The sequence below is a fragment of the Telmatherina bonti genome, assembly GCF_933228915.1.
Source record: "Telmatherina bonti genome assembly, chromosome: 9".
NCBI lineage: Eukaryota > Metazoa > Chordata > Actinopteri > Atheriniformes > Telmatherinidae > Telmatherina > Telmatherina bonti.
Genome location: NC_136627.1, coordinates 16,720,364 through 16,864,542, shown reverse-complemented (window position 1 = coordinate 16,864,542; position 144,179 = coordinate 16,720,364). Strand labels below are relative to the sequence as shown.

Sequence of the window (144,179 nt, the reverse complement as noted above, 5' to 3'; positions counted from 1 at the left end):
GTGCACAACTTCAAATGCAGTCCCAATTGTGCATCGTAGTGTGTGTGTGTGTGTGTTTACAATGGTTGTTAAGTTAGAAAGCTAGAACATACCTATGAATAATGGGAATATTTTATTGTTCTGTGGAAGACGTGTGATATGCTTGAGGGTTAAAAGTCTACCTGTCAGCTTTGCAAAATGAAAAATGCCTGTTGCTTGCTGTTGCCTTGGTGTGGTCAAATTATTGGTGTGCTTGTTTGCACCTGTGGCTTCAAAACATGAATGAGGAACTTCACGTTCAGTATAGTCCCCTGGCCCCAGAGGCATGCTGCTTGAAGGTGTCAAGTTTAAATGGCAGTAAGGATTATGTACATGCTGCGGCTTTGGATGACGTCATGTTTTTAATTGTCGAAATGTCAACTGCCGATCTATTCTGTCTGAGAATTAGGATTACAGAGAGACATCAAAGCCTGTTTTTAAAGGCCAGAGAGTTTAATTGCATGGAATTACCAAGTTTTCATGATTAAACTTACATATTCCGTCCTTTCAGTCACGGGAGGTGTTAAATTTCCCCATTTACGTGGGAGGTTTGCTGGGAAACCCACCTGAGTAGGCTGGAGCCAAAGTTGTGCTAATAGTCCCCAATGGCCAAGCTGGCAAACTGGGACCCTCCTGCAGACAGTGTGCGACAACTCCAAAGGTCAGAATGGTGTCAGCATTACAAGTAAAAGCCAGCCACCCATGGTGCTGCTCTCCACTCATTCATGCACACTTGCACACTGTACGCAATTGTGCTTCAGACCACTCTCTCCGGCTCGGCTGCATTTGTGAAGCTTTCCTTACAGAAAACAGGAGCGACTTTCTCTGGAAAGTTCAGTTCCCATAGCTCAGAAGGTCAGAAACATTACCTGCATTGACATCTCTGCCAACCGCCTTCTCCAAGGTTCTCACTCCTCTTTGTACAATGTCTGACTAACAGCATGGCGTGTGAGAACAGGCCAAGGTACATGGCTGACAGTAATACATACGACTTTTAATGTAATATTTTCTTCTTTTTTTTTTTAATTTAAGTTTAAGCCAGAAGTTCATATTGTGCAGTGACGTAATTGCCAAACTTAACCTTTACATTTTACAAAATAAATTAATTCATCAAAAGATTACCCTACAGTCAGTCCATGCTTATTTTCCTCTCAACAAATCCCATGAAAAGAACAAAACAAGTAATGTAACAATGCCTTCAGTCTTAAGTACATTCTTTTTTTACCAGGTAGTTGAGGCTTGTGGGTATCTCTTTTCCATTTGACAAATGCTTTTAGCTCAGTTTTATGTATTTTTTGAAAAACAAATAGAAATAAAAGTTCAAACAGAGCTAAATCACAGATAGCAGGGGTCTCTAGCTGCAGATTGCAAGATGTATGAACAACAGTGTAAGTACTGTAAGGAAAAAAGGGGGAGAAGTTTTCAGAGAACGAATAATAGATGTCAGATTTTGGCTGCACAGCTGATATATTGAAGGCTTGTGTAATCAATCAAATCCTTAAGTTTTATCTTTTCATTTGCCTTTAAGATATGCAACAAAAAGTGGAAATCTGGTCACAAAGCAAATCGTCACAGAACAGTGTGCACAAGGAAGACCGACTCCTTCTACCATCTATTTGACTTTATAAAGTTTATTAAATTTTCATGGAGCTGACTTCAGCAGATGCAAATCCTGCTAGCTGTTTCATCAGCTTGTCAAAAGCACTTTACCAGGATACCAATAGATGGAAGGCTAATAAGTTGTCCCACTTTGTTGCTTTATTCTGGCATATTTAATCTAAGTAAACCATGTATTTGTCTGTCTCATTATTTCTGGATTTTCCCAGCTTTCTGAAAGTGATTTGGGGCTCCTTATTTTTCCAGCCCCTTGCCATTTTTTTTTTAAAGCTTTCAGCTGTTTTAAAGGTATAAAAGCCTTGCATTTATCTGGCAACTGCAGCAAACAGTAGAGGAACTGGAAACTTCTGTAATTGTTGGAAAGTACATTCAGATATGTTCTGGTGAGGCTTGCACTCCAGAAGTACACTGTTTTGTGGCCAGTTCAACGAATGTCTGTTCAATGTTTTTTGAAAAGCAGAACTCTGTGGCAATAATAATAATCTGCATCGGGCTTTTGATGAACACACAATGTGTCTTAATGAATAATTTTATCATAGGATTTGTGAACAATAGGAAAATTGTAGCAAATTGGAAAATGATGCATCCCTCTGCAGGTCAGTGGGTGAGCTGGGGCAGTTTGGGAAGGCAAAGTGTTTGTCACATGCCATGGCAGAGGAAAGGACACAACAGGATGGGCCACTAATTTTCTGCCTGCTTCCCATTGTTAACATTGCTGACAGTTCGGTCACCTGCCATCTCACTCATAAAGCATCCGCCAGCAGATTCCAGCACGGGACTGCTAATCACATCCTTTTTTACAAGCTATAATCCCAGCAGCAGAGAAACAAACAGCAAAACAAATGTCATTGCTGTGTCTTTATCACTTGATCTGTATTCAGTATTTTCCTCCATACTTTTTTGCCATTTATGACTGGCTTTTTTTGGGTTTTTTTTTAATCTGGTTGGCCAGCAGAAAACAATGTTGCCAGGCAACAATAGCACCAGTGTGTGTTTATTCCTTGTAAGTGCAAGGAGGAAAAGAAGCAGAGAAGGTAGGTAAGGAAAGAGAATAACAAAGAGCATGGAGGAGGCAGGTGTAGATGGATAAAACATAGACAGCAAGAAGACACAGTGAGTATTGTGATAGCATAGAAAAGATGAGAGGAAGGATGGAAGATAGTTGGAGGTTGAGGTCGTTACAGCATAGTGTTTCTTTTTAATCTCCTTTTATGTTTGTTTCAGCATGTGCTGTTTGCAGGAAAAGGTTAGCTCATGTTCTTTTCTACAAACTTAACCTCAGACTATGCGGTTTTTGGCGTTTATGCTTTTTCTTACAGGAATGAAGAAGTAAAAGAATCACAGTTGTTTTTTTTAACCAGCATTTCTTTATTTTGTTGGTTAAATGGCCACAATGATTGACAGATATTTTCTGTTTTCTTCTCTCTTATATTCCTCTTCCCTCTTCTCTTTCAACCCTCTGTCTCTTCCACAATCCTCTTGTCCTTCCCCTCCTGTCGTTTTATTCCTCCATATGCACTAATTGTCTCTGCCCTCATCTCTTTCTCTCCCTTTCCTGTTGTCTCTTCTCCTTCTCTCTACTTATTAACTCCTCTGCCAATCACGTGCTGTCATCACATCTCTTCCCTGATTTGATATTCTTCCCTTTACATCTTTTTTTACCGCCCACCCCCCCATCACTCCTTTTCCTGACCCTCTACTTAATCAATCCATCTTTCCACTCTTTTTTCCACCAAACATATTTTCCACGCTAATCCGCATTTATTCTTTTTTCTCCTTTTTTATTTCAACGCTTTACACCCTCATACTGCATCTTCCCTTCTTTTTTTGTTTTTCTCTCCAATAATCCCTCTTTCACTCAGCTTTTGTGCTCTGCGCTGCAATGTTGATCCTGGACGTTTTGTCCCCACTCCTCCTCCTCTCCATCCTGTTGCCGGGCTACGGTTGCCGGGCGGCGGACATTCCAGAGGACACTACATCAGAGTTCTCCGTCAGACTGTACCACCAGCTGCAGGCAGCAGGGGGTCAAGAAAACATCATTTTTTCCCCGCTGAGTGTGGCCATTGCTCTGGGCATGGTGGAGCTGGGAGCTAGGGGCGAGTCGCTGGAAGAGATACGACAGGCTGTTGGATATAGCCACCTGCTGCCAGGTAAACACAAGTTCACGGGCGTCACAGTCACGGGTGGGGAAGGAAAAGGAATCTATATCAACAAAGAAAAGTTTGGTCTAGTTTAACTGAATTTGATTGAAGCTTGAACCCTCTTGAGAACTAGTCTATCCGGTGTGTCTTCTGTAGTTCTGAAGGCAGTTTCCCCAAGTTTGAAGGACTTGAGGTTATCTTCAGCTCATCTCAAAGTTATAAATGCTTTTTGATTTTTACCCGTCTGTCTGTTCTCCCCTACTCCTTGTTCCTACTCTTCTCTTTGCTTTTTTTTTCCTTCTTCTTTGTAAAAAAACAGAAAGTATTAATTTACAGCCATTTCTTGTCATGTTCATCTCCAGTGTTTGAAAAGAAATTACATTTTAAATCTACAAACCCCTAAAAACAGAAAGAAAAAGAAAAATCAGTAAGATGACAGTGAGACCCCAGACACTTTTTTACATTTTTCCAATATAATATAAGAAAAATGTTCCTTTTTCGTTCATTTATATTCCAACAGCCTTTTTCATTAGTTACTTGGGGATTTATGACCTTTGAAGCGCTAACTTTTTAAAAATCTGGAGAAGGTGATAATTGGTAATCATAATAATTTAACAAAACAACAAATAATTAAATTATTTGACTGTTTATTTATTTATAAAATTTAAGTTATTAAGCTTATTGTACTGAATTCCTGATGTGGCATTCCTTACCATTTCTGGCATTTTTAGAAAAGCTTCAGGTGTGCAGATTTTTCTGCACCCTATAAATGTTTGTCTTTCTTTTGTTTTCTTCAGGCGTGGAGTTTTCTTTGCTCCAGAACCTGACTGAGGCTTTTTCAGACGACGATGCCCACTACGTGATCCGCTTTGCTAACAGCCTATTCCTCCAGGAAGGCGTCACCTTTAATCCCGAGTTTCTGCACATGATGAGGAAATACTTTCGAGCTGAAGTGGAAACAGTGGACTTCAGCGAGTCGTCAGCTGTTGCTGAGCAGATCAACCACTGGGTGGAGAACCATACAGAGAGTGAGTTTTACAGCGTAGGAAATAGACAGGAAGGAGAATAATACTGTGTCAGCACAACCTTATATTTACGTTCCCATGCATCTTCCCAGAGAAGAAACGTTTGGACTTGTTAAACCACATTTCCAACATTTCACACCACTAATCTGTCTTTGCTCTTATTGCAAAAGCTGCACTTCTGTAGATGCAAATGCTGTCCACAAATCACTCTGTGCAGGTAAGATACGAGCGCTGTTGTCAGCCGAGGACTTCAACAGTGTGACCCGCCTGACCTTGGTGAACGCTGTCTATTTCCGAGGCTCCTGGAAAAATCAGTTCAGGCCAGAGAATACCAGGACCTTTTCCTTCAGCAGAGATGATGGCTCTGAAGTTCAGACCCTTATGATGTATCAGCAAGGCGACTTCTACTATGGTAAGTGTGTGTATGTGAATGTATTATTTAAGGGCGTACTTGTGGTTGTTTATGTGAACCGCTTGATTTAAAGCTCATATTTTTGGAGGGTTCTTGAAATGTTAAGTTTTCTATCTAAAACATTCATGTTTGGAGGAAGTCTTCAGGGAAATTGTGGTCTTGTCTGCTTACTGAATTTTAACATGACTTTAAAATATTCTTCACTTGTAAACATACGGGGGATAGCTTTCTGAAAGTAATTTCAGCATGACAAGATACGTCATGCACATTGCTGCATGCATCTTTTGCATGGAAACGTTTGTACTAATATTTTAAAGCGTTATTCATGTTTTTGTTTGTGTCCATCTAAAAACGGTCATCATCTTCTTACTGCTGCTAAAGTTGGTATGTTTCAGATATTTTGCAACCATCTGTAAGATGGTAACAAGATTGCGCATTTGCATACTTGCATACACCTACACACCACACTGTGGTGATGATTGTGCTGCACGTGTGGATCTGTGTGTTTGAGAGCTGCAAAACAGGGACAGGTCTTCAGGGAGAAGGCTGCGTTTACTTCCTCATTTCAATCACAATCATGTTGGTTAAGTAAAGTGTTTTTGGGACACTGCATTGCTGCCTTAATTTGCATCAGCTAAAGCTACCAAGAGCAAAGGGATAAGGAGGAATCATGAGGAAGGATGTTGGTTTTGTAACTTTTCCTAACCATCTTCTTCTCACACTGCAAAATCTTCATCTGATGATCTTGAGCTTGGATTCAAAGTCAAGCTGGATTTCTTTGTTTTTTTTTAATTAGTTAAAAGAGCACAAATTGGTTAAGCATGCTACTCCTCTGGGGTTTGAAAATATCCCATTGTAGTCACACATAAGACACAATCCATGAATTGTTGGCTGGAGTGTTTTCATCATCATTGTGAGCGCTAGGCAACCATAAAATGTTGCATGTATGCAGTCAGTTTCCCACCAATTGCAATCAAAACGTTAAAGGTTAAGCGCAAGTGGTTTTTAATTAAGGCAACGTGGAAGTGGCCATACGCTGTAATCAATACATTCAATCAAGATGCCACAGCATGCCTCTGTTTTGTGGATGTTCCTTCTGAGTGATGCTCACAAACTCATTACCGGGGGGGGCAAATGTGTGTATTACTGCCTTCACATTTGTACATATTGTTCAGTCCAATTTCTTCTCTTAATCAGGCGAGTTCAGTGATGGCTCACAGGAAGCTGGTGGTGTGTATCAGGTTCTGGAGATGCCCTATGAGGGAGAGGACATGTCCATGATGATCGTCCTGCCTCGACAGGAGGTACCGCTGGCTTCCCTGGAGCCCATTATCAAAGCACCACTGCTGGAGGAGTGGGCTAACAATGTTAAACGACAGAAAGTGGAAGTATATCTTCCCAGGTAAGTGGTAAAACTTACAAAAACATGCTAAGACTGTAGAAATTGATACGTGTTTCATATTTACAGTTGGCTTTTTTGTCTATGCTTGATTCATTTTATATAAGCAGTGGCGTCTTTGCGTGAGTTGGATACTAAATGCAATCCAAGAGAGAAAGTAGAATGTTCTACCAGAGGTGTTTAATTTTTTATTATCCCATCAAGATGTGTTTGTTTTTTTTAATTGCCTACATACACATATACAAACATATAGCTGTGGCGCGCCCCCTTAGGTCCAGATCTATTAAAGGCTTGCATGTACTAAAACATGTGCAAACTCACTGCACATGCAAAAGAAGTACAAAGTGATTTACAAACAGCACACAGTTTTTCATCCTTTAAAGGTGCAAAATAGAGCATCGCCATCCAGTTAGTACATCTTCTTCAATGAATGTTTAATATGGTGTGCTCACAAGCTATTCTGTGTGTTTTGAGAATTGCTCACATGACTGCTGTTACTGTCACAAGACTGAGACCAAAACAAAGCTAAGAGACGCAGAGAACATGGGTTTCACCTTGTGTGAATATTTTTGGAATGAACGAGTGAACAGACCATAGACTGTATATAAAATTATGGATGTAGCCTCCGTGACGTCACCCATAAGTTTCTGAAGAGCTGAACTTAAGCTCAGTGGGCGGTTCCTACCACCGCCACCTTGGCAGGGGCATGCGTGTCATCTCGCCCACAAAATATAAATATGGGTAAAGAGGGGGAGATGAGAGGGGAGCTGTGAGCGTCATGGTGGATGAATGACATCGAGCAAACTCCGAGCTTTCTGTAGCTAAGAACTAACAGTGCTAGCCCGGAGATAACAGGAGCTAACCAGCTAACGGAGGTAAACGGGCTAAAGCTAAGTCACGTTGTTAACAGGCTAAAAACCTCGGTTGTTCTACGTTCTTCTTACTTGAAGCGGGATATTGGGTACCTGTCAATCAAAAGGACACGCCCCTGAACATGCTGAATTTTGAGATGAAATTACTTTTACACAGGCAAGTTAGAAAAATATCCACTCCCCCCGCAGTTGTCATGAAGGTAAATCTGACATATTAAATTAAAAATGGATTTTTGAACCTTACTGTAAACATGTTTATTACTGCTATAAAGTTGGCCTTTTTAACGTGGGAGTCTACGGGGATTCACTCTGTTTTGCAGCCAGCCTCTAGGGGAGGAAGTGGGAACTGCAGTTTTATGCACTTCCGCATAGGCTCACTTTTTACCGCCGGAGGTTGCCGCTTGGAACAGACAGAATAGTGCACGCAGCAAAGAGTTTAGTTTCCAGCTATCTAATCTGCTGTTGTTTGTTTTTCTGGTAATCTAAATAATATTTCTCTCTGTATTGCAAATTTCTCCTGACCACACTATGTAATTGTTCAGGTTTAAGGTGGAGCAGAAGATTGATCTGAGGAGCACCCTGCAGGAGCTGGGAATTAAGAACATCTTCACCAATGACGCTGATCTCTCTGCCATGACAGGTGATGCGTGATGTGCACAGATCATACACACAGTTCTGAGCACACACTGCAAAATCCTGACATACTCACAACAATTAATTTTTATAAACACATTGATACAGATGATAGTAAAATAGCCAAAAAGATTAAATATAACATTAATTTTTTATCTCCATCTTGGCAAGAAGTAGCCTTCAGTAGAAGTACCTTTCTAAGGTAACCAAGGTAACTGGCTCTGTGTGGGCAGGTCAGCGCTGTCACATCATCTATCAAAAATAGATGTGGACTGAGTAACATGTATCATGTTAAAGACCAGATGAGTTATGGTTGAACTGTGAGAGATAAATGTTTGACAAATTAACTGGTGTTAACATCGAAGATGCAGGCTTACCTTATCAAACAGTCTATAGGCAAAACAGGATCTGAGCAAATCCAGCAAGAATCCACTCTGTTCACTATGTATGCAAAAGATTAGGTCAATTTTTGCAGGCATGTAGATAAGAGGAGGGAAATTAAAAGGACTTCAATCATTCAGGAAATTATTGTGCAAAAACCTTCTGTTTGTGAGCAGTTATGAAGCAGTCTAATCCTGTCTGATGCAGGTGCTGCTTGATGTCATCCATCATGTTTTCCTCTTGTTGCTGTAAATGTAGAACATTGTCACTTTACTCTTACTTTTGATCAGCTCTGTAACCTGTGAGCATCTATCTGTGTTTTCCAGACGGCAAAGATCTGTACATTGGGAAGGCAGTACAAAAGGCCTACCTGGAGGTGACAGAGGAGGGGGCAGAAGGGGCTGTTGGGTCAGGTGTGCTTTAGAAAAAAAGTCTTTAAAAATTGTACACTAATTATTTTGTTTGAATTGTTCATATGTGGCAGTTCTATTTACAAAATGTTGTCATTGAATTATAACTATATAACTATATCCTCCTTTCTCTCTGTTAGGGATGATTGCCCTGACCAGGACTCTGGTGCTGTACCCGCAGGTCATGGCCGATCACCCCTTCTTCTTTGTCATCAGAAACAGAAGGACAGGTGTGTGCATGTGTAAATATTACAGTCAAACTGAAGCAGAATGAAATCAGCATTGCTATCAGTGTTAAGTGATATGTCAGCAAATTAATGAAAGTCTGTAGAAGTTTGTGGTGATGCTCAACTCTTTCTGACCCTTCAGTCCGCTAAGTGTAAATCTGATTCTCAATTTATTTTTTTTAAATCTGCTGTGGTGCAGCGTTTAAGCTTCACTCTTCACAAAAACTCTCCTTTTTTCTTTTCTTTTTTTAAGCATTTCTGTATTGAAAGCAGAACAGTTAGCTATCAAGTTGTCAGATAAAGCTCGATGGCATGCTTTTATTTTGAAACTAACGCATTATAGTCTGTTTATTTATAACATTATTTTTAGGGTCGGGTTTTCTAGCCCTTACAACCCTGAATAGCAAACTCCATGTATAAACTGTTTAACAGCTCAAATTTTCAGTGCAGAGCAACACAGTTCCCAGTCTTTTAGCATATCATCAGATTCTACAACAATCTTAAAATTTGCTTTATTCGGTCCTGTAAGTGGTTTTGTACGTGTATAGATAGCAAAATGTACCCGTGATAATCATGCTTGTGTGTGTACGTCTGTCTTCTCCATCCAGGGTCCATCCTGTTCATGGGGAGAGTCATGACCCCCGAAGTCGTCGACCCCAGTGACCATGACTTTGATTCCATGTAATCAGATAGTCTCAGCCAATCAGATCTTGACTTCATAAATGCTACCTATTCTCTATTGCCATCTCCAGCTGGGTTTTGTACTCTTTATGAAAAAAAAAAAAATAAACTGAATATTATAAGATATATTATATACTAAAACACGACATTCAACATGTGAAGTGACTGTGTTTTTATACTGGAAGCTTTAAACTCTTGTATACAGACATGCAGACAGAGGAAATTGTAAATATTATCTAGTAAAATTTACTTTGTATCAGAAACAGGAACACAAGGTATGTAATCTGTGCACAACCCCTTTAAGTTCAGCAGCTTCTTACTCACTTGCACCCATTCATACGGTGTAACAAAAGAAAAAAATGTTCCTCTTGAAAAGTAGTTACGATTTCTTCTTTCTCAGTATGTGGTCACTGTAAGGTCCAAACTTTAATCACATCCCTGTACATTCAGCATTGTGTTCTATATATACAAATATACGCTCAGTATTTATTACAGAATAAACGCATTTCATCTTCACACAATTAATCTTAGTAAAATATCTGTTCCAGACAGTATTAAGACACTTTTATGCTGTAGGCACACGGCTTATCTACTGATGAATTATTATGCCTTATCACATGTAAGCGGTTAATTAAGCCCAAGCTCGGCATCTTACAGGTGAGCAGAGGAGACTGCAGAACTAGGGCAGTTTGCTATAGTGATGGACCAGAGCATGCAGGCACACAGGAGAAGATCTGCCTTGTTGAGGATGTACAGGGAGAAACAGTATCACCAGCTGTACTGATTCTGTTATTTAATAAAAACATGAATGTGTTCCCATTAAAAATATATAACCTTCTGTGGGTGTGGAGACTTTTTTTTTTTCTATATTAAAGAATACTGCCCCTTCTGTTGGCTTTAAGTCGCATGACTACTATTATGATTACTATTTTAAAGGCTGTATTATTTCTACTCCAGCTTTCCAACATCTGCTTAGTTTACACGAGGTTCTTCAAATGTATGTTTAGAATGGGAAACATATGAGGCTTTGCTATGAAACCATCAGTTCCTGAATAATAAAAGAAGGGAGCTCAGCAGGAGTTATCTGCTCAACTGGAACACATTGTCCCAGGGCAGATAGGGACCTGCCAAGGGTTTTTGGAGTAAATTCAGGACTGTATTACCTGCAGTAACACAGCACCCATACAAACATACACACACACAGCAGTAAACAAATCATGTTTGTGGTTAAAGCAAGGATATACAGGACTGTAACCATGGAGAGATACCTGAATGCTAAATTCTACTTTATGATAAAATTGGTACAAAAAATAAAGTGCTGATTTGAACTATTTTCTGATTAAAAACAAGCAAACAACAGAATCTCTGGCCAGTAAACTAGGTAGATAATATTTATGGTCAAAATTGTACTGATGCATTTAGATTTTCTGTTATATGTGTAATAGAATTTGATGCTTCTCCATTTTGCTTAGAAACAATTGCCATTGCAAATAAACAGACGACTGTAATAAACAGACAGATCTGACAGATATTGATATATGTTTGTACTTCAGATGATAAGTCTTACTAGAACCAACAGCCAATAAGTTTAAGAGTATATTTGCCTGCTGTTAAGAATATGTTTTCTGCTATTTAAAAGGTTTTGATTAATTCTTTAGACATTATTTTTAACTTTTCCATGTCTGCAGCATGGTGTGTGATGTAGAAAACTGCTGCACTGTTGAGGAATAACAGCTCATTGTGTAAAAGGTTGTTTAAAATCTAAATGATCTGTGCCATTTGTTTTTATCGTGCCGAACGTCTGCTTCTGTCACAGAAAGCATAATGAGCATATTGTTTACAGAGATGAAAAGCCATTAAGATGCATTTAGTCAAGCCCTGTTTTAGAGATATTTGTGTAAGGATTTGCATTCTAGGATTTATTATGGATCTGTTTTTCCAGCTCAGCTCCTTTATGTTTCCTATTTACCATTACTCCTTGCATTGTGCCTCTCCAATGTGAGATGTGGCACAAAGGCCGTAAGCTTGACCAAAATGTCATAAGCCTGGCTTCACATAAATTTTGATTTGCATAACAGATTAATCTGAGTTTTGTCTGGCATTTATCCTACGGTGAACTACATTATTCAAAGCAAATGCAAGGCTAGTATTCTCTAAGCAGGGATTTAATTACTGCATTCACAACAATAATCCTCCATTTTATGTACAGTACAAGAGAATTTCAGAGTAACACATCAGTTCAAAAGATAAGTATCTTATGTAACGAGTAAAACAGTAAGCTTACTGCGTTTTAATGTTTGTGCATCAAGGTCAGATGCACTCAGAGCAAGTTTACATAATTAAAAACCTAAACCTGATCACGGAACATTTCAGCACTTCCTTTATGTTCATACAAAGCAAGAAAAGTCTGCTTTGTTCAACACAATCAGGCTGTCACTGCTTCTTTGAAAGTTAAATATGAATTTAGAGAGCTGCCCGTCCAGCAATGACCCGCAACACTACACCTGAACCCTGTTGCCAGGCAACCAGCTGCTTGACGAGCAGTCGGTGTCCCGCAGCAGCAGCAGCAGCAGCAGCAGTGTCTCATCCACCCAAAGCAGCTGGTGTCAGTCTCCCAGGCCAGAGCCAACAGGACGGTTTCTCTCTGTGAATACCTACAAAGCCATCGGGCTCCATGGGTAACAGCTGCCGGGCGACAAGGCTAAATCGAGCCATTCATGATGTGTTAGCAAAGGCCAGGAAGACTTACAACAAGTCAAGTGGGACATGTCAGAAAGGTAAACTACACCAGTTGCATCTGGTGTCTGTTCTCTTATCTTTTCTTGTTTAGAGTGTTTTCATTATTAACTCCTCAGTTACCATTTAAAATGTTCATTTTATTGTTTTTACACTTATGTAGCCCTACATCTGGTCCATTTTTAAGACACTCTGCTACTAAAGAACATGCAGTATGAATTATCCAGGCACTAGGATCAAAACTATACCCTGCATACAAGAACGATTATAAGTTCATAGCACCTGCTCAGGTGTCCACTGTTGCTATGGTAACGGGTCCTAATCTACATTGTCAGGCCCAGTTCAGTGTAACTCAAACCACTCGGCCGGTGGTCAGGGTTTCAGCACACGCAGGGCTTACATTACGATAACACTGCCAACAGTTTCCCTTTATACAGGCGGCAGAGATGTGATAATCTGTCATGCAGACCTCATCCTTCTAGTTTTTCATCCTTCCTTCACCAGTTTTCTCTCTCCATCAGTTCTTCAGGTGTGAACACTCTCAGTGGCAGTTTTCCTAAATCCCATTCGTCCCAGTGTTCAGACATCGGAGTTACACACACACCTCTGTCTGTGGACCACAGTCCTGATTCTGGACTGGTGTCTACCCCTGTGAGTGAGACAAATACACACACAAACACACACAAACAGTAAACCAGTTCATTCTGGTTTCTTTCAGATGTTAGTCATCTTCCATCTTATTGTTGCCTTTGCTGTTCTGAGAACTCAGCCTGCTAGTTTCAATCTGTTCTCCCATGTCCCTCAAGCTGCAGGCCTCTTACCCAAACACCCCTCCAGAATTATTTTACTTCCAACTCACCAAGAGCATTGAGACAGTTGATAAATGGTTTTTCATCAAATCCTCTCTGGGATCCATGCAGAGGATGGAACTGTGGTTAATCAAGCCCAAGCTGGAATCCTGTGGAAAACGGCAACTAATGAAGCGCCTGCTGTTGCATGTTCATTTTCATTTTCTCCGATGCTTCAGTTTTACTGGAATACACACTTTGAACAATAATAAATGAAGCTTTATATTAGAACACTAAGTTTGACACATTTCCTTCGTTGCTAAGTGCATTTCTTGTCTCCCTGTTTGTATTATAAACTGTGTCATACTCATTTATCAGCATCGTCACAATTTATGTTTTTATTTGACATGTTAAACCCACTTTACAATTTTATTTGTATTTTTAGTTGGTTTCTTCTTAAAAAAAGGTGTGATTTATACAGAGGCAAAGTCCGGATGAAGAGGGTGAGAGTAAGTAGGTTAAAAAGGTCAGATGAACAAAGATAAAGCTCTGCCTTGGATAAGCAAAAAACGGTTTAATACAACAAAAAAACAACTTTTTATGGCTGTCATTCTTACAATAGTTGATTCATTTTGGCAGCTAGATCAGCTGTTTGCCAGTTCTTGTGACACATGCGTAAATATGCATGTGTCACAAGACACATACAGAATGAAACAAGAGATGAGAACGATGTGGATGACAGTCAATGCGTCATTAACAGCTAATAAAACATTAGCGACTTTGGTCAGCCGTCAGAAAAAGCTGAATGTGTCGTCCTGTTAACACATGCAGCAGTATTGGTTAATGGTCTCCGTAATGACCCTATTATTTTGGCCTTGTGTAGAGCTAGACCGATGGGAAGTGACGGTAGATTAAACATAAGGGCATCTCCTTTTTCTCTACAGCTTTTCACACAAATCTCTCTTTTTTCCCAGCAACTGTGCTGTGAGTGAAATTTGATTAAACTCGGGGGAAGGATATGACTCCTTACTAGTGTTTCTTTTGTCAAAGCACAGTCAGAATGGTGTACGAACCCCAGTACATATAGTGAGCGTATGTGTCATATCTGACAGCAGAATAGCTGTCAAACTGGGCAATCACACATGAAAACATGTTTTCCTTTCCTTCCTTTTTAGCTTCCATCAAATCGCTTCCGGTTTGTTTCTTGGCATTGCTTGGAGCAGTGTGATGTCACAGGTGACCAGCTGGCCTGCCCCCGGGTTAGAGAAGGTGTGTGATTAGTATGAGACAACCCTGCGTGACCTTTGCATTTAAAATGTTGCAGCTTCCCCAGCTGTATTTTATTTATTTTCATTATTATTTTCTACGACACTGTTAGCGGACTTTTTGTGTGTGTGTGTGCGTGTGTGTGTTTGACAATATAAACAAAAAGGGCCATCGGAGGAGGAGCTGAGTCTAAGAGAGAGAGGTGACATCTGTTTGGAGAGAGGACGGAGGAGGAGAAAGGAGGAGGGGCAGAGATGGGAGGAGAGACTTCAAGAGAATTGGGAAAACTGCCTTGTAGGTGAACAGGACTGTGTGTGCATGTGTGTGTTGCTACAAATACACAACACTACTCTGAAAGTGTGAAAGGAATTAAAGATGAAGTGATGTTTCTACCATCTGTCTCTTCTCAGGAGTTAAATTTGTCCTACCAAGACTTGGGGGATCTCTACCAGCGGGAGAATTTTTTCCGGATTCTCCGCCGGTTGATCCGTGTGGAGAAACTCCATCTGATTGACAACTCCCTCACCAACCTTAGCTCTGTATGTCTGCCAAGGTAAAAACACACATACACACACACACAGTAGCAAGGCTGCAGCACAACCCCGCTCCTTTGTGGACTGCTTGTTATCTAGGGACAACAAATAATATCTTAATATGGAATAATTAATTCAGAAAGCTAATAAATCTTTCAAGAAGATTTAGACAGAAATATACAAATCTAGCTGATAATATTCTGATGCTAATAGCTTCAATGAGTGCATTCAGCCCTTAAAACGGAGAAAATTGTCTTGTCAAGCAATATTAGATTATTCCACAGCTGAAGCGTTCCTTTTTTTGTCCCTCTTAGACTGCAGGCTGGATCTGAGTGTGCTCTTCTAAAACATTTTCTAAAACAAGTATTTCCATAGTGGCACTCATGGCAGATATTAAAACTGATGTCACACTGTTTGAAATGGTTTAAATGAAGGTATAATTAAAGATAGCTGTGCATTGCTTTGTAGCAACTGTGTTAGGCCTCTAGTTCCCTGCTGAAAAGGGCTGAGTATCACCACTAATTTCCTGGGCTCATGCAGTTTGATTCTGTATTTATTCATGTACAGATATTTATGCAACAAAACCAGTTTTTCTAGAACATTCTCAGATAACTATTTTTTATTATACTGAGTCCATTTACATCAAAATCAGCTATCCAAGAATATTAGGATATGTCTACATCGGCTTCTAAAAAAATCAATAATTCAGAGATTGTTGTCCTCATTTACCAGTTCATTATCAGATTTATTTTTAATCACATAGATGCATGGTGACATCTCTTCCTGTTATTTTCAAAACATTTTGGGGATTGTTTCACATGGCGGTCTTACTGTTAGCTGGAAGTGTGATGTAACAAGCTGCTAGATAAAATAGTGAAATCCTTTCATTCATTCATTCTCCTAACCGCTTCATCCGATGAAGGGTCGCAGGGAAGCTGGAGCCTATCCCAGCAGTCTTTGGGTGAAAGGCAGGGTACACCCTGGACAGCTCGCCAGTCCATCGCAGGGCCCAATAGTGAACGGAAAAAGTCTAAAGTCGGCATTATGTCAAAACTAATAGCAAATAATTGATTTTGGGCATATAGAAGCCTTGTCACAGCTTTAAACATAATCCACTAAATCTTTGTCCTCGTTATGTATAACTTTTTATTGTTTTTATTGAGATATTTTATCATTGAGTGTCCAGAAACAAAGTTATTATGAGTGCTACTTTAAAAATTAAATTTAGCATCATCTCAGTGAGAGAAGCTAATTTTGGGAGGCAACATTTAAACACAAGCATCAGCAAGTCACATGTTAGCAGGCTCACTGTTGTCACCAGAAAAGGAAAAACAATCACAAAGTTTTAAGAACTGATTTTTGTTTAATTCAGCTTCAACTGATTTCAATTGATGAATGGATTTCCATCCGACTTCCAGCTCCAGAGGGCTGTTCCCATTTAATGATGCTGCATTGCCCTTCTGATCTCCTGCTCATTCTGCTTTTTCTCCAAATTGATACCTACAAGTTTTACTGTTTCATTTATCAATGACATCAGTGTTTCAGCTTTTCTGCGGAGAAAGTAGAAACACAACTGTTATTTCATACTATTTTCCCCTTTCTGTTTCTGCAAGTTAAGGCTACGATAGGTGGCACCGATCACAAAAAGTGATCATTTGTGTTTTCTTTGGAAAGGTGCAGAATGCTAAATCTGCACCACAACCACCTGGTGTGTCTGCGTCAGCTGCCAAAGCTCCCAGCAGTGGAGCACCTTTGTCTGTCAGAAAACGCCATCAGATCCCTGGAGGGACTGGGAGCTCTGGAAAACAGCCCACTGTGCTCCCTCAACCTAACCCGTAACCCAGTGACCTTCACTCAGGACTACCGCGCACGGTGAGAAGACTGACACCAACGCGGGTTGTGCAGATGTGTAAAGGAGAAAAAGGTCATTTTATCTTAACTTCATTCTCTGTCTTTTTGCTTCCTTTGTGTGTGTATATGTGTGTGTGTGTGTGTGTGTGTGTGTGTGTGTGTGTGTGTGTGTGTGTGTGTGTGTGTGTGTGTGTGTGTGTGTGTGTGTGTGTGCAGTGTTTTCTCCCGTTTGCCAAATCTCAAGGTTTTGGATGGAATCCCCAAGCTGCCAGAAGACTTGTTGCCTCTCGGATTGAAGAGCCCAGAAACCACCAGGATGTGTTACATTTTATGACGCTTCCATAGCTAGGTGCTCACAGACTTACTTGTTTGGTAATTCACCTCAGCAAAGTGCTCCACACGTTGACGCCGACTCGTCGAGTTCTGCTGAGAGGAAAGTCAGCGGTAACAGTATTTTACATAAACTGTCACAGCTGTTGCCGAACAGCTTTTTCAAGGCCACACACCCCAAACAGTCACAGCATTTTATGATAATGTACACATTTCTTCTCATTTCAGGTAACAATATCAACGCTTATTCTTTTTTTAAAGTGAGATATTTTTTGTATACATTTAAGATACTTTGGTAATAAATGTTTTAGGTAAAAAAAACAAAAAAAAAAAACAAGTCAATGTTTGTTTGTAACTGAATGTGGTGCACTGCAGAATGCATCCATGTTGAATGATTGACGCACTTTGGCTGGATGAGAGGAAAAGCTTGACGTCTTCCATGACAAGGTGACACCCTCACACTTCTCACAGTAGCAGACTGCACCAAATGTGTCATTCTATCTATCACAATGAGTAGAAACTTGCTCTCAATAAGAATAAAGGCATTTACTCATGTATCAGGACATTATGATATTAATAAAAATGGGGGATATTCCATGAAAGTCGCTCTAAGTAGACAGCTTCACCTGAAAAAGTCAGACGCAAATTAGAGCCATCTCTTAATTAAGCCTCAAGTTGTTTCACAAACGCAGATCAGCTTTATTAAATCCAGAATGATTCAAGGCAGATTTGCACATTTCCAACGAGCCAAAAAAAAACAGATCAATGAAAAGTGAATTGAATGAGTTTGACTAGAGGCATAATCAGAGCGCTGTTGTTATCATCAGCAGATCAAACACTCCTGATGGACTGATCCAGAGAAACATATATTTTGTAAACTGGAGCCATTAACAGAACCAGACGGGCAATATGGCAGAAAATTACTGACAGACCAAATGTGTTCTTCACACAAAATTTCTTGGTAAAATCTAATCCACTTGTGATATTTCCAGGAGTGGTAGAGCAGTGGTTATAGATATGGCTTTGGGCTTGGTAGACTGATGATTACATTACAATGTCTTTCCATTTTGCTGATGAAAAAACTTTAAAAGTGACTGTGTGACTATATTAACATTAGTCTTACCACATGATAACAGCATTTTAGTTAACTGGTTAGTTCTGCTAAGTTAGGTATAGGTAAACCACACTGACCTAGCAACCACTGAGCTAAATAAACATCCTTTCATAAAATTTAACTAAACATACTTATATTGCATATCAAAACAACAACTTTACTATAATATATTTAAACAAATGTAATGAGTTGACAATGACAAATGTGCCAGTAAGTGAAATTTAAAAAATAAATATCTTCCATGAAAGTAAGTTACCTATAAAATCAGTTTGACCTTTAATAGTCTAAAATGTAGAAAAGTAGCCAAAAATCAAAAGGCTGCCAGCATAAAGGTCTCTAAAATGGGTTTGTTAATTATTCTGTCAGACTTTTTTTCCCTTTAAATATACAGCATGTCGCAACCCTTTGCATCTAATCTTTTACATCTGCAATATTTTTTTTTTTTTTATTTTAGAAACAATGAAGATACAGTTGTTTATTTTAATGATTCTATTTTATTTATTTATTTTTTTTTTATCATCTTTTAACATGACGTAAGCAGCGTGGGTGCGTAATTCATCTTGCCAAACACTCTTTTGGGAGTCCTGTTTTGACCACTTGGACAATTTTTTGATACACGACTCAAATAAACTTGGCAGTCAGCCTGGTCTGGAGCGGACTTTTTCACAAACACTAGTTACCGTGGTAACTCAGCCGGGGCTTATTTAAGTCACACTGATTGAACAGAACTTTTGCTTTGGAGACCAGACTTATTAAAATTAGTGAAACTTTCCTTTAATCCTGCCTTGTGGAACACTAATCTGGTCCTGTTGCTGCAAAAACAAGCCCACATCATCACTCCTCCACCACCATGCTTGAAAGTGAGTATGGTGCCCTGTTTTTGTTTTTGTTTTTTGCCAAAAAAGATATTGTGCATTATGACTAAAAATCTCCACTCTGCATTTTTTACCTCATAATCCCTCTAAACAAGCCATACTTGTTCAGTTTCCTTTTTGTGCGTTGTTACGAAATTTAACATTTACCATCTCTCTCAATTGTCCAAACTTAGTTTTTACACAAATGATGACAGTCATCTGTTCTGGCTCATCTGAGGGTGTATTTGCCTAACTTGTGGACCTGGTTAGGATCTTATAAGTATGAACTGAAATGTAGAACTGTAGACTTTAAAGCAAATGTGCTTTAAATTTCTTTTTGTTGTGACAGTACAAAGATATAAAGAGGACATCCATTTTTGAGAATAATGAAAAATTTAAGGTCCAGACTCATTTGGATAATGGCCTCTCGTGTCTTCCCACTGTCTGGGTAATGACCCATGAGCTTGCAGTGAGTCACACAGACACACATCTACACACACGCAGACAGAACATGTAAACAAAGACTAATCCTTGATTGATTTTTAAAGCACTTGCAGTGGCAGAATTTATGTCTACAGACATACTATTACACATAGAGCTGCGGGGGTTACGTCCTGAGTGTACTGAGAAAGAGCTCTCTTCATGTATCGACGGGTTACACAACTTGCCCCCTCCCACTGTTGATTTATTCATACGTCGCAGGAGTGTATTCTTCTTTAATAATGGTTTTACTTTCAGGATCTTCCTGCAACATAAACACATGTTGTTAGATAATATTACAGAATACTACTTCACATGCTGCTCAGCAGCTACTTCGGCAATAAAACATCCGGTATGGTTTTCAGTATGTCTACACGTACATACACAAACTGCACTTTCATCCTCTCTGCTCACAGCGATGCAGAGAAACACAATTTAAGCAGCAATAGCCCTCTAACAAGTATACAGCCAGGCATAAACTACCAGTTACATGGCTCATTGGGATTTGTTGAAGTGTGGAAGATTGTTTGTGCAGTTATTTGTTATGTTCAACAAGCTAAGTCTCCACTGATGAGGACAGATGCTGCAGAGAGAAAGGATAATCAGGCTTATGCTGCAAACAGGATCCAGATCAAGAACAGTGTCTGGTATTTGTATGTGATAACTATGCTGTTATTTTCCCTACTTGTTTTGATACAGAATTTTTTTTTTTCCAGTTTTGCTATAAAATAGAAGAATGGTTTCAGAATAGTGGGTTAGAATAAAAATATATACAATTCGGAAGCTTAGGGCTTCAGCTTTAAGTAAATTTTGCAGTGATGTTAAATGGAAGGCTTGGTAATCTGTAGCAATCATGTGGGCATTCGTCTCAAGATAGATCTGGGCTCCGGGCGATCAACACATTAGATTTTCCATGCCTGGTAATCCATCTGTGAAATGACTGCGATGGGCACAAGAATGTGAGGAATGTGGAGGAGTGATCATCTCTGCCGTTGCATGTCACTGTAAAATTATATGTGCGTGTACGTCTCCACGTGGCCTGCTATTAGCACAGTAATGAGACACCTGTTACTGTTGCAGTCCTCCACCACCCCACTGTCCCTCTGGGGGAGGGAAATCAGCAGTCTCACAATGGCACTGGGGATGTTGATGACAGGAAGGAAGGGAGGAGGGAGAGAGAGTGAGTGAGGGGTGGGGGCATGCCAGGAGGCAGAGAGAAGAAATAACGAGGATGCTCTAGGATGATGACATGAACTGAGAGGTAGAGGAAAAACTGAGGCGACTGTGGGACCGATGAGCTGCTTGTGAGTGTGTGCTGGGGATACATGTTGTGTATTAGAGTTAAAAGCATTATTCTGGCTCCCACCCCCTTTTTTTTTTTATCATCATTTCATCCTGATTTAGCTGTTCATTTCATGTGTGAGTGCATTCTCACCTCTGTTCTCACCCAGAATAGGAACAAGGTTGGCAGGATTCAACTGGGAACATTTGAAGCTACTGAACACGAGACAGGAAAACAAGCCTAATGAAGTTAGATATTTTTACCCATTTCCCTGCTGATATGTATTTAGAAAGATTTTGCTTTTTTTTTTTAAGGGTTTACTTACCAGTGTGTTAGCTTGCAGTAAGTCAGTAAAAGTACATCAGTTTAGCAGGGGCAGAATTATAACATTTTTGCTGAGGAGGCCAGACGGGAAACCAGACCATGAAAAATGATACATTTAACCCTATGTCAAGTACCTTGACATAATTAATAATTATTACAACTAAAGTAGTCATTTAATATAAAAGTAGGGCAAATTTAGCTAAATTAATGTAAATTTGCATTAATTTTTTTTATTGACAATTTCTTACCTATATATATATATATTATATATATATATATATGTATATACTACAAAGACCAAAGTTTACAGTATAAATATTCACTTTGTATAGAATGGAGAGCACAGATAAACCATTTTTTTGTCATTTATACATTTAATCAGTGGTGGCAGTACTTAAAATAAGTACTTAAAATAGTTCATTTGTTTAAAGAAAAGAAATACAAAAAATATTCCTAAAATATTATGTTACTTTCATTCGAACAGTGTTTCCTTTTTCTACAGGAAAAAGCTCAAGTAAGTAGTGGAAAATAAGGATTGAGAATTGATCTGTAAATTGCAATGGAAAACCACCTATTCAACTAACTGGAGAGAGTTTGGTTGGAAAAATCTAACTCGTTATTTTATTACCCCAGCCCAAACGAAATACCAAAATAAAGGTACTGGCTGCTGGAGATCACGTGGTAGTCCAGAAGCGAGCCATCTCTACCTATTTTGGGCCTGTCCCAAAATTTTCCCATTCTGGCAAGTTACCCACAAATGTCTGAAAAGATTTTCCATACACAGATCCTATGTGACTTTTTGCATTTATACCTCGGTTTTTCAGACCCTAATTTAAGTTCTCAACCAGATAATCACTTAAGAATAATCTTCATGGCAGACCAAGCCCTGACTAGAAAATGGCTCCAAGCAGATATTACTGAAATTCAAGAATTATACAATACTGTTTCTCTCTATGTCTATGTCTCTCTGGCTCCAAAAGGATAAATTTGACCAGGTCTGGCTCAGATGGACTCAATATATCAGAGACATAAGAAAGGATTTTGTTTGGACAATATATATTATCATAGATAGTCGAAAAAAGATAGCACCTCTCCACTTGTCCACATTGTTCATATTTGTGCTGTTTATTGCCATTATATGTTCACCTATCTTTGCTGTATATTTTCATTTATTTCATTTATCACAAAAAGTAATTAACTTCGCAAAGTAAATATAAGTTTAACTCATATGGATCTGTCTGATGATTGAATAAATGTTGCAGGATCACTGATAGGAAAAAAAAAACATGTAAAGGATTGGGGGGTTTTTTTTGGTTTTTTTTTTATTCCAAGAGTTTAGTTTAATACATCACCCAGAAAAAATATCACAAATGTCCTTAGAATAATATTCAGGTTTGAGGTTTAAAAACCCTCCATGGTTTAGCTTAAAGCGTTAAAAGCAAGCATAGACTGATTTATTGATGTATTTTACCTGCTGATTCGACAGTGTTCCAGCACTCTGAGATGGATTATTGATCCCTGTCAACTTGAAATTGTTTCTTGCAAGTACAGAATCTCAGTGCACAATGCTGGTCTGATATCCATTTACATCTTTATTACGCACGCACACACACCACCTAGATGACAAACAATACAGCCACAATCCCTCCTTTTGTATCAAATAAAACAGGTGTAAAAATTTACAAACATTTGACTGTACAATGTATAGTACATTTAAGACACTTTATTAAACTGCATTTGGTTTGTGAATTTAATTCACACCAGCAGCTCACTTAAAACAGTCCCACACTCAGACCCACTCTCACGCCTCCTGTCCTATTAAATGGCTTTTCTAATGGAAAATGACTACAATCAAGCAGAGGCTTTGTAGAATGGAAAGGCACATGTCAGCATGACACTCTGCGTAGAGCAGCTTCACCAGAAATGTCCTTTTTGATTCGCATTTGCAGAAATATCCAGCGAAAATGTTCCTGCATCAACCTTAAAGAAGTTGATTAAAGCCTTTGTGTCCAACTGGGGGTGAGGGAGTGGGGGGAATAATAGAAGTGCTGCACATATTTTGATTGTCAGAGTTGCTTCTATCAGCAATAAATAACAGAAATGCCACAATTGAAAGGAAAGCAAGACATAAATGATCATTTGAGTCTGCTTTTAACATACAACAGGGCCTGAACACGAAGACAATATTCTAATCACAATTATTTGCTCTTTAAAAATAATCAAATTGCTGCAAACTGATAAAAATATATTCTCTGAACCAGATAGACAAACAGGCAGACATGCGAGTAGACAGAAAAGCAGGTAAAAATACAAATAAAAATACAGTATATACGCCATTCACACCTCACAAATTGTGTCCGTTTCCACAGTGTACAGTGTTTGCATCCGTTCCCATCTTCCAGGCATTGATTCCAGATTTTCCGAAGTGGAATTCTGAATGGATGGCTGGTTTTCATTCCTTTAGGAACTTACAGAAAGGCTGGCCTGAATGGCTCTACAAGCGGCCGAAGAAAAAAAAAAAACAAGGCACCAGAACGGCTGTCTGTGCTCATCCTACATTTCTGCCCTCCGACTGGTTCCCTTGTTTCGACCGGCTGCATCTTCCTCTACCTCTTCTTCCTCCTCCTCGTAATTCTCTTCATTATCCTTCGCTCCTGGTTGGTGATTCCCCTCTTTTCGTGGTTCATCCTGGTTTTTTGCTTCATCCTTCAGAAAACAACAAGCACACTGAATGACTCAATGCTTGTGTAAACATTCAAATTCAACCAGAAACACTATTATATCGGACATTTATGGGTATTAAACTTTAGAAATAACATTATTTGCCTTCCATTAGATCTTTTCATACACAAGACACTGAAAATAAGTGACCGTTTTCCTGCAGGGTCAGAGGTGAGGGTTAGTTACAGTAGAGAAGAGTTTAAATGACAAATGAGCATTGTGAACTGCAATAAAGAAAGATGTGCCACTCTTTCTGAGCATTATGTAAACAACAAGCAGCCCTTTTATAAGCTGCATTCTCACAGATTTCTTTTAAGGACAAAATAAATAAACCAAGCTCAGATGAAAACCTGACACCCCGACCAACTCAGCACCTGACTGCCCTCATTTAACATGACTCGCACAGACCCGGCTCATGTTACGACACAAAACAGACATGCATGCACACGCGCACGCGCACGCACACACACATGCACACAAAAGTGAATCCCTGCACCATTAACAAATAAATGCATCTCAGAAAACTGAATAGTGAGCACACTGTGCAACTACTAAAAGCTGAGTTGACTTATGATTGGATCAGGCTGAGGTTTCATTTCTTTTTACTTGTAATGTCAGTGTGCTTCTGTTGTCTTGTGGAGGAGGCTGATCACCATGAACACAATCTGAAAGCTGGTTCCCCACCTGTTCTACATTCTCTTCATTATATGGATCCTCCCCTTCCTCTTCGACTCCCTCCTCTTCCTCCTCATCTCTCTTTGGCCCACCAGCTATATCCTCCTGTGCCTTTAAAGCAAAACAGAAAAAAATAAAGAAAAAAGAAAAATGTACTTTATTAAAAGAAGTTTTTTTTGTTAACATAAAACTAAATAAATACACACATTTAAAATGTTGGATCAATTAATCGCCAATACACATACTGTATACAATACATTATATTAGTGTGGCGTTTTGAGACATAAATACTTATAAATCAGCCCAATAATATATGGTCAGCAGTTTTTTCTACCTCATCTTCTAGCTCCTCCTGGTACTGGTCATCCAGTGCATCTTCCTGTTGATCTGGGTTTCCAGCCATCTGAGAGCCCAGAAAAAACACACACATACACACACATACAAGTTTGTCAGTGTCTTCCTGCCAAGCTTAGCCTTGGCTTGAGTTTGAATGTCTGTTGCTTGAAGCTCTCTCCCACCATTTTCCTCAATTTTTTAACTCAAGTGTTTTCTTGGAATAACCACCATTGGACTTTCTGACTATTTGCCCCATTTCCTATATGGATTCTCTGTCCCCTTACTCACAACTAATTCCTCTTCCACACCAGGGTGTTTGGGGCCTGGTTGAGTTTTGATGTTTGCTGCCAGCTTCTCTTCCCCTTCTACCGCCTCGTCTTCCTCTTCAGCAGCCCTGTGCGGCGCCTGCTCTTCTTCGGCCTCCTCAAACTCATCCTCTCCCTGGTTGTTGGGGTCGTCCTCGGGGTCCACATCACCATCAACAGCCCCCTGCGGAAGATAAGGTCATGTAAAATCATAAAAAGAAAAAGATGAACGGTCCTGACAAGAAAAACTTATGATCCATTAAATATGAAATAGTTCCCAGAGAGCCTCTCGCCCAAAGACTGCTGGGATAGGCTTCTGGTTCCCCGCGACCCTTAATGACCCTAAGTGGTTTGGATAATGAATGAATGAATGAATGAATGAATGAATGAATGAATTAAAATACGATCAAACAGTAGCACTGAGGACAGAAGACTGGATATAATTTTGTAAATTGCCAGATCGATACATGACACATGATAGAATTTTATGATCTGAGCTGTGAAGACATGTTTTAAACACGCCGTTTAAAGAGCAAAAAAGGAAAGATGAAAGATAAAAAAATCACCTGATGCAGTGAAACTCTGTGATCCACTCCTGGTTTCTTTTCCTCATCCTCGTGTAACATGTTGCCGTCTCTCTCTGTTAACACACAAGTGTAAACGAAACCATAATACTAAACATTTCCCATTATATTTCAATTGAGACAACATTTTAAGCTATATTTCTACTAAGATGGAATAAAATATTATTAGAACCTGAGAAAAACTTTGTGGGAAGATTTCAGGTTTCCTCATCTCAAACCATTCTGAACTAAAATCCTCCTCTTGATATTTTATCTTCCTAATTCACAAAGTTCATGCTTGTACTTTACAGGAATAGTCTGAGTTTGTTTTCCACATATGTGGAATTACTACTCAGGATCCAGTGACTGTGCTGACACATTGAGTGGCTTCATAGAAACAAGACATACAATATGAAGTAAAGGAGAAATAGAGCTGGAAACAACAGAAGACACACTCACTGAGGTGTGATCAGACAAACAGTATAAATGTATAAAATAATATGAAGCGCTGGTGGATAACTTTAGCACTTTGCTAAACGCGCATGACCAAATACCAAAGTTGAATAAAACATGATCAATCAATCAATGATTGGCTCTAAAAAGTTAACCAGTTTGTTATACATGAAAATCTATGATTAAAATGCACTGCCGCTCCAACGGTACAGAGTCACCATTTCACTTGTGATTAGGGCTGGGCGATATGACCTTTTAGTAATATCCCGATATTTTTATGGCATGTCACGATATACGATACATATCTCGATATTTACCTTAGCCTTGAATTAATGCTTTGGTGCATACAATCACATCAGTAAGATGATTTTGTGTCTACATTAAAACATAATTGTTCATACTGCATTAAGATATGCTGATTTTAAACATTCATGCCAAAAGGATGAAATTGTAACGAAGCAAACTGATCAAAACCGTATTTATTGAACAGTTAAAGCAGTGCCAGAAACATGTCATTTTAAAACAAAATAAAGTGTCTTTGCATGATGTAATAAATGCAACGTATGAAAATAGGTGGGGGGGGACTTTTCAAATGATTAAATAAATTTGTGGTACTACTACCTTTTGTGGCGACACTTTTGTGACATACTTTGCACAGGACAGTTGTTTGGTCAATATCCTCTCTCCAGTATCCAAAACACTGCCAGATGATGGATCCTGTACTATTTTTCTTCTATTCTTTTCTTTTTTTTTGCCACTGAAACAGTCTATCCCTTTGAAAAATGATTTTGAATACCATGAAAACCACATTGTATAAATCAGCTTTGTCCTGCTTTATTAAATGTTTTGTGATTATCAAATTTAACCAAAGGATTGTTATGTTTTGTGGAATAGCTCGCTGCATGTTCAACCCTCCTCCTTTATCTTGGCTTGGGACTGCCACAGTGACCCAAAAAAGACACTTTGACAGAGATACATTTATGGGTTTTTTTTATTTGTGTAGTTCTTACTTTTAGTTTAGTCTTTTTTTTTTAGTTTTAGCTTGCTTTGGGTTGAACTATTATAAGGCTTTGCTTTATGGATACGATTTTGAGTTGTGTACTTTTTTTAATCGCAGAATTTAGCATAGAAATCAGTCTTATAATACAGGCAGAATGTCCTCGTATCGTCTCCAATAAACGCCTTCAGCCAGTTTTTAATTCAGGATTTGATTCCCACTCCTTTCTGTACTTTCTAGAGACATGACGAGCTAGATAAATATGCTTGTGTCACACACACACACACACAGTGGATGAGGTGAGTAAGTGACAGAGGCTGTGAATGTAATCAAATAGAATTAATTATTTTTGCGTGACGTGAAAAACTTTGCAATTTACGTCCCACTCTGTAATCCAGAGCGGGATCTGTGGCGGATTTGGCAGTTCATTGTGACTGTAGGTGGAGTCGTGCAGGTGTCCTCTCTGCTCCTCTGACTGGCTGCAGCTGCAGCCGGAGCGACTGATTGCTTTAGCACGGGGAGAGACTCTCGTTCTGACAATAACTTTACAATATGCGCTTTAAAGTCAGTCGCCAAAACACCAGGAAAGTCTCCAATAACTCCAGTAGAAGTCGCTAGTCGCTTTTCACAAAAAAAAGTCGCCAGATTTAGCGAGACAGTCGCCAAGTTGGCAACAGTAGCTACACGCTGCCTCTCATGACGTAGCACGTAGCTCACGTTATGTACGTAACTAGGTGCGCTTGCTTTAACTCTCTGTGCAAAGCGGTGCAGAGTCGAGGAGGAGGGAGGAAACCCCGCCCACAGCTAAAAACACCTGCGTGACAACAGGATACTCGAATATGACGAAAACAGGCATTTTCTATATCCCGCAGGGGACTAGCCACGATATCTCAAGTATATGCAATATATCGCCCAGCCCTACTTGTGATACATCTGCTAGAAGACCAAGAAGCATCCCAGATCTTCTCTGATGGCTGAATAGGAATATTCAACAGCTGGTCAGGGTAAACAGAACTTTTCCTCTCACCTTCTTCATCGTCAGTGTGATGGTCTTCTTCACCTTGACCTATGTCATTGTCCATGTTTTCGTACTGGGCCCTCTTCCTTATAACAAATATTGACAATAAATGGCAGTTAGAAAGGTACAGCCTCTACTGTATAACCACAGTAAAACACATTAAGTTGAGAAAAAAAACACACCTTTTAAAAAAATAAAATGTAACCCTTTACCACGGCCTTAGTTTCATAGTTCTCACTAGCTGGATATTATCTCAGTAAAGACTTGTTTGGTTTAGTTCTCAAGTCTAATTTTAAGTGATTTCCAGTCTGATTTGGAAGCTGACCTTAGGTGTTCCTCTCTCAGCAGCTGCTCCCGCTTGTCAGCCTCCCTGTGCTGCTGTGCCTCTCTCTCTTGTTCCTTCTTTAGCTGCTGCTCCCTCTCCTTTAGCACCTTCTCCCTCCGGGCCTGCAGAGCCTGCTGTCGCATCTGGAGCTGCCTCCGTTCCTCGGCCCTCTGAGCCTCCAGGCGCTGCTGCTCCTGCTGCTGCTCGTAGGCAGACTTCACATGCTGCACCTGGGCTGGTGCCTGGTTCTGCAGCTGAGCCTCCTGATGCAGCTCTGCGTGGGCATCCTGAGAGATTATAATAAGGCGTAGAGGGAACAACATGTGAAACCAGGACAAAAAACACACTTAATTGCAGCCACAATATGAGATTAGAGTACAATAAGTTATGCTTTGTAAATGTAACGGACAATAAATAGATTTTAAGACAACTTTGCAGTCACTCTTAATCCTCTTTAGATAAGATGAGCTGACCGGCTGAGGGTGGCGTTTCTGCCGCTCCAGGGCATTCTCATCTGGTTGATCCTGCTCTGGCTCCTCCTCTTCCTCCAGCTGCTCATCCTGTGGCTGGTCTGGGTCCTCCTCCAGCTTCTGAGGCTGTCCCGCCTGGGCCATCTCCTCCTCTGCCAGCTCCCTCCTCCTCTCTGCCTCTCCTTCTTTGTCCTCCTCTCTCTCAGACAAGATGTTCTGGGACACAGTGGGGTGGGAAACAATCTCAGACTGGGCATGCACTTTCTCCTCCTGATGGTCCAACTAGGAGAAAGAGGCACAATGAAAAAAAATAAATAAATAATGAAGTGTTTTTGTTCTGGTATTGATCTAAATTATTCTGCTAGATCAATTTCATAATTACATGATGCCACAAATATTTTCATTACCCTTGACTCCGTGTCCCAGTTAGCCTGGGATTCCTCATGGACATGCCCTTCCCTATGAGATTGCACCAGTGTAGCATCTGGATGCGTTTCATGGACATGAGATATGTGTGTTACGTCAGCTGCCTGCTGCTGTTGAGGAGCAGCTTTTTGCTCTTGCTGTGGTTGGTAGGGTACCCTGTTCAGTGAGTCCTTGAGCTGCTTGTACTGGTCAACCTGTGCCTAAAGGTTACAAAATACACAATAACATAGAAAGATAAGCGAAATCTTGTGGAAACTGAGTTAAAGGGGTGCTATTATGGTATTTGGAGTTTTCTGAGCTTTCTACAGTGTTACAGTGTTGAATCCTCATCAGACATGTGAACGGCACTGTTTTTTATCACCTAAACGCATGTTTGAGTTTGACTTTGAGTTCCAGCACTCTTTCCATTCGGTCTCCATGGCAACGAAAAACGCATCATTTTAGAGTTTAGAGTTTTTTCTACTTGGAAATCCTTGTGACGTCCCGGGGGATAAGGTTACCTAAGGTGATTGGTTACCTTCTACTGGTTAACAAGGGCATGTACAAATACATCAGGCGGGTGGAAAACGTCGGATAAAGTTATTTCCAACGATGGCTGGTGAGTTTACCAAAGAGAGACATCCTGCTGCATTCGTTGCTGTTTTCCACTTCATTTTCAGGGTCTGATTCAGGTTCCAACATGTAGGGCTGTATGCTATGTGTTGACATTGTATTTTGTTTTTTTTTATTGAGTTCATATGAGCCTAATCCTTCTGTTTATGAGATGTTACAATGACGGCAAAAGTAGTTGCGGTGCGTGCTCCCGATGTAGTGCAGTGGCGGGAGGCGGGGCTTAATGTGAAAGAGTCTCAATCCACTCGTTTTGTCCACAGGCTGATCTGACAGCCTACAGAGAGGGTCGGTCTGAAGTAAATAAAGCGATTTGTGACAATAACTCGATCAATCCCAGCCCTTCTGGTCTCAGAAATAAAAATAAATTAGGCTGAAATGCACATAATAGTTCCACTTTAAGCTACTATAAAAAAAAAAAATTTAAAAAAAAAAAAAAAAAAAAAAAAGGTTTTTACTGTATATTCTTCAGGATACGTGCAGTTTTATCAGAGATTTTGGTAACTTGATGGTTAAATAAATGACAACAAGCAGTTAAATTTGAGAGTTTAAACAACTTGTCTCCAGAGCTCATACAGACAGCTCAAACCGATCGTGTAGTTTTGGCCAACAGGCCTTTTTCAGTGCATTCTGTGACAAGGCTGGTGAGATCCAGCCAAAAAAAATTCCTCCCAAGTTCCTCCCCTGTTGCTTTATCGCGCCGCAGTCCCTCCATTATAGCTTTCTGGCTGATTGGCTGCAGTGTGTTGTGGATGTACTGCTCTGACAGCCCTGACTAAAACCAACCCCCTGTGGTGAGGCAAAGAACGTGTGTGTCCGACCAGAGGCATTGATGGAAAGGAAGACAGGCTTTAAAACCAATTAGCAAATGCAGGCAGACAGAACAAGAAGGAGAGAAAAGAGAGTGAGTATACATCACTGCAGGCGGAAAGGAAACTGGCAGAGCACTTTACATTGAATAAAACCATTCCAGCTTTTTAAAAGGTCATTGTCAAGAAGAAACAGCAGCATCTAATCTAATTAACAAACAAAAAAAAAAACAAACAGCACTTTTTAGGATCTCTTTCCACTGAGGATTATGTCGACTTCAGAAGTACACAGTTTTTGCTCGACTGCAAAGATTATGGCTGCAAAGATGAATTAGCTGAACTAGATCTTATAAGCAATTTACTGAAACAACATAAGGAATTTAAACTCATCTCTGGGAAATAAAACCATCTGTAAACAAGCCATTTTGCTCCATTTATACTTTCCATCTCCATGCCTGCCATGGATAAACAAGGATATTCAGCATCAATCAGCCACTGACTGCAGTAGCATTTTGATTGCATCTCTGCCTTTTTGCCTACCTGAGCTACAGCCAGCGCACTCTTGTGGTCTTCCAGTGTCAGTGCGAGCTGGTCATGGGCCGCCTTCAGATCCTGATGCTGGACCTAAAGCATGCAGAAAAGACGCGGCACCTTGTGAAGTCGGCAGTACGCTTACCGAATCCTTCAATCATGTTTTTCCTTTTCTTTCAAATAATAACACAAAATTTAAGAAGTGAAAGGAAGACAGGATAAACCTGCTTGAGCTGGTTCTTACCTTTGCATCCTGTAACTGTGTGTGAATGTCATGGTGGGCCTTCCTCAGTTGTTTATTTTCCTCTCTTAGGTTATACACATTCTCTGTCATAGAAAGATTACACGAAAACAGAAATGTCACATTTTAAGAGACATTTGTAAACTACATTTGACCAAGAAACAAATTAAACTGCGTGGCTTATTACTGTAGCACCCCTGAAGGGACCAAACAAACACCCGATCACATTTCTTAACAGCCACTGTAGTTTAGGGATAAGTGGGTCAAATTAGGCGGAGTGCAATTTGTTATTTGAGCCACTAGATGTCATTATGTGCTTCAAATTGAGCTCATGTCAGACAAGTATCTATAAGGGAGCGAAATAATTAGTCACACTGCATCCATATTTTGTACATGTGATGAACCAGTTTTCATTATTTCATAAGCTAAAATATAATATAATACACATGTAAAGGTGTAATTAGCACAAATCCAGAGAAGTCAAGTGGAAGTAGTTCTGTGTCTTAACATAAACGATCATCACAGGACCATTGTACCTTTGAGTTGGGAGATTTCAACATCTTTGGTTTGCTGCAGTTTATCGTAGCGTTCCCTGTGTTCATCCAGCAGTCTGTTGTGGTCCTCGCCCTCTACCTGGTGCTGATCCTGCAGCTCGTAGTACTGCCTCTTCAGGTCTTCATGCTGATTCTGAAAGTTGGACAAAGTTTGTTACAGCACGGCCTTCCTACATGACACACACCAACTGTACATTAAAAAGCAAAAAGAGGAAGAATGTGTGGTAAGAGCACGAATAATTTGCAAGTCTAAATGTAGGAAGGAAAGCGGGGTAGATATGTGGATGTCTAAACGGAAAGAGGAAAGCAGTTCAAAAGTTGAGAATGGATACATTCATACCTTCAACATCTGATGTTGCACTTGTAAAGAGTTCAACCTGCTGTTGGACTCCTGCTGTTTCAACATAAGAACCAACATCATGAACAAAAAAACTCAAAATCCACTGAGTTTGTATTCCACATCATTATTCTACCATCTTTGTCTACTTCCATGTGGAAAAACATACCTTTTCCTTGTTCAAGGATTGTTGAGACTCAAGTTTATAAACCAGATAATCTGGAAAAAAAACAACACAGATTGTTCATTTTAATAGATGTAAAAAGAAAAATATGCATTAATAAAATCAATTCACTGCTTTTTCTTTTCTCACCTTCTTTGGCTTTTTTGTGCTCTAACCTCTCCTTCTGCAGAGATTTCTCCAGCCGGGAACGATGCTCATACACCACTGCGCATCAGAAACATGGAACGGAAAAGAGTGAATAAACAAGACGAGGTGAAAATAAGATTAAACACAGAGATTTTTGGGCTGTGTTTTCAACTTTACTTGGAGCATAAGGGAGAAAAAAAACCAAACGCAGAGCTGTGAAACAAATATGTACACTTGAACAAACAAATCTTCTCACAGAGACTTACACATTAGTTTCAAAGAAGCAGGTGGAAAGAAGATGTGCAGTTTATGGCTTTATTTACTTAACCAGACTGATCTCAGAGAGTCTTTCCCCAAAGGGAATACCACAACCTTCTGCTGACGGAGGAGTTGTGAAGCAGGTTTGTATAGGCCCAAGGCATTTTACAAGTAACTTGAATTGTTGTTCAACCCCAATTCCAATGAAGAAAATGTTCTTTAAAAATAAAAAGAATACAACACAATGCATCTCAAGGCATCTCTTGGCCCGAACTCATCTGAAATGGACTGACTGGAAAAGTGTGCTGTGGTCTGACGTGTGGAGACCACAGCGGAGACGATTAAACAACTAAAGTTATACATTAAGCCAGAATGGGAAGGAATTCCATTAAATTGTGAGAAAGTTCTCTAAAATACATACATATGATTTACCTTGATTAACAATTAAATAGCATTGTGTCATTTGAACTATATCTTGATTCTCGAATTAAAAAATAACCTGATTCTAAAGTCTTTAAACTTCCAGCTGCTAGAAAACAGCTGGTGTGCCTAAACTTCCCTCTTGGCGCCACCTCTACAGATTCCTGTTGAACTGGTGCCAGTAACTGTCCTGTGACCATTTCACGTGAACTGCAGAATTCAGACCAGAGTTAGAAGATAGAAAATAAAACAAGATTAACATTGAAAGCAACCTAAAAAAAACAAAAAAAAAACACCCAAACTTCAGAACTGTGAGGATCATGTCAAACATCCAGATTAAGATTAAGCACAGAGCAGATTAAGTTGCAATGAAAGTATAAATTTTGGGGAGAGTAAAAAAAACATCCAAAAAATGATCATGTCATTAAAATTCACTTTGATTCCCGGGTGAATCCAAGTTTACATGTCATTACATCATAATGTAGCTACAAAAAAAAAAAAAAAAAAAAAAAAAACCAACTAAAAAGTCCTTTTCAATTTATTTGAAACTTCATACTTTATGAGGTTAAATGAAAAGACTTGATACAATCCCTTGTTTTCCACTGCCAAGCAACTTTATAAATTGGTAGAATTATAATTATATGCTTTAATAGACCAACTATTCCCTTAAAGTGAACTAGATTGTATTGAACTGAATGTTTATAAGTGCCTTGAGGAAACTCGTCATTCATTTATTTATGGTTAAAGATGAAAACATATAAACATAAACACAATTCTAAATTTTGTGAAAAGCTTTACCAGACCAGTTGAAGCTTTTATGGCTGAAAGGGAGGACCAACTTCATGTTAAACCCCACTAATTAAGACACATGTCCTGATACTCTGGCAACACAGTGTGTGGTATTTATTAAAAAAGTCCTGCCTTTCCATATGAAGAAAGACTATTTTTTTTAGTAACTACTAACATATTGTTTAAATTGTTCATGTTACACCACCTAAATGTTTCTTGTACTCTACACATTTAGGGCTACACAGTTTTAAAACAGCCCTTACACATTGGCCATGTTTACATGACTAAAGTAATCAGATTAGAAGCCTGACTGGAATAAAAATGCTTTATGTGATCATACCACTCAAAAGATTGTGATCATTTACTCTCATTAACAGATTAATATTTTATTCTGATCAGGACAAGCAGGTAATGTTGACTTCTGTTTTTGGAAAGTCAGACAATTCTACATATGAAAATGATTTGTTCTGTTCAAATATCATGCACATCATAATCTGACTTTTTCAGGCTTCATGTAAACAGTACATTTTATGAATGAAATTGCACCCCAATTACAGAAATTTTGAACATGAAAACACGTCGGCAATTGATCCTTTTTATACTTTCCTTTTTATACATCGTTTTAGATTTAGACAGGTTTGCATTGATTAGATTTGGCTCATAGTGTTGACATTGAAGAGACTGAGATGCATTTTAATGTAGGAAACACTCATATACACTAGAGCTGTGATGATATGCTTTTGTCCCGATTCGATTCGATTCCGACTTTTTGAGTGCCGATTCGATTTAAATTGTGATTCTCACAATTCTTTGATTTTGCCGATTTTTGTAGATTAAAAACAAAAAAAATGTAAAAAACTTATTTTTGCTCTTTATTTTTCTTGAGTTCTATTAGGAAAAAACAACACAGTAGCCAGACCATCATTCTGCTGCTATAATGCCCAAGAAGACAAGTTAAAAGATCAATAAAAACAATAAAAATTACATAAATTTTATAGTAGATCTTTTATTTGAAAAAAAAAAACTATTTTTTAACAAAAAAATTTATTTTAAAATTGTGAAGCAAAAAAATCCTGATTTTCGATTTTTCGATTCAATTTTTCCACCCCTAATATACACAGAAGATCTGTTCAAATTAGGAGGAAGTAAGATTAAATACCAGTTGTTTTTGCATAGTGCTGGCACTAATCTTTCTACCATAAACTAGTGTTCTTGAGTATCTTACAGTAACTGATGGCGTCATTTTATTACATCCATCTTTCCCAACACCAGCAAGTATGCGATACATGTCCAAATGCCAGCATGCACTAAAATATCTTGCAGGTTTAAGCTTCCTGCTGTTGCACCAGTTGAAGCTTAATTTCAAATATGTAGGAGATTCGTATTTTCCACATAAGTATCTCCATAACCAGGATTCACACAATCTAAACATTAGTAATGTAGAACAAAAACAGGTTTAAGTTTTCAGTTTTTTTTTAATATTTTTATTTCTGAGTTCTTTTTTTTAAAACATTCACTCTTAAACTAAATGACCTCAGACAAGCGGGAAAAACGCAGCAAAGTCCTTCATGCGCCAATTAAAACACAGTATCTCAATATGAAAGCTGACTAAAAAAGAGATTTGGACATTTTGGAGACTCGGGCATGAGTAGATGTGTGTGTTACGGCTGGTCCCACTGAGCCCACTGATCTAATTTAAGTAGTTTGGCTTATTTGATTAAAGCTAAAAAAGGAAGAATGTAACACTGAGGTCTGCAAGGGAGCAAATGGGTGTGAAATCAGAATGGCCTTTTTGTCAGAGTGCATGCATAACCACAACGTGCCAGCTGATCCTTTTAAATCACAAACAATTGCCAGCTTGAGGTTACAAAGGCTAACAGCAAATCAATACGGCGGCCTTGCAGCCCCCAAGCTATGGCCAACCTCTAAATACAGGGCACGACAGCAATCAACAGTTGGCTGCGGGTATATAAAGTGGCTGAATGTGCCAGAGTTTAACAATGAAAGACATGGGTGTTCACAGTTAAACCAAACAAAGATAAATATAGAAGTGCATTCAAAGTGTGACATTATCATCAGCTTTTCTGTCGCTGTGGAAAAATGTAAAAGGATCCATTTAACACTGACCATGATAGTGCAAGAACCATCTTTTTAGATGGACTTTTTCTGGTTTACATAAAGGGACGCCAGCTGTTATTTTAGCATGAGAAACAAACACATGTTGATATTCACAAATATGCAAATATTCTTACAAGTAGAGTGCCCATCATTACAGCAGCTCCACGGTGCATCTAGTAATCAAAGCAGGAGAGGTGACTGCTGGTAGGGTAAGGGTTAAAAACCCAAACACACTTCTGATGCAGTCTCTGTGGGACAAAGTTCTCCACCCAGGGCAGAACACCATGACACAAAACCTCATACGATGTAAGCACAGCGGAGTGTTTACAGTACTACTATTGAAAAAAACTGGCTTAACTTTCCAACAGTTGTGGGATGACAGAAGTTCCTCTACACATAAAGTTATTCTAATAGGTGCAAATCAATATGCATCTTTACATAATGATGACTAATTTAGTGCACTCCCACTGATTTACCTCCAATCCATATCTTTGCAAGACAGGTCGTCTAAATGCTTCATCTTGACTAAAAGGTGTTTTACTCTGAAGCAAAATAAACAAATATGGAACTTAAATAACACAGTTGTAAGCCAATTTTAAAAGAAAAGCACTCGATATACAATACGTGTATCTATTGCCACGGATGCACAATACTGGATACATATTTTTCAACTCATTTGACCAATAAACAATACCAAAACCAATGACTGTAGTCTGTTTATTTCATATATTTGACTGGCATTAAGTGAATCTGTAAAGGTGTTATAATTTAGTATTCACGTGGAGACTGCATTTTAATGCCACTAATAAAGGCCACCTTATTGTGCCTTTAAATCGTACACCAGCACTACAGAATCAAACCGTAAGCATGTGACATAACAGTGTTGGTCTCATCAACATGCACACCGGATGAAGACAAAATATTCCATCATTAATGCATCAGATTGAAAAATCACTGCTCTGCAGAATGCTGTTCTCTGGTAAGGTCTAAAGATGGTTAATTTCCTACATCATTCATGGGGGTATGGATGCATCAGCCAATCAATTAGCTATTGGATTTTTCCTGCCCACAACCAATGTTGCTGTAAAAGCATTTACAAACTCCCCAACAGCTGACCTCTTGTACACACGACTATTCACATCATCAATGTGGTGAACCCTGCAAGCTCATCCATTTAAAGATTCAACTGGAGGCATTTTGGTTGCCTTTTACCACAATCTGATGACCATGTCTGCTCAGTGTACAAAGGTTTAAACACAGAGAATACCAAGTAAAGTTTTTTTTTTTTGTTTTGTTTTTTTTTAACCTAGTTAAGAGGCCTATTTATGCAGCAAGGCAAAGCAAATCAAATGAACTATTTTATAATGGCTTTGTACAGCATGTTAACATGGGTTATTGTACTTGCAAGAAAAATGAGTTTCCTCTTCATCTTTTTAACTTAGTGACAAGAAGTTACAGAGATGTCAGGGAAAGATATGTGTTCCCATTTAAAAGTACAAAATTCTATTTAAAACAATGTGGCTTTGTTGAATTAAATGCAAGGCAGTGCTCAGCTTCCCAGCTCTGTTCCAGCCATGTGTATCAGTGGCAGATGTTTTAGCCTCTACTGGCTGTTGGATCTAGTGCTAAGCTGAGCATGAAAACTTGATGAGTACAACAAGGTGTCTGTATAGCTCTAGCTGATAGCAGACTGCCATTCTGGGGCAGTGGGGGGGTCTGATTTAACTTTTAAAGCATCTGTACGTCCAAGTATAATGGCTTTATGACTCTGTAGTGCCTAACCTGGGATTACAAACTCATCTCAGGTTATAGCTAGTTGGCTACAGTGTATTTACAGTCCTCTCAGGTCATTCTGGGCTGTAACACTGGACAGTCTTTGTAAAGCAGCAGAACTGTCGGCAAGTTGCTCTTAAAAGCACACAAAAAGATGCCTATGTCAACTTTTAGCTAAAGCTTAATTTTACACCACTGAAGTCTCAATTAAGCATGTGTGATGTTGATTGATTATTGTCTTCTATTTTACAAGATATCCAAAGATAAGAACATGTTATGAGCAAGAAGGCTCTAAAACATTTAGGTCAAGATGACACAAGGGTTTTTGTTTTGTTTTTTTTTTTTTCTGATTAGTTAAAAGTTCAAATTGAAAGCCGAAACATTGTTTAGTAGCTAATTAACCTAATTAAGCCCCAAACTTTGTTTTAAGACGTGGTAGCGTTGGAAAAGCAAACACGAAAGCAATAAAAACAGCAGTTTTGTCAATGGAGTCATGGAGAGGGCAATCCGATGCGACACCTGGAAGCGCACCTTCAATCACCGTCACCGTGTTTACCTTGGAGCTGAGAGGAGAGGGACTCCTGGTGTTGCTGATACTTCAGTGCCATCGCCTCTGTCCTCTTCAGCTGTCTGTGCATCTCGTAGGAAATCATCCCCCCGTACATCATCCCGCAGACCACTGTGCCGAGCAGGAGACACTGGAAGACCCTCCGCTGTCTCCGGGAGCACACCCCGTTTCCCATGTTGGACCCGCAGCTCTCCCCGCTCTCGGCACCAGAAAGCCCCGTCTCTGCTGCTGGAAACTTCCGACTCAACTTTCTCCTCTTTTCCTCCTCCCCCTTTCTCCTCACTCCCCGAGCATTACCACACCGAAAGTATAAGTTAGCCGCTAGTATTTGCTCTTCTGCGCATTATTTTCTTTTACGCGGCCACATCCACTCAAGACTTTCCACAGCGACTTCAAAGCAGCCGCTCAGATTTTATTTGCCTCGGCTTGTAGTCAAAGTCCTGCTCTCCCTGGTTTCCAAATGCAAAAACAAGGCAAATGTTGACGATTCCCGCTTGACTTTTCCTCTCCCGCTTCCAGACTTCAGCTTTTCCTACGCAGTTAGAAGTTGAGTAAAAGTTGAAAACTCTGCCAGGACGAGGCCTCCAAAGCACCTTTAAGTTTAGTTACGTGTCAGCCGAGCAGCGAAAGCCTGCAATCCAACTGCAACTCTGGAGGAAGTCCCTCCTCCAGAAGAGAAACTCGCTATTTTCTTCTACACCCGCCCTCAAACATTTAACAATTGGTCGCCACAGGCCTCGATCAAAAGGCAGCAGGAACGTGAGTACTGTGGACAGACTGGAAACAGTTTCACCTTTATGTAGCCTCCAGACTGGCTTGTCAAGTTTGTTACCAAGTCAAATAAAAAAAGACAACAGGGCTGTGACCTGTGAGTTAAAGCCCACTTTTCCCTCTAGAATACAGCTTATTAAAATAAAGACATATTTCAATAAAGGTACAGCTTCATCATTGTGAACTATTGGGAGAAAAGCAGTCATGCCGATCTATGTTCCACTCTGTCCTGCATTATATGACACCAGATAACACTTCAATATCACCAGCCACTGTCGAGAAGTCACTTACAAGTCATTCTCCTGCAGCAATCTAATTGGACCTGAACTCGTAGTTTTATTCATTCATTCATTCATTCATTCATTCATTCATTCTTTCATTCATTCGTTTGTTTGTTTTGATGTACCTTTCCATCATGTTTAGAAACACTTTCTGAATGTAGCTGTAATTAAACGAAACAAATATATATATATATATATATATATATATATATATATATATATATATTATCTTGGAGGGAAACATTATTTCCATCTCACCACCTAAAATGTAATTTTCAAACAACGTTAAATGTTTTTTAAACATGTAATGAAATTTGACACTTAAATCTAATTATTTGTATAATTGCATTTGTTTTAAGCAATTCAGAGATAATAGTTTCCCACTGTTCCATATCTCTTTTTTTCATTAGCAGAAATGAACTAAAACATAAATGCATATTTTCAAATTACAAAGTATTATTAGTGTGAATCTGGTTGTTTTTTTTTTTTTTTTTTTGTTTTTGTTTTTTGTTTTTTTTATTATTAATTTTGTATAACAGTATGTCTTGTGATGGATGTGAGACTGAGTGATAAAAGACAGCATGTGTTACAAGTGGCATTAATTGGTGAACAATGTTCAGTTTTAACCATGTATCCCTTTTTCGTAAATAAAAGTGAATACAAGGTATTTTGAGTGATATTATTAAAACGTAATTTATTTAGAACACTAGATCACCTTGTGATGGACATGCCTGATGTGGAAATGACATAGTGTCAAATTAAAAAGAAAAAAATCTCTATGTATGAGCATACAATCCCAGTTTTATACTGTGCATTAAATATACTCAAAATATGCTATTTAAAATCCCATTTTCTAAATGTTTGCACATTTGAAAGAAATACTAGCTGTTTGTAAAAAATAAACTTACTTTTAGTTTTGCAAAAAATATACATATTTTGGTAAAGATGGGATTATAAATTACTTCAAATGCTAGTTGTGAAATCATCTTCTCCCAGACATAAACGTGTTTTCTTCTGTGAGTGGATCTAGTGGTTGCAGGTGCAGCGATGACAGCACTACAGGTAATTACAGTGCTTCAGCACTGAGTGCATGTGTACTATCTTCTTCTGTGTGAGTAACTAATCCTAATTGTGATCTTGCACCCATCAAACAAAGCCAGTACTGCAGTTTTAAACCTAAGCAGGTCCTCACTTCACCCACAAAGTTGTCATGTATAGCTGCCATGTATGTGCGTCCACTGCAAGTAAATGTAAGTGGCTCACTCTAAGAGAATAAAAACATAATAATTATATTAGAACAACAATAGAAACATAAGTTTTAATGATAAATTACATTTGACCTTTGATTTTGTTACATACTGCACCTTTAACAACCTATGATTTTATTTCAAATGATATTTTTTGCAATTTGCGGAATGCAGATTTTTACCATCGCGTTATTGTGCTTTGATGAAATACAGCTCTTCATATTTAGTGGAAAAACCAAACCCATATGTATGAAGTAGAAAAACCTGTATGTCTTCACACAACTTAGATAAACCTGATCAACATCACCAGAACCAAGACTGAGTAACAGTAACTTCTGCCATTATAGTGATGTGTTATGAGAGTCCTTATGTATCAAAACAGGAATTTATATATTAAAAATTACACAATGAATATGAGCTGTTAACCCACAAGATGACTGTTTGATGTCCCTTAATATCTTTAAGATTGTTTTTAATTTGTCTATTGTTAACTCTTGAAGCACTCAGAAAGATCTGTTTACAAGAAGTAGTTTGGTTAAAGAAAATAAATAAAATAAAACAGAATAAAACATAATTACAGGTTAGGAATATGAAGGGTGATTTCATTCTGTTTTCACTACGTTAGCCATTACTTACAAGATTCCAACTCTTACAGCATGAATTGTACATTTAAAAGTCTAAAAAATGACTGAGGTTGAAAAGAAAAACATGTTAAAGACTGTAAAACATCTGTACTAAAAAACAATACTTGGTTTTGGTTTTCATTCTGTTTAGGGTTTCTTTATAAAATTAGCTGTTAGTTAATTAAAATATGTATTTAACGAATGTCTATAAGGGATTGCAGAGTGAAAATATAACACAATGTTCTCCTCTAGGACAGCAAATAGTTTTAACAAAGGAAACTGAGAAATGCAACCTTTTAAACAGGAATGAAGCCAATATAACATGTTGCAGATAAAGCTAACATCTTTCAGGAGGGATACATTATATCAAATGAAGCAATATTCTATTTCTAATGTATAAAGACTATCTTTGGACTTGATTAGTTAAATACATTTAGACTAAATATCTGACATTTTTACAGAGAACATTTCCTGCAGTTACTATTTACACCAAGAAATGACAGCTAACAGAAACATACACTAGCTTTGCATCGTATGGAAATAAATTAGAATATCCACGTGTGCAGCCATGCCTTCCTGTATAATACATGCCTTAGCAGGCTTTGATGGCAGCTCTTACCCTGTCAAAAGTATGTAAATATAAGTCATTCCTCTATAAAGCTCACTTTTATGAACCATCTGGTCTTAGGTTTCCTTCTCTGGGTGCACGGACTCTCCAGTGGCAAATAAAAAAGTCATTCCACACAAAATAAAAATGCATCAAAAACAAGTGTGCATGACCAGAAATAAACTCAAGTATGCGCACAGAACAAGCATTGCCTGGGGACACATAGCGAAGATATTTTAAACAGGTTTCTTAAATGTAATTTTCAGCATTAAAGCAGACAGAATCTCGTCATTGTTGCAGCTTTTCATCTGTCCTTACAACCCTGAAACACAGAGGAGTTTGACATCATGCTTATCAACTGGCAATAACAATATCAGAGCAGAAAAGCACACATAGCAACTGTAGTCTCTTCTACAATTTTTCTGCAATGAGTCAGACCTCTGAGAACAAGCCATAGACTTAGCAGTCCCTAGTTGAAGTGGTTGTGAATGCCACAGTTTGATCTTTTTTCTGCAAAGTGGATCACCTATCTTCCTTACACTAAAAAGGTTTCCTTTCTGGTACAACAGGTTTTACAGACATTCTTCCTGCTCATCATGACTTGGTTTATCAGCTGACAATATCCAAGTGTAAATAGACAAATAAATTAGGTCAACATTTGACATTATTTCAAATGTAATGTGCAGGCCAGACCATAGGAAGCGTCTTCTGCAGACTGGAGCTGGAATTGGGATGGACTGAAAACGGAATAAAAAGACGATAGAGAGCAAAGACCCACCACTGGGATGAGGGCTGTATTCATTTTGTCAACAGGTATGACTTTCTTCTGTGCTAACCACAAAGCAGGTTTCTATTAACTTACACTGATTAGCTTTCATTGTGTTCTTCACATCAAAGAACAGGAACAAGATTAAAGGATTTGTATGGTTGAATGTGATGATCTTAGTGCCGGAGAGGTGAGGACCAACAATGACTCAATTCAACCAGTAAACAGGATTTCATTCAGTACAAACAGCAGAACAAATGTGTGCTATCAGTGTATATAAAATCATTGCTTTAAAATATTAGGAGCGACATTAATGATAAAGAGGCCGAGATCGTGACTATTATTCTTCTTTTGATCATCCAGTGACAGCTTGGCGGTGGGGGGGGGGGGGGGGGGGGGGGATCATGGTGTATCTGTGTGATTCTGTAAGCATGTGTTTCAGAAAAAAATCAAAATTTCAGCTTTTGTAAGACTTAATAAGTAAAGCCAGATTTATTGATCAATGATGGATGTTCCTCAATCTGATATCAGCTTGTGTCCATTGCTGGCTTGACTGAACTGATAAATCCCAGTACAGAAGAGCTCTGTACTGGGATGCCCCTTGGACCCTCCAGCTGAGGTGTTGGGAGCAAAGAATATAATGGCTGAGCTCTTATTCATGTTGAAGGACTGTAAAAGAATCCTACAGGATGAATCTTGTATGTGTGACAATCTTGGTTTGGTGTAGGTTTCCTTTCTTGGTTTCTGAGCCTCAGGTGAGGTGCAGGACATTCCAGGAATCCCAGGGTGGAGTCTGGACGGATGCTGACACTCCTGCTCCTCATTTATTTTCATCATGGCTTTTTTTTTTTTTTTAACCCATCACGACCCAACCAATGAAAAAATGACCAGATAGTCCCATTTTTTTTAAAAATATGACATCTTTATTTATACCTTAAATAAAATGTAAAATAAAAAGGACCTTTTTTTTAAGAGGATATATTTACCTTTTATAACCATGTGATATGTCAACATTTTTTATCGTGTAATCTTCTGCTTTCTGATGTCCATTAAGGGGCAGAAAACAAAAATCAGATTGCATTCTACAGAATTTCGAGCAAAGTTTTTACTGTAAAGTGATGCGAAATGTCTCAGAAACTGTATGTAAATATATGTCACGCTGGATTCTTATGGGTTAAGGACCTGCAGGAGTCATCACACCCTGCCAGATTGTTGCACTAAAAATGTGGCAATTGAGATGGGAGTTTCTTTGAATTGTCTGACCGGTTTGTGCAGTGATCCCCTCCATCGTTCTACCTGCCTTCAAACCATTTACCAGCCATGTCTTCCTGCTGCACTTACCTGCATGTTCGCCCCGCTGCACGGTCAGCACAGCCCAATGCAAGTGTTCAGAGTTTCCCTGCTGCAACACACCTTACTCACATCAGACTTTATTAGCAGACCAGGGCAGAGTTTGACATGATTAAAGCCTATGCTAGTCTGCGAATTCGACATTGATTTGAGTCAGGTGTGTTGCAACAGGGAAGCTCCTAACATCTGCAGGACAGAGGCTCTGCAGGACTGGAGTTGCCCACCCCCTGGTTTAGGACTTCCGCCCAGATCCAGAGTGCTACTCTGCCATTTTGGATTCTTTTACTTCAGTGGAATTTCTACCAATCATCTCCCTCTCATCCCAGAGATTTGAGTACCTAAACTTTCCTCCAGCTTCCAACCCATGGAAAGCAATAAACCCGGTCTGATATCTTTCTCAGTTCATACGCCTGCTTTTAAGTTCTTTTTCTTTTTAAATGTTTTTTCTTTTATTCCCCTCTCAGTCAGACGGCTAAATTCAATCCATAACAGTGTTAGTGATTTACAATAATCTGTGAGGTTGCATTTTGTACTCAGATGTTTCTCCAGCACTGGCAGCCCACAGAGACCATCCCCTTGGGTGATTAATAGCTGCATTTGTGCCAGGATGTTTCTTTTGCACAACAGCCCTATTGTCTTCAAGGCCTGGTTCTCATTTGTGAACACAAATGTCTCCTCCCTGTTTGGACACATGCAATCACTGTTTAAAACCCACAAACTATATATATGGCCCACTTTTGTTCATCCTCCTGGAGGTTAAATGCTCAGAAAACTACGGTCATCATAAATAAACATCACACAGAAGAAAGGCAAGCAAACACTGTTACTCAGGCTTTCTGCAGTGCTGAGGGGAAATGAGCACCGAGGTAGAAGTAAATATTCACAATCACAGTTGGTGATTTCCACTGATTTGGACATGACTGTGGAATTGGAAAGATGAATATGGAGTGAGGTGGAGATATTTTCTGTACACTTTAAATTCATATCAGCATCATGATGCTCAGGCATATCCCTATTTACTGCAGCTCTACACAGACTGGAGGGAGAAATAATCTTAGTCTTTTCATGATAATAAACACAAAAATCAACATCTTCATGGACAGAGCTTAACTTAGTATTTCTCAAGATTCAAGATTCGCTTTACTGTCATGTCACCTGAATATTCATGTACACAGACAAAATGTTTCTCATCAGTCACTGGAGCTGTAGGAAAAAACAAACAAACAAACAGTAAAAACATGATAAACATTTGAAAACACAAGGTAAACATCCATTAAAAGTAACAGTAAAAGTTAAAATTTAAAACGCCAACCTGAAACACTTCAGAGCATGAGAAAGCGGTACTTCTAATAGTGCAGAGCAGTTGTGGATATAGTCCAGATTTCTAAACCAAGATAGGATAATTATCAGTTATTTATCTTTTTTCTATCATTTGTCCATCAGTTATCTAAGAATAACTTTACAGGATATCTATGTAACTATGAAAAGCTGCCCATTATCAGCTCTGCTGCAGTTTGGAAAGGATTTCATAAGGCCGAATACAAAATGTCTCATTACTGGGAAGATAAGAAATCAATGCTGTGTATCTGCTGACATCTTTGTATACTGCTGAGACTGTGGGTGTAGGCTTTTAGTTTTCAGGAGTTTTAACCAGTGTGTATAAACAGTTTTATCACAACTCAATCTTTATCAAAAAAGTCTTCCAACAGGCCTAAAAGACTCAAAATCTAGTTGGTTTTGTTTAAATGGGAATCTCATCTATATTTTAGAGCTGTTTTGACAAAAATTTGTTGGCTCTATTTTTCCATGTAATTTGTATCACTTCAGAATGTGTTATGTCATACATATTTGAAACGTTGCTATGCAACACGATGGAGGAAGCTTATAGTCAATTACATGTGGCTTGTGTTGTCATCACAAAGATCTAGCACTCCTTTAGCTGGGGAAACGTTTGCTGAAGGCACTCCACAAGTTTCAGGCTACCTGAGTAATTCCACTTCAGTGTAACTTATTTGTCTTCATCTCAAATAGTTCGCCAAGTTCTTGTAATAATTAGATACACTCTTGATGTTGTTGATAAAAAATGAACATACGCACCTCCGCAGTACGCAGTTGTGTTCACTGGATAGTCAGATGCAAACCACTTGTAGTTACGGTAATGTTTTCTGTATTAAACTGGGAATGAAAAATGTGGCAGGCAATGAGAGTGAACTTTGAATTGATCATGCCTGTGGGTTTTGGGGGATTAAAGTCATCCTTTGTGAAGGCTGTTAGGGGTTCATCAATTTCTTGCCACTGGTGCTCACAATGATTTTTGCATTCACATTACTATTGATCATCGCAGATTATACTGGTCTGTTTCTATTCCACTCCTCCAGATTTGCCACTCACAGTAGTAGAGATTCATCTTTTGATGCACACTTTTGGCTCATAATGTGGTGAAATGTGGTGAGATTCTATTATCCAAAGAACAAACATCTGTGTGTGTTGCCATTTTACATCTAATCTAATTCATTTCTCATTCCTCTTAAATGTACCTAATTCCATTCCTTTATTCTGAGCACACTTTCACAATCCAGAAGTACTACACACATCTTTTAGCTTGATGTTTTATGGGAGTAAGTGGGGAAATGTTGCCATCTATTGATCAAATAACACAGTTGGGTTGCATAAAAGCATCAACAACAGTCCTTGGTGACAAACATGAGAAATGAAATGTAAAAAACAAAACAAATGAACAATAATAACAAAAGGCAGTGACAATGTCTCAGCTGTATTTTTCCCATGTGGCTTTTGTTAAATTAGAATAATTAGTTTAAACTTCTATTCGGCAAAAACAGATATTAATACACCCCTATTAATTACACTGACTTCAATTCACATTATCATTAACTGTGAATTTTGGCGCACACTAAATAGTTTAATTGGTAATCGTATCAGGGACATTCATCATTTATTTTTCTTCTGCAATCTTACCGTTGTCAGTATTCGCTGAAACATTTAGGTAAAGTTAATGAAAATGCCTGATTAGGGGAGATAAATTGGGAGTTCTTGAAGTAAATAAGTCTTAGTTAGTTTAGTCACAATGCTGTAATTTACAACTTCTAAGCAGTACTTAAATTTGTTAGAGAGATCACATTTGGTCAATTATTTGATTTTGAAAAAGTGTTTCTTGTTATATACAAGAGGAGGGCCAAAATGGCGGTCTGGGAGCGCATGGGCCACCCCTAAAATCTGACTGGTTCACCAGATAAACAATTAAATTCTATCAGATATTCTCTGTAAATTTACTTTTATCTTGCTAATTAGCCTCCAGGTTCAAGCATGTAAACTGCAGCATATAATTTCCTTCTATATGTAGTTTTACACAAACTACCATGTTCTTGACAATAATGCAACACGTTTTTTTTTTTACTACAAGGTTTTCTAGTCAACAATTATGTGTAAGTCTTTGCAGAGCAAGAATAAGCCATACAGTATAACATCATCCTAAGAAGTGGTTGATGACAATAATCATTTGTGGTTTTTTTCATAAATGGTACTTTATTTTGTATTACATTACCACTTTAGTTGTAATAATCATGTAATTAATTCCTATAATACTACAACAACAACTGGTCCTCCTCCTCCTCCTCCTCCTTCTCCTCCTCCTCCTCCGCCTCCTACTCCTACTACTACTACTACTACTACTAACAATAATAATAATAATAATAATAATAATATCTTATTTACATTCATACTTTTTCCCCCTGATGAGGGGGTCAGGCAGGCAGTGCTATGGGGAAAACGTATGAATGTGAACTTTTTGACCCACCCCTGTTTAAGCAACATTACCATACGGTGAGATTGTACTTGAACGCAGCATCCTCGCCGCCCTTCCACCTGTTGCGCTGGTGATCCCCAGTCCGCCGCACGATGGCGCACTTTCCAAGGCTGAGCCGATGAAGACGACTACAAGGGCTGCTCTGTGAGGGGAATCCGACGCCGTGGACTGGTAAATTGCGTGGCTGTGTGTCGCTTTGGAGCTACTCCACGACACTGCAACATACATTCACCGGCCGTGTGAAGCCGACGTCCTGCATGGAGCAGGTAAGCTGCCGGACGCTGCAGGTGTTCCGAAACGAAGCAGGTTCAGGCTTTGTTGGTGAATGGCATGTTGTCATTAGATACGAGACCGCTGCTGGGAGAAACGCATGAATGCCTCCAGCATTAGTACTGGATGTAGGGAAAGTTGAAGGGACGAGGTGAAATGAAAAGCCAAAGCCCAGAAGGGACCACAAGTCAACATTTGTGCCTCAAGAAGGTGAAGATAGAAAACACAGAAGAGCACACAGAGTTGCTTTCTAGAGCTTTTCCCAATAATGAGTTGGATGTTACAAGGTTAAATAGTTGCTTATTATTGATAATGTATAGTAGAAACACCCACTTGTCTTTATAATATGCACATGTTATTTATTTGTTATCATTATTTTTATTTTGGAGGTATTTTAGGCTACAAATGCTAACTCACACGCACATACTCGTGGTGTTACGGTATAAATACAGTGGAATGTGCTCTTGGATCTTGAAAGGCAAGATCAGTCACATTCAGTCTGTACATTTCTTCTCATCTGCTCAGGTCAAGTCAAAATCTTTACTCCAAACGCAGTGTGTGACTTCATGTTGGGGTGGCTGAGTGAGGAGGAGGAGGAGGAGGGGGGGGGGGGGGGGGGGGACTCTTCAAGGTCACAGACTTCCAAAACAGACAGATGTCGTGTTCCTGAAAGGAAATGTCAAATTGAGTGTGTTATTTCTGTAAAACATAACGAATAGTCCTTTTGCGTGTGCTGCTGTGATTATGCTGCCAGTGTTGTTTGAATAACACTTGTTTTCCTTCATTTATAGCTCGAGCTATATTTATTGGAAATTTGGAGAACTTAGCCCAGTTCTTTGCAACAAACTTTATGGTATTAATTCTTTGTATTACAATATAAGTGATATTATGGGGTGGCAAGGGAGTAAACAACAACAACAACAACAAAAAAAGCCTGTAGCACTTCATGGAAGGATCTGCGTCCAACTGGACAGTCCACCAGCACCTTCCTACAATGTCCTTTACTGTTTGATTTTGTGCTTGTGTTGTTCTTACTCATATGTATGTCGTTTTGGATAAAAGCTTCTGCTAAATGACTTTAGAATAGAATAGAATAGAATAGAATAGAATAGAATAGAATAGAATTTACTCTTTCAGTATAATGCATCAGGATCATCAGTGGAAATTTGCATTTTATATCTGCGTTTGCCTGAGATTTTACAGTGAGTATGATTCTCTGCCATTCATTCCACTTACCCAGGAAACAGGAAACCTAGATAAAATCCAGGATGCAAGTTATTAAAAGATTTCTAAGCCTTTAACTGAGCACTGAGGGTATCTGGAAGCAGTTTGAGGCTCTAATATTTTCTGCACTGAAAGTAGTCCTTTAATCAGTTTATACTCATGGGTCATACTCATATGCTGGAACCAGAACACACTTCCGTTCAGACTCAGAGTTTAGGCTGAGGGCCAGCGGGGAGTGCAATGAATAATGAATGGTATAGAAAGTGTGTGTGAATGTTAGTTGGCCAAAAATGGCCGTTTAGCATTATTCCAACAAGCAGTTTTCCTCTCTGTCATGGAAATCCTCTCAGTAATAAGGATTCTCAAAGCGAAGCAGAGCCACAGCATCAGAAAAAAACATAATACTTCAGACTGCATTTACTGCCATGTAACACAACTGTGCTTGCACAGAATCAGACACATACATTTAAATCTACACATATGACTGCAAAAGCACATAATGCCCATAGGAATGAACACCTTGTCACACTGGTCTGTAGAGACCATCTATAAAGTGGATTTTGAGGGTTTCCTCATCGTTTGATCGTCAGATTGACTCCATCTATAATGGTTAGTCCAAAAAGTTATTTATGACCAAGCTTGGTTAAAGCTGGAAGAGTCTGAATTCTTTTAATTCTCCTTTCTATCCCCTCGCTTTAAAACTTTTAATGTTTTGTGTAAAACACTTTGAGTTTTCATGTACATGAGATGTTCGATGCAAATACACCCAACTTGCCTCAAACAGTAAAAGGCATCACTATAAATGTTTTTGAATGCATGCTTTTCATATATGAAGCATGTCTGTGCTGTCTTCCCAAGTTCAGGGATTGGGGTTGGTTTGTGATTCCAGGCTTTTTAAGAGAAGTGACGTAAAAGCTGCAGTATTAGGATCAGTCCTTGGAGGTTTAGATTGGAAATGTTGAATGATGTCCATTTGTGATTCTGATGCTGATATGATAATCAATCTTCTTTTCTTGTAGAAATGATATATTACTATTTCTTTGCTCATTTGCAGCACAAGTTCAACCAAAAACTAACTTTAATTTAGTTTTAAAACATACCCTGTTAATCTCATAATAGCATTTTTTGTTGTTGTTTGTTTTTTCAAAACTGAAGACTTTCACTTACTTTATCCAAATGATTAATTTCTGGTAGCAATCCCGAAATGAACCACAACGAGGATAAATATAATATTACGTGAATGTCAGTATTGATATTTTCTTGACTGATGCTGATATTTTATCCCAAATATTTAATGAATTGATGCCAAACAAATACATAGATTTTATGTCCTTATTTCTGATTTTAAGGACAAGAGTGAAAGAATAGATAATATCGTAACTCCCTTTGCAAAAGTAATAAGAGTTCCAGTGTCATGTAACTTGGTAACTTTCTACAAAACATTAAACATGAAGGGTGAAATTAATCGAAAAAAAAACAAAGATTGGGATTTTTTGCTTCACAATTTTAAAATGCTTTTTTTTTTTTTTTTTTTTTGCTAAAAATAAATTTTCTTTTTAAAATAAATTAAAACAATCCAAAATAGATTTTTTCATTTTTATTGTTTTTATTGATCTTTTATTTGTCTTTTTGGGTAAAATAGGAAAAGAATGATGGTCTGAAATCATGAAATCATTGAAATCATGAACAATGACTAGCAAAAAAAAGTTTTTTTTTGTTTTTAGTCTACAAAAATCATCAGTATCGAAGAATCGTGAGAATCGCAATTCAAATCGAATCGGCATCCAAAAACAACGGAAGCATATCGTCACAGCCCTTTTAAAAACCTTAAACAAGATGCAGCGATGAGCTGGACTCCCAACATGATAAACTGACTTATTGGTTCCACTCTACAGTTAAAATAAACATATTTTCCATGAACAACATTAGACTGAGGTTAATGTGTGTTAAACGTACAGAGCAGGTACATTATATGTGTGCGATTATTTTTATTCATCTGAGATTTGTCACATTTCTGAACCTTCTGCTCAGAGCGGTTTGACATCCATGTGTGTTGCTGCAGTCGGGTTCTGCTTCTCATATCAAGTCTCTTCATATTTCTCATTCTCTTGTTCTCCCCGTCTTGGTCCTTCCATGTAATTTACAATTGCTGTTTTCTGCAGCTCCTGTCATGCCGTAATTCCCAGTTGTTGCTCCACAGCTGCATTACAGCAAGGCTTAAATTATAGAGAACTTCTCTTCTCTCTCACTCAAGTACACACAGACATAAATATACACATACACATAGTACAATACTCCCACATTGTGCTCTAATACTGAACCTCGGGGGTCTATCTTTCAAGTCTTAACTCAGTTCTCTGCGGCAGCGCAGACCTATTTCCAAAGACGTCTTTAGGGAGTCTCTTCTCTGTGACTTATTCCTCTTACTTATTCATGAAATTCATGGCATCTGTTATGTAACTGATTGGCCCAGTTATAGTATAACCGTTAACTTCACCAGACTTTAATAGTAATATTAATATGGAAGGTGGGTTTCTGCTGTATTCATGGTGGGATGATACTCTATGACAAACTCATCATATATTTTATTTAATATTAATATATTTGTTTTAATTATGTGAAATATTTAAAAAATCTTGTCAAATGAAATATTTTTATTGATTTAAGCTGTTTTTACCTTTAGTTTTTTTTTTTCTTTAATTTAATTTTTCTAAGAGAACCAGTTTCAGGAATTGATTTAAAAAAGCTACCTATCATGCCTGAAAATGGGCTTTGGCAGTAATTTGACTTTATTAGTTGGCTCACCTCTGCTGAACTGATTTGTTGAAGCCAAACTTTGATAGACAGATGTAGATGAATGACTTATTCAATGACTTTCCAACTATTATTATTAAAATAGCTACCTTTTCCAAAAAGTTTCCACCGATGAAGTAGCAGGTTGCTCAGTTTAAACAAGCAGGGAGCTGATCAGAACAATTGAATTCGTGCTGTAGATGTTTGCCTTTTTTTTTTTTTTTTATTATTATTATTGAGGAATCCCACTCATTGTTACCCCTGATAATTGACAGATCATGATTACAGCTCTGATTACAGTCACTGACTTCCAGTCATGTCATTTTTTACTTTAAAGAGCAAAAGAAGTATTTTTATTCAGCATTCATCTGCAAAACAAATAGCCTTAAAAATACAAATCTTTATCGGAAGCAAACAAACGAGGTTCTGATATGTCAGTGGATATGTTTCAGACAACACATTGGCCTGTTCAGCGTATACTAACTGTTTGTGATCCGTTAACTTCCAACAAAGTTTATACAGCCTCCACTCTCTCACAGATCCACATAATAGAAATTTTATACAAATAAATTCAAATGAAAAAAACACATTGATGTGTCTTTGCAGCATCTTATGAAACGGTACTGTAGAGAAAATGCTGCGAAAATGGAACGCCGAGTATTTTCTTCTCTTCTGCCTTTCCCTTTCACTCAGCTCCTTTCTAAAGAATTTCTAAAACTGTGTGTGTGTGAGATGTCTTGCAGGCTTAGCAGGTGCACATTTCACAAAAAGACAGGGCCTACTGAGCAGAGAGAGAGAGAGAGAGAGAGAGAGAGAGAGAGAGAGAGAGAGAGAGAGAGAGAGAGAGGGGTCAGTGGGGAGACGGGTAAGGAAAGGAGGGTAGGGGTGGTCTGTCTTCATAGGTCACACAAAAGAGTCAGTGTTTTCTCTCCCATTCCCAGTGCGCTCGGTGAAGACAAGTGGCAGTGGTGGAGGCAAGAAAGAGAGGGGCCCTTTGGTCACATTGTCCTCACATAGCCTGTAACCCTTCCCTCGCCCCCCCCCTCACCCCACCCTGATCACGGACCCCCTGTCACCTATCACTCAATGGCCTTCTCACAGCTTGTCAGTACTATGCAGGTGTCTCTTTCACCTTCAGCTCAGTTTCACTGGAAGTTTTAAAGTTTCTACAGAAGTTGAAGAGCTTTCCAGTAAGGATAAAATGACAAATGCAACTTTATTATGCTGCTCTGTGTGAAAAGTAAAGTTTGTATTTCTCAACTCATGGGGAAAGGGGGGAAAAAAAGCGACTCCGTCATTCTCCAAATAACAGAATTTAGCTCCCACAAGGACTGGTTCTAATGTGGGAAGTAGAAAATTAGAGTGCTTATAATGCAGATAAATCTCCAGGGAATAAATTTATCATCAGTGTAATGTCCTCTGAAGTGATGGAAAGAGACAGAGAGCGATAGAAAGAGAGCGAGAGAAAGAGAGAGAGAGAGTGTGTGTGTGTTTAAAGGCTGCATTCCTAAGCTTGCTGAGCCGTATCTGGGTGATTAATAGTAACTCGCTGATTGTTTAAGAGCTGAAATTCCTCAGACCCATTTTTCCTTTTGCTTTACTCACTCATTCAGGCACACACACACACGCACACACACACACGCACACACACCCAGACATACACACACTCCAGCACCCAGTTATGCAGGTGTGCCCTTACACATACCCTGCTAAACTCTTGCTGTTTGTAGAAGTGTGTGTATTTAAATGTTGGTGGGACATTCGGGTATTAAAAAGGAAGCTCAGCGTTATATTTGTCTGCGGTCCGCACAGGAAATTCAGGGCTCTGAAATATTATCCATCTCTGGTTTTCTCTCCCCTTTGTTCTCAGTGTGTGTATCAGACTTTTGTCTCCATCTTCTCCTTCCTCTCTGGTCGTCTTGTGACTCTTTGTGATGCTTCTTATCCCCTCTGTTCATTTGCTCTGGTTTTTAGGTTTAAAATGGTTACTTTCCAGATATGTATGGTTCTGTTGAGGGTTATAAGAGGCTGGAGCTTTTTTTCTTTTTCAACTGCATGAAACAAAATGAGGCAGGTTATACTCACACTCATACCTACAGTCAGTTTACATTCACAGACCAAAACCTGCATGTCTTGGAGCTGTGGCAGAAAACTGGAGCAAACAGGGAACATATGCAAATCCACTCTCAGACCATAAGAAGTAAGAGTTAGAGTGACCACTGTCTTTAGTTTGACTTGAGACTGAGTAAATGTTGCCACTCTTTTTGGGATTGCTGAAATGATGCTGTTTTTGGTCCCAGCCTTTTTTGTTTCCAGCTTTCTATCATTTTGTATTTAAGTAACTTGGTAAATGATTTTATCTGATGGTGCTGCAGATATAAAATCAGGACTTTATCAACAGTCTCTCAGCTGCTTTTCTACCACAATTGCTGCCATGTATAGTTATCTGAAAAAATAAAGAAAATTTTTCATTTAGCTTCATTTAGCTGTGTTAACTTACATTTTGCTGTTTTTAATTGTCTTTTGTAGTTTATTTTGTGTTAGTTGGCCTTTTCCTCTGGATTGTTTTTACTGTAACATGTGAATACCGCTGCAAAGAGGATATTTCTGTTTTTAGTTTAGAAATGTTAAAACATTGTTGTTCCATGTCTTGTTTTGAATTCAGTAGCTATGTTAAAAGGCCCAACGTTTTTTCATTTTACTATACCTACTTTTTCTATAGAGTTAAAATAAATGAAAGCAAACAAACAATGGAATTACCTAAAACTAATATAACAAACAAATTATAACAAAAACACTATGAGTATAGAACAATTATGATACATTATATTCTGCATGTTTGTCCAGTTTTGCAGAGAGCTTAGATTGATGTTCACAACCGGCACAATAGATGTGCACTGACTGGACTGTGCGGAGCAGATAAATGTCTTTGCTCTTTGAGTTTATGGTTGTTTTGTTGTTTTGGTCCCTCAGTCCTGGCTTGGACCAATAGGAATTCCTGATGTAGTGTCCTGGCAGTGGATAGGTTTCCATGGCCCTCATCGGCTTGGCAAGAGCGATAAGAGTCTCCCAAATGCTCAGCTTTGTGCTTTCCTTTGGTCTGGCTTGGGCTCGCTCCAGTAAAGCATTCAGAGAAATGTTGTGAAATGACATCTGATTGGAGAGGAGAGCAGTGTGAAGGAAACACACAATAAGACAGTACATTTATTCAGTTGTTGAAAGGGGTGCTATTATGGTGTTTCAGGTTTTCTGAGCTTTCTACAGTGTTACAGTGTTGAATCCTCATCAGACATGTGAACGCACTGTTTTTTTATCACCTAAACGCATGTTTGAGTTTGACTTTGAGTTCCAGCACTCTTTCCATTCGGTTTCCATGGCAACAAAAAATGCGTCGTTTTAGAGAGTTTTTTCTACTTGGAAATCCTTGTGACGTCCCGGGGGATAAGGTTCGGTGATTGGTTACCTTCTACTGGTTAACAAGGGCATGTACAAATACATCAGGCGGGTGGAAAACGTCGGATAAAGTTATTTCCAACGATGGCTGGTGAGTTTGCCAAAGAGAGACATCCTGCTGCATTCGTTGCTGTGGGTTGCTGTTTTCCACTTTGTTTTCAGGGTCTGATTCAGGTTCCAACATGTAGGACTGTATGCTATGTGTTGACATTATATATATATATTTTTTTTTATTGAGTTCATATTAGCCTAATCCTTCTGTTTATGAAATGTTACAATGACGGCGAAAGCAGTTGCGGTGCGCGCTCTCGATGTAGTGCAGTGGCGGGAGGCGGGGCTTAATGCGGAAGAGTCTCTATCCACTCGTTTTGCCCACAGGCTGATCTGACAGCCTACGGAGAGGGTCGGTCTGAAGTAAATAAAGTGATTTGTGACAATAGCTCGATCAATCCCAGCCCTTCTGGTCTCAGAAATAAAAATAAATTAGGCTGAAATGCACATAATAGTTCCACTTTAAGCTCTGAGGGAAGGTAGAGTTCAGCTGTAAGCTAAGTCATCATAATTTTAAAAAGAATACAGGCGTGATGGAGGCTTTGTGGTAGAGTTGAAAATATTTGTCAGTGTCAGGGTCGTCACTCAAAAAAAGTAGTTCCTTCCTTGTTACGTCTGCAAAATGTAATGAGATTACTTTACTCGTTACTTGAGTTGGAAAGCAACATCACCACTTATTACTTTACTTTCCTGTTTCTTACTGCCAAGTAGATACATGGAGCATACATCGTGTAGAGGCGTGCTGTCTGCAGGAAGAAACATGTCTCTCTGTAAAATCCACAAACAGAGTAAAGCAAGCTATCATGAGATCACGAGCTAGAAGCTACCAAAAATCTCTGAAAGGCTGAAGCCCCTGTGGTTGATCACACTTATCAGCTGGTTTAACAGACAGACGTCTTTTCTTCCACTGATCTGTACAGTAAAAAAAAAAACCCAAAAACAGGAATAAAAACTCTGAGTTTTTAGTCATTTTGTTTTATTCCATAAAGTCTAGGAATGGACACACTAGCATTTACCTCATTCAAATCACCTCCTCACTCAATCTCTATGGCAACAAGTCAAGGAAAGGACACACACACAGGCAGCCATGCACGCACTACTTAAACTGATCACATCTACACACACAGAACAAACGCTGCTCGAGTTACGCAGAAAAGAACGTGACTACAATAAAGTAAATGTGTGTGTTTTTTTTTCCTTTTTCACTGAAATTTTTAGTGCTGTTTATTAGGGTGGCAGTGGCTCGGGTGGTAAAGCTGCTTGTCTTGCGACCTCATAGTCTGTGGTTTGAGTCCTGCTCCCCCATGCTGTTGCTGCCCTGAGGGGGATATGATTGCTCTGAGGGCTGCTTTCAACCCTGGACATATGCAGAGGGTTGTGTCAGGAATGGCATCCAGCGTAAAACATGTGCCCATCCAATCATTTGCTGTGGCGACCCATTCAGAGGGATGAGCCAAAAGGGAAACAACAATTTAAGTGTAGTTCTTTACTTTGTTACCCAATAAAGTAATAATATTACTGTAACGCGTTTGAAACGTGTTACTCCCATCACCGGAAGAAAACACACTTCACTTCTGTGTGTGTGTGTGTGTGTGTGTGTGTGTGTAATCCAGTAACATTGGAGTTTGCCATAAAGTTTTAAAGTTTTAATGTTTAATTTAGGCTAACAAGAAAAGCGATGGTGTTAAGTAAATGGTTAACAAACTGCTTTTCAGTTCCCACAGCTTTGACTCCATTCATAACACACTGTGACAGAGGACTGTGTATTCTCCTCCCGTGTCTGCTACACACTGTCCATGTGTACGGGAAATGCACAGTCAGAGGCAAATTGATGAGGCAGTTAGTTAATTAAATATGTCTTTTATCCATACAGGGTGTTAATGCTATATGTACAGTTTAGTTGCAGACATGTAAAATATTTCCAAGCACTCATTTACTCATCATCACATATTAACTTACGCTTGCAGCTCTTGCAGAAAGAGGGCAGAAGGCGCCGAGTGGAGCAAAGTAAAAGATTTGAAGAGATTATGGCAAGTCAGTCAGGCTGCGTAAAGAAGTGAGCATAGTCTGTCTTGGTTGTGCGGCCTCAGAATTTAAAGTCAATAGTTTGGTCAAACATTTGAGGGAAATTTTTATTGCTACATTTATTGACCCACTGTCTTTGTTTCCATTTCTTATGTTTAAATAAATGGATGCTGTCAACAGACGTCAGTAAATAAACCTCATTCCCTTTAAAAGCACTATGGAGTGATTTCCACGTGTTCACTGTACGATTACAACAGTAAATACACCTCGTTATAAAAGAACTCTCTTTATTTTTTTTTATGTCAGGCAGTAATATTTTGGCTCATTTGCTTTGTGTATATGTTGATTATATGATCAGGATTCTATTTGTGTCCAAGAATTTAGCAAAAGCGATGCAATGGCGTGAATGGGTGTCTTTTTTTTCTAACTTAAACTGCTGGAAGTCTTACTTTCCCAGACTCTGAAAACCATTGTTTTGGAAAATACCCCAGCTGTGAGAACATGCCTGATGTGGAGACTAAAAACACTATTGTCCAATGTAAAGCCCTAATTCTGAAGCCCTTGGTCTGCAAAGACCTAATATTGTCGGATTTTCTTCTGTGAAAATGTTCCTTCACGGCCTATTTTACTTGTTCAGAACAGATTTTCTCAGTTTTACTCTCCATCACTATTTTTAGCTTGATTTGTTTGCAAATCCCATTTTTCTGTTCAGTGTAGTTGGTGTTCAGTTCTCCTTTTTTTTCCCTTTTGTCTTCCTCAGGACTCTGCGGAGGAAAGACTCAGTCCTTGAGAACATGCCTCGTCTTCACGGTAACAGGCCTGAGACGGAGCCAGAAAAGATTGGGTCTTACTGGTCCAGTCACATCCAGCCCACCTGATTCTGGACTCACTAAAGAGGATTTTAACAAGAAAACAAAAAAAAAAAAGAAAAAGGAAAGGAAAGAAGAAAGGAAAAAAACTGCACATCTTGTGACAGTGACAGTTTATTTTTCTTATTATGTGTTCAGTTTTTTTTCCAGCTGTTGGATTGTGCTAAAAACATTGCCTGGAAATGACAATCCATTTAAACTGAGAGCATCTCAGTCTATATTAATGGTCTGATGCTACATTGTATACCATTTAAATCTTTTCCTAAAAACCAAGAGGGGAAAATAGTTTTCGTTCATTTGAGATTTTCCTGGATCATTGTGCTTTATGTATCATTATTTTTGGGCTCCTAAGCTACTATTCATCAGCTTGCCATCAAGACTCCTGCACCAGGGTCAGGATGCACCATCTGTTTAGTCAGGTGTTGGGTCAGAGAGACCTGTCCAGAGCAGGAGATCTCTTCTCTCTTGGGGATGCAGAAATTGAAGACTGTCTGTCCCAAGCTTTGGACCAGATCAAGACAATCTCATGCTCACCGGTTAGTGGACATGTTCTAAGAAACACATCCAAAAAATTATTCCAAGAATTGCAGCGCAGATGTTGTTTTAATGAATTATTTATATTCTTATGCATGCTTAATGCACCTTGTCCTTAAGTTATCATTTTATTTTTCCTTCCACCTGCTGTTGTGCCTGCTGGCTGGCAGGACTACTTGACCAATGACAATGACCAGGCTGTGGTGGAGATTTGCATAACACGCATTACCACAGCCATCAGAGAGACTGGCTCTATCGAGCGGCACAGCACGGCACTGGTGGGACTGTGGGAGTCGTGTCTGGAACATAACCTCACTCCTCAAGGAGAAAACACAGAAGACACGCCACACGCCAAAATAGCCTCTGACATCACCAGCTGTATCCTGCAGGTACGGCCACACTAAGTCACATGTACGCACATCTTTTGTCGCGGTGTTTTTGTCACCTGAACTACTTACAATACCTACTTACCTTTGCATATACCGGTCAAGACCTGGGGAATTATGATTTCATGCCTTTTTTCTTACAACAGGGCATATCTTTGTTACATACATCATAAGTTTGATTATTATTATTACAGCCATTGTGCTGTGAAGCAGACTTTAAACTTGATTAGTAAAGTCTTCAGTACAATTATATTAGCTCTGCCTTGCTACAAATGGCTTACTTAAAAAAAAGGCATCTGGCACCACATTAAAACAGTAGCAAGGCCCACTTAAACACTAGCAACTGGCCAATCGACAAGACTGTTGACATTGGGCAACATTATTAACAATGCAAAAATTTTGCGTTGCTACTAAACAATGATCATCTCAGGAGCAGATTCAGCTCATCACAGCAGCGCTGCAAGCACAAAACATTCAAAAGAAACATTAGAAGCTAACTCACCAGAGGAGTGTGTGTAGTGGTGATACATGGTTTATTAGGGGTGGGAAAATTGAATCTAAAAATTGAATGTTTTTGTTAAAAAATCTATTTTTTTTACAATAAATAAAAATAATCCATTATAAAATTTTTGCCAATTTTATTTTATTTAATTGATCTTTTAACTTGTCTTCTTGGGCATTATAGCAGCAGAATGATGGTCTGGCTACTGTGCTGTTTTTCACTAATTGACATCAAGAAAAATGACGAGCAAAAAAAAGTTTTGTACATTTTTTTTGTATTTAATCTACAAAAATCAGCAATATCGAAGAATTGTGAAACTCGCAATTTAAATTGAATCGGCACCCAAAAAATCGGAATCGAATCAGGACAAAAGCATATCGCCACTGCCCTATGATTCTTACAGCACAGTATCCTCCCCCCAACTACGTCCCGCCGCCCCACTAAAAGATCACATTTGAATAGACACAATCAAACACCTAAACCAGAAGCATGGTGCAATGAGAAATAGTGACCAAAAAGTTCAGATGTGCAGTTCTTCAGTTATGAGACCCAGAACATATCAACAAGCTTAAATACGTTGATTTGATTTAATGTAATTAGATTATTTTTTACTTATAATAACAAACAATTGAACAGGTGCAGCTAATAGAGTTGCTGGTGATACTTAGGGTGACCAGATCTTCTCTCAGTAAATGTGGGACAAAGACTGAAAATATGGGACAATGTGAGATTCCACTCTGCCATGACAAAGTTTTAAAAGAAAAAAACTTTCTCATCTGCTCTTTGGTAATAAAATGACTAACCAAACATAACTAATCTGTTGTTATAAAGCCTCCCTCTGAGTAGCACGTTTTTTGTGGCTCGGATTTTTGTGTCATTTCACCTCATATTCCCCGTCGTGTGACACGGAAAAATTACTTTGACAAACATCACAAAATACCCTCTCACAGTCTCCTCGAACAGGTTTAACCATAGACTGTATATAAAGAGAACAACCAAAAGTGAAGACTGGTCGTGACAATCCGGGACAGCGCCCCGTTTTGTGGGACGTGTGAAAATTATTAGAAATGTGGGGCAATCTCACAAAGCGTGTAATCTGGCCACCCTAGTGACACTATATGTTCAATTCAATTCAATTCAATTCAGTTCAACTTTATTTAAATAGCATCAAATCACGGCAATGCCATCTCAAGACACTTTACAGACAGAAAAAAACATAAGGCTATGTTATGTTCAGTTCTGAGTGAAAATAGGGCAGAGACACTCTGTGGGTGTGTGTGTGTGTGTGTGTGTGCGTGTTCAGACTGGGTCATTAGACACAGAACCTTGTAATTAATAAGCATGTAACTTTAATACACTTCTGTTGCTATTGCTTGGGAGTTTTGCACCTGTACAGAGATATTGTGCTGTTGAAATACCTGCACATGGGAATTTTAACAACATACAACAGATTTTGACTTTACTCAGATTAATCATTTGCATGTCATATTTCAGTATAAGTTCTGCTTACTTTGACTGTGACTTAGGCACTACTCAAAATACACAAATACCAGTTACCATCTGCAGTGGGAATGAGAAACAGAATGCCACTGTCACCAGTTTAAAAGAGTCTCACCTCCAGGAGGAGGCAAGAAGACACTGGTGGCTGCAGCACTGCGGGGGTGTGTGTTGATCAGCGCTTTATTTAAAGTAACACTGCAAAAGTCTCCAGAGAGAAAATGATATTGTGTTGTCATCATTCAGGTATTAATATGAAAATAGCATGTTGTGGTTGCAGTTTGATAAATTAGAAATGATTGTAACTGTCTTAGACTGTTTAATGTCCCAAGTTTAGGCAGTTTAACCAGATTTGTGGCTTATTTGTATGTTAAAAACCCACAACGATTGCTTCAGCAGTTAAAAAGTACTGAATGCTGCAAGAAAAATTTTCTCATTATTAAAAATTCAGGTTTAACAAGCTATAAAGAAATTCTTTTGACCCTGTGGCTTTTTCTTGAAGTGCATTTAAAGGGGTCTTAAAGAAACCAAATGTATATTAAAATACACTTTGTGACCATATTTGTTAGATCACTTCATCTGTTGTTATTGACAATGCTAGAATATTAATCGGAACATCAGACTGAAAAGAATGGTTGGTATCTGGAGGCTGGGAAGAACGAAAAAAAGAGATGAAGGAAGACAAAATCGATGATCAAACCAATCCAAACACAACAATGAAATAATACACTTATTATTTAAAAAGAGATGAGAATGGATGGTGTTTATTTTCTAAGTCTCCTCAGCAGAGATTTAACAAAGTAGTCATTGTAAGTTTGAGTCATGACTTATGTTTTCCCATCATGCCTTTACAGCTAAAGGGCTTAAAAGCAGAGGAACTCTTTCCTCCACCTCCCCATATTCCCTCAGGAATGTGAGTGTGTTAATACCTCTCTAATGAGACTAACTCTTCAGGAAATTCACTAAGTTCCATACACATCTACACACACTCAGGGAAGAGATTAAAAGTCATGACAGCAGCTTCTGGCTTGAACCACCACAATAACCTCTCTTTTGTCTTCTCATTGCTGTTGCCCATCGTCTCTTGTATCTTTTTTTTTTTTTTTTTTTTTGCCTCCTGTGTCAGACTGAATCTGCATGAGGATTTAATACATCACAAGGTTTTGAAGAAGAACTCTCATTAACTTGCAGCTTCAATGTAACAGACGTCTCCGCATGGACAAAAAAATACCTGGTTTCTAGTGGAATCATGGCTGTATGAACATCATGAAATGTGGTGAGCTTGATATCGAGCTGTATTTGGTAAACAAGAGGAAAGAGGAGGAGATGGGCAGATGGATCACTCAAATAACTGGAGACTTAAAAAAGGAACAATAACTAAAAAATTGCAAAAATATAATTTATTAATATAAAACACTGTTTTTTCATATAATTGAGTTGAAGAAAAAAAACAAACAAACAAACAAATTGGTCCTGGACAAATTAGAGCACTTTTCTGTTGAACAGGGGGACAAAATACCTGTCAACAGGTGCAGAAGTCTGACTGAGAGGAACAGAAAACACCTGACTGGAGCAGAAACATTAAAGAATTGTTAAAAAAAAAAAATTAGTTTATGAGTGGTGTAATATGTAATAAATTATTTTATTTGTTAACTTTTTAAAAAAAATATTTTTATTAAACCAAAATTAGAAAATAATGTAATGATTTTCATAAAATTTTTATTCATTATTGCTTTAGTCAATTTCAGCTTATTTTACAGGCAGCTGTTTATTTCCTTCTTTAATGAAAGTGTCTGAATAAATATGAGCACAACTGTATGTGTTTACCATTGGATGCAGTCTTTATCTGTTTACCTGCCAATCTTCAGATAGATCCATATCTTCCACAGCAAGAGCTCAGAATTTTGCTTCATATTCAGACATGTTTTGAGACGTCCATCAAATGAAACAATTTTTTGTTTATTTATTTAAGATTGTTAGATTTTTATTGCATGGTAGCGCTTCTCTTTTACTTTTTCTTTGAGTCCCTTTTGTCAGTTCAGCATCTGCACTGCCATTGCGTAGCAGGATAGAGGCGTAGCAGCCTAAATGATTCAAAGGTATTTTGGGTAATCTAAACCTAAATCAAATGTCATGGAAGTAGATGTAGGAACATAAAATGTAACGTGTGTGTAGAAGTGTCTACAGACATGTTTGGTATCACACACTGTCCTGTGGAGGGTGCTAGAGCATCTGAAATCCCATGGTAGCAATGTCTGGCTTTGTTGAATAACTAGAAAGATTAATACAGACTTCATTTATCCTGGATGCTTCAAAGTGCAGACACAGGCAGATGAAAGCAATATATATGAAATATCCATCCTGCATGAGAGGTGTTGACCCTTATGCTTTTAATGTTTGGTAATATCTTCTTCATTCCTCATTGGAGTCAACATGGCAGTCCAGGACTGTGCTTTCATTCCCTTTAGGCAACTGCATAAATAAAGTGACACTTTGGTGTTCATTACAGTCCTCCCAGTCTCCTCAGCAGATGGAGGCAAACGTGACCTCTTTTTTTTTTTTTTTTTTTTTTTTTAAAAAAAAAGAATAAAGTTAGCCATCTTCAGCATCTTGTATGTCCTCCAAGGAAATAAAGAGGTTTGAAACCACATCCTGTGGTTATGCTGGGACGTTGCAACATATGGAAGGTGCCACTGGAGTCCCTGTGAGACTGGAGTCCCTTATATTAAAACAGCAAATAAAGCAGCCATAAGTTGTGAATTCATCAGCATCTAAAGCAAACCATTTCATGTCTCCTCAGAACTACAGCTGTCCCTCAGTCATGGTCCTGGCTGTCCCGGTGGCGGTTCGGTTCCTGCAGAGGGGGAACAGGGAGCTGAGCAGGAACATGTCCAGTTACCTCTCCCTGGCGGCTATAGCGAATGCCGATCTGCTGGCTGAACACACAGAAGCCATAACAGTCAGTGTGCTGGGAGGTAGGAGACACAAACACGTATTCACACACACACACACACACACACACACACACACACACACCTCTTCAGTTCCCATTGCCCCACAGAGAGACACAGATCTTCTTACATAGTGGGCTTTTTGGGGAAAAAAATTTTAAAAAGTGGTACAGAAAGAGCTTTTGATGAAAGATAAGATGAGGAATAAACCTTAAAGGGATTTTCTAAAAAGCCCCTATAGACAAAATGTGTTTTTATTTAGTTGCTGGCGGTTGGCATGAGGGTTTGGTTTGTTAGGAGCACTTGCAGGCCTCTCTTGGAGGACGCAATGGGATTAACTGTTTCACTGGAGTTGAAAAAATAGAATTACTATTGTAATCAGAAGTTGTAATCAAAGCTTTAAAGTTAATTATAACTGTAAATTGCAGCAGTTACTATGGACTGTTGTTCTGATAGTACTTTGATGTAAAATGGAAATTCCTACAAAAGAAGTAGTTATGGTTCTTATACCTTTTACTCTGTTTTGCGTTTACCTGCTCTCGCTCATGGACACGGGCTGATCAGTTTCTGAATCTGGTAATTTATCATATGGCTGTTCCTTCACACAGAATCTGAATTCCCAAATAATGAAACAAAAACAAATAATGATTATGTGTTTGTCACGGAGCGTACTCATCGCTGACAGCGCATGTAGTTGGACATGATGGGACCAAATGTGAGATGACGTTGTCCTCAGGCGTTGATCTCATAACTGTGTTTCTTTCTCAGCAGTTCAGGTCAGACAGCACACAGAGCTGTGACCTTCAGTCTGTGGTTAAAGGAAATTATCCTGAGACTTTTTTTTTTGTTTTTTTAGCCCCTTTTCACCTTTTTTTTTTTTTTTTTTTCCAGCACAGGCGCTCTGGCTCATTACTGTGGTGGAGGTCCCTTAAGGTTTGCTGTTCCTAGTTAACCAGGCCTGATTTTAGATCTGTTTACCCCTTAGGCCTACCAACACAGACACACACATGCACACACACACACACACACACACACACACACACACACACACACACACACACACGTGCACTTACACGCACACACACACACACACACACACACACACACACACACACAAGCTCATAAAATGATTTATTCATTAAGAAATGTTTTCTCCTGATTGCATTCAGTTAAACATTGTGTATCTCATTTGTGTTTTTCTGCATGAGTCAATTAAGCGCTTTTCACATGTTGAACTACCACCTCACCTCCACCTTCACACATACGGTGTGTGGGACCAATCGCCTCACAGTACTGTGCTGATACTCCCACTGAGCACATTTTGTTGCAGGAACTCAGCACATGAAACAGCTTAGCTCTTTGCTGTCTGGTTCATTTCACAACTGAAATTAAACACATTTTTGGGCATACGGTGTCACATAGATTGAAAACACTTGGCACTGTTCGCTCATGTGGGGGAAAATAGAGGCACCGGGTGATTTGCACCAGTGGGAACATTAAAAAACAAAACAAACCAAAAAAAAAAACCAGGTGTTTTTATCTGATAAATGAAGCTTAAAAATAATTATTGTTGTGTCTTAAACAAGTACAAGCCAAGAGAGATTTATTTTTCAGTAAATAATGAATGTTGACTAAAGAAATCCACACCTTTTTAGCTTTTTTAGTGTTTTTAAGGAACATTGCCATAAAATGTGTATTTTTTGTAGAAATGACACAACACACAGCATTCTGACTGTTTGCTGTGTAAACGTTCAAAGACGTTTAGTAACACAGCCACTAATAGAGTAGAGGGAGAAGTCTTTCTTGAATGATTGAAGTCATAAATCGACTATTTGTGTCCAGAATTTCTGCATTACTGAGCCCCCTGAGTGTTACTCTTCAGTCTTTCTTTTGATAAATTACACAAGTCAATAAGGAAATCCCACAAGGTTGTATCACTTCATCATGTGTTTCATTTTCATGTTGACACCAAAAACACACACATATCATGTTCTGGGTTGGCTACTGAGGAGACGTACACATATATTGTCTCAAAGATGTGAGCACAAGTTCCTTTCCGGTAGATTTGTGAAACCACCAAGTCATCACATGAAAAAACACAACTTGACAGTTCTGCACACTAATACACAGCTTCCATTGTGAGTTTGGGGGGGTGGGGGGTGGGGGAGAGGCATTAGGATAAAAGACAAAGATCCTGCAAGCATATGGTGCAACCACCAGTATCTCTCCCAGGGCTGCGCTGTAAAACTTTTCATTTTACAAGCAGCAACTTTGTCCACAAAGTGAAAGATTTAACATCTCTTGCTGCGTTTTATTTTTCCCTTTTCCCAAAGAAATGCCGGGGTGCTGTGTGAAATGTCAGTCAAGACAGAATACAATGATTGGCAATGCTGATAAAACAATATTTGATGCACAATACAAGTTTGATAGGCACTAATGTAACGACAAACCATCAACTGCAGCCTATATATTTGTGCCACAGCTGTCAAAAAGCTTTTAACCTTCAGGGCCAAATAACTGAAGACCTTTTGACATTGTCCATTTTATATCACACCTCCCTGGGTTAAACAATATAATACTTCCCAATAGCTACAAAGTTAACTTTGTGTCTGCTTTTGACTTTTATAATAATAATAAAGCTTCAACTTGTGCTTATAGCGGGTACAGTAAAATCCACATTACACATGCATGTTGTGATTTCCTTGACAGAGTTATATTGTTTTAGACATAGTGATAGTGAAATCACAGATACAGTATTGATGGGTGAGCCTCTATCTGTGTTTACCTTAAAGACTCTGCCTCTTTAAGGTGCTCTTTCTACACACCATCATGCTACTGTGACCTAATTAGCATCAACATATCCCTCCAGATCTCTTTCTTTTAGCACTTCTGACTCTTTTATGTTCTACATGTTGTGTTGTGGACCAGTATTGGTTAATGGCATTTTCAAACCATTGCATCCTGCTTTTTATTCACATTGTACACTGTTGTATTCTTTAACATTTATAACAATGTTGGTTAAAGTTTGTCAGAAAAGCAAACTATTTCAGCTGGTAGATGATTCTACAATATGTATCTCATGTTTTATGGTTATTAAAAGGGTGTCATATTCATTTTACATCTTGTAGTTCACTACAAAAATTTAGGGTAAAAAAATTTCACCTTTATTTTTTTTGTTTCATCAGCTGAATATTTCTTAAATCAGAACATGGTGAAAATCAGTACATTTAGCTGGAAGGTGTCTTTATAGCAAACCCAGTTTTATGTTTCCTTGGGCAGTTTTAAATGGCAGCCAGTAAGTGTCAAAATTTCATCCACCGCTGCATCTTCTTGCCGAGGCTCATCTGTTGTACACAGACCATGTCAACTATTTATGTATTTATGTTTTTCTAAAACAAGCCCCCTGAACGCTCGATTCGGCAACTTCAGGATAAATACAGAGGTGAAGTTATGTGAGACAGCAGGATACATGGACCGCACACATGTATTTATTGCTGAGGGTGAGACATGATCGCATGACCTCATACAATATTTGGAGAGCAGTGTGTTTAGACATGTCTTCAGCTAATTTTGTTTTAATCCACATCATGTCTCTTAGTTCCGGGTATAGTGTGCTTTTATGAGCATGTTTGTGTTTTATAGGTATGGAAAACCAGCAGCAGGAAGCAGTGTGAAGGTTTTACAGCTTTAGCAGGATTCAGTCATCATCAGATGTCTCACATAAACATGCATGCTCACAACAGCTGTCTTCGGCAGGGCTTCCTCGCATGTTAAAGTAAATTCTGATCTATGCAGCATGCTAAACTGTAACCTCATGATTAACTAAATGAATCAACATTATAAAGAAAAGTGGACCAAATTTCCTCAATAGGAATGTGAGACACAGAAAATGTGAGACATAAACAGTCAGTAAAGTTTGTAAAGACAGTTTGATAAGCTATTGTATCAGAGTCCACTTAGTCTGACATTTTTAGACAAATAATGACATGGTGTACTATGACCCCATCTGCTATTTATCTGAAATTGAGTTTACCTCATCTAAAGCTCTGGTAATAACCAGATGTATTACCATCATGTCCTGACATATTACATTCAGAGGATAAATGACTTCACATAAGTTTCCAGCCTTAAAACTCACTGCTTCTAACTCATTTTGAGGGCACACTGACACTCATTACACACATTCCTGAAGCTGCTTTTGCCATGCATCATCCCAGGGCTAAAAAACCGCACTTCACAACTTTGTATTCCAGCCTGGTGCGACAACATTATGACAGCGGTGTTTCGCCACACAATATGGTGTCGTACAACCGCAACGGGATTATCAGCACACTGGCCTATTTGAACACACGCCATGGCTAATTCAGTGAGGAAACGGCAGAGGGCATTATCTGAGGCGGGAAATAAGAAGAGATGGGGACAATGCAAGAGACAAAAAGTTACCCCCAGATTAGCTTTTACTGGTTTTAGAGAGCTTAGAGAAGAAACAGGATGCAATACGGATGCTGGATGAACCTTTGTTAGGGGGCGCCAAAGAGCAGAAATCTGGCGCAATTTAGTGGTGCTGCTTTAAAAAGAGACTGTAAGGTAAAATGTGTTTTTTAAAAGGTTTAGATAATAATAAAAAAATATCCAAGTGTAACTTATTTTTTTTATTCACATTCCACTCTCTATTCATACACTCATGTTATGCAAAAAAATATATATATTTTTATGTGCAAAATACATTCAGTTCCAACATTTCACAAAGTTCAAAAGGAATTTACAGATACAAGGCAACTTAGTTAATAAAAATGTTAAACTATGTAAACATTGCCCTCACTGTCTTTTAGTAAAGCCAAAAGAACAGCTTTATTACATTTTGCATTAAAATTACACACAAACTAAAAATTATATGAGCACTATTGCCAGAACCTAACCAAGCAATGGGATCATACTTAACACATGGATGTAAACACTGCAATGATTACAAGTTTAGTTATATAATATCTTATTTTTTCACAAATTCAAGAAAAACATTATAATGAAAAATAAAAACAAACCAACTCTAGAAGTTCTACGAGTTTAAAATGAAGGCAAGTACAGCAGTTATCAGTCACGAAAGTGTCGAACACATGTTTTTCTTAACATGACATTCATTTATGCATCATTAATACATTCTAAAGTTATTTCTGCCTGCAGTTGTCACAATGACATGCTTAATAATCGTACCTAAAAGACTGCAAAGGTAGGAGAGCAAAGAAAACAAGGATATCTGGTGAACTGCACTTGCCATTTCTGCACAAACCTTGATAGAAAAAGGGAAAAAAAAAACTACATCATCATACAATTAGAAGATAATCTCTTTTTATTGTCCATGACCTCTTTACCTCTCCTGCAGGACTGTCTGGTGATTACTCTGTTTACTGGCTCAACAAAATGACGCTTTGTCTTTCTTGCATACTAATTAAATCACGGTGAGCGCAGCTTGTAGCACGTTTCTTTCCACAATGCGTCACTGTGAGTGTCTGTGTATGTGTTCATAAGGATATGTTACAAAGTAGACTTCAGTCTCTCACAGCTTTGGCTTTTCTCTTGTTAGAACTTGTCCTGTCAAGTTCTTCGCAGCATTAACATTCATTCCAATAACTTTTAAAATGACACAAAAAATGTCTTTGAAACATGAAAGTTTGAGAACAAAGATGACAAAAGAGTTGAGTGTTCAGTTTCAATCTTTTTACATTGTTTTATATATTCACGAAGTTGATGACTATGATGGCATTTGCTTCGTGAAGAATAGGGTTCAGTTGATGAACTGAGCTCCTCCATGTGGAATCATCTCTGTAACGCCCCAGGCTACCATGTTCCCCCTCTTCTGGCAGCCTTGACCTCCACTCAAAGCCAACAGGGAGATCTCCTCCTCTGACAGCACCCTGTCCCACATGTTCACCCCTGTCATCTTCCCAGCAAATGCCAGCTTGGGATCAAACCCTCCTTCAAACCCTGCCATGCCAGTCCCACTGCTTGACGTCAGAAGGCAGCAGCCACTTCTTTCCTGTCCAAGCTGGAGGGAGCCTCCATCTGGTAAGATATGCCCCTCGGCCACTCCCGGTGTGGAGGTCACCTTCTTACCGCCTGCCCACAGAGTCGCTAGACCCTGATCGGAGGACCAAGCTCCACACAGGTGGATCCATTCTCCCATGCTAACCACACCCTGTGCCTCCACCAGATGAGCCTCTCCTCCAATGGTGAACAGGGCTGCGGTATGGGCGAGCAACAGCTGGATCTCATATGGGTTTTTCCGGCTTCCATAAGACAACAGCACGGTCTTGTTAGACGTGGTAGTCGGCTTCACCCACAGGCAGACAGTGAAGGAGGACACGCTGAGGGGGACATCTGGAAAAACAGCAGTGTAGATTCGCCGGGAACGCATCGGGAAGAGGAGGGCCATCTCACAGCCTTGAAAACAAGAAGATATGGCCAAGTCAGGATAATGTTTTCATATGCTTATAATTTGGCTGAGAACAGTTTATCTGAGTCTTAACAAGACCATCTAATCAGAGCACTAAAACCACAGACAGGTAGAGCTAAAATAACTCTGCAACTTCTGGAAGAAACTGAAGAAGCTACAGGATGCGGCACAATCTTTCCAAAATGACTCTTTTTTTTTTTTTTTTTTTTTTTTTTTTTTGTCAATGTAGGTGGTAACACATGAGTCTGATTGAATGGGACCCTGTCAAAGTTCAGTGTATGGTCAGATGATGAGATCATGAATCATGAGAGTTGCTTTTTTTTGTCTTTCCCCGTCAGACACACCCACACCTCTGTGGGGTCATTTGGTTCATGGCTTTTGTCTGACTCATTTCCTCGTCTTTTTTTTAAGTCATTCATATTTGCTGTCTCTTAGCTGTGTCTTTTTTGGTAAAGATTTTGCTATGTAAAAAAAAACAACAATATACTACTGTGAAAAATGATTTTTTTGGGCAGTTCTGTCCACATTTCATAGTTTAGCACAAATGCTTTTTATGCTGCATGTCCAACAAGGAAGGTTCAGTGCATGGCTCTTCACGCTCTTTTGACTGTTTCTCTGACATCATTTTTTTAATCTTCCCTTTCTCTTAATCTCTGTTGTTCTTTCTCCACCTTCCTCCTCCTTTTCTTTTTTTTCTCCGGCACTCTAGTCAGCCGACAAACCCCCAACTTCCTAAAGCCAGGTATCCCAAATATTGATGTTACATTTGTCTCAGTTTTCTGCCACTCTGAAAATTATGGTTAAAAAAGACCTTTTTGACATGCTTGTATATGTGTGTGTGTGCATGTGTGTGTTCATAGCAGTTTCCATCTGGTTCTACTTTCCTGGGGCACTTTGGTGTGGTTTTTGTGGCGACTGGCTATGACTACACCTCCCTCTGCTCTGTATGTAGGTTGGACCAACATTTCCGGACTTTAAAAACTTCTAATGAATGGGATGAGTAATAGAACTTTTTCTTATCTTGATAGATGACTCCTCAAAATGGGTTTCAACAGTTGACCTCATATTGTCTGCCAGCCTATCTTCTTTGACTGACTGTAATCAAGTGAGACTAATGATACCAGTAATCAGAAAAGGACTTGAAGAGGACAAAAAGCCTGGAGACCCAGGAAGGGACAAAAAAAAACAAAACTATTTAGGGCAAACACAAGCTGCATGACTGGTCCAGTAGCTACGCCTGATATTGTTCATGGGGGGTCTCAATCCTGAAGCATGACCTGAATGTGTCAGCACACGAGGCAGACATAAAGACTGGTGGTTGTTTTAATGGTGTGTGAACACAAAGAAAAGGAAAGCACAGGTGAAGGTAGACATATTCCCAATGCGAAGATGGATGTCTTACCTGCAGGTAAGTATTTCTGCTTGGAAGACTTAAGCACTTCTTCTAGTTCAGCTCTGAGAGGAGCCAGCACCCTGTCTAAAGTGGTCCCTTGCGATGTGACCTCTTGCTGACGGTGCCCGGGCGCTCCACCCACTGGGAGCTGAAACCCAGGCTTGGTGTTCATCCCCATCTCAGAACCTGGGATGCCAAAGCAACTGCTCTCCAGCTTTGCCAGTCGGGATGCCTGTGTCCGTGCTGTGGAAAGGAGCTGCTGGAGCGTGGCTTCAAGGTGGTTTGTATTCCCAACTGAATTCCCAGCAGCAGAGGTCAGATCTCCAAGTTTGAAGCGCTCCAGAGTCTCTCTTAGACGGCTCTCCAGCTGCACGGCCATCCGTCTTCCTGCTGTCTCCACTGCAGCCCCACAGGACCCACCATACTGTGCTACAAACCTGACAAAAGACCAGTGCGGAAGAATTATAGCTTTTCAGGTGAAGAGATTTAATCCTCTGCAATAAAGACTGATTTTCTGACAGATGTGACTGAAAAAGGGCATCCAGATATAAGTGACCTGTTTGGATTAAAATCACTCTTTTTTTAAACCTTCTCTAAGAAAATCTCACAGAACACATTTAACAATGACCCACAAATTGTTACCTGGCTTGGAAGCATATCTAATATCTAGGTTATATTTTAAGCCAGACAAATGAATGAGCTTAACATAATCACAAACACTTAATTCATGTAACTTCTCAGTATTTTTAGATGCTATTTCTGGTGTGGAAATGTTTGGCCTGGTTGAGCTCATTGGTTCATTGTGTCCAACCAACCTTAGCATTTCACCACGTAGTGACCCCATCTCCACCCTCACGATATCATCTGCATACTGGAGCAGCATATTCTCCCTCATCTGGCTGTTCTCCAACATGGAGAAGATTTTGTCCCACTTGGTAAGGTCAGTGGAACTGCACGGTGCTGGACTTGGTGTGGCTTCAGAGAGGAGAGGCAAAAGGTTAGCTTCTTAGAAGAAAAAGCAAGTTTACCCCCCTTGAACCCCTCCCCAAACTTCACCATACACCTCCCCTGAGATTAAGTAAGAGACAAGAGTTAGCTTTCCCAATATTTGCCAGATGCAATAGCAGATGTGGCTCGACAGAGTTCGAGCTGGATATATGTATGTCTAACTTTTTTCACATGTGCTGAGAAAAGACTTTCCAACGTCACCGTCTTCAAGAAAGATGTTTAACATGCTGGAAAAGCAGAGTAGCATGAATCACATGGCAGCGATGGTGAATGTTGTTACTTTGACACCAGGTAGAATAAATACAGACAAATGAAGATGTCAGGTTCCTGTGTTTCCTGTGAGCTCATCAGACTCTCTGCTGATATTGAGAACGGAAGGGAAAAGATGACCTGCTGTGAGTAAGCGGAAAGATTACAAGAGTAGGGAGAAAAACAGGGAAGTGGTGGGGGAGCAAAGTTGGAGGGGCTTAAACAACATAAGGGCAAAAGTATACATCACAGAAGCTGTTCTGGTTAATATTTTATCCTTTCAAACTCTGTTTATATCTGCCAACGTATTCCAGAGAGGCATTGTTGCAGGACCGTACCGCTTGTTTTGTCATCCCCCTATGTTAAAAGTAAGCTTGAGGGTTTATGGGCTGTGTTACCTCAGGTTTAGCAGACAGTATTTTACCATCTGAATGAGTTTGATGAAAACTGCTGTGGAAGATCACTTTACCATTTTCGCCTCTAATGGAGACATGGTGAGAAAATATAACTTAAAAGTGAAAATTTCTTCTCATGCCAGCTCGATGTCATTACTCAGCTTGTCATTTATTTAAAAATAAGCATTGTCAGGACCTATCTTTTGTCCCTCATTAATTCAGAGATTCAGAGCTTTGCTCAGGTCAGATGCAGTGACCTGTGTCTCCCTCCAGCCTTTGACCTCTCCCCCTCTACCTCCTCACACACCTGCAAACTAACTGCGCTCAGCTCACGTGATCTGACCTTTTCCCCCTCCTCCATCAAACTCATTATGAATTGTGTTTCCTTTGCTCTCACTGCTCTTCTCTGCTCTAATTTATGTGTGTATTTTACTACTCAGTCATCTATCAGAGCTGCCCCAGTTTTTGCCCTCTTTTACATTCAATCACATTACAGGCGGCATGCCCAGTTTCCTGCCAGTTAACAACGGCTGCTGCTGATGCAATTACATCTCCTGCCAGGTTTAAAACAACAAACAGATGCAAAATGCATAGCTGTGGACACCAAAACAAACACACATTATGTCTTCTCTCACATTCTAACTAACTCTTTGCTTTTTTTTTAGATTTAAAACTTCACATGCATGCACACAGAGAAACTGTAAGACTTTCCAAAGCATTGTTTATTGCAGCTGTTAATATCATAATTAGTGTTTTTTTCTCTGTCAGGGAACAAAAAGTTCCTGATTTGGTTGCTCAGCATATTATTTGATGTAGCTCATCTTACATGTCCAACTAATACATTCCCTTGGTGATTTATACCCACAAGGGCATTCTTGCTCTCTACCTGATATTGTCCCTGATCCCCGCTCTGCATCTTCATTGTGATGAAAGAGTGATGTAAGTAAGTGTCCCGGACTCACCTCTATCCATAGCAACCCCTAATTTTGTGCTCTGTACTGAATTAAACCCCCTCCCTGAAAATAATAATCAATTAACATTCCAGCGCACACAGAGTACAGCACTTACGTTCAGGTGTTTCTCCATCTGTGATTTCATTGTAGTAGGAATCGCCGTAGTCCACCTCGATATTATCGTTGTAGGCAAGAGCTAGACACGCACACACCGACAGCAGGCACACCGCCTGAGGGAGTCTCCACCGAAACATGCTGCTGCCGTCTGAGAAGAAATGTTGTGCGTGAAGGTGAATGAGTGTGTCTGCTCAGCTTCTGGTCAACCACCTGCTTATCTGCGTATGAAAGTTGGGTCAGGCTGTCGCTATCTATCTGTGCTTGATTTGCCTCTGATGTTCTTCCCTGTCTGTCTTACTTTCTACAGAGTTGCAGGTCTATACCTCTTCTTTTTCAACCCCTTACTCTCTCATACTGTATTTGTCCCTCCTCCTGCTCTAATCACTCTCCACCTCCTTCTCTTTCTCTCTGGGTAATACTCTTTTGCTAAATGCTGAGCAATCCTTTGGCAGAAAACCCAGTGGTGAAGAGAGAAGACGCTGCTCACGCTTACACATCTGTATTTTTATAAAATATGTAGGAAAACACTTGTAGGATTTTAATATATATAATATATTTATTTATTTATTAGCTAACTCCTACCTGAGAACCATATCTGAACCTTATCTTGTCCTATACTTCAAAGAAACAGAGATTTTTATTCAACTTACGTACAATTTTTGTTGAAATGTCTAATTACAGCAAGAACTGAGATCATGTGATCTAGTTTTATTGTGAAAACAAGGTGTCAAGTGCAAATACATCAGCTGACAGACAAGCAAAAATAGGTTTTATTTTACTTTATTTCAGGTAAACCTCAAGAAAAGCGTACCCAGCAATGTTACACTTTTTCAGCACACTGGTTTTTATACTAAACCAGCTGGAGAGTTAAAGTTGTTTTTGTTTAATCCTACAATATGTCCTTAAATAGAAAGCTACTGGGCTTCTTTTATTATTAAATGCCTTAAAGAACCATTAAAAGAATTTCAGATTCCATCTGTTCGAGTTCTGAGTTGGCAAAATGAAACTATAACAATAAACAATGGTTGCTATAGCAACATCTATTATTATAGTCATCACACTTAAACTCTTCCAACAGCTGCAAGAATCACACGCTGACTGATCTAAAACAACTGCATCTTGCAACAAATAGTTGGAGCGATCTTTAAATCTCAGATCAAACCAGCGCCTTTGCAAAGTTAAATAAATAAAAACTCAGCTCTGGCACATTAGAACTAAAACAAGAAGGACACTTAGAGAATATGACATCTTTACTGCTTGCCTTTTTCTCTTGGACTTTTTCATTTCTGATAGATATTTTTCCTAAATTTTTTACTTTCATGTAGCCATTTGCAAGAAAATGTATTTTCTTCCCTGGTTGAAAATTGAAGCGTATCAAATAATAAACTTGTGATCCATCTATGTTGACCCTGACATTGACACTTTTTGTGATGCTACCACCATCTCTAATAAGCCTTTAAATGTCAGTATTTACTTTGACAGGTGCAATATTATTATCAACTACTTAAGGAACATATGGATTGCAATAAAAATAGACCGAACTGTAACCTCAAATCTCTTTCCAAGTGCTTGCCTCTAATTGTCTTTGATCTGCTGACATCTGAATATAATCCTTATTATGAGTTTCCCCTGAAAACTCTGTAACCTCTAAACTCACAGATTAATACATTAAACAAACAGGGAATGTCCTTTGGGGAAATAAAGAAAAGTTTGAGTTTCTCTAAATCTCCCTCCTTGTGCAAACATTTGGTTCTCCTCAGCACAGAAAAGTAAAAGCGATGCCTCAGCTCGTGAGTAAGTCAATGAGTCATGCATCGTTGGAGGTAGCCTGCATGTTGTAATCGGATATAACTGCGACTCCCGCGACTCAGAGAAAAAGAAAACGAGAGGAAAAGAGGTAATGGAATGGAAGAAAGAAACTGAGAACGCTCTTGTTTCAGATTTTCTTTCCCTGTACAGAGATGGCATTTGTGTGTTTGTGTGGGTTATGCGAAGGAAGTTTGACTGAAAACCAGACAGAAAGGGTTTCTAAATCGGTTTATTGTTTTCCTGCTTCACTGTTGATTTATGTGTCTGCATAAATGTTTCTCTGTATGTATGTTTGTGTGTGTGCATCTGCATGATGTGAGTGGGAACTGTCTACACTTTATGTGCTTTCACTGGGCTGGAAAAATTGACATTATCGTGGGATTTTAGAGTATTCCCACTGTCATCCTTCCCTCTATCTTTCAGTTTTACTTGGTCTTTCTTTCTTTGTGTCAGTTTTCTCACTCTCAAATACCCAGTGAAATGCACACTTGTTTGCTTGTTATTTGCCTGGAAAAGCCCATTCATTCACACAGCTGTGCAGAGAGGCGGAGGGAGTTGTGTGGGACAAACTGCAAAATAAGCTCTTTTCCAAGTTCATTACATTTTTATGAAGAAACATCTTTAAGCAAAGTGTGAAATGTGACACTCGTATTTGAACAGTTAAGTTCCAACACACATCTGTCTTCACATCTGTCTTCCTGCAGCATCTGTGAAAATAAAAAAAAAAGGAGAATCTTAATTTTTTTTTGTCCTTTTGTAAAAATGTAAATGTTTTTATTTAATTTATTTACAGCTTAAAACACTTGTTTCCAACTATCATTTTGTTTTTTAGTTTGACAATATGTTTGAGATTTGCTGATATTTGCACTTCAGCGCCTCCTAGCAAGTTTTATGAAGCATCAGTCTTGCATCCTTTCTATTCTCTGTGCTCTCTTCAGCGAGTAAAAGTCAGGCTAATGTTTTAGCTTTTGCTTTGCTGTTTTGTCTTTTCCTGACTTTTTCTGATGATTTTCTTGGATTTCTTTGCCAAATCAGCATACTGCTTGTCCAAAATAAATATTATGTTAATATCCAGTTGCTGGCTTGGGATGCCTTCTTATAAAGCAAAACGCAGCGACCACATGAGAAACTGGAAGACTTATGTTGGGAAGTGTGCCTCCTCAGCAACAGGATGCTGCTGCGCAATGATGACCCCCAAGAATGTACATTATGGATTAAGTGTGCCTTCAAAGTGAATCAGACTTTCTGGTTGAATTTAAACCATTTTTATGGTTTATATTAGTAAACTTATCATAATGTTGGCTAAAATAAATTCTTTTTACAAAGCAACCATTATGAATACAAATGTTCCCTCCTTCAGTTGTTGTCATGACCACAAGAGGTTGCATCTCCTTTGAGCATAATTGTAGGACTGTAACTAGCTGCTTGTACATCCAGTACATCCAGTACATCCAGTACAGTTCATGGGTACACTTTATGGGGGAGGACAATCTCCAAGTGAAAGGAGCTTGGAGCTTGGATCCTGCAAAAGATGAACATACAGCATACAACAGTGAACAGCTTGCTTTGTACTTTGCAGAGAGGTTATCAGCAGAAATCTGAGTTACTCTGATGGTTATAATGAAGCTGTTTAATGAAATTTACTCAAGGGGGATGAAAAAACCAGTTTTTTTGCCCTCTGAAGTAAAACTATAGCATTAAGCTTTGCTTAGAATAACAACAAAAGGAATACTGATGAATATTCAGAAGGCACTCTTTGTTCAGATGAGATCAAGATAAACTGGTTTGGCTGAGAAGGATTCCAGCATGTTTTCCATGAACCTTGCCAGGTAATCGAAGTGAACTCAGCGCAAAGTGACATCAGTGTTGGAAAGGGTTTGGTTACAGGGCAAATTGATTCCACAGGGCCAGGTAAACAGTAATCTTTCACAATAATAAATTTCTTCTTTCGTCATATGATACATTTCCCAGTTTTCATTTGTACTTTAAAGCACACTTATGAGAGTGTGGAACTGTGAGCAGGAGAGGACGAACATGTCTCATATCTCAAAATACAAGAAGAAAAGTCAGCTGAAAGCATGGATGCAAATCTTTTAGCTGAGTTCATATTGATCCATGTAGATCAAATAGCAACTGAGTTCTTGTTGGAATTTGGCTTCTAACAAGCCATCTTGTTTCCCACAGGGACAGACTTTTATGAGCTCCATAATAATTGTATAACAGGGGTATCCAGCTCTGGTCCTCCAGGATCACAATCCTGGAGATTTTCCATGCATCCCTGCTCCATCTCACCTGACTCAAATTAATCCGTCATTGTGCAGAACTTCATAGGCTGCTGGATTCATTCAGATTAAGCCAGGTGTGTTGGAAAAGGAATACATTGAAAGCCTGCAGGATAGCGGCCCTCAAAGACTGACCTTGGACAGGCTTGTTGTATGGCATAAACAATTATGCAAAAAGCTTCCGCACAGTAGCTCTAAAGACTAACGTTTCTACACATCCAGTGGTTGGATGTGCAGTTACCTGAACTGAAGGGTATAATACCTTATGGGAGTGGTAGAACAGGAGGCAAAAAGATGTTAAATGCCTAAAGACAGAAGAAATGTGCCTGTATGTGATACATTTGATGCATGTGTTTCTGGTGTAAATATTTACTTTTTTTGCCTTTGAATTAATCCAGCTGGAAACACATAAAAACCCAACAGAAATAACTTCTGCATGTGTGCATGTGTACAACTTGCACATTTACATTCGCGAATTTTGTTTTTTTTTTTTGGAAAAGACACGTCATTTTTACTTATTCATATTAGCATTCATTAGTAACTGAACTGGAGTTTGCATGTTCGCCCCGTGTATGCGTGGGTTCTCTCCGGGTACTCTGGCTTCCTCCCACCGTCCAAAGACATGCACGTTAGGTTAATTGTTTACTCTGAATTGCCCATAGGAGTGAGTGCGAGCATGGGTGGTTGTTTGTCTCTGTGTGGCCCTGCGATGGACTGGCAAGCTGTCCAGGGTGTACCCTGCCTTTTGCCCAAAGTCATGGGTCTGAGGGCCCTGGTGTGTGTGTGCGTGTGGGTGGGTGTGTCTTGTTTTAGGTAGAACCTTTGTTGGCAGTTTCCTCACAGCTGAAGGCAATCATCTCATTTCATAGCCACAATATATCTACCCTGGTTTGACCACTACTCTCTGCTGGATTGTTGCATACACTACCTTGGTAATGTCTGGTCTCTGTGATCGTGTGTTTCCTTTGTCCTTGCTGTTTGAAAGAACTTTGCCTTGTTGTTTCAAAAACCCTTCTGTTAACCAGCCATTCCAGTCCTGCAGCTGCCATTCCAGCCTGCTCGCCTGCCAACTTGCTCGGCCGACTCCATTTGCCACCTTTTTGCAAATAAACTGTCTTTGTTACCGCAAGCTAACGCTTCCACGATTGGGTCCCCTTTTTTTCCCCCCTGACAGCACGATCCAGCCCAAGAATGGACCCAGCGGACGCTAAGCCAGACCCACAGCTTGAGAGGCTTCATCAGATCCTTGCTAATCAAAGTATTTTACTTGGACAACACACCCAAAACATCCAGTACATTGGGGATCAACAGCAAGCTGTCCTACAACAGTTAACTAAATTGAGGGGGAGCATTGCTCTACCATCTTGTGAAAATCCTCAGTGTCCTGCTCTTCCCTCCTCTCCTGATCAACCATCTGCATCTCTGGTAAGAGAGGTTTATATTCCTGACCCACAAAGATATTCAGGTGAAGTAGGTAAATGTCGCAGCTTCCTACTTCAGTGTTCATTTGTTTTTGAACAGAAGAAACTATCCTACTCCAGTGACACTGCTAAGATACACTTTGCAACCAATCTGCTGGATGGTAAGGCGCTCACCTGGGCTGATGCATTCTTGAGCTGACCTGCCTCTCAAGGCCTTACATATGATTCCTTTGCCAAAGAGATGAGAAAGACCTTCAACTCTTCTGTTAGCGGTAGAGATGCCGCCAAGAATCTCCTTTGCCTCAGACAGGGAAACTTATGCGTAGCCGAATATTCCATTGAGTTTCATACTTTGGCAGCAGAATCCAGCTGGAATGATGACGCTCTTTATGATCTCTTTCTGAATAGTTTCACTGAGAAAGTGAAGGATGAGCTCGCTGCCCGTGACACTCCTCAGTCTTTTGATGAACTTGTTTCCCTGGCTATTCGTATTGATAACCGCTTGAGAGAGAGTCTTAGAGACAAGTATTTTCCTGCCCCGGGTTTTTCAGCTGCAATTGAAATGCGGACTACTCTGGTTCCCTCCTCTCCTGTGGATGAACCTATGCCACTTGGTCGAACCCGCCTGACCCAAACCGAATGGCAGAGAAGGCTACGGATGGGGGAGTGTCTTTACTGTGGAAGGACTGGTCATTTGATCCGGAGCTGTCCTGTACAACCAAAAGACCAGGCCCACCAGTAAGAATTGGGGCACTGGTGGGCCTCTCTTCTTGCACATCCAAGGCCCCTGCTAATACTCAGCTGTGCGCCACCGTCTGTATTAATCAACAATCTTTTCCTGTTTCAGCTCTCATTGATTTGGGCGCTGAAGCTTGTTTCCTTGATGCTAACCTGGCTATGGAGATGAAGGTTTCTTTACTCCCTCTCGAAACCCCCCTCACCGCCAAAGCCTTGGATGGCCGTCTTATCGCTGAGGTAACACGTATCACCTCACCACTGAAGTTGGTTCTATCTGGAAACCATGTGGAAATGATTCAGCTCCACGTAATTCCTTCTCCGGATGCTCCTCTGGTCTTGGGACATCCCTGGTTAAGGCTTCATAACCCACATGTCAATTGGAACCATGGCAACATAATCAACTGGAGTAAATATTGTCGTCAAACCTGTCTTTGGTCTGCTCTTATCCCTTCTCATCATACTCCATCTGAAGTCTCCTTCCCACCTGATTTATCCACTGTTCCTACTGAATATCATGATTTGGCAGAGGTCTTCAGCAAGAGTAAAGCACAGTCTCTTCCTCCTCATCGTCCTTATGATTGTTCTATAGATTTGCTACCAGGAGCCCCTTTTCCATCCAGCCGTCTGTATAACTTGTCTAGGCCAGAGACAGGCCATGGAAGGCTACATCAAGGAATCCCTCTCTTCTGGCATTATTAGACCTTCGTCATCTCCTTTGGGGGCAGGTTTTTTCTTTGTAGGAAAAAAAAGGATAAAACCCTCCGTCCATTGACTATAGGGGCCTTAATAACATCACCATCCGAAACAAGTACCCCCTTCCACTAATCGACTCCGCTTTTGAGGCTCTCCAAAGTTCAACTATATTTTCCAAGTTGGACCTGAGAAATCAGGAAAGGAGATGAGTGGAAAATGGCATTCAAGACACCTTTGGGTCATTTTGAGTACTGTTATGCGTTTTGGTCTCACTAATGTTCCCGCTGTCTTTCAGCCCTTAATCAATTATCTGAGGGATTTCGTGGATAGATTCGTTTTTGTCTACTTGGATGACATCTTGAGGTTTTTTTTTTTGTTTTGGTTTTTTTTTCTGTCACCTCAGGACCACACTGACCATGTGCGACAGGTTCTGCAGAGACTACAGGAGAATCGCCTTTATGTTAAGGCCAAAAAATGTGAGTTTCACGTCCCTTCCATCTCTTTTCTGGGCTACATCTTTGCAGGTGAAGGCAGATCCCAACAAGATTAGGGCAGTGGTTGACTGGCCAACCCCTTCCTCAGTCAAGCAGGTACAACGTTTCCTGGGTTTTGCAAACTTCTACAGGCACTTCATTCGAGATTTCAGTCGGATTGCAGCACCTCTAACACAACTGACTTCTCCTAGAAGCCCATTCCTCTGGACAGAAGCAGCTGAACAGGCCTTCCAAAGGTTAAAAGACAAGTTCACTTCTGCACCAGCCTAACCTTTCTCTCCAGTTTATTGTGGAGGTTGATGCCTCTGATACAGGGGTAGGAGCTGTCCTCTCCCAGCGGTCCCCTGACACCAACAAACTTCACCCCTGCGCTTTCTTTTCCCGTTGTTTGAGCCCCACTGAAAGAAACTATGACGTTGGCAACAGGGAACTCCTGGCTGTGAAGTTGGCGTTGGACGAATGGCGACACTGGCTGGAAGGAGCTGAAGTTCCTTTTCTGGTTTGGACAGATCATAAAAACTTCTTACCTTCAGACTGCTAAGAGACTTAACCCCCAGCAAGCTTGCTGGTCTCTGTTTTTTGGAAGGTATAATTTCACCTTGACCTACAGACCAGGGAGCAAGAATTCAGAGCCTGATGCCCTTTCTAGGTTTTCCCCAGAAGATTCTCCTGCCAGCCCAGAGAACATTCTTCCTGCCTCTTGCATGGTAGCTGCTGTCACCTGGAAGGTTGAGCAGACTGTAATACAGGCACAGAGATGTTGTCCTGCTCCGAGTAATTGTCCCCAAAACAGACTGTTTGTTCCTCCCACTGTCCATTCGCAGTGATCCAGTGGGGGCACTGTTCTCAAGTTGCATGCCACCCAGGGTCTACTAGGACCCTTTCTCTCATTAAAAGAATATTCTGGTGGCCAACGATGGATAAGGACATCAGGGACTGCCTGTGTTTGCTCTCGGGGGAAAGCTTCAACCATGGGCTTGTTGAATCCCCTTCCTGTGCCCAGCCGACCTTGGTCTCACATTGCCCTGGATTTTGTCACTGGTTTGCCCCCATCCAGAGGTAACACCGTCATACTTACCATGATTGACAGGTTTTCCAAAGCTGCACATTTCATTGCCCTGCCTAAGCTCCCCACTGCCTCTGTAATGGCTGACCTCCTATTTCAACATGTGTTTAGGATTCATGGCATTCCCCTGGATAGTGTCTGACAGGGGACCCCAGTTTGTGTCCCAGGTTTGGAGGTCCTTTTGTCATGCTCTCGGAGTCACTGTTAGCCTATCATCAGGTTTTCATCCCCAAACTAATGGCCAGGCAGAGCAGACCAACCAGGACCTGGGGGCTGCACTCCGCTGTGTGGCTGCTTCTAATCCCTCCTTGAGTGACCATCTATGTTGGGTGGAGTACTCTCATAATTCCCTGACCTCTTCAGCCACTGGGCTTTCTCCATTTGAGTGTTCCCTGGGTTATCAGCCTCCTCTGTTTCCAGACCAGGAGGCTGACATTTCTGTTCCTTCTGTGCAGCATCACATCAGGCACTCTCGACAACTTTGGAGGGACACCAGGGCGGCTCTCCTTCGTACTGCTGAGCGCAATTGGCAGTTGGCCGATCGCCGTCAGGTACCGGCTCCCGCATATGTCCCAGGTCAGCAAGTTTGGTTGTCCTCTCGTCATGTTCCCTTGCTGACGGAGTCACGGAAGCTGTCTCCCAGATTTATTGGGCCTTTTCCTGTTGCCAGGGTCATCAATCCTTCTGCTGTTGCCCTGAAATTGCCACCTAGTATGAAGATCCATCCTGTGTTTCATGTGTCCCAACTGAAGCCAGAATCCATCAGTCCTCTGGTCCCTCCTTCCAGGCCCCCACCGCCCCCCCGGCTCATTGATGGTCTTCCTGCGTTTACGATCCGGCGCCTTGTGGATGTCCGCCGAGGTGGGCGCTGCCTCCAGTACCTGGTGGATTGGGAGGGCTATGGCCCTGAGGAGTGTTCCTGGGTTCCCCGTTCTCGGATTTTGGATGCAGGGCTTGTCCGTGATTTTCATCGTCGGTTGCCCCAAGGGACGCGGGGAGGCTCCCGTTGAGGGGGGGGGTGCTGTCATGGGTCTGAGGGTCCGTGGGTGTGTCTTGTTTTAGGTGGAGCCTTTGTTGGCAGTTTCCTTACAGCTGAAGGCAATCATCTCATTTCATGGCCACAGTATATCTACCCTGGTTTGACCACTACTCTCTGCCGGATTGTTGCATACACTACCTTGGTAACGTCTGGTCTCTGTGATCGTGTGTTTCCTTTGTCCTTGCTGTTTGAAAGAACTTTGCCTTGTTGTTTCAGAAACCCTTCTATTAACCAGCCATTCCAGTCCCTCAGCTGCCATTCCTGCCTGCTCGCCTGCCAACTTGCTCCGCCGACTCCATTTGCCACCTTTTTGCAAATAAACTCTTTGTTACCGCAAGCTAACGCTTCCGCGATTGGGTCCCCTTTTTTTCCCCCCCTGACCCAGACTGTTGGATAGGCTCCAGCTTCATTGGATGAAGTGGTTAGGATAATGAATGAATGTAACTGAAAGAAACGAGACATAACAGTCTAACGGACTTATAAGATACCAAATATGCAGTCATGATAAATGCATCTCCGGCCGCCCATGATTAAGTGATGACTCAGCAGGAAGAAAATGACAGGCTTTTCATAGTCTGAAGGCTTCAGCTATGACGCGCATGCTTGGGTTTGATGATACATAATTAAAACAAGTCAGAACAGACAGGGCATGTGATGGTGTGGGTGGAAGGGGAGGATGGTCACTGTGTTTGAAGGAAAGGCTTGATATCATTTTAGCAACTACTGGTACTGGATAGCTGTCCTGCTGTCTTTGTGCACACTTTATGATCATGGTATATAATATCTTTTTTACACATGAAATGGTTTGAGTCATGTGAATGCACGATGAAAACCTCAAGTTTTTCTTCATGCTCTGGTAACTGGAGGCCTTCCAGTGCAGCTTGGCAGCCATGTTTCATATGGGTTGGAATATTTTAAAGCATTTTTCAGTCCGTATGGGGTGGTGGATTCTCTCATCCAACAAAAACGCACAGAATCTCAACGATATTAGCTTTCAGGGAGAGATTTGTCATCTGGCGCTTGCATTTGGATTTGATGGGTTCTCCCCTCCCTCACCCACCTGAGGTTATTTGAGCTGCATGATATATGGCTCTCAGGACATGTACACATTAAATGAATGGTTGAAGCTACAGAAAACATGTTCAAGTCATAAAGCTCTCCAAAAACCAGTCCCCTTTGGACATCACTTATGCTGATCCATGCAGTTTTGTTTTGTACAGGAACCTCCCTTGCACAAGAGTTCAGTCAAAGTTTCTTTCGGCACACTATGCACATTGTTAGATATGAATGATGGGTTTGCATCTTTGTCCAAAGCAGAGTCACCTAACAAACATCTGTAAGCTCCACAGCTGTTTCCAAGCTTCTAGCTTTTTTAAAAACCTCAATTTCAGGCTCAAAAAGTATCTATAACTTACATGGCATGCAGATTTACAGTGGGTTGTGAGGATGGATGGAGGGGGTCGTAACAGACGCAGCAGCCTTGAAGGAATTTAGTCCATCTCAGATGTGTATTTGTGTCAGGTTACAGTATAAGAGCCCTGACCCTCTCTCTGTCCATTTCTGTGCAGACTCTTACCTCCTTGTGCCTTTTAACATATTTCCAACTTTACGATTATTAACAGCTATCCCATAAACAGACTGTAGCGGCCTCTTTTAACGATGATTTGTGTGTGTGATTAAAGCTAAGCTCACAAACATACCAACATGTAAAACCCTCCCCACATGTAAAACTGTGCCTCTTTATTTCATCAACAGATCTGGTTCTGCTCATCTGCATCATTTGTTCCACCTTACTACAGCTGAAGTAAATTCAATAAAACATTGTTTTAGAATAAAGTGCCAGACTATTAACCCTATTTCAGAAAGCATATATTTACTAGTTTTGTTCATTGTTTCTGCTGTTCTGTGCTTTAGCTTGTTTGAAGAACACCAGCATCATTGGATGAAATCCTGAAACGTCAGCAAGAAGCAACCTGCCATTTGAAAACAAAAGTCTTTGTTCAGCAAAGTGAATTATTGAAATATGATTTAAATGTCAGTCTCTGGCTGTTGGGTAATGGTGTGGGTTTTACTGGGCTACGTGCTGATTTGCAAATGACTTATTGTCCCATCATGCAATAGGTCTGCCTTTTTTATTTTTTTTAACCATGAACAAATCGGGGAAAAGGGTTTATTTAGGAGATGTCATTGCTGGGCGTTTTCTATGTGTTTTGTGAGCATGCATAACATTTACAGTAATGTTTCAGGTACACTACAGAAAAGCAACAGTGAAAGATCTGCACAACTTGTTAGTCAGACAATAGTTAAGTTAACTGTGAATTCAGAGACGGATTGTGACAGCGATGGAGCAACAAGTAGAGTCATTTCATAAAGTATTAGAGGAATCATACCATTAAACTAAGTGTGTTTAGTGAAAGAGTCCTGCTGCACACAGCTTTATGGCTGAAGAAAAACAGTCAAATAGGAATGAATGAAGGGGTAACAAACATATTAGTGATGCCCTGTGAGTGAAAAGGTTTCCTGATTCCTGGTTAGTAATGGTTCCCATATTTATCAACATGTGCAGCTGTCAGTGTGTCAGTCGGCTCTTGTTTGCCATAATGGTAAAAAATAAAGTCCTGTAATTCTAGGTATGGATAACTGAGCTGTAAAATGGTCATGAATAAAATGTAAAACCCGATATTACTGAACTTTTTTGTCATTTCAGTCTCTTCTCCCAAGGAATTAGTAGATTCCTGCCTTTGAAAATGCTGTTTGCAGACCAGCTGCAGTTAATCAGCATTGTATACACTTCACACTGTTGTTGCACTTTCATGTTTAAAGTTTGTGGTCCAGCACATGATCGAGTTATCCCCACAAATTTTAGAGTTACACTGAGAGTGGAATGTGAAATACACACATTAGAGGTCTCACTTAAAAAGCCCTCTTTAAAGCCAAGATGACCTGCTGATTCAACTATTTATTGTCAGATATTTAGGACTGTTGCATTGCAAAAGGCTTTTAATGCTTGTTTCTTTAAAAAAGTTGACCAATAGGGAAGCTACAGGCAGCTTACCAAGCCAACACTGATAGATAAAAACCCACTGACCAGTAGCGTGAGTAACATCACTTATCTTAATATATGTTTGTGCAGAATATGACTGGAAACATCGTTACCCTCCACTGTCTTGCAGGTAACCACATGCTGTTACGAGTTCTGCCTTCGGTATACCCAAAACAGCCGGACACAATCCACCATCACCTGGGCAACCTTACTGCAATGATGTCACAGCTGGAATCACCAGAGCAACAGCATCTGATCCGACTCATTCAAATGGTTGCAGAGCAACATCCGCTTGTAAGCAACAGTTTTATTTTTGTTTGTTTGTTTGGTTTTCATCCCCAACAGTAATTCCTAGCATCCTGCATGTGCTGATGCGAAGTTGGTGTGGATGTGGAAGTATACAGAGAACATAAAAAATGCAAAATTTCAATCAGAAACAAAAGTTCAACCATCTGGAGTTACTCTAATCTACCCCCCCCCCCCCCCCCCCCCCCCCCCCCCACACACACACACACACACACACACACACACACTCACACTCACACTCACAAAATTTTTGTGTGTTGATTGTAGCCATGTGCATCACAGTGGTTAGTGAGTGTTTTGTGTTCCACTTACTGGAAGCAGTGCAGTATTGAAAGGATTTTTTAAAAAAAAAAGCAGAGATGTGAAACACTTTCATTTGTATTTAATCCTCTGTGAAACATTTACTGTTACAATAATTACTGAGAACCACTGACTCACAGGGAGAACACACAGTTGTGGACATTGTTAGTCAGTACTGTGCAGTCCAATGTGACCAGTGATGAGGAAATTATGAATTTACTCAGTTTGTCCAGTCAGTCCTACAGTAAAACTTTTGTTTTGTTTTTTTTATTCATCACCAGACTCCTCATCTCGCTCCAGGGTTCCCTTCAACCGTCATTCAAGACATTAAGCTTTGTTTTTGGTCACATTGTTTAGCGAGCATTGTCTACATGGTGATAAAATGACCTAACAATACTGCTGTTTAATTCTGCTTTAACCTTTTTTCATCCATCCAGATGCTGAGCACTTATGTGCCCACATTGATCAGCTACCTGAGTGACAAATCTCTGACAGAGGCTGTGCTCGGGGCTCTTGTAGACGTGTCACAGGCCAGTCCGTCGTCTTTTGTCAGCTTCCTGCCTGTGCTAAGGATGGTGGGCCAGCAGTCTACTGCTTTCTTGGGTCATGTGGCCAAAATCCATGGTACTGTAGGCATCATCAGTGAGGTAAAATGATATATTTACATTAATGCAGCAATTATTAGCAATTTTATCACCCCTTACTGTGTCTGTGGGAAGATATGACTGAATTTAAAAGACTGTAGTTGTGTTATAAGTGCAGCTATAAAGGCAGGAAGTATGTGGTGTAGGATTTGAGGAGAACTTGTGATGTGCCTGATAAAACAGTGTTGAAAATTTAAAGAAATTAATTCCATGATTTAAATCACAATGTGACTAGAAAAGTTTGAACACCTGTAAAAATGCACAAGTCGGTCCACATCTGGAGCATCTGAGCCGTCTGAGGAAATCTGACTGCGTGTGTGTATGGATCAATCAAAGACCTCATAGGTATAATAAGCAAAGGCTTTCCCGACACCTTGGATGCAGTAAAACAACCATCATACGCCCCACACACACACACACACACACACACACACACACACACACACACACACACACACACACACACACTTAAACAGGCAAGAGTGATTATTTTAATGAGTGGAGAAGAATGAACTGCACACTCATATGACTGCCTCTCTGTTGTTCTGCCAAGTAAAAAACACAGTCTCACAGCGGACGGGCTGGGCAGATCCGGAGGTTTTCTGACCGCTGTCTAACACCTACATCAGTGTTCCGTGAAAGTGTCTGTCCTAAACAAAAACATGCCGATTCCACTGTGGGCTCTGATGGGCCAGACTGCTGTCCTGGTGGGAGGGAGAGCTGAAGGAACAGTATTTGAAGCTTCAGCAAGTGTAGCACAATTTAATGGACCATTAACCTCGGGATAGGTCTTTTTTTTAGATGTGTGAGGAACAGGGAAGAGTGAACTATATTCATTCTAAAATAAGAAATTTTACTGGATCAGCTGCATACAGTATGGGATGGATAGCTTGTTATATGCTGTGATAGTCTTGTCTGTGTTCTATTTTATTTGCACTAATTTGATAAAAAAAAAAGACATTTGTGATGGCTCAAAATACCACTAATAAACTGTGACAACTCCTGTTACATTTAACTACATGTCTGGTGGAAGATTTAGAAAAACAAAATTTGTTTTTGAAGGGGACAAAATTTGTGCCCCATGTGTTAAACGCTTGCTCGCTCTTTCGCCACTGACAGCACTTCTCTTTGGTTAAAAAAAAAAGGATGTTTTAGCCAATACTTGACTGTGACTGGAGACCACAACTAAAACACTTGGCTGCATATTAATTACCTAAGAAAATGCCTGCTGCAAGAAGGTATTGTAACTGGCTGATTCTTCTATACTATTCTACAGTCATTTATTAGATGTTTTTATCTAAAGCGACTTACATCTGAGAGTAAGAACAACACAAGCAACAAATCAGACAGACAGCACAGATAAGTGCTAGTCAGACTGCTGCTATTTAGTACCAGAGTAAAATTTTTTGCTCCCTTCCCTCCCCATAATAGTCCTTTGCTAATTGATGAAAAACAATTTATCCCACAATATCATCTTGATTGCATCTTATTCCATGCTGAAATGGTGCAAAGACTTGGACAAATCCTTCTAACTGATTCTGAAGAGTAGAAGAGTGAAACTAACATATTCATTTTTTTCTTTAGTGATCTATACCAAGCACATCTGTAGTTTTTAAATTATAAGAATAAGCAAATAACTAATTGTATCATGACATTTATTTTAACATCAGTACTGTAATTTCAGCTTCAGTCATTGTTCTTTGCACTTTGTTTTATATTTTAGATACTAATACTAAGAACTCTTGTTTATTTATAATTGAATTAAACTGAATGTTTTCTTAGTTGCAGGTTTAATGTCTCTGCAGATTGTCAGACATGTTGGTCGTTAATCTGTTCAAACAGAGGGCAAAATGAATTTTTACATCTTATAAAAAGAAATAAAGAAAAAGCTTCAGTTTAAACCATTTCAGAAGAGAACAAGTCTACTTACTTTGTGTTTAAGCACTCAGGATTAATGGCTTGTCCTGTGTGTTTAACTGATCACCGTACGCTTACGTCACAGAGGATTCCTCTCATTCTGGGATTTATACTGAATTAGGAGCTAAAAACTGACTCTGCTTGTGTAAATGGGTGAAAGTGACAGCATCAGAGCAATGAGGGCTCCTTTTTCTCTTCTCTCTTGGGTCCGTTTAAGGCAATTTAACAACAATTAGGGAAAATTGCTAACTGGGGAAATATATCTGCCTCTAGATGAAGTGTTGGCTTTCCACACATACACATCATCAGACATACAGGAATTGATAAATACGCAAACACACACACACACACAGAAACTGTGGAGCTGAAAAACATAATAAAGTCCTTTCTGTTATTCCAGGGCAACGTTTCTGCCAAAACCTGCTTCCTCCTCAATCTTCTTGTCAAAAAACCTGCCAACCCAATTTGATCACACACAAACTCTCTCTCACACACACACCCACCCGCACACACACACACACACACACACTTTGTCAGGCCTCAGTGTCCTGTCTTTCTTCACATTGGAACCATTTAGAAAATAACCCTTGTTGTCTGGAAAATGCCCCTGCAAAGGCCTCCTGGTGATGGCTGTGAAGAATGCCTCCTGTGGGTTTGTGATGATGCCCCCCCCCTCCACCACACACACACTCACTCACACACACATCTTCACACTGGGATGCATTTGCACTTGATTTCTCAACTCTTTCCCTGGCTCGCTTCACCTTCCAAAGGGAGTTGGTCTATATTATATATCTGGACTTATTGCTTGTTAGATCAGAATATATCAGCAGTGAAATGAAGAGAATACTCTGTGGATGAAGTTTAGTCCAACAGTCTTAAGGAAATCAGTAAATGCACTATTTCATAATAATAATGATTCTTTTGTGCTGTTTAACTCTGTTCAGTCACGGTGCTTCACCTATGTGGTCATTTCTGTTTTTTTTCCCATACCTATTGTACTGTTTGAAATGTTTTGAAGGGAGTCCAGCCATCAATAATTTATTTTGATCACAAAATGATTATTTTATATTAATTTCACTAATTAAATTGAATAAGAATAGGATACCGAATATGATAGGGTGCTTAAATCTCAAATGTCTTATTAAGGTCCCAATTCAGGAAATACAGTTATCATTGGTCTTTATCAGCCTACTGAAAAAGCATTTTAATTTAAAATTAGACGCAACAGTTGTTTTTAATTAAAGTTGTGTAGTGTATGTGCAATTTATTTGTGGAAATGATCACAAACTGAGTTAAAATGTGGGAAATTATCCATCTATGAACTGAATGACTTATGAATAATGGCGGCTGCTATGTAGATAGACAATGATTTTCTTTTTTTCCATTAAGGACCGTCCAAAAATTTAAAAAAATCTATGATTGATATCTTACTTCTTTTATTTTTTTGAAGGTACAGATATAAGAATTTTTCTTCTTCCTGCTCCTTTGCAAGCATGGTGGTGCGTTGTGCTTTGTATTGCTTTGTAATGTACAGTCTTGTTTTGCTTTTGCACAACCGTGTGGGAAATAAACAGTTCACTAGCTAAAAAGCTAGTACAGATGTTTATTACCAAAGCTGTTTTTCAGGCATTGTAGTTTTCTTTACATGTCACTGATACACACAGCACATATTTAATTTGTATAAGGAAAATAGTTTTAACTCATCAATATCGCTCAATCAGTGGATGTCCTCATTGAGGGAGATAAACTACACAGTAGCAGTATTTTGGTTTTTTTTTAAATATTTGTTTTAAATGTGCAGGATTTTCATCTGCTGAGCTACCCTGTGTGTAAAAAGGATGTCCATAAAAATGTCAACTTTAATACAGTATTTTCTAAAAGTGTTAAAAGTTTCAAAAATGTCTATTTTGTTTAACCAAATATATCAAGACATATGACGCATAATATGTATATTAGAAAATATACAGTAAACTTTCCATTCTAGAAATTTAACCTGTGCAAGGACTTACCAATCAGCCTTGGATGCGAGCGTGTTTGCATGGAATTTACATGATTTCATGAAGCAAGTTTTTTATGCTTTTGTCTCTGTTTACATAAACATGTAAATTAAAGAAATAAATTATACAATAGACACAATATTGGTGATTAGTTAGTGAGTAATAAATACTATTAGTGAAGTGGACGGGTGTATTTTATGTGACGATATCTGCTGATATGATTTACTTAATCTATTTAAGTGTATATATATGTGTATATATGATGAAAATATAATGAGTCATGATAATCAAGCAAAGTTTTATATGACTGCACTGACTTTTTAATTGTGTTATTGTAAAATGTCTCGTACGTATAATATAAAAAAAATGCTTGTGTTGCAGAACTTAGAAGTACTTTAGTTGATCCTTAAAATGTAAACTCATACTGACAATTTAAAAAAAAAAGAAAAAAAAAAAAGCCAGAACTGTGTTGTGGGGATAACGCACACGTTTGTAAAGTCTTTGTAAAAACCTGTCTGAGCTTCAGGCGAGGTCATGATTCATTTGTGTGTTGAGCTCCTAAATATTTTCCTGGCATATCATCAAAGTATAAGGTCAACTTCTGCTTTCGTCTGCTAGTTTTAGGATCAACATATAAATTTAGTTTCCTGCAGAGAGTGCTCGTGAAACATGCCAAATGAACTGTGCACTAACTGCATTCTTCTCTACTCATTACAAGGTGTGCTTGAAAGCTGAAAGCTGAGTTTGGCTCTGTTTGACCGTCTGTCCCTCCATCAATCAGTCAGTATGTCTGAGACGTTCCTTACGTGCTTTAATGTTCCCATTTTTAAGCTGTGTGGTTTTTTTTACAAGCTCACAGACTGAAGTAAAAAAAAAAAGTAAAGTGAAAAAGAGCAAATTCCAGCTTTTGTTTTTGTCCACAGATGGAGATATTTGTCTTTGTCTATATAGTGAAACACTAGCAGAGAGCTGCAGTTGAATCATGTCACCTCTGCTCATCTGCAGTGATTTTCTTGTTGACTGGTTTATGGGCTGTAATATAACATGGATGAAGACAAAACCTTGCAGAATCTTTAAAATCATGTTAAAGTTCATGTTGCATCCAGTGAACTATTTTGACTATAGGGCCCTGAACCATCCAAATAAAATACAGTTTGAAATGATGTTGTGTCTCTAGTAAGCAGTGTTTTTTATGTTCTGGATAGAAAAGCAAAATGGGAATGATGAAATGTGGGTGTTATTCCAAAGTCTAATGGGAAAAAGTATAGTTTGTATTTGCTGAGTTTGATTAGAATCAACTGCATGTGTTTTCATCATTGTTTGTCATGATTAAGAAACAAAAGGAGATATACCCCCCCATCACCATCCACCCGTAACTGCCCGGAGGTGGAAAAACTAATGTGTATCAAATTGGATGAAAATCACTTATTCCTCGCCAAAACACGTGTAGTTGTTTCCAGATCTTTCCTAAAGACAGAACCGGTCCTATTTTTAAGGACCTTAGAAGCCCACAACATTAGAAAGAACCATCAGGCAACACATTATAAACAATAAAACAACTTTTTGACATCCAGCTTGTGGATAATCAATCTATTTTTAATCACAGGCATTATAAGATCGTATATGACTGTGGTGATCAAAAAAGTGCCTGAAACCTAAGAAATGTGTCATTTTTGCCTGTATATCTATATATGACAATGTTTAAAAGATTGGCCACCAGCTTTGACTGACAGTCCTGATAAGTAGCCAGTGTTACAGCCAAATGGCTTTCCAAGTGCTTTTTATTAAACAATCATTTCTATAGTTACTATTTTTTTAAACTTTCCCCTGAATGCTCATTTTTCAAACTGGGTCCCAAAGTAAATAAATCTTAAAACACCTTAGTTTCATATTTGTGTTTACATATCATTCCCGAGCTGATGAGACCATGAAGCCTCACGTCTCCTTTAACCTGCGTGGGAAATCCTCACCAACAGCTACAATAATGGTGGATTACAGTGTTGTATTTGTGCTGCAGATGCTGCTGAACAGGGTTAATATGAGTCTTGCATTATGGCACTGTCACAATCTAATTGTGACAGTGCCATCTATAACATACTACAATGTTTTCAGTGGTTTCTTTGGGACACTTTCTTGAAATGATTCGGTCTTTAAAGACCACTTTGGTTGGTCCGGTGTGGATGTAATCTCAGTATGCTCATGGTGGCTGTTCGATGTACCTGGATCAGATCAGTCCATCTTTCAAATTTTTTTTTGAGGATCTGAATGACTTCACTTGAAACCTTCTTGTATGTTTGTATGTAAAGTTTTTGAGTCCTTGATTTTAAATAACATTGTGTACACAGGTTAGACATGTCACGTTACTGTAAAATGTTATTGATCTGTCATGTGCTCTGTCTTTCTCCAGGCTCATGCTCACAGCTCATTGGTCTACCTGGTGTCCCTTCTGGGCAGCATGGAGCACAGCTTTCACCACACTCTGCTGCTGGAAATCAGAGCTCTGACTGACCGTTACCCAGCTTTACTGGGAGGTAGTGGAAAAGACATCTACAGGATGAGCAACTCATTCACTGCTATTGCCAGACTGCTGGGAAGACGACTAGAGGACAAAACAGCCTCTCACAACAGGTTGGGAAAGGCATGATAACTTAGGCTGGCACTGAGGAACACATAAAACTTGACACTGTATGCATCCCTTAAAGGCAAATTCATTGTTTCCACATGAGGCTGTTAAGATAATCAGAAAGTTAAATCTCTGTTTTCACAATATTTCTTGCTTTCTCATTGCCTCCACTGGACAATGTCACCATTGTTCTGTGGTTTAGGTCTTGATGGTTGGATTCACTGTAAGTGATTTCAACTAAGTACAAAAAAACATTTTTCTTGTGACTTTTATTGTTTATACAAATCTAATTGTGGCAAGCACAATACAATGATGAATCAAAGAAAAACTATTTTTAAACAGACCTAATCTGAGGTCAGTGATTTGTTTTAAATTTGTATTCATTTTATTTATATTAAAATAATGACCTGTTACTGTAATGCAGATTACATTTAATAGCACTATATTATTTTTATTACACAATTATTGCTTAACAACTAAAGTCATTCAACCTCAAGTGAGTATATATAACAAGCAACTAAAATGCCCTAAATTAGTTATTAAGATGTAATGACTAATAAATTAACTCAGGATACTTAATCATAATTAGATATTTTAAATGACTGGCAGCTCTAACTTTTTATTAGTTTCCTTTTATGGGTTGGGATGTTGTTCCCAGAAAAACAGATAAGTTTTTGTGTGTCCAAGTTCAGCAATCAAAAGTTAAGAAACTATTGCTGACATAGTTTTATAATGTTCTATTATTTATAATGTTTTACGCCTTTGAGCTCTATGCCTGTTTTCAGGCCCCTGCTGGAAAACTGCATAGAAAGGATGAAATGAGTATATCGCCACAATAACAGGGTCTATTTTTAGCTGTGTTTTTTAACTGAGTTGTCTCCAAAACTCTAGATATTTATTATTTATCATAAACATATCTGCAATGCCAACCGTGATAAACAAATAGAACCAAATCAAATAGGTTTTAGTTCTGGTGATCAAAATAGCTGTTTTAGTTAAGTTTGGCACTATCTACTCTCAGTCACCTGCGGGGACCTCGTGTTTTAAAGGTGAAAGGTTTAAATTTGCATAAGAGATCACTAAATGATTTTATTGGAGTATTAAAGTTAGATTATTTATATTACTGAAAGGTTCTCAGGAATTGAAACGTTTCTGATCAGTCAGAGTGGCCACATGTATCAAAGCTAAACATTAAAACCTGATAGTGTTATACTGAAATCTAGAGTTTTTCCTGTTTACTACAGTTAAACATCATTAAAAGAGTGTAAAACATTTTCTAGAATCAAAGTTTTTAATGTTTAATATAATTAAACATCATTAAAAGACTGTAAAACATTTTTATTTCCTTGCGATTGTATCCCCCAGTCCCCTTTTTCATAAGTTTTCTGTTTACAAAAGAAAAGAAATATATTCCCAACATGTGCACATATGTCTGCAGATTGATAAGACTACATTGACTGAGATTCATCAGGCTGCGCTGTGAAAGGAATACTCACAGCCCTCCTTACAATAAGAACATTGTGTGCTGGACTGAAGGCTTCCAAAAACTTTGCTGGGGGTGATCTGGAAGAAAGATTGAGGGAGACATGGTGGTTTATAACTGAAGGAACAGGGGGAGTTGAAAGTCCTCTTTCGGCAAACATGTGGAATATAAGGTGTGGATGTAGAAATACGGGCAGAAAAATAAAGAGGCATTTGAGAGACACAGAAATGGAGCCAGTCATAATGGCTATGGATGAGAGAAAACCCCTTCCCTGTCTAACCTTCTGTTTGTGTCCGTTTTACAGAGTGGATGAAGCTTGCTCATCTCCTCGTACGTCCCTTCCAGCTGGCAGAGGAGCCGTAGGAACGCCAGAGCAGCGACTGAAGGTGAAGATCCAGAGCTTTGAGGAGAATATGGGCGAGGTAGAAGAAGAGGAGGTGGACGATTCCCCGGCTCCTCAGCGACGCTACAGTCTGAACCAAGCCATCAGGGAGGAGAGACGTGAGATGAGGTTCAACAGGTTAGTTCAGATCCAGCAATCACCATAATCTCAGTAAGATGGACTGGTACAACTGGGGTGTTTAAACGGGACAGTGACCCCAAATACAGACCCGGAAAGTTGTGGGATAAACTAAACAGACTAAACTCTTAAGGTTAGGAAAGTACTTCCAAAGTCAACACCTCCACCTATGTCTAGATAGGTAGATAGATAGATAGATAGATAGATAGATAGATAGATAGATAGATAGATAGATAGATAGATAGATAGATAGATAGATAGATAGATAGATAGATAGATAGATAGATAGATAGATAGATAGATAGATAGATAGATAGATAGATATGGGTTATGCCTAAATTAACAGAACATTTTGTAATGTGGTACATTCCTACAAAGTCCAGTCAAACCCTGAAGTAATACATTGCAAAGCTTGATATTAAGTACAAAAAAAACATTTAAAAAGCAATTTAATTCATGATTCTGAGACACTGTTTTTATTTTACGGTCTCTCCTAGGTCAAAGAGCCTGGCTCTCCATGTTGTGCGATCCCGCTCCATTAACTCCGACACAGGGGAGGAGGGTGAAGTAGCAGAGCCAAATCCAGACAATGCTTTTTGCAGTACTTTGCCTAATCTGCACTCAGAAAACCAGGAAGTATTACCTGCTGAGAGGAAACTGACAGGGGAAGAGTCTCTCCCTGTCACTGCTCCGCTGAACGCAGGAGACAAAGACACGGAGAACTGCCAATGCAAAGAGACAAAAAGAGAGACAGAAGAGGAGGAGGAGGCCGACAAACTGTTCGTCCATTTAAGAGACAATATGGAGAAGATCAGAGAATTCTGTAAGGAGATGGTGCAGCAGATCCCAGTCCCAGAGCAGTGTCTAATAGAAGGTAACGTCAACAATTGGCAGTGTTACTCAGATGCACTAATGTAGTAAAAGGCTGGTAATTATCAATGAAGAGGACAAGGCCAGTCTACAGAGCAGTGGAGAATTTGTTTGGCTTGCTGAACTGAGGCGAGATTACAGTTAGATGCTGTGGCTAGTTGTAATTAATGGTGTGTTATGAATCCCCCTTCTTCTCCCCTCTCTCCATGCCACTTTGTTCTTCACACACACAACTGCAGCTTTATGCAGCAGTCAGAGATGGTTGAGTGGTAGCATTCAAGCCTCAAGTAGACATTGATTTATTTCTCTGGGGGGTGCAGTGTGATTGTAATCACACATGCACTGATTATGATTTAAATCCTGTCTCCAGAACATATACATCTGATTATCTCCCCAGCTCTTGAATATCTACGTATTACTATTGGGTCTTTTCCCAGTTCTTATCCTGTCTGGTCAGGCACCTTGTTCTGTGTGCTCTATCCCTGACTATTTGAGTGCCAAGAGCTGTTTCCAGTCACTAAGTATCACCAGCTCAGGTGGTGATGAGGTTCACGTGATATTCCTGTGGAATCTCTTCATCTGTTTTGCACCACCTTTTTAATTTGCCACTGTCTGAAACTCTTCCCAAAACAGCATCAGTCTGGTTACGGTGTTGAACTGAGGGAATTAATCCTCGCTAAATTCTCCCCAGAGGTGAGTGTGAGTGTGATTGGCTGTTTGTCTCTCTGTGTTGGCCCTGCAATGGACTGGTGACCTGTCCAAGGCGAACCCTGCTAATTGCTGGGGTAGGCTCCATAGATACTATTATATATACGTGACAGCTTCCAGCCTTTCACATGTAGCTGAAACACACAAATAGTAACACAAGAAAAACATTTAGAGTATGTAAAATATTTGCAATGCAGTTGGATCAGAAAATAATTTTTTTAATGGATTATATAAGTTTAAAGATGCAAAGCAGGTCTCAAAAGATCAGCTAGTGATCTTCTGTTGTAGAGCCTTTCATTTCTGCAAGCTGTATAAACTGCTGTTGCAGAAATGTTTTAGTTTGCTTGATATGTTTACTGTTAATAAAGTTGGGATCATTTTTCCAACTTTAGCAGCAACACTGCTTTTTTCACATTCTTAGAAAAAGAAAACATATATATCTGCAGAACAGAATATGTTGACAAAAAGGTCCCTGCTTGTCAGCATGCGAAACAGTTGAACATGGAGAACTACACAAATGGATTTTAGCCAGTAAAGACTGTTCCAATTGGAAGCATTGATCCTTTATCTATTAAGACAGAGAAATAATATTGACTCATTTTCCTGGAGTTTATTTGCAGAATCTGCGCAATCCTCTTCATCTTATTACACTCAGATCAATATATACAGCAGGATCAGGTCCAAAAACCAAACCTCACCAGACATATGTGATGCCCTCAGCGATTTCCTCATGTCAGTTGTGGGCATTCAATAGGACACTGGTTTGTGACTGCTGTTTTTGCAAAATTTCATCATTGACCTGGATGACAATATTATAGATTCAAAGATTGTCATGTTATGTTTGTCATATCCATATTCATAGTAGGGTTCAAGCATTTCTGCTACCTGTTCTGTAGGGTAGGGATCAGTCTAAATCAGTCCCAGTAGGTCCCACTGACTTTAAGCAAGAAATTTACTGTCATTGACTCATTGGCTGCCAAAGGTATGTGATATAACAATGGCTGGCAGTCAATGAGTTAATATACGAGTACCACATAACAGTCAAAAATCAGAAGCAGAAGCAGGGGCTTTGTGTGAGTTGTGTGTCCTGTGTGTGTGTGCTCATGTGCAGATTTTTTTTTTTTAAATTGAACCAGAAGGAAAGCATCCTAATGAAAACTGCCATTTCTGTGGTGCTGTGTCAAAGAAGTAGGTGGTCCATGGGTGGGGCTGTAAATGTGGTTTTTATATAAAGTTTTCAGTGCATTTACACCTGGGCCTCAAGGTGATCCGTTCAACAAGGTGTAAACTAGACCAAAGATGATCATACAGTGGCTGCTTATTGAATCAGTGTTGGGTATAACTGTAGTCAAGTTGATTAGAAAGGTTGATGCAGATAGGTATAGAGCATGGGGAAAGGTCAGCTGGAAGTGGACTGATCTGAGCTGACATGTGGAAAAAATGACAACCAGAAAGAAATAAGTGACATGAGCAGAATGCAAACCTTTAAGCTGAAACAGATGAAGGTAATGCACACATAGCATGTGTTAAAGAAGTATATGGAAGCAGTTTGATGAGCATGCAGACACACACACTAGAAGCAAGGGTTCAAGCAGTTCATGTGAAGAAACAAAACTTGGAAATGAAAAATCGTTTATGCTTCACACTAATCTGATCCACTTTCTCATGTCATTCTTCTCAATTGTAAAAAAATATGTTGTTTTATTTTCACTCATGTCAGATTATTTAAACTTATTTTTAATTTTTAAGTGATTTGCTTCCATTAAATTGAACTTTCCCTTTGCATCTATTAGCTGCACTATTCAATTCCTTTCATTTCTATACAAAAGAAATTTCCATATTTCCATATTTATAATATTTTTATTTACATAATAACAAGCAAGTTTATATTTAACGTAAATACATTTAGAAATACCCTCAGCAGCAAGGAGCATATACACCTGAAGAGGAAGTGCACAAGTTCAAATCCACAAATTGAACAATAAGCGTCAGTGCAAACATACTAATGCAATTAGACATTTAATTCCTCTGGGTTTGATTCACTTTAGCAGTTTGCAGCAGCAAGCCATGATATAATGTTTCATTCTTTTGGAACATATTAAGGCGAACTCTGGCCCGCTGTCTGTCTCTCACACACACACAGGTAACCAGATTAGAATGGGGTGTTGATGTCTTGATTGACTTGAGAAGTTTTTATCGCTTCGCCTTTGGCCTCCGTGTCATTTTATCTAAAAGCAGCCAGCAGTCAAACTGCAACCTCACATTTACATACATACTATGAACAGGAAATAAGATAAAAATAACAAACCCCTCCTTTGGCCTCTGGCTAAATTATAAAATCAGACAAAATATGTAAACATACTAAATTGTTGTTAAAAACAAGCACATGCTCCACTCCTCCCATACATTTGCTCCCTCACTGACAAGTCTAAATGAGGATTGGCCCCAGTTGCTTACAGCTCATGATGTCACAGGTGGTCCCAGCTGGATCATGTCATCAGGCTGCTGGCTGACCTTCTCATAAACTGATGACCCTCCATCTCACAGGACAAGGATTACACAGAAGAGCGCTCTTGAATGCCTAATCCAAACACCGACACGAATTCACGTGCACCAGGTGTCTCCTGGTGCACGTGCATCAACAGTATCCACGTGCTTCCTGTTGGTGCTATAGCAGCAGACACACACTTCACTGCTGGGAGCTGTTTAAAGTTTATCTTGAGGAAGCTGCTAGTGCTTCTCTTGGGTGGGATCCTGTTGTTTCATTGTCTGATTCTTTACCTTTCCGCTTTGGTAACCAGTTTCACATAATGACTGAAGACTTCCCACTTCTGACAGAAAGAAAAGCTGACATCCAAGAGCAGAAACTGATGGGCAGTCGTGATGTAAGCCCAGTTGGTCAGTCAGGGAACCTGACTGGAAAGGGGTAGATCAGGGCGTTGACAGTTTTTCCTAAAGCAACACAATTAGTTTGGATTTTTTCTGCAAACATTGTGGCAGAAATCCAACACCACTGTTTTTAGTTGCAACAACTGTTACGTCATTTATTTTGGATAAAAGGAACATTTATATTCATTTTGTTAAACTAAAAGAAATACCAAAAAAAAAAAAAAACTTCCCAAGTCGTTTTATTAAATCATGACTGATAGAGAACATTATTTTCATGTGGTGCAGAAATATTTGCCCCTCTCCTGGAGGGCTGCAGAGGAGGCAGCTGTGTGAAGAGAAGCAATTTACTTATAATTGTCCCCAAGATTACACAAGTCAACATGCTGGAGAGATGCACAAACAGACAAAGAGAAAGCATCTGCAGAGTGTTTTTACTTTATCATTGTCCGTTGTGTCTATGTGTAACAGATTCACATCGAGGATGTGTGGCCAAGCTTTCCTTTTCCTGCCCTTTGAAGGGCCACTACTGCCTGTATGCCAAGTCCTGTTTCAACCTTACCAGTCGACAGCCTCATCTGTGGATTCACATCATGCTGCTGCATCTACAGGTGCACCTAAATAGCCAGCTGCAAAACACGTTGCATCTTCTGTTCAAACAAGTGTATAAAGCCACAAATGTTACAAAAATCTTACACAGTGTAGCAACAAATCATTTAGTTGTGTATTTGGATGCAGCTTTAAATTCTTTATTATGTTTAATATGCACATTTCTGTTTTTATATTTCTGAAATATGTTTATCTTGAAACAAATATCGTATTTTATTAACAACTTGTGTTTTAAGTGTTGAAAGGATGAAAATTAAGAAAAACCAACAAAGATTGTTAGCAAAGCAGAATAGCTTCAGTTAAGTTAAAGTTATTTTATGGAGGTGGAGCTAGGTAGATGGGGTGATCTAAGACCCTTCATTCAAATGATATTTACTTCATTTGGGGTTTTGATTACAGTCTCGCCTGAAGCAGCAGAGTTGCATAACGGATTGGTCATTGCATGCAGGTTTTTATGAGTAAAACTGATGCTAAAGATTAGTTTGCATACTGGAGGTAATTCCTTTAATCACCGATTGAATCGTGCAGTTTTATTGACAGTATAATTGTCTAAGGCAGGTTAATTTTCTCAGTTTACTTGCCACTAGTAGGTTAAACAAAATGTGTATTTTGACTGTCTGAGTCAACGGAGAATCTCTGTCTGCGCTAATGTTGTGTGAAACAACCAGTCAAATGACACTAAAGTGATAAGGGTATCACTTTATTTGCATACTATGTGATGCCCTGTCTGATTATCATTCTGGCAGTAATTCATACAATCTTAAATATGTTTACTTACAACCACTTTGCATTGATTACATCACTGTATGACCTCACATTTGTCACCCATCTATATTTATTGGCCAGATGTTTTGTTGTGTCTCTTGCCCAACACATTTCCTCTCTTTAACCCATCCTTATCTCTGTCCAGATGTTTTTTTTCGCTGTTTTTGGTACCTGCCTGTTTTAATGGGTCTCTCCTTTGAACAGAGTAAATCCAACATCCCACTGTGCACCAGAGACAAGTGTGTCCAAAGCCTGGCTTCTCTTTGGGAGAAGACACAGCTTAAAGGATCTCACAGTTTCTCCATGGCCATGACCCAACACACCACCCCACACAGGAAGGTACTTCTAAAAGCTACCAGTCTCTAGTAGAGAGAATAAAGTAATTGGCAGTGTGAAAATAGGGGTGTGTCAGCATCCAGTGTGTTTAGATATGGACCGCACTGAATAGATATTCCTTTATACAAAGCTTCTGCTCACCCAGACTCCTCTTTATCATGTCTGTTTATGTGTGTCTGTCTACATGGGAAAGATTGAGTTACAGAGAGAAACACAGACTGCAAGACACAAAAACAGTATGTTATTGTTTCAATGTGAGATGAGGGAGGTGCTCTGTTTGGTTGGCCCTTCATACTGTGACAATCTAAGTGGTTCATTAAGAAATCATTAGACCCACAATAAAAACATGTCTGTCTTTAATCCCACTTTAGATGTGCTCTATTGTGGCTATTGTTTCCATATGGAGCATGAACTTTCACACATACAGTACATGTGCACACATTAAACCACAACATGTGTGCAAATACATGCTAAAAGAAAAGTGCACGCACACATCATATTTCCACCCCATAAGGGATCATTACGCTGACATACCTTTATGTTATGGGGATTTAAACTAAACTTACTGCTACTTGTATAAGCTTATGTTAACCACAGACCCGTTCTGACCCTGTTAGTTTTTACATTACAGGTGCATTAACTGGTAAAGACTGGTTAGTCCCACACTTCACAAACCAAAGTAACGATGCTGGAGCAAAAAAAAAAACACATACACACAAAAAAAATAAATAAATAAACAGAAAAACAAACAAAAAAACCCCCCATAAAACTCAATTGCCTTGACAACATCGCTTCTGACCAATCAGAGCTGTGTGAACCTTTAGGAGGGCGGGCCTTAAAGAGATGGGAGCTGAATGAAACATTTCAGACAGAATAGGAAAAACACAGGTGTTGCAACAATGTGTAAAAAACTTTTTTCTTTTATTCTTTTCAGGGGCTTTTTTCCCATTGTTACAATGTATTTATTTTATTTTAGATTAAATGGCTTTCCACGTCACAAGTGTTGTTGAAATTATATTTTCCAGTAAATTATGTCAATACTATATGAAGCTTCGGATAAGTTTGCTCGCAGTTGTGAATAAAGACAGTGGTCGTTCTTATTTAATCTGTCTGGAATGTATGCAGTTCAGGTTTTTTTTATTATTTAAGAAGCAAACAGTATGATACCTATTTAATGCATTTTCCTTGCAAATCAGTGTGGACTTTTTTTTCAAGTGGCTCCAACAAAAAGTACAGCAGTAAAAAGAAGATGAGATTTAACAGGAAAAGGCAGGAAGAAGGTCACAACCTTTCTTTCCATCCATATGTACTGCATTTCCTCTTTGCTTTCTTTCCTTTCCAATCAGACCCACGGCTTCACTCTTGCCTCCATGAGCCAATCAGAAACACATGTACTTGACATATATGAGACAGAAAAAGTTACCAATTACTTCTGTACCAGCAGGGAGATTTAAAGAGAGACTATAGAGCTTTACAAGGCTTCCGTGATTTAAGGGGGACTTGTGTTTGGCTTCTGACAACCCATTTTAGTGGTTTTATGACAGAGAAAATAGAAAGCCGGTGCAAGAGAAAATGAGCGCGATGGAGGGAGGTAAGGACAACAAGAGAGAAAGTTTGTCATGGACAAGAAAATAGGGAACAACACATAAATAAGTTTCTCAAATAAGTTTGAGAAAATTTACATAAGAAAAGACGTCAATCAGCCAATCGCTATGAGGATTTTTGTACAAAAAAGGTTTCTACATAAGCAAAAGAAGAAATGAGGAAAGAAATAGCTGAGAGACTGCAAAGAGAGATACTTTAAACATCTTGTTTTACCTCTTTTGCTTGGCTGGTGTGTGAGTGTGTTTGTTGATACAACTGGTGGGTGGGAGGAATGGGAGGAAAGTGGGTTACAAAGAGATAAAGACAGAGCTCAGGTTGATTAGATAAAGATGTTTTGGGATGAAAAGAGAGAAAGGGGCAATTGTTATCCCTGCTTTTGCCCATTTAATAAACTTTAAATGTCAGGATCCCTGCCTGGCTCATATAGTCAGGCCCAGACAGGCCTAAAGATAAATGTGCATGTAGACAGAAATAAAGCCTGTTTTTTGTTTATTGCTGTAATCCATCTTGGCTCCACACCCTCTCCTCATCCACTCACCATTCTCCCCACTCCCTCTCCCTCCCTCCTTCTCTTCCTTCCTCTCCTTTTCATTCCTCTCTTCTTCACTATTTAAAATCTGTTTATAAAATCCCATCAATTAGAATTTATATGTTTTAACTATTTAAATTTGTTTTAAAGTTTCTTATCCACAAAAAGTAGGCTGTAAAAAAAGAAAAAAGAAAAAAACATGATTGAATGAAATTTGAAAAAGAAATGAAAATAAAAATACAAATTTTAGAGAATTAATTATTCAGATTATTGTTGCTTCCTTCCTGATGTAGTAATCAGCCATATACAGTTAGTTTTGGCATTATTATCTGATTAGACTCCAAAGGCATTGATAACAAAAAGATGGTAGGAGAAACAGATCGGTCATATTCAGACTTGCATATTCCAGCATTTCTTTTCTCGTGTCTTCGTTGATTCCACCTTTTCTAGTCTTAAAGAGTTAAATTTGTGATGTGTTTATTCCAGCTCTTTATGTCATTACATGTTTCAGGTGCAGCTTGGAGGCTGAAAATTGGGCTCAACCCTGTTTGTTTGGCAGAAATAAGCTCCAAAACAGGGAAGACAATGCAATTAGCTTTACCAATCATCTAAAAAATAAATGGAAATGTTTTATAATTAATAAGGGGATCCCAGCTTTAAAAAAAAAAAAAAAAAAAATCCTTCAGATTAAAGAGAAAACATCACTATGTAGAGTTATAAAAAAAAACACATTTTGAGTCATGTGAGATCCCAACACTCTTTCTGATACCAAATTGTTTTTAAGTGTTTTGTGCCGTTGTTGTTGTTTCTCTTCAATATAGCAGCTTGACATGAACAATATGACATGTTGAGCACAGTAAAACTAACTGTATCACCATACTACTGATGTTATCTAGTCAGGAGAGCAGAAACTGTAGCAAAGTTGGAGGAACTGGGTGAGAAAATGCAGAAATCTTGTTAGCTTACATATCCCACAAGTCTGTATCATTTTTAACTAATGAGACACATCTATAGTGATCATGTTCTCTGTGCATTTTTATGAAATTTGGTAAATTCTCTTCTCTTTTTTTTTTTTTTTTTAAATTAGTATTTTCCCAGCACTTGTCCTCCCTGTAGCATGTTAGTGCTAGAAAAGGTCTTGACAGAAACAAACATCTGTTCGTGTTTTAGTTTTATCCTTTAATTGGTAAATATCCCCCCCCCCCCCCAATCTCTCCTCAGCCTGCCTTCTTTCATCACTTCATTTCCCCTTCAGCTTTCCTCGCATTCCCTGTATGCTCCTTTTAGTTATCATGATCAAGATTTCTGTTTTGCGGCATGTTTATAGAAAATCGCTGGGTCTGCTGCACCATATGAGAATATTAATGTTGATGTAAACACAAGGACAGCCTGCTCTCCCTCAGCCACACATGGTCCTGGTTTATCTGTATCCGCAGGCAAACCCCTTTCTCTTCCCTTATTTAGGCTGTAACGACACAAAGCGAACTCTGATGTATGCTCATGTTAATGACCTGTACTCTGTGTGTTTCTGTGGTCCAAGTTGGAATAAACACATAAAATCAGCTTTCTCAGTTACACCCTACCTCATCTACCATCAAAGACGGAAGGAGGATGGGTCCAAATATCAAAGGCTAGTAGCTTAACCAGTATAATTACTAATGCCTTTGATAGAAAAATAATCTATTTGCCTCTCTGCTTCACATGATTGTAGTCAAAATAATACATTTATCTTATCTCCAGGGTTTAAAAGTTATCAGTTGTGTGTTTTTGTTTATCCAAAGTGACTAACGCCATGTGCAGGATTCATTTATACAGTCTAGGTTTCATTAGTTTATTATTTCTTTTCAATTTAGTCCAATCACAGTCATTGGATTATTTCCCTTGTCCTGTACATATGTACAAATGTGAATCTGTTCCCATTTCACAACCCAAATGATTTGTGTAAGGATTAACTATAAAAGTTTGTAAGGATGTCCTGATTTCAAAGATTGGGAGTTGCTAATGAATCAGTATTGTGAATGAAACCAAATATCAAACGTGATGTTTTATTTGGGTATCCCACCCATCAAAAACCCTCCATTACATTGACTGTTTCCTCTTAGCGTCGCCCAGAACACATATTCTTCTGAGGAGGTTTTAGTCTGTGCAGAGCGGTGTGATACTTGTGCTGCAGAGGGATTTCATCTGTCTCTCTGCTCTCTTTCCCCCTTGTCTTTAGGACCTGGACAACCTTCAGATCCAGCTGGAGGAGGTGCGTTTCTTTGACCTGTTCGGGTACAGCGAGGAGGAGGGAAGTTGGCTCTGCTTCATGTGCAACAACCCTGAGAAGGCCACAGGTGAACACAGAAAGGCAGGAAGGATGTAATCAGCAAATCAGTAGTTATTATCTAAAAGCAAAATCGATGTACCTTTAAAACAACTTATTATTCTTTGCCGTGTATGTGTTAGCGGTCATCAAATTACAGAGTATTTCCTTGCATGCTGTGTTCCCTAAATGGAGCAGTGAAGAAGTAAAGATGAATTCTGGAAGACTGCTTTCTCATTTCTTGTTATCTCAGCAGCTCTCTTGGTGATAGTGTGTGTTTCTCTGGAGAGCTTTGTGAGATGTTTTCACTCAAGTCCCTGCGAGGATAATAATCTTTTCCCAGAACAGTTATGGAAACCTGAGCAAAGAGCAGCTGCCAGCCTGATTTTAGTGTTGTGAAGGGTCACTGAAAGCAGTTTCTGCCATCATTACTCAGTCGTGATTACTGTAGCCCAGCGATTCCACTCAATGAGCACTTTGTGCTGATGAAGTCAGATTTCCGATATTTATCATATTTTAATCACACTGAATCCACCGGAGTTAAATCATGAATATATACATCATGTGCAGATTTCCAGCTTCATTTCTGATTTCCTGAAAAGTGACAGTTTTGGGCATGAGACTTATTTACATCCAAACTGGAGAAAGGTTTAGGGAATTACTATGACTGTGTATGTAGAGCTCTCTTTTTAGCTTACAGGTGATTGTATGACTTCATATAACACATATCATCCTTTGTATACAGTTATAATTCAGGTTACAGTTATAAATATCAAGTTCTTTCACTATTAAAGAGAAAAACCTCTTCACAACATCTCACAAATGAGACCAGATACAGAGTTCACCACATCTGGCAAAACATTAATAAGCTTCCACAACAAGCCTGATTAAACTTTACCAAACACAACTTAAAAAGTCAAAGAATTTCTGCAAAACCACTAAAAAAAACTGTAACATACCATATCATCTGTAAAACACATGGGTATGGTTTGATGGCATGTGCATGCATGACCTCCCATGTCACCGGGTCACTAGTGTTTATTGATGATGTGACAAGACAGAAGCAGCCACATTAATTCTGAAATGTTTAGATGTGTAGCATCTGTTCAGAGTCAGCTAAGTTAAGGAAAGCTGATTGGAGGTTTCTCTACAGTTTGACAGTGAGAGATTGTGCAAATGAAATAAGTGTAATAATCTACAAAGGCCAAAGTCCATTTCTGAACCTGATCAAATGTATTTTATGTGCTAAAGACAAAATTAAAGTCAGTGAAGGTCCAGAAACAGGTCCCGTTAAGGCCTAGCTGATCATCGCAAGAAGGAAACTCACTGTAAAGTAATGACTATGTGCTCTCGGCTTCTGAAGCATTTTGGACATAGTTTTAAGATGTAATGTATGATTTAGGTAGGTGGCAGTACATCAGTACAGTGATAAATGCAGTGCTGCAAGAAGTCTTCTAGAAAATTGCAAATAAGAACTAAAGTACCAAATCTGTGAATCATCCTCATGGAAATTAGACTAAAAGTTAGACACCCCCAGGATGCTCCATGGGAGTCATGTCTGGACTCTATGGTAGCCAAACTACATGTGAAAATGTTTTTGATGATCCCTGAACCACTCTTTCTTAATTTGACCCCATGAGTCCTGGAATGTACTCATCTCATCAAGGAAGACTAACTCGATTGATGCTGGTGCTTCAGTGAGTTCAGGTAGTCAGCTGACCTTATTGTTTGGACCATAATGTTGCTGAACATGGACCTGACCAACTGCAGCAACTCCAGACCACAGCACTACCCCCACGGCCTTGTATAGTAGACACCTGGCATGATGGCTGCATCTCTTTATCTGCCTCTCTTCTTACTCAGATGCTCCCATCACACTGGAACAGGATAAATCTGGACTAATCAGAGCACAAGACCTTCTTCTATTGCTTCAGAGTCCAATCCTTATGCTCCCTACCATGAAAAACAAAACCTTTTTCTCCAGTTAGCCTCACTGATTAATGGATTTCTTATGACCACACAGCTATTCAGTCCCCTCATGCATATGGAAATGTGCTTACTGCCACAATTAAACATAATCCTGAGTTCTACTGTTGTTTTTCTTCAGTTTGATTTCACCATATAAGTGATCACCGATCAACATCATTTAGGATTTTTTTTTTTTTCTGACCAGATTTCCTCCTGGAAGATGATGATTGCCCACTATATTTCCAATTTTTAACAACGTGATGGACAGTTCCTAACCAAACCCAGTAGTTTCTACAATCTCCTCAGATGTTTTTCACTGATAAATGCATGGTAATGACTTGTACTCCTAAACCGACTACCGTAAAATCTTTTCCACGACCACAGGATGTGTATGACAAGCTACTCACTGCATCAGCTGATGTTAAATAACTTGTCGCCTGCTGAAAGATAATCACCAGTGCAGTAATTATCTACCTGGAGGCTCAAACCTGTTTGCTTTGTTAAATCCAGGTGGTGATTTTATTTAGGTTAGGCAGTGTGTGTGCAATAAATATGTACAAGCTTGTCAAATCAATGAAAACAGTCATGATACTGAAATATTGAAGATGATTTCTGCTTCTTCAACAGAATCTATATTTCTGGGCATAAGCATCACATACTCCTTCCCCTACATGCGGTACATCTTCTGTCATCTACTCATGTACTATCTGCTTACATGACCAACTCGTATTAAGTTTACATTCTGGATTTTATGAATCAACTACATAGCTTGCTATTTTTCATCTACAGATTCATTGTGTTTTCTCATAGTTCTGACTGCTAAAATCTTGTTAAGTATTCGTCCGCCGTTTCCTGTTTTTCCTAAATACTTGTACACTTAAAAAGGCATAATGTACAAAGTGTGTTTGGGTGAGTGAGTAAAAAAAAGTCTACAAGAGAGCAAATGTTGGGTTTTATATCTGAGGATCTCTGTCGCCCACGTGGAAGCAGATAGAAGTTACACAAGAGGACAAAGAAAAATGCAGCTTGTGTTCGATGTCGAGAAGGAGTTATGCAAGGAGAGGAAAGGAGAAATGAGTGTCACTAATGAGTATTTTTAAAACGTCCATATCGTCAGCGGCCTTCCTGTTTGCAGCCTCTCGTGTCTGATGACAGTTAATAGGAAGCCAGCAGGTTTTTTCCGGTCACACCAAACAGGAAGCTGTTTGCTGGAAGGAACGGCAGATAGGATGCAGTTAACACATTGCCTCCAGCGTCTGAAATTTGTTAGAAAAACTCAGGCTTTTCATTGTGTTTCAGTCAGTACTAAACTCTCCCAGCATGACTTTCCAGCATGATTAGGCCTTATTCAGCTAAAAACTGCTGCCATGTTTTCTGCTTTCATTTGTTATCCTAACACCAGGTTTTGTCCATTACATTTATGTTTTTTTTTTCTGCCCAAGGCAATACAGTCCTCTAAGGCTATTAGGGACAGTAATGATAATCATATACAGTGATGCCCTTGCATTTAGCCATGTTGATCAAATCCTGCAACAGGAATGATGATATTCTTATTGAAACTGCTGAAAAAAACAATAATTGATTTGCAGAAAGTAACAATTTCCTTATATTACAGTTAGGATATGCTTGTTTAACTGGATTTGCATGCTTTGAAACATGAAGCAAAACAAGTAAGAAAGAAAAAACAAGTAAGAAATGAGTGTTGCTGTCCTTTTTCTTTGTAAATACATACAGTACCTATGGTTATGACCGAAACAACTATCAGTCTTCTACAGACAAGATCATTCAGTTTGAATAACAGATCTTCACCCATTCGACTGAATCCTCCACTAACACACATGCACAGGAGAAAAAACACACACATCATTCTGGCACAATCAAACATTACATATCGAAGTGATCACCATCTGTCCAGTTCTGTTGCTCAGAGCAGCAGAGTTTAACGTTTAAAGCACTGAGAGGAACGGATGATGATGGAGTCCTCCCAGTCACTTGTCATGACAGGAGGCTTTAAAAAGGAATAATAGTATAATTTCCATTCACACTTGCATTTATTCAGAAATAAAAATCCATCTGCATGTTGATAAAACTGGATTAATGAGGGATATGTTAAAAACACGACTATACTTTGCATTCACTCAAAATAATCTCTATGAAAAATAATATTTCAGATGAAATAATAATCAACTGTGAGCTGTCTAAGTAACTATGTAAGTTATATAAACCCACCAAGCTGAACACACAGGATTTAGTCACCGATTTTCTCCTGCAAGTTCGATGTTTAGATTCCAGCTACCAAACATACACACACACAGATAGCTAAACCTTTCGCTACAACTGAAGCATGAAACATTATGAATTAACTGAGCAAACATGTTCTTCATGTTCAAGTTAAACGAGCTGCTACTTCTTCTTTAATGATGTGTGTTATGTGATCCTCTGTCTACCTGCTACAACACATCTTCTCTGCAGGACTGTATATTTTATCATTCCTTATATTCAGACAGCCTTCTGTCTTACATAAGCGACCCCTTCCTGACATTTTCCACCTGATCCCTGACATTTTTGTGTCAGTCACGCGTCAAACTGCTGAAATGAGTTGTGTGTAGTAACGGCCACTTCCAGTCAGTTGCATAACTGTCAAGAAAAATGGTTTTACTTTATTCCAAAACATAAACACATTTATTGACATCTGTTCTCTGTTTAGTATTTTATTTATTTAGGAGATATTTTACCATGTGGCATGCATCCAGGGTTTATCATCAAGACCCAAACACACAGCAGCATGTGTGCTGGGAAAGCTGGGGATTGAACCAGTGACCATTCCATTTGTGGAAACTTGCTGTCTTCTGCAGATTTCAGCTTTTTTCCAAGAAGGAGGAGTTTAATAGAAATGTTGTTTCAGTTGAGAAAAAGTACTGTCTAACTGGTTGTTCATCTATAGAAACATGATGATGAGATGCTGCTGAAATCCATGCTATTAGAAACAAGACCGTGATTCATTTAGTGTAGTTAGTTTATAGTTTGTTTGCCATTTGTATTGGTTTGTACAAAGGAATTTTTTGTGTAAATACATACTCAAAATTCAGACTTGACGGTAAAAAGAGATACATTAAAACAAGTGCAGAAGAAAAACAGACAATAAGCAGTTAAGGGAACTGTTAGGAATACTTAAAAGATATACATTAAAAAAAAAAAACTCTTATCCTATATTACACTTTTACCAATTTATTGCACAGCACTCCATTTTAATTGTCCTTAAGCCGTGTTAGGTGGTGTTTCCATACCACATTGTGATGCACTTTGGGAAAAGGTTTACATTAATACATTTAACTTACATTAAAACTTTTCACAAATTCAAGATCAGAGCCAGGAAAAAATTCCCAAATCCCTAAATTGGAAGCTTATATGCTCACATCCAGTACATCAGATGAAGTTACAGTAAATGGCAGTGGTGACGCATCTCGTCTCACTCAGACAAATCTAATAACCTGGAGTCAGATTTAGTGTGCTAAATCATACCAGTACAGTGCAAGCACATTGTTATGTGTTATAAGTATAAGTTGCTGCTGCCAACTTGTTATTTTATCATTCTTTATAATGCTGTACTATTAGGGAATAAATAAAAAAAAAAGAATTGCTGACTTGGCCTGATTGACTCAGACGTGAGACACACGTCAGGAGTCTTAAACTCGTGTTATATGCTGAGGGAAAAACAGAAGGGGAAAACAGGAGGGCTAAGTGTTTTTCAGCATGAACGTCAAAGTGGAGCCAGTTGCTGCTGCAGCTCCACCATATTTTATGATATATTGCTGACTTTCACAGCTGGAATGTCTTTGAAGTGTGTGTGTTAGTGACCAGTACAGTGTACATGTAAGTGTGTGTGTGTGTGTGTGTGTATGCCTATGTAGACACTTTAATGTGAACAGAAATGTTTTTAACCAGCAACCCTGTTGCACCCGGGTTTGGTCATGGTGGCAGAGTGAGGAAGCACAGAGGAGCTATTGTCAGAGTTCTGCTAACATAGAGCACAAAATAAATTCATTTTAAAGAAAAAGGAAAACAAATCAACATGTCTTCATTGGCCACAAAAGGTAGCTGGAATTTTCTTCACTGTCTATGTGAACATGCACAATAATATGGTGTCTATTGGTGATAATCTAAATAAAACAATGTTATTTATGTTGCAAAGCAAGCCTCCCTGGGTGTTGTGTGCTATCCAACAGTGTGTCTCCTCTCTGTCTTGCTTTTTTTCTTTATTGAAGTCTTCCTGTTCTGCACTGAACTATAGTGAGATGAGTGTAGAAAGATCTTGTGACAGAAAACCACCCTAAAGTTGCATTTAGCTTTAACTCTGGGAGTTTTTCTGGAAGTGTTAAAAAAAAAAATGCTGTTTTACTTTATGACATGGCACATTATCCTGCTGGATTTAGCCATTTATAAAGGCATGGACATGATCAGCAACAATACTCGGGTCGGCTGTGGTGTCTAAAGCGTGCTCCATTGATAGCACTGGTTCCACTGGCATACGTTGGGTAATCTTTATGACCCAAAGTGTCCCTAAAAATATCCTCCACACCAAGGATCACCAACTTCAGATCTTTTGGGCCTTTGTCCTGTAGGTTTTAGATGTTTCCTAGCTGCAATTGACCTGTCTGAAATCATTAAGAGTTTGTTCTCTTCAGAGCTACAAGATTATTAAGAGCTTGTGTTGTACTTGACAACAAGCTGCTGAAAGTCAGAGCTGAAATCGAGACCCAGCAGACCAGACAATGTTTTACAAACCTTCTATTGTAGCCTCATTTTTCTGTTCTTGCCTGACATGTCTGAAGTTTGAGTGATGACAACTGATGGGAGCATTAACTGACGTGACCCATGTGTTTCGAACTTGGACATATTGTGTGTTCAGAGATGGTACTCTGCATACCTTGATTTTAACTAGGAGTTATTCCAGTTCTTCTTACCTTTTTATCATCTTCAACCATTCTGCTCAGTCTCCTCTGAACTCTGACAACTATTTCTCATTGGGTATTTTTTCTTATTCGGACCATTCTTTGTAAATCCTACAGATGGTTGTGTGTTCAAATCCCAGCAGATCCGATCAGCCCATCTAGCACCAACAAACATTTGTGTTCAATGTCATCTAGATCCCCCTTTTTCCCTCAATCCGATGTTCAGTTTCAACTTCAACATGTCATCTCTCTACATGTCTAAATGTGTTGAATTGCTGTCATGTGATTGGCTGATTAGCCAATCATTAGTGACTGTATTGTGTCATGCTCTGAAAAGTTACAGATAGTGTTACGGTGCCAACAGTTTTGTCACTTTCGGAAACACGACCTTTAGTAATAATGTAAAATCAGTGAGTGGTTGAAGAAGAAAAAAAAAAAAAAAAACTTTTTTGTTTGTTTTTCCCTTATTTCACAACCGTTCTGTGTTTGTTTGTCATGCAGTTGTGAACCAGGAGGGACAGCCGCTGATTGAAGGCAAGCTGAAAGAGAAGCAGGTCCGCTGGAAGTTCATTAAACGCTGGAAAACCCGCTACTTCACCTTAGCAGGAAATCAGCTCCTCTTCCGTCGAGGCAAATCAGTACGTAAGCAACAAAACTGAAGCTTCCCACACACACTTGTGGCTACAGATAGACATTTACTGTCTCTCACTATGAACATTTTCATTGATGCTTCCCAGCTCTGTGCCATTTGAATCGTGATGAAACACTGTGGAATTTCTAGAATAGCTCAACTCTCTCTCTGAGTTTGCAGTGAATCCAGCTGCAGCAAACTTTGACGCTGCAACAGCTTGAGTCACTCTCTATAACGGAAAGCACGTACACAAGTTGCAAAAAGAGGAGGGCCAACTTCTCCCCCTCTCTCATTTAGCCATGTAAATGACTCTCCACCTCCCAAGTCCTGACTGAAGCGCTAAAAGACAACTACGACTTGATTCCAGAAGAAAACCCGGCCAAAAATACCAGGGTGGAAAGCAACATGTTTTTCCCTAACACTGCTATACCTCCTGGTGACTCAGTGTAAGCTTTATCCGAGGAGGAGGACACTTCAGAGAGAATTACTGCACTAAGGAAAATGTTGCTTAATCAGAATCACTGCAAAAACAGCGTGTTGGAAAATATGAGGTGTGAGGTTTAAAAAGTTTTTATAAAGTAGGTTATATGTTGCTAAAACAATATTATTTGACTCAGCAAGAGTGTTGCATACAGTATAAGTCTCCTCGTATGCTAGAGTTATGTCCAACACAGAGTGATGTCTGGAAGCGTGGGGGCATCCAGTGGCTCTTTGTGTTCTTTTTTTTTTTTTTTAACTTGTATCAATAGTCCTTGTGCTGCTATCCAGATGGTGATGGATCTGTGCAGGAGGCACAATTTGGAAGATTTTTTTTTTGCCTTCATTCTGTGAGCGCAGTGTGCCTTTGCCAGAATATTCTGGAGATGGTTGGTATGTTGTGAAATAACTTTTACCCAACTGGAAAGTAAGATTAACGACCAAAGATTTGCTTCCTCCGTGATGAATGCGTAAGCAACTTTAACAATTTGGGAGGTTATGAGACAGTCAAAAGTCCCCATATAGATAGGACTTCTCTCTTACTGTGTTGCTCTTGCGTTCCCACAGAGCTGTAGAGGCACAAAGATCCTGTTTTTTTATATCTGTACCTGCTTTTTTTTCCTCAAACAGCTAGGATTTTCTCAGATATGCGAAGACAAGTTTTAGAACATATCTTCGAAATGCAATTGATTTTTCAAAGTGAGCATATAAGAAAAAAAAATTACCTTTTGGTGCTGAGAGCATTTTAGTTAGGTTCCTGAAGCGACCATTCATAAAAGCTCCAGAAAACTTAACTCTGCCACTTTGGTGCCACCTGAGTCTGAAATCCACAAGTTGAAACAATAGTGGATTCACTACGTTTGCATGTACACAGCAGAACTCCTACTTTTCGCTTTGTGATTGACAGCAAAGTTATTGTAATGTTGTATTCAGACATAAGAGCTCAAAAACTGGACAAGTTTTAACTTCACCACTGCAGACTGCTGGAATGGAGTGGTTATTTATTTAGTATTTAATTACCTAAATACCCATTTCAAGTAATATTAAAAACACTTTTATGGCACAGATACATGGTAATGTTAATGAGTGTCAGTCGGCAAACTCATTTAGCAAAGGGACATTGAAACACCATGTACTGTATGATGAGACCAGCTGATTCAGCAGTTTGTGATTGGCCAGGCAGGCAACAGTTTGCAGATTACTTACAAACACAGTGTCTGAGTCAATGACAAGGTTCAGACTGAAAGTCAGCTGACTCACTCATTTTACTCAGGACAAATGAGTGTTTAATAGACATCTGTTCAACATCTTTTCAATGCAAAATAAGAACATTGATTTTTCATTGCGTTGGAGAACATAAACTATTGTCTGAATATTCCATTTTCTCTTTAATTAGGACCAGACATGGACTGGTGCTAAATTACAGACAGGCCTGGACTCCAGTTTGCCAAGTCTTTGTGTTCAGAGAAAAGAAAGATAATGGGAACATGATTAGAAATATGAGGTCTTTCTGTTCCCCCACACACAGGCACAAAGTTAAACTGCACAAATTAGACTGATCAGAAAGGTTACCTGTTGCTGTCTTCTTGAGTGATTGTCTCCTGCAAAAGTGATTTTTTTTTTTTATGTTAAGCAGAGTTTAAACATGTTGAAATCCATCAGATTTGCAACATGACGATTTCAGGTCATCCAAGCAACTGTTTTCATATCTTTGACCTAAATGACTTCTAATCTGAGTTTGCAGTAGATGCTCATTTTTAAGTATAAGTATAAAACACTAATCATTTAATGTATACAATGCTTGCTAATATGTTCATTTGCCTTTACTTGTCCTTAGAAGCATGATGTTGACTACCCTTTGATATCTTATAGACTAATGCCTTAGGCAACCTGTATAGAAATGCATTAGAGACACAAAAACAACACACACACACATACATAAGATAAATAACTGATCGTTTTTCTCTTTCAAAAACATCTAAATCCATAATCTTATACGACTTTTCAGCTTTAGACCTTGTACTGAAACAACTGTGTGAATACAACTGAATGAGTAAAACAATAAATCAGAACTGTATTTGCAAAACTAGAAATGTTTTATCATCTTCAGAAACTTCATGCTTCTTTCATGCAACATGCAATAATATTTCAAATGTATTTATTTCACAATGTGTCCCTAGTATGGAACAGACTTGCAGCTGAGCTGACCGGGAGGTAAAATTGCATTCAAGTCTTCACCAGTGAATCCTTTTTAAACACAAAGACACACACATGCCACAGGAAGGATGTGGATGTTTGCCATGGACCTTGCAGCTTGCTCTGGTTTTGTGGTTTTAACCACATAACTATTTATCTGGCAGAAAGACACTTCTGTGCCACAAAGCACAAACATCTGCACAACCACACACTTCCAAAAACACACATATTCACAATCACGCTGGTTAAGATAGAGGGAATGTAATTTTCTGCCCAGGGGAAGTGACAGGACAACAAATTGTACTTGTTCATGCTGTCAATAGTTTATTCTGAGGTGGAATTTACTTGAAACAATGCTTGGAAACAGTATTGTGCTTCTGCAATTTAGAGTTTGCATCCTAGAGAGGCAACAAAAAGTCACAGATCATTCATAAGCTCAGCCCATGAAGAGGTAGATGTTTTTTATGTACTTATCTGAGTTTACGGTTTGTCTGTCTCTACCACAGAAAGATGAGCTGGACGACATCCCTATTGAGCTGAGCAAGGTGCAGAGTGTCAAGGTGACTGTCATCGTCTTTCACAACCCTTTTATCACATGTGTTTGCTGAAAACTTTCAGCCTTTGCCACTAATTGTAAGCTTTTACATAGTTACATAACGGCTTGGCCTACAGCTGGGGCTTTTACCCTTCCTGTAACAAGGTTTTAACTCAGTAATTATTTAAGATAGCAGATCACATAATTAAATATGATGAAAGTCTAAAAAAAGAGTTTAAATGAAGCTAAATGACAAATTTAAAGAGCAGCAAATTCCTGCGGGAAACAAATGTCTTTGCCTTCTTCATCCTTCTTCTCCTTTATAGGTGGTGGCCAAGAAGCGCAGGGATAGGGGTCTGCCACGGGCCTTTGAGATATTCACAGACAGCAAGACGTACGTGCTGAAAGCTCAGGATGAGAAACATGCTGAAGAATGGTTGCAGTGCATCAATGTGGCTGTGGCTCAGGCCAGAGAGAGGGAGAACAGAGAGGCAACCACATACTTATGAAACTTACCGGCACCAACGGATTACAACATGAATGCAAATGTTTCCTACTGTATGCCAGAAACACTGCCACACACACGCCACCAACACTGTAGCTTTGTGTCTGTAATCTGTCGTTAATCATCTTCCGTGGTGTTGATGATGATGAGGTATCGTCAATAAGACTTATTATGCAGTATTTGGTTTTTTTTGTTGTTTTTTTTTGTTTAGAATGAATACTCAAAACCAGCAATAAAATACATCAAGCATCTACTGTTACACGTCATGACCTGCTGAAATGTGATGCATCTGCTTCTGCGGACCAAAACATAAACATACAGAACAAAAGTGTTTGTCTTGTAGAGGGACTACAGAACTCTGATAATTCCTCATCTGGAATTAAACAAAACCAGCAGCGAAGACTTGAGATTTTAGAATTGTATGATATGATGATGATGACAAAGTTTTTTGTCTTTTTCTTTGAGTTGCGTGTAGCAATGCACATAAAAATTGCAGACCTTCCTCACAGTTATGGCAATAATATTATAAAGTTCTTTAAACCAGGAGCCAAATTGACTGCTGATGAGAAGGAAATCACTGGAAGTGTGTGTGTGTGTGTGTGTGTGTGTGTGTGTGTGTGTGTGTGTGTGTGTGTGTGTGTGTGTGTGTGTGTGAATGTAAGGGAAAGACAACATAATGTAAGGCAAGACTTCTGCATTTTAAAACAAACCCTAACACACATTTTTGCCACAAATTAACAAGGTTTACACCGCCTTAAAAATTACCCTTTGTTAAATATGACGCTACAATAAAAGGCCAGTTAGCTTGCTAGCTAGCATGGCGCATTTAGGGCATTTCCTGAAGTTGTTAAACTCTTTCTTTACATTCGTTATGTTTTATATTTGAAAAATGGATACACATATTTTATCTAGAATGTCTGATTAAACCTGTATAATGTGTTCTATCGAATATTGCGTTTCCCGTCACTAAGCTAACCTACTTCCTGTTATGTTCTTGTACAGAAGTGACTTGAAGCTAGGCACTGAAGAAATACAGTGCTAAAATTTCTCTTCTTTTGCAATCCTGTTGTGTACTATTTTGGCTTTCCCAAAGGAAAAGTGGCAGATGGCTTTCCTACAGGAGAAACATCTGCTGCAATTCACTCCATGTTTTACTAGTATCTTGTCAACTGTTGCTTAATATTGGAGAATGAACCACTCACTTCCAAGAAAATCCACACAAAGAGAAAACACAGATCAACGAATTGTTTCTCTGTGGATTTTGAGACTTTGCCAGTTTGGTCATATTCATGTAGGACAATGGACTGGCTTTGTTTGGACAGCAAGAAGCTGATGGTAGACACATATTTTAAAACAGGATTTTTTTAAAAGGTTGATGTTAAGATCTTTAGTCCAAACTATGAGACTGGGTGGAGCAGAAATAATGTTAAAGCTGGATTTGCGCTATAATTTCCAACTGTTAGTGGTTCAATGTCATATAAAGCATCTCTAATGGTTTATGTAATTTCTAGGAAACAGCAGGTCACATGACAGCAACAGCATTTCAAACCAAAACAAACCAAAATCAAAAGTTAAACCTAAGCCAGTTAACGGGGCTTTCATGACGAAACCACAGCATGATATTGACTGGTTTGATCCCTTTATTTGTGGGAAGCTTTTTGTCCAGAAAACATTAATCTGTGGAGAAACATATCGAAGGTCACCCTCACTGACAACCATGCAGGGAAAAGACATAAACTTGCATGACAGCATACACGGAGAAGAATGATTTTATTGAAAAGTAGGAAGTTCTGGTTCTGTTTCCTTCCATTTCATCCAGCCAAGGAGCAAAAACCCTGAAATTTTAAGTTCCCCCCTAAATGTAACAGTTTTATGTTGAAAAACCAGATCCTACAGGACCAGCTATATGAAACACTGTGACTCTCTCATGCTGTTCACTAACCAGGAAGCACATGACAAACCCTGTTAAACCGTTCCACTGTAGCAAATCAATTGTTTTGTATTGGGCCTAATTTTGATGTTTATCTGGATCAGCATCAAACGTGTGTGTTTGTCCATTCACCACTCTGGTTCTGAAAGCTTTTGGTTTTGGTTTTTAAAAAAAAGTCAAATTGAATGTTTAGAAAATTTTAAAAGGTCTTATGGTGGTCTTAATTTTAACCCTTGTGACAAACAAAGTCCATTTAGGTACAGTCTGTCTCACAGCTAGAAGTGTGTGTGCTTTGGACGTAACCATAACACAGCTTTTCCCACTGTGTCAGCTTACCAGTCTGTTTGCTTTAAGCTGTTTCCAGCAAGCAGGGCTAACCTGCATCTACTTACACATCATTTTATTTACATCACGCCTGTCTCTACTTCCACTTTCTTCTCAGATTCATGACCTACATAAACAGCTGGCTATGCAGCCCAAAGTCAGAGAGCATTGGAAGTCTCTCAACAAATGCTGAAAGGATTAAGATGAAATGTGGTACATATGAGATTTTCCCTTTAGTCCAACACACCATGTGTGTAATGTCCCAACAATTATTGCCATCAAATCTGTTGCAGACAATCAAGTCCCCCTCAGGGTAATCCGATTCCCAAACTTCCACCTTCAGTCATGCTAATAATGCGTCTGTAAGACCAAGAGTTGCATTTAAAAGCAACATGAATAAAACATACACATGCAATCGTTCTGAGTTCTGAGAAAAACTGGAGCAGATCCGCACTCAACGTACACAGCATGGTGATAATGTCATCTGTATCAGTTCAGTTCCTCTGCTCCCGTTGTCTTCATGTTTAAAGGGTCGACACAAGTGTCTTCTGTCTAAACGCAGCAAAGTGGGCTGAAAAGCTCTGAGCTGACACGCAGCCACATTGGCCTCATTTCCAAACCTCTGCAGTCTGACCTTTTGGCAGAAACACAAACCGTTTGTAAAGTACTTTCCTCATACACAATGTAACGCTTGGCAGCTCTGTAAATAACTTAGAGAACAGATACAGTAGCATCAGTCTGCCGTCACACTGGAGAATAGATTACGTTACTTATTGTAAAGCACAACAAGATTACTCTAGAAACTGTAGAATTGACAAACACTGTGAAAATTATTGACACAAGTAATAAAATATCTGAATGTATAAAATGTGTGGATCAACATTGTGTAATGAATCGTAGTTTTTGTTTTCTTTTGCTTGATTTCATTTGATTTTTGATTAAGGTCAGTATTTATTTATACAAGTGTTTTGTAATGCTTCAGTCATGTTCGAGAAAAATGACTGAAACGTGAAATATTTTACGTTGCTGCCACTTACCTTTTATCATTCTTTTTTTTTTATTTATAGAACTATGAATTAATAATGCCGACAAATGAACTCTGTATTGTACTGACAATTAAAGACATCATATAAACATGCCTGTTGCACGTGTCGCATGTCTGTATTCTTCCACCGTTGACAGAGTTGTCAAATAAATCTGTACAACTCATAACTTCAAGGACTTTTAGTCTTCATGACTGTTGTCCCCAGTTTTTGGTTGCATGGATTTAAAACTGGACCATTTACAGCACATTTGGATTTGACTGATTATGACTTAAGCTTGTTGCAGGAAGTTGGAGTTTGTGATGTAATCTGGGACATTCACATCTGGATTTTCTACTGTTGTTAGTATTCAATATAAAGCATCCAATTTGGGGATGACATACTGACTTAGTGCAACACATGCCTTGGAAGGTTTTCCTGCTGTTCTGTTAATAATCTTTGTACTTTTATCACTTCTCAATGCTTTGTGAAATTAAAGTTGCTCCATTTTCTCTAGTGTTCTGTAAAAAAAATAATGTTTAATTGTAATTTGATTCAAAGTTTTCAATAAATAATTTGAATAATCTTGACATATCTTTATTGGTGCTGGAGCCAGTTCGGTAGTGGCCACATCCACTTAGGCCAACAGCACCCCCTGGTGGATGGAAAATGTTTAAATCTGATCTGATTTATACACCTAAGTTAAAGCTGTTCTGGTCGTATATAGTAAGAAAAATATAAAATCGGGTGTTTAGATGCAACTACCAGTGCACATCAGGAACATTAACTTCGAGTAAGAATCATGATAAACTGTTAGAGCCTACCAGTTCCTCCCTCAGCTGCTACTTTGTCCAAGAAAATTTAACTTTTAAGAAGAAAGAAGAACATGTTCATCACATAACTCATTTATTAATGAATAAAAATTGGACATGACGTGCAGACTAAAAACCAGTGTAACAAACCAACGACCCTAAAACATTTTGAACCAAAGTCTGATACCCTGCTGGAAAAGGAGAAAAAAAAATGAAAAACAGCAATTTACTTTAAGCAACTTAAATCTGAAAAAAAAAAGTTGCCCACCAGCCTCTTAATGTGCAAACACATTGATCCTTCCTGAATGACATTTTTTTTAATCTTACATTTATTCAAACCTTCCACTGAACAGCTTGCTTCTATAAATCAAAGCATTCACATATTGTCAGTGGATATCAGTCCTTTACATTGTAAATAAGTTGGTTTCCATACATTTATAACTTTACATGTTGAATCAAGAACACAAGAGTAGGCAAGATGATTCTTAGGTGTGTTGGGGAGTAAAACTACAACATAAAGGCCTGGAGTTGATGTTTCACTGCCGTCATCCCTGTTAAACTGGCGCTGAACAGGCTTTCTGGGTTTCCCATGTACAACGCCTCCAGTTACCTGTCCCAGACACCCATACTGGTGTGGTGCTGAGTAGATAACTAAAAAAACTAATATTTTATAATGAAGTATTTTCCATGCAGATAAAACACATTTATGACTCTGGAAGTTTGTCATTATCCAGCAGCAGCAGCTATGTTTTCGCTGGGTTTAAAAAAAGCCAAGTAGATGTTTGTATTTACTAGATTTTTATTATTATGATCATTATGCTGGCTTGAACTCAAAATTAAGAAAGAAAAGAAAAAAAACGTTCAATGTTCAGATATAGGATGCATGTGAGAAACCCAGAAAGCCAACTACCGGGGTGATGCCCTGTAATGCACTAAAAACTCAGAGTTGACATGTTTTCTCAGTCATGGTCGTCATGACTACAGTGCTTTGCATGTTGATCTTTCTTTTTGCACCAACAGAATACATGTCAACATAATTGTCTAGTCAGTACTTTATTTAGCACGTTTCCATTCAGTTTGCTTTAAAGTAACAAACCAGGGGTCCCACTGCTACAGACCACAAGCCACTAGAAGTCAGAAGAATTGTCCAACTTGATCTCCAATTGCATAAACGGAAAATACTGAAGCGACCATCAGTCCTAGAGCTCGTCAATGTGCCTCAGCGCCGGTGACGGCTGTGTCCCGAGTGCCCACTACTGCTGTGGTGTTTGCTCTTGTGGCCACGTTCCCTGTCTCTTTCCCTGTCATAGGATCGAGACCTCTCCCTCTCCCTTCTGTCTCGATGGCCAACTCCTCGCTCATGCTTGTGTTTCTTTGAAGAGAGATCAAAGGAGCTGCGGTCCCTGTCTCTCTCACGTTCCCGTTCTCTGTCCCTGTCCCGATCCACCTTGACAGGAGTGCGGGACCTTGATCGAGAGCGCGAGCGCTTCCTCTTGTGTCCAGACCCTCCACCTCCACTGTTGCTGTGACGTCCACTAAGCTTGGAGTCACTATTGCTGTGATGGCTGGACTTGGACTTGAGGTGGGGGAGGAGGGGTGATGGCTGATGTCGCCGAGGCGACGGGCTGCGGCTGTGAGAGCGGGAGCGCGACCGTGAGCTGTAGGTCCCTGAGCGACTGCGTCTGCTGTTGTAACTGGAAGAGACAAGATAAAGAACAAACGATCAGTTTAAATCATCTGTAAATCTCAAAATTGAGAATAAAACCATCTGAAAGATGAACACAGGTCCGATTATATCAGTATTTATATGAAGCAGCCTTACTGTCTACGAGGGGAGCGGGATCTGGACCGTGACCGTGTTCTTGAACGAGAACGACTTCCACTCCTACTGTTTCTGCCAATCTTTACTTCCTTCCGTAACCTTTAATGAAAACGTCTCAAAATTAAGACAAGCATGGCCTGATGACAGACAGCAGACAAGCTTCTGTAAAAACAAATATTGACACGGAATTATTTTGCCTGCAAAACATGTTTCTTACCCATTATGTGGACTCTTGTTGACCTGCGTCCGGCTATCTGGCTCTTTCTTAACAGCTTTTATTGTCTGGGGATTCGGGGACTTCTCTTCTACTTTCACCACATTTGGAGAGCAGGGTTTGGAGGCAGGAGAGAAGCCCCCCAATGTGAGGGCTGGGGTACCATCAGGGTTCAGGCCCTTGGCCTTTAGCTTAGCCTCCGCCAAAAACACCTTCCTTCGCTCCACTTCCTTCTCTAGCTGCTCGTAGTTAGGCTGGGTGGAAAAAACAAACAAAACTGTTTATGTGACAACTGAAATGAGGTAATGAAGTAATTCTGAACAAGTTTCTTAGGTAGGAAGCAGTTCTTATGACATCCCATTCCAAATAATCACCTTCTTCCTGGTGTAGAGTTTTAGGGTGGTGATGCAGATCTCTTTCATCTCCTCTTCACTGACTCCAAACAGCAGGTACCAATGAGGTCTGGATGGCAGAGGTATCTGGACAAACACACAGGCAAGGTTAATCTACAGAAAAAAACAGCTACATATCATATAAATGATGTAAAGAAAATGACTAAGAGGGGAAGGGGGTTCACAGTCAGCACTTCTTGATACCTGAAGAGCCCGGGCCGCGAGGTAAATGCAGGCGCAGGCGATGGTCTCGGCTTGGAACCTCACAAACACATTTGTCCTCAAACTATCATTCATGTAGTTCCTACAAAGACAAACAAAACACAAACAAAAACATAGCATCTTCTCTACATAACGCCAACTCTCATCCATACTTTTCAAAGCAGATGCAGCAGGCCATAAGGCCCAATTGCAGATCATTCTGCAATATTTAGCAAGTACCAAGTCATATTTAACAGTTTAAAAGTATTTCTTTCTCAAAATGTAAACATGTTTTATCTCTTCCCCATACTTTGACATTTCTGATAAAGATATAGTTCCCATCATTTAGCAACTGCATTTGAAATGAATCAGCCCTTTCATAAAAACACAACCTTTGCATATTAAACAGAATAATAAATGATTGGGGGGTGGGGGGGGGGGGTGGAATAAGCATTTTCATTTGTCAGGTTTAACTTTGTCCATTTCTCTCTGGGGCAACCACAGCAGTGCTGTATGTCACAAATACAGCAGAAGATAACAAATGGGATTAAAGTGAAATTAAATAAAAAATACATAAAAGACCTACTGATGACCTGCCAAGACCACCTCAATACACAAGATGCCAAGATGACAGGTAATGATGTCACATGCCTTGTAAGTTGGGGAACATGCAGGAACAGAGATGTCAAGCAATTCTCTAAAAAGTAGCTATTACTTTCAGATTGTTCGATCTGAAAGGAATAAGAAAGCAGAGTTTGTATGGGAGCATGCAGATGCGACAATTTAGCAGCATGATGTACCCAAATGAATAAAAGATGGTCTGAGAAGCTAACACTGATCGCCACGCCAACAACTTCTAGGTGCCTTATGCTCAACTAAAGAAAGAGCTTTCAAGATACAAACCAACTGCATAAGCTCACTTAGTGCGACAGCATCCCAAAAACAAACAAAAAAACAAAAAAAAGTGACAAGTGATGGGACACAATTAAATCTCTTAGGCTAGACTACTGATTATGAGTAAGAATTATCAAGGACAATGGCTCAACCAGATCAGCGCTTGGGAGAGCAAGAGGAGAGAAAACTGCCAGGATGTGATTAAGCCAAGACAAGGTGGCGTGACCATTTGTGTCATGGAGAAGCATAGAAGAAAAATACAAATAACTTACTCGAGCTATAACCAGTCAAATTCCACATATTTAGAATTGACACCTCATCAGATCCATCATGCCTATGTACATGTCCACCTACATTTTATACGTTTACTGCTCCTGGCTTCAGTTTTTTCTACAAAGCCAGAGACCTGCCATATTGGGATTGTGCTAGATGAAACTGCCTATTAACCCTCTGAGATTGATGGATATGCCGACGTGCTTAGACAGCAAAACTGATTTACAATGACAGAATCTCCATTAAAACTTTGTCAACTGAGCAGACTTCTCATGATATACCATTTGATAAAAGTGTTGCTAGATTATGTAAAACAGGACTTTAAAGTCAAAAGTACTGTAGTAGTAAAAAACTGTTTTCCCGCGAACAGCTAAAAAAAAAACAAAAAAAACAACTCACATCAACCAAAAATATCCACCAAAAGCAGAGTGAAGTGCCGTAAAAAGACTGGCACCTTGTAATGTCTTGCACCTCCCGGCTTGTGGTCAACTAGAACTATTTATTAGAAGTGGTACAAGTGAGTTGTGTGTGGGATGTCCTGCTAATCCCAAACAGTTTTGTAAATAGCTGTATGAAAATGGCCCAAAACACTGCAGCATTTTTATGTAAATAGTAAACTTTGCTACATTTCTATGCAAGTTTTTCAACTATCATGTATTTACACTTGAATTCTAACTCATCAAAGGGGTTCATTGGGTTTAGAGACACACATAGAAACATTTTCCTACTTGGTTTCTAATCTCGGGAGGTTTTCTGGAGACAACAACGACCAAAACGAGATCAACTGTTTAAAAGGTGAAACGTAAAAACATAAAAACTAGTCAAAAACGGCCAATCTAAGCTTCACCCTTGAGGGTTAATTACAACAAAAACCAAAACAAAGAAAGACCACCAAGCAGATCAGTAAAACTGCAACACCAACGCTACTATAGAAACATATGGCCGATGGAGTGACTGCTCCGTGGTTGAGACTGGTCCTTGGAGCCAAAATCTGAGAACTGGATCAGCCTGGAAGACAGACACATGTCTGGACACCATGTCAATTGGGCACAGGACACAGTATTCTGTCAATGTAAAAGTAGGCAGGTAAACTGGGCAAAAAATGTGATCTGGCTAAGTTTACTTCATTGCTAAATGCAAGTAAACTAGAACAAGATAGAAAACTTTATCTATCTGTAGTTACTTGGCAAAAAAAAAAAGATTACAGTTGAAAACCTTTGTAGCAAGACCAAAAAATACAAATCCTTTTTGACAACCAAGAGAAAACAAGTTGATGCTGGCTGTGTTGGGAAAGGCCCGCCCGCCCCCTTCAGTGAATCTCGGCATTGGGATTGGCTGTCAGGAGAGAGGCAGCCAGCCAATGGGGGGAGCTTCCTGAGGTCATGTGGTTGGAGGAGGCAGAGTTCAGAGGTTCTTTTTGTGACTTACCAGCATGGACTACCCTTTAATCAAAGAGTAGAGAGAAAGGACAAAGTTAAACCAAGTTCCCTGGGCACCGAAAATCAAACAGACTTTACAGTAAGCCATGTAAGGGCAGACAAGAGTGTGAAACAAGTAGCAGGTTTGCATTAAAACAAATGGCTCCATCCAAAAAATAAATAAATAAATAAATTTTTTTTAAAAAAGGTGGAAGGAGTCAAATGGAGTGAGGGAATGTCGCTGTCAGACCTGGGCAAAATGGCTGTGGAGTGTGTTTCAAGTTTGCTTGTTTTTTCCAACGCAAGCACTTCAATATATTACTGACAGGTCTCATTTCCACAAGTGGAGCTGTCCCAAGTCTCCAGTAAATATTGCAAGTGCTCCTCAGAAATCCCAACATTTGAAACATGTACAGCTTCATCTTAAGCCCAGGTCTGGTGGCACTTCTTGCAGACATGACACAGGTTGCTGCTGTGGGGATGGTCAAGAAAGAAATAGCAAAGGAACTTACCAGGCCGTCTGGACCAGTATCTGGTTCTTCTCACATTCCAGGACTTGAAGGTACATGACGATAATCTAAAATGACATGTAAGCTACATGTTAACAGAGAAACACCCAGAGAAATCATTGGGCAAACTCAAAACTGAAGTCAACCAGCTAAACTACCTTCTGCAGGTGCACCTGAGTAACTTAACACACTCACACACTAAAGTGCGTTACAAAATCTGAAAAGAGGCTTTTAACTCACCTTGTGTGGATGCTTGACATGCACACAGAAGCCCAACTCTTTCAAGACCCGCCGCTCCGCTTTGATGACTTGGTTTTTGGTATTTATGTAGTTCTGATCAAGTATCAATGGACTTGGAGTCCTATTTTTACAAAGGAATCAAAATAAAACATTGTTTCCCCTTTTCGTAATAAACGTAAAGAGAAGACAGTGCCCTATTGAATTCTTGCACTCCTTTCTTTTTTCCCGTGTCAACCAACTTAAGCAACAAGATGCATGCCTGACAGTATGCTGGGGATTGTGGACTCCTGTGGTTCCAGTAAAAGGCTCGAGGATTTGTAGATTGCCCCTGAATCGCAATCACCCCTGACCACAGCTTTAACAGAAATATCAGCTTACATCAACACCTGTTGGTTACAAAGGAATAAAACTATTTCTGTTTCTCAAATGCTACCAGTAACCACAGGGAAAAAAAAAAAAAAAAAAAAAACTGAAGCACATACTGTGCAAGTCACTATAGAGCTAAACTTTTCATTTTCTCAGCACAAAATATTCATAAAAGGGAAAAGATCTCACACTATCACTGCAATGAGCCAATCACTGACAAGCTGGCTCAATATGGTTTATTTACACACTACAGATGCAAACTAACAACTTTTGTCAGTTTGCATCTAACAAAATTAGATAAAAAAAAACAAAACAAAAAAACTAACAGGTTATTAAAAAAAAAAAAAAAAAAAAATCTAATTTTGGTGCGTTTTAAAACTAAGCCTGCTTAAACCAGACATTTTTATCCAATTATGCCAATCCATGACAGTAGTCAAATGCTACACACATCATAACTTAACATTTCTTAGTACTTTTTTTTTTTTTTTTAAATCATCAAGCAGTTCAAATTTAGGTTTCAAATGTCATGGGGAAAAAAAACAACATGGAAGATGTCATGCGACAAAACTTCTTGTGTATTACCAGAAACATTTTCAGGGATCAGACTATCCTAAATCTAAAACTGAATAAAAATCCACATAAACAAAAAGTTTGGTATGTCACAATTGCCATCACACTGATGCAGACAAGTTTACAGCATATTATGCACAACTTAAATCTACACAGTGCATGCACTGGCCCTTAAAAAAAAAAAAAAAAAAAAAAAAAACTTACATGGACCCCAAGCTACAAATTATTTACTCAAAGTCAAACTTCAATAAACAAGGTGATATTTCTGTTGAAGCCATGGGTTACAGTAGGTGAATGGATTTTTTTTTTTTTTTTACTTTGATGCACATTTAAAATGCATTATGCGGAGCAGTCAGAGAAGGAAACTACATTACCCAAGGGTCTGCAGATTCATGAGATACCCAAAGCATTAGACTGAACCACAGGAGTCACAGGTGCCCCATGGGCCAAGGACTTTCGGCCAACCTGTCATCCCCGATCCCAGTGCCCCGCGGTGGCTCAGACCACAGGAGGCTCCCATGGGGGTGGGGTGGGCCTGGGGGGAGGACAGAGACCCCCTCGCATCACGGTTGTCATGCCGACAGCTTCATCTTACGTACCATTCCACATCACCCAGGCTTTGGTAAATGTAGCTGGTCGCTGTTAGTTGGTTGCAAGGGAAAAAAGAAGCCAAGTTAATGCCAACAACTAGAATGATGACAAAGACATGAGGCACAATAATAGCTATATGCCTCTTTTTTTTTTTTTTTAAACTAAAAAATATTGAATATTTCTATTAAAATTAGTTTTTTTTTAGATATACACATCAATGATATCATAATGATGTCAAATGTAGACAAGCTGGAACTGAAAAGTTTTAAAATGGTTTAGAGTGCATGAATAAACAGAAGGGCACTTTCACAGCAAAAACAGATCAGCAGAATACAAAGTTTTACAACAAAAGCAATACAACATGTTCCATATTTACATTTACAATAATATAAAACCCACCAAGAATAGTGGATTTGATGCAGCAACTTACTTTTTGCCTCTGATCTGTCTCAGGTGATGGAAAACATTGATGACGTCTCGTATTCGTCGAGGCGCTTCTTCAATCTTAGAGGCCAAGTTGATACAAGCCATGGCAACAATCTGAAAGAAGACCACAAAAAATACAGAAAGTTTGAAGGACGTGCACAGAAACTTCAAGAATAAAACCCACGGAGGGGTACTCACAGAAACAGTATAGATTAGCCACATGACAACTGTATAAAAAAAAAATTAAAAAAAACAAAAAACTGATAACAAAACGTTTTGACTACTGGTGATGTTTGTTCTGTACAGATAATGCACACCAAATATTTGCACTATCAAGATATACATAAAACATTTACTAAATAAAGATGAGGGGACATTTACAGTAGCTATTAACACAGATGACAATGTAAACGTCAAGTTGTCATTTTCTGGTATGCTCCATTTTTGTAAAAATACATTTTTATACAAGTTCTATTATTCATTTAATACACTTTGACAGATAAAAATATTTTCTCGGCAAGCATAAAACTTATGTTAAGTATAACAACAAATAGCATATAAGAAAATCCAATTTCACTTCATATGTGCCTTGCTAGTTACTTGGTGACTGGCCATTAAGATGACCCCAAAAGAGATATAACCTTATAAGGTTGAACTAATGATTTATTGTATCAGTTTAATCACTATATTCATCTTTAAATGAGAGTTATGTGGGCCTTAAGCTACATCTATGTTCAATACGTTGTTAAGAGTTTGCATTTTGTTCCCTACTTTGCATCGACCTCATTAGTGTTAAACTATAAAATTTACATTAACTCATACCTTTTAAGGAAAAAAAGATAAACTACTGTATCAGACGACACTTTTAAAAGATTAGGTAAATCTTTCTCTTCGTAATGCTGTGTAGGATTTCCGCTATAGCTTGAAGACATACAGACAACATGGCTGCCATGAACGTAATCATAACGTTGTCCTGTGTCACTAATACACCCACTAACTTCTACAGGCTTACCTCAAAGCTGTGCTTCACGAAGGATTTGGAGTAGAAAAAACGATGAAAAAGAACCTGCCCTGTTGCCATTGCCACCTGTAGGGGAGAAGATAAATACATGTTGCTTATAAAAGCTCTTATGTAAACCGGCCTAACCTTGCACAATAGCCCGCCGCCATTTTAACTCCACCACGCCAAGCTAACATGAGCAGCCTGCTAATAACAGGGTAGGGCTGGTTTTGTTGAGACCAAATAACTTGTAGCTTGTTGTCGGATAAAAATACAACACACTTGTAGTTTCTATGCGTTTTACATAGCCTGTACCTGAGGCAACCGCAGAAGAATCCCCGCTGACTGGATCAGCTCACATCCCAGGATGCGGAGGTCGGTCTCGGTGGTCAGGTCGAGGCCGTCGAGCATCGACGGCGTCGGCGACAGCCTTTCCTCCGGGATGAGCGAGTTGTCTATCGTGAGGTACACTTCAGAGTAGACTTTGTCGCCGATAAGGATACCATCGTTGTTGGTAGATGCAGTAGAAGACACAGAGAGAGGACCAGCAGCCATCTTTACCAAATACTCAGCCGTTAGCAGCTCAGCCTCGACAAAACGATGGCGGAGCGCAGAGACGATGACGTACCGTCCGACGTCACCACCCGGCTGAATCCAAAACATAATGTGCCCATCCGCGGTGGAAAATAGTGTCGCAAATTTGAATCGTAAAACTTTTTTTCAGAACCTCACAATTTAATAACTATTATTATTAATTTGGATTTGACTAATAAATTGAAAAATTAGCTAATACATCTTTCCTCAGATTTACAAATTTTAAACAGAATACAGAATAAAACTATTGTCTATTCTACATCTATTTGACAAAATACTGGATTAATAGACAAATCAGACAACAAGATTATGATTATTAATATATATATATATATATATATATATATATATATATATATATATACATACATATATGTGTGTGTGTGTGTGTGTGTGTGTGTATAATTTGTCCATGTTGATCCAATTTCTCCCCAAAAATGTATTTAAGATGTTTGACCTTTTAAGACACCTGTTAACAATACCCGAAATATCAGCTGAAAATATAAATTAGATGCTTCTTTTAATTTTTAATAAACTATCAAAAATCGTTTTATAATTTTTATGCCATTTTAATTTTATATATTTTTATACAACCAATTAATAAATTGTATTACTCCACTATTTTAAAGACGATATAAATATTTCCGGCGTAACACGAAGGCAGAAACAGGAAACTATGGTGACAAAAGGTTTCTGTGACGTTTCTTACGGGAAAGTCCGGACTTCTCACAGGTTCCACTGGAACATATCCATCCGCCAATTTAAAAAACGAAAGAAAGAAAGAAAGAAAGAAAGAAAGAGAAAAAGAAACATAAAAACTGTCCACATCGGAAAAGCAATCAATCTGAGTTTATTAAAATGTTGTGTACACTGTGTGCAGTGATTTTTGTAAAGTCTCCTTTATAAGTAACTGTTAAAATACTCAGTATTTATATAATTTCTTATAATATTAATTCTAAGATTTTTGGCCGTGTCATTTAAGACACAGTGATACAAGGAACATCATGTTCATTCACAGCTCAACTCCCATTTCATACCCTGAAGCTCTGCAGTTACTGTAAATTACCAGTAGAGGCCACCAAAGAACCACAGAAGAGTCCAAGATAAGGAGACCCGACACCCAAGAGTGGGGACTCCTAACAAGTTTGCTGTGCAGTCTCACACAGTTACCGATAACTGATCCAGCTTGATGCAATTTAATAAATTAAATGCATTTATTGGATACTGTTAGTTAGTTATTAATCCCATCCAGCCTACGTTGTTGACATCATACATGATCCACCTTTAAGATAGTTTAGGGATTAAATATTTCCCAGAAGGCAAGTACAAGAGTATCTAGGAAAGAACAATTATTCAACTCTTTTACCTTGTTTGTCTCATAGAAAAGGAGGTCTGCCAGGCAAATATGAAGAAGTCACTATGTGCAGGAGATTACAGGGTGCACACACAATTTACAGATGGAGGAAATGGGGAGGTCAAGGAGCTTGAGAGCATATTATTACCTCTGGATCCACTAACATTTTTATCCGGTCATGCTCGGTTATTTTCCACAAAAGCTACTGTGAGCACCATCATGTCAACACAACACTTTCTACTTTCATAACCTGTCCGAGGTTCTATGAGTAAACGAGAGAGCGATATCCGCCCACCCACACACACAGACTCACATTAACCTGCCTCAGTTTTACTCATAAACCCCATGAAGTGGGCAGACTGAAGCCTCATTGTCCCTGTCATTAACCAACACCTCCAACCAGCACCTCAGGCCCTGCACTTACGCAGTTACCACGACAACAAGAATACTGAGCATTCTTTCTCTGGTTGCCCGGGTGACACTAATTATAGGGTGTGGGAGGACTCGTGGGACGGCAGAATTCCAAAACGACCATAACGACGCAGAAGAAAGGCGTTCAGGGACACCCAGTGACGAACAAGGACTTAGTTATACACACACGCCACTCCTCAGAGCGTGTGTGTTTACAAGCAACTCGCACAGATTCCTCAGGGACACGTGTGCATGCCTGCCTTACTATGATAATTACTGCAGGGGGGGGAATCACAATTCCATTCTGTGTGCATGGTGTGCGTGATTGTACATATGAATGCTGGTATGCATTGGCATTTATTGAGGCTGATAAAATCAGAATATTTCACAGATATCAAAATATCATTCATGTCATATTAATGGGACATATGGTTTGTGCTCATTTGGCGTGTTGCGAGGCGCGAAAGAGTTTCAAAGAGTTTCAGCGATGTAAAGCACATCTCATGCACACTTGTTTCCCTGCTGCTTTTTAAACACACACAACCTAGGAAGGACGTTAAGCCAAGGCCTACAAAGCAAGGGCACACGCGAACAAAAATGCCCAGTAAAAGAGCTGATGGGGGGGGGGGGGGGGGGGGGGGGGCGTACAGATGAGACCTGACTGGATCAAAAATAAAGTGAGGAGGGCAGACTTTGGGACAAAATGTGTTTTTGTTTTTTTTTTTTTTTTTTTTTTTTTTTTTTTTTAGGAAGAGAGGGCTTGAATATGAAAAGAAAGCCAAATCTACAGAGACAGATTTATGTGTGAGCAAGAGGTGCTAAAGAGGGGAAAAAGAAGAGCGAGTGTTTATGTTTTGAGGATGACAGACAGATAAAGTGTGTGTGGTCAAAGCAGACTGTATACTGGCATGAGGAGAAAGAAGCACAGTACCTCTGACTGGAATAGAAAGAAGCTATCACTTCATATTTTTGACTTTCACAGCAGAAATCTAACAAGGACAAAAGGAATAAATCAGCTCAGCTTATGTCTGAAGATCATTTTCACAGCAGACATGTTCTGACTTCTTAAATCACATCTGTAAGTAATGACAATGTCGTTCCATGAAGTGCCAGCTGGTTACAGTTGATGCTGTTCATCTGTCACATGAAAATGAATATAGACACCATAACATCACCCACTGCTTTGAACTGAAAAACTTAGTTCATGCTTTTGCTGTCATCAGTCAGGAGTTGGCTTAAACCTGACAGGACCAAAATTCACATCTTTTAGGTCTAATATGCATTTAATTACCGAATGCATTTTAAAAGGATCAACAGAGAACAGATCAAACCACTGATCTGTAGGAAAACCTATGGGAGGAATTTGAGCCAATTTTGAATTAGATTTTTTTATCCAGTTCCAGGGCACCACAGATGGTATAGAGCACTTAAAAGCACTTCTGCATCGGTTTTACTTTTGACAACAAGTGACAAGTGACCAGCTTGTGCTGTTTAGACAGGATCACACACGACACAACCTATAAACTAAGAGGAAAAAAGGAACCCATTACATTTTGGACTTGGTTTACCCTGGTCAAACACTAAGACACCTGTATCTACTATCTAAAACTGTGCTTCATGTCTACAGAAAAAGATAGGTGATGGTATTTTGATTTAAACTATAGTTCAAGTGTTAAGCTTGTTCTTTCACACAAGATGGGGAACAGTCCTCCCTTTTCACTTTTATCTGCTGGCTGAAATGCCGCACAAATATCCATTAGCTGCTCTGTGCTTGAATGAACTATCCACAAGGTATCAACTAAGAGACAATCATTATGCCTTTATTTAGCTGTTAAAGGTGAACTGTGTAAACTTTGAAACCCACTGGGTGTCACACTGAGGCAACAGAATCTAACTCCTACATAAATACAGACTAAACTGAAAACAAAACTTAACTTAGAGGCATTTAAACGCCACATAAATCTTTGAATTTGTGGGAAATTTTACTTTAATGCTCTGAGACAGAAGTGGATGTTAGTTTTAAGACATGAAATATTTGCTGATAAAAGTGGAAAATAGAGGAATCCTGACACGTTGTTTTTTCCAGCAAGAATTTATTTAACCTAGTTGAAGATCCAGGCCAGAATATTTATCCAAGAACCTTTTAATAAAAAAGTTAGTACATATATCCAAAGTCTCTAAACACATACTCATCTTCCAAAAATGAAAGATGAGTCTTGAGCAAATGCCAGAGGTATGATGGTTGCCTTCGGGGAATTTGTATTCTACTTGATTGCCCCCACAGTTTGCAGGGAGCCTTAAGTTTTGAGACTTTATTATGCAGCAAGAAAATGTGAAAATGGGTAAAATTGATCCATCCCATCTTTTTATGAACAAATTTTTGCTCCTGAGAGTTTAACAGAACTGGGATTATCATGTTCACGCTCCCAGCTCTGAGCTGAGCTCATCTTCCCAAGTGTCATGTTTCCATCACTGCCTGGATCTGAAAGTGAGAAGTACCTGCAACTACTGCACAATCATTTGACCTGGAACAAAATGATTACACCACTTCTGACTGAAGCTAGAAACTGGATGTTAGTCAGTGTTAGTCATCTTCTTCTTCTTCCCTTTTTTTTAATCAGTGGGAGAAAAACTTATTTAAGAAACAGCATTTTGACATCATGCAACATGTTATAATGGAATTAAATTTGGCCTAATTAGACATTTACAGGAACATTATTATATTTATGAATATAGAACTGAGTCTTGCACAGCAGGTAAAGGTGGGTTTGGATGACATATGATGTTTTCTGTACTATATATACCAAGGTGTAGACAGTTAGATGTTGAAACAATGTAGGCAACAAGTTTACTCACATATTGAGCAAGAATGTTCAATTTCACCAGAAGTGTCACCAGAGATATATGTGGAAATATATTCTAATGCCAGGTGTGAAATGGTGTGTTTACTGTAGAGCTGTTCACATATGATTAGATCATGCAGATGTAAGCTGTGGCGGCACCAGGTGTGTGCAGAGTTATGTCAAGAATGCCTAACTGTCAAGGTGAATATCGGAGGGCAGCTTGGATAAGGGCTTTCAATGATAGGAAATAAAAACATGAAAGCTTCACAACAACTGAGCGGATTTCCATCTGCTTATGAACACTGTGTGATATGATCAGAAGCTTTTGTACGAGTGAATAAGCAAACCCAGAAGGTTGTTTTGTAAACAGCTATTTTCAACGGACAGTAACATTTGTTGCTCTGTATGTGAGAACATCCCCTCAGCATGTACCGAAGCTTTTCTGCAGATGCAGATGACCCAAGTGCATCTGTGTTTAGTCAAACAGGAAACGTTGCCACGGTAAAATAATGTTTTCTCACCTTTTATGTGAGAGTGAAGTGCACGTGCACATTGTCCCGCAGATGGACGGAAAAAGAGGGAAGTGGGGGACGTCAAATCAAAAGCTCGTGTGCATGTGTGGCAGTAAGCAGGGAAATGAGTTCCATACCTCACACACACTTCATGCCTCCCTCACGTCGTGCCAATTCATCCCAAATGTGGAGAGAGAGGAAGGAGGAGGAGGAGGAATGGAAAGACAGGTAATGATGTCAGCGACACACAAAGCCTGAAGGGAGAGTCCTGGGTAATAGTTTGAGTGTGTTTGGGGGAGGGGAGGGGGGGTGACTATCGTAGAATTTCTTTTGTGTTCGCCTGCCTTTTGTTTGTGTCCACGAGTGGGACGAGACCTGCTGTCGTGCTGCTGCAGACATGCCCTGGTTACAGTCTGCGTGTGTTCGTGCAATCCAGTGCATGCCATGGAGACTGTGAGCATCAGTTTGCAAAACACGGGATGCATATCTGCTGGTAAGCATGCATACTGAGTTACATGCTGCCTGAAAAAGACTGATTATGTATGCATGGCGGAGGGGAGTATGTAACTTTCTGATGACCAATATTTCACTTGGACTTTAAGGGACCAAGAATAAAAATTAAAATATTTCTCAAATACAAAGTTGTTGTTTTTTTTAAACACCTGTTGTGAATATTTATTCCAGAAGTTCTTCCTTTAGATTGCTTTTCATGGTTTGTTTTTTTTCTCCATTACCGACCTGATTTTATTGCTTGCTTTGAGTCGGGGTAGTGTCCCTTTCAGGCTTTTTTCTCCCCCAAACACTCCATCACTACTCCAGGACTCTGAACTCTTCCCTGCTCGTCTTCCGTCTGTGTCCAGGCCTCTGTCTTTGTCTGTGCAGGCAGGAGAGGGCCAGAGAGTGTTTGGGGAGGTTGAGGAGCGGGTTAGAAAGTTGTTATTCCGTGGGGGCGTTCGCTTTTTCATTAAGTCTGGAGGAGGCCTGGAGGAGTCCCGATTAGACGGTGCAGATTGCCTCTGAAAAAGCTCCTGCTGAGCTCGAGACAGAGCAGCAGTCAGTTCCTCCCTCTCCTCACACTCCTTCCTTACTGTCTCTTGGAGTAACGCCACCTGGAAAGTGATGAGGCAGAGAGTGTAAACACACAACTATACATCCTCAACTGTTTTTTGTGAACCACTGAAATGGACCGTTGACCAAGCTCGATTTGGAGTGCAGAGGAGGCAAGACATGAGGCCAAAAGTATGCGGCAGAAATCGCATTAGTTTTGTTTACAGCACAGCCCAAATGGTGGGTGAGATCACTGACTTATTCACAATGAATGTTGATTTGTTTAGGTTGATAGAAATCCTGCATGTGGAAAACAATAGAGAAGCATCCGGATAAGAGGATAAAAATGCTGCTTCCATCCTCTTGCTTAACCCAATTACTTCTGGTGATTACAGAGTTCTGTCAAACTAGCAGCAGTGCTAATGCAACATATCTATCTCATCTCCACACAGACGAGAGAGCAAAACTGCTGACGTTTTTGTGGCTTCAGGGGAAGTTGTGATTGTGTATTTGGCAAATGAGGGGAAATTAATGATATGAACCTTTTGGAGCTTTGTGTAAACTAAGTTTCTGTCAAACATGCTACATGATAAATATTTGGAGCCCACATTGTTTACATCAGTGTTTACTAGACTACCCGTAGCCAGCAGCCCTCGCAGCCCCTTCCTGTCATCTTTCATGTTAATCTCTTAACCAGTGGAATAATGTGACCTTTGAACAAAATGTGCATTATATCAAACTAACTTGTCGAGAAGTAAAAAAGTAACCCTGCTTTTGCTCAAGTCATTTAAAAACAAAGAAGTATTTGCCTTAACAGTGAATAATATTTGAAACAGTAAATAATATCTAGTCACTGTTTAACACATTTTAGTGCCGGTGCTGACAAAACTTCCCCTGTTTAAAGTAGCAGCTGTTGAAATTAGTTTCACAGGTCGCCAAGGTGACAGTTGACCCTAACTAGTGGGAGTCACATGTCGCTAACGGGGTCCAATCTGAAAAAAATCCCGGTTGTGTTAAACAGATGTTGGCCAGTCGTGGAATAAGTCATATTAATTAGCCTGGAAACACTTATCTGTTCATGGATCTGTTCCTGTTTTATACTGAAGACATGTGACCTAGATCTCATTTACAGGGTGGTCCAAACTTTCTTAAACCCCCTTAAAACTGTGACGAGTACTCTGTTGTTTATGTTGCCAGTCAGTGAGGCAAATTTGAATAATTTACTAGTTAAATTAGCAGCCTTTGCTTTTATTCAAACACTTAAAATTGGTGCTATTCTTTTCTTTTTTTTCAAAGTCTGTGAGTATACATGTACCCTTGTGCTCAGGTGTAAACAAAGGACACAAACAAAAAAGGAGCCTGCTCATGAAAATAGTGTTTGAAAATCCTCCAAAGGCTACCTTCAAGTCTTACAGCAGAGGTGACAGTGATGGTGAAGTGGCAACACTGAGTGAGAGGTAAGAAGCAGAAGAGGAAAGAAACACTGCAGAAGCTTGCCACTTTAGTCTGAAAATCAATTTTTCTACAGGCTTAAAAAAAAAAAGGTGACTGTTCTGAGGAACTCAGTGACACTAAAAACTGGCTCACGGAGAAACCCGGTCACAAGACCCAAAAGGCAAGCCACCCTAACACTATCACAACGGTACAGTATTAATAGTACACAACCCACATTTTGCAGTATCACACGTGTCGTATGGTAAACACATGTGAAGCCTGAGCGAGATGCAGGAAATAAAACAAAACAATGCAAACTGATAAATATGGACAAAAAACTTTGAAATAAATCATGTACTGGTTGAAACGAATCACATGACTGGACGCAACATGGGACACATTAGATCGTTTACATCCTCACAAATAAAGCGTGATTCAGTCGAGTCTGATTAGAATAAACTGCAGTTTGTGACAGGCACACAGAAAAAGAACAAAACCTGCTCTCTTCACACACTAGGCAGGAATTGTGAATTAGAAAGTCATTTTTTTCGGGCTCCTTGTGGCTTCATCCTGATTTTACATGCATTTCCTAACAATATGGTGCATGGTTATAAATACTGCTCACTGGCTCATTTAATTACAAACGTGCCATTTGTAGGTTTGCATCATTACGGCCATCTGCCGTTTAATAACAGACACGTGTTGTTTGCATCCTATAATTATTAAACGAAAAAGCTAAACAGTAAAGTTTAGCGGATATAGACGATATAGGCAGATGCCTGTTGGCAGTCTGTGTGGGCTGTCGGTGTAATTAACACAACTTTAATCGTAAATCTCGACTACCACATATGGTACACATGCTTTTACAATAACAAAGAGTGTGGTAGGGGGGGGTGATGAGCAGACAGTATGGTTTCCATTTTAGGCCACTAGTGATAATTACAGAAAATGCTAAACATAATTACAGTAGCTGAAGAGAATAATTCCTTAAATCACTCACTCAGGTATACAAATATATTTGTCTAATCTTTGCTAACAGGAGCCCCCCCAGAGGCTACTGGTTCTGACAGAAAATTTTGAGAGAACTGACTAATTGTCTGTTTTATGTATTTCTAAACGTTCTACAAGCCTAAATACATACTGAACTGTCCAACACTTGTAAAGGCATCCCACCCTAGTTGGAGAGACTGTGCTTTATCGAATAACTTTTGTTTTCAGTAACCACTGTCTTTCTCCCGGGCCTAAAGTATTATGCAATCATCTGCAAAAAGTCCAGCTAATGTTATCTTACCCCTTACCTCATGCTTATGCCTGGAGGTTGCAAAGATGGAAATTGGGACAGATGGCATCTTGTAAAACTAGCATTTCAAATGGTGTATGTAGGCTGTGTGAGCATAAAGTGGTATAAAAAACACACAACTGAAACAATGTGCAACCAGTTACAGCACATGCTGGATCTGTTGACATTAGCCTGTGAGGAAAAAGGTTGCTGGTTTAACATTGACCACTCATACAGCAAGTAGATACTGTCCATTCATCTATCTATCTATCTATCTATCTATCTATCTATCTATCTATCTATCTATCTATCTATCTATCTATCTATCTATCCTTCCATCCATTTATTCATTCATTCATTAGGTTTAATTTAACCATGTAATTTCTTATTCTTTTGTCCACAGGAATGCCAGACGGTTACCAATTTCATATTTCTGACTTCTCAATCGTTATAAATTTCATGCATTTGATCTAAATAAAATAAATGAATCTATAAATTACAGTGAGAGAATATAGCTACCTGTCTGTTCAATAGACTACTGCTGCACCTTCGTCTTGTCTTCATTGTTCAGTGAGAAAAATTCCACTCGATGGAGGAAATATAATTAATGTGTACGTGCTCTCTTTCCTCATATATATATATATATATATATATATATATATATATGTATATATATATATATATATATATATATATATATATATATATATATATATATATATATATATATATATTCTTAGCTATTTTCTCTCTGTATTTTTGCCCCAAAGTTTAAAAATGGTCTGTCTGTCTATTTATCTGGTATGTCACACCTTATTATACTGTGTGCGTGACCATTTGCACACACCAGACCATTTCCTTTAGATGTGTGTATGAAAGAGTCTCCTTCCTGCAAGTTTATTTGCCAGCATGTGTTAGATTATATGTGTGTGTATGTGTGTGTCGTGCATGGCAACCATCATTAGGGGCCCATAGTGAGTGCAGGATTACGAGGTTATTAGATGGAAGTCACACGCAACCTCACAGAGCCCCTGCTTTTAATCTAACACTGTAAAAGCCATTTCAGTGGAAACGCACACATACACACATAAAGAACAGTCAAAGATGCCTCGAAGTTTGCAAGAACAAAATCTCCTTTATCTAAATCCCACAGCCACACAGAATTTTGACCTTGCGTGTGTTGTGTAACCCCTGTCCACGGTGGGAGGGTAAAGGTTGGGCGTCTTTTTGTTCAGACACAATTACCTTTTTCTCTTGTCCTGCTAAAATGCAACAAAGCCACAGACAAAGGGGAGGGGAGCATGAAGATGCTTTGAGGGGGAAGAGAGGGACAAAGACAAACTGACAGAGTTTGGGTGGGGGTGGAGAGAAAAACAAATACAGCCAAGAAATGCAGGAGGACAGAGATTTAGAGTGGGGCACCACTTGTAGGCGTTCGTGCGTGTGAGTTCTGATATGTGACTGTTTGCATAATTACACAAATTACTGACTCATGCATTATGGGTTTATGAGGACATTTGTTCTCATAGACAAAAATCACAAACACACTAAAATATTTTTTCATTGTGTCTGATTTTTTTCATTTATGTATTTTTCAAATGATTTAGTCCTAAAATGGCTAAACGACCTTGAGATTGATCATTATTTTGTTGTGTGGATAAGCTGGTGGGTGAAAGGTCACTGATGTGCCCTGTCACTTGATGAAGCTGCTCAGATGTCCGAGCAGTCGCTAAGCAACGGAGCAATATCGCAAGGTCATGATCAAAACTCGGTTATCTCAAACCAGCACACACAAACATTTGCAGATCAATAGAACTTTTCTAAAGAGAAAATACGATAAATTCTGGCAGTGATCATTAAAGGGACTGAAGTACAGA

General features: G+C 39.2%; 5 protein-coding genes across 7 annotated transcripts; 2 read left to right on the top strand and 3 right to left on the bottom strand.

Moving 5' to 3' along the window:
• Positions 1 to 3,517: 3,517 nt before the first annotated feature.
• serpini1 (serpin peptidase inhibitor, clade I (neuroserpin), member 1) lies at positions 3,518 to 9,820 on the top strand (the record flags this gene model as incomplete). The annotated part of the gene is made up of 8 exons (XM_079246214.1): positions 3,518 to 3,785; positions 4,574 to 4,804; positions 5,019 to 5,213; positions 6,411 to 6,615; positions 8,027 to 8,124; positions 8,825 to 8,911; positions 9,049 to 9,138; positions 9,744 to 9,820. The coding sequence occupies 8 exons, from the start codon at positions 3,518 to 3,520 to the stop codon at positions 9,818 to 9,820; spliced, it is 1,251 nt and encodes a 416-aa protein (XP_079102340.1).
• Positions 9,821 to 22,974: 13,154 nt separating this feature from the next.
• On the bottom strand, positions 22,975 to 39,607 carry golim4a (golgi integral membrane protein 4a). 3 transcript variants are annotated; one of them, XM_079246699.1, is made up of 16 exons: positions 38,969 to 39,607; positions 33,058 to 33,132; positions 32,914 to 32,963; positions 32,748 to 32,801; positions 32,390 to 32,540; positions 31,857 to 31,939; positions 31,622 to 31,705; positions 29,645 to 29,863; positions 29,241 to 29,519; positions 28,768 to 29,054; positions 28,452 to 28,528; positions 25,978 to 26,051; positions 25,395 to 25,595; positions 25,105 to 25,173; positions 24,780 to 24,881; positions 22,975 to 24,080 (listed from the first exon to the last, which is right to left on the bottom strand). In XM_079246699.1, the coding sequence occupies exons 1-16, from the start codon at positions 39,153 to 39,155 to the stop codon at positions 23,928 to 23,930; spliced, it is 2,145 nt and encodes a 714-aa protein (XP_079102825.1). In that variant the 5' UTR covers positions 39,156 to 39,607; the 3' UTR covers positions 22,975 to 23,927. The 3 variants fall into 3 exon arrangements, with proteins under 3 accessions (XP_079102825.1, XP_079102826.1, XP_079102827.1); XM_079246700.1 differs by having other exon boundaries at positions 32,748 to 32,798; XM_079246701.1 differs by lacking the exon at positions 29,645 to 29,863 and having other exon boundaries at positions 29,241 to 29,453.
• A 19,924-nt stretch (positions 39,608 to 59,531) lies between these two features.
• Positions 59,532 to 119,828, top strand: veph1 (ventricular zone expressed PH domain-containing 1; the record flags this gene model as incomplete). The annotated part of the gene is made up of 14 exons (XM_079246816.1): positions 59,532 to 59,669; positions 59,838 to 60,056; positions 64,853 to 65,027; positions 88,285 to 88,448; positions 89,198 to 89,407; positions 95,729 to 95,949; positions 97,732 to 97,947; positions 98,445 to 98,821; positions 102,883 to 103,022; positions 103,990 to 104,124; positions 108,474 to 108,591; positions 115,982 to 116,118; positions 119,291 to 119,344; positions 119,646 to 119,828. 14 exons carry the CDS (start codon positions 59,532 to 59,534, stop codon positions 119,826 to 119,828), a joined length of 2,487 nt encoding a protein of 828 aa, XP_079102942.1.
• On the bottom strand, positions 69,725 to 75,855 carry ptx3a (pentraxin 3, long a). Its single transcript, XM_079246771.1, has 4 exons — positions 75,568 to 75,855; positions 73,663 to 73,822; positions 72,857 to 73,284; positions 69,725 to 71,441 (listed from the first exon to the last, which is right to left on the bottom strand). The coding sequence occupies exons 1-4, from the start codon at positions 75,704 to 75,706 to the stop codon at positions 70,786 to 70,788; spliced, it is 1,383 nt and encodes a 460-aa protein (XP_079102897.1). The 5' UTR covers positions 75,707 to 75,855; the 3' UTR covers positions 69,725 to 70,785.
• Positions 119,829 to 123,997: 4,169 nt separating the features above from the next.
• On the bottom strand, positions 123,998 to 133,421 carry ccnl1a (cyclin L1a). Its single transcript, XM_079246872.1, has 10 exons — positions 133,144 to 133,421; positions 132,841 to 132,915; positions 131,833 to 131,942; positions 129,876 to 129,996; positions 129,639 to 129,703; positions 126,545 to 126,644; positions 126,323 to 126,427; positions 125,952 to 126,202; positions 125,735 to 125,833; positions 123,998 to 125,606 (listed from the first exon to the last, which is right to left on the bottom strand). The coding sequence occupies exons 1-10, from the start codon at positions 133,381 to 133,383 to the stop codon at positions 125,132 to 125,134; spliced, it is 1,641 nt and encodes a 546-aa protein (XP_079102998.1). The 5' UTR covers positions 133,384 to 133,421; the 3' UTR covers positions 123,998 to 125,131.
• Positions 133,422 to 144,179: the final 10,758 nt, after the last annotated feature.

Bases quoted from the DNA above. Each gene is read 5' to 3' on its own strand.
- golim4a (XM_079246699.1), bottom strand. From the start codon at position 39,155: ATGGGAAACGGGGTGTGCTCCCGGAGACAGCGGAGGGTCTTCCAGTGT. The intron at 31,940-32,389 runs GTACAATGGTCC...TTTCTATGACAG, and splicing joins TGAAATCTCCCAACTCAAAG to AGAATGTGTATAACCTAAGA. The intron at 29,055-29,240 runs GTCAGCTCATCT...ATAATCTCTCAG, and splicing joins AGAAACGCCACCCTCAGCCG to GATGCCCACGCAGAGCTGCA.
- ptx3a (XM_079246771.1), bottom strand. From the start codon at position 75,706: ATGTTTCGGTGGAGACTCCCTCAGGCGGTGTGCCTGCTGTCGGTGTGT. The intron at 73,823-75,567 runs GTAAGTGCTGTA...TCCTCTCTGAAG, and splicing joins AGATGGAGAAACACCTGAAC to CCACACCAAGTCCAGCACCG. The intron at 73,285-73,662 runs GTTGGTTGGACA...GTCTTTTGTCAG, and splicing joins CTACGTGGTGAAATGCTAAG to GTTTGTAGCACAGTATGGTG.
- ccnl1a (XM_079246872.1), bottom strand. From the start codon at position 133,383: ATGGCTGCTGGTCCTCTCTCTGTGTCTTCTACTGCATCTACCAACAAC. The intron at 126,428-126,544 runs GTATCAAGAAGT...GTGTTTGTCCAG, and splicing joins TCGCGGCCCGGGCTCTTCAG to ATACCTCTGCCATCCAGACC. The intron at 125,607-125,734 runs GTAAGGCTGCTT...TGTCTCTTCCAG, and splicing joins TCCCGCTCCCCTCGTAGACA to TTACAACAGCAGACGCAGTC.